Source organism: Alligator mississippiensis, chromosome 2 (assembly GCF_030867095.1).
Source record: "Alligator mississippiensis isolate rAllMis1 chromosome 2, rAllMis1, whole genome shotgun sequence".
Lineage (NCBI taxonomy): Eukaryota > Metazoa > Chordata > Crocodylia > Alligatoridae > Alligator > Alligator mississippiensis.
In genome coordinates, this window is record NC_081825.1 from 293,242,779 (window position 1) to 293,365,590 (window position 122,812).

At 46.0% G+C, this 122,812-nt stretch overlaps 3 protein-coding genes across 10 annotated transcripts; 1 reads left to right on the forward strand and 2 right to left on the reverse strand.

Annotated features, from left to right (window-relative positions):
* The first annotated feature begins 1,914 nt into the window (after positions 1–1,914).
* On the forward strand, positions 1,915–51,282 carry FBXO34 (F-box protein 34). 7 transcript variants are annotated; one of them, XM_059723328.1, is made up of 5 exons: positions 1,915–2,087; positions 20,625–20,703; positions 21,181–21,534; positions 37,134–37,333; positions 48,509–51,282. In XM_059723328.1, exons 4-5 carry the CDS (start codon positions 37,254–37,256, stop codon positions 50,676–50,678), a joined length of 2,250 nt encoding a protein of 749 aa, XP_059579311.1. In that variant the 5' UTR covers positions 1,915–2,087; positions 20,625–20,703; positions 21,181–21,534; positions 37,134–37,253; the 3' UTR covers positions 50,679–51,282. The 7 variants fall into 7 exon arrangements, with proteins under 7 accessions (XP_059579311.1, XP_059579309.1, XP_006273978.3 ...); XM_059723326.1 differs by lacking the exon at positions 21,181–21,534; XM_006273916.4 differs by lacking the exons at positions 1,915–2,087; positions 21,181–21,534 and adding an exon at positions 2,230–2,568.
* Positions 51,283–56,095: 4,813 nt separating this feature from the next.
* On the reverse strand, positions 56,096–86,298 carry ATG14 (autophagy related 14). Its single transcript, XM_019479924.2, has 10 exons — positions 86,024–86,298; positions 70,952–71,014; positions 70,753–70,795; positions 70,274–70,355; positions 65,130–65,367; positions 63,818–64,047; positions 63,028–63,145; positions 61,948–62,038; positions 61,750–61,835; positions 56,096–59,917 (listed from the first exon to the last, which is right to left on the reverse strand). The coding sequence occupies exons 1-10, from the start codon at positions 86,296–86,298 to the stop codon at positions 59,611–59,613; spliced, it is 1,533 nt and encodes a 510-aa protein (XP_019335469.2). The 3' UTR covers positions 56,096–59,610.
* Positions 86,299–96,190: 9,892 nt separating this feature from the next.
* TBPL2 (TATA-box binding protein like 2) lies at positions 96,191–115,163 on the reverse strand. Of its 2 annotated transcripts, XM_059723330.1 has the most exons (8): positions 114,460–114,519; positions 108,949–109,046; positions 108,309–108,730; positions 107,111–107,198; positions 103,362–103,453; positions 102,569–102,736; positions 99,074–99,168; positions 96,191–96,735 (listed from the first exon to the last, which is right to left on the reverse strand). In XM_059723330.1, exons 3-8 carry the CDS (start codon positions 108,689–108,691, stop codon positions 96,656–96,658), a joined length of 906 nt encoding a protein of 301 aa, XP_059579313.1. In that variant the 5' UTR covers positions 108,692–108,730; positions 108,949–109,046; positions 114,460–114,519; the 3' UTR covers positions 96,191–96,655. The 2 variants fall into 2 exon arrangements, with proteins under 2 accessions (XP_059579313.1, XP_006278852.1); XM_006278790.4 differs by lacking the exon at positions 108,949–109,046 and having other exon boundaries at positions 114,460–115,163.
* Positions 115,164–122,812: the final 7,649 nt, after the last annotated feature.

Here is a 122,812-nt window from a genome sequence, read left to right on the forward strand (position 1 = left end):
CTATAGAGTTGTTACACGCATTCAAGCCCTCACTTGGTAGCAGGTTGACTCTTTTTATAGCAGGATGGACATTTTTCTGGCACAATCATGCCCTCGTGCCCATGGCCAGACTTCATGTATTGCACGATTCTTGTTTCAGGTGTGATAAATGTAACGTGGCAGAGTTGTCACACATGTTCGAGCCCTCACTTGATAGCAGGCTGGCTCATTTTACAGTGGGATGAACCATTTTCTGGTGCCATTGTGACTTTGCACCTGGGACCAGTCTACATGTATTGTGCAATTCTCACCTGCAAGTGGCGCAATAAATGTAATGTGTGGCAGCTCGAGAGTGGTTACACATGCTCAAGCTCTCACTTGGGAGTAGGATGGCTCTGCTTATAACGGAATAGCCATTTTCTGGCACCATTGTGACTCTGGGCCTGGTCTACACGTATTGCGCGATTCTCACCTGGAAACAGCACAATAAATATAACGTGGCAGCTCAAGAGTTGTCACACATTTGAACCCGTGCCTGGGAGCGGGCTGGCTCTTTTGATAGTGGGACGGACATGTTTCCAGTGCCATTGTGGCTTTGCTTCTGGGGCCAGTCTACATGTCCTGTGCCATTCACGCTTGTGAATGGCACAATCATCGTAACGTGACAGCTCAAGAGTTGTCACACATTCGAGCCCTCCCTCTGGAGGGGGCTGTCTCTTTTGACAGCCAGATGGATGTTTTTCTGGTGCTGTCGTGACTTTGCCCCAGGGGCCAATCTATGCACCCTACGCCATGCTGGCCCGCGAACAGTGCCAGACACGTAATATGTGGGCAGGGGCCTCCAGCTCCACCAGCCCGGCTCCGGGAACCAGCACTCCCTGGCCGTGGATGCGGGGTCTCTGCTACTGCAGGGGCAGCTGGAGCCAGTGGCACCTGGTGCTGGGGGAGCCGATGCCCCCATCCCCTTGGTGTGGGTAAGGGGTGCGTCCCCACCCTCCTGGCACCGGGACTCCCTCCCTCAGGGGCTGGTCACGGCTTCTCCCCTCGGCTGTGAGGTGCCGCCCAGGCCCGTGGGGAGAGGGGGGTTGCATTTGTGTGTACGTGAAGCCAGGGGATCTCATGCATGTGGGGGGATCCCAGCCCTGAGCGCGTGTGCACGTCTCTCACAGCAGCGGTGGCCTTAGGGTTGTTGGGGCCCGGGGCAAGAGAGTCATTCGGGGCCCCTTCGAGGCTTAATTTTGACGACCTATAAGCAAGTCAGACTTTTTCGATTTCAATTTCACTTTGCCCTACCCATGAAACTGCAGCGAAGGTGTCTTAATGCAACACTGATCATACAGATATTCCCCGTCGTTCATTTTTTATGAAGTGTGGTGGGGCCCCGGGCACTCGCCCAGCGTGCCCTCCTCTAAGGTCACTACTGCTCGCAGGGAAGGGGGTCTTGTGTGTGTGTGGGTGGCCGGGGGACCCGACCCTAGCGTGTGTGCGCGCACGAGGACAAGGTATTGTGTGTGTGCGTGCACACGAGGCCAGACCCCAGCTGTGTGTGCACGTGAGGCCAGGGTAGTGTGTGTGTGTGTGTGTGTGTGCACGTGAGGCCAGGGTAGTGTGTGTGTGTGTGTGTATGTGTGTGTGAGGCAGCAAAGGGATCTCGTGCGTGTGTGCGTGCGTGAGGACAAGGTATTGTGTGTGTGTGCGTGCACACGAGGCCAGACCCCAGCCGTGTGTGTGTGTGTGAGAGAGGCCAGGGTGTTTTGTGTGTGTGTGCACGTGAGGCCAGGGTAGTGTGTGTGTGTGAGGCAGCAAAGGGATCTCGTGCGTGTGTGTGCGCGCGCGCGAGGCCCGGGCCGTGTGGCTGTGCGGTGCGGGGCGGGGCGGGGCGGGGCGGGCGGTCGGTCCCGGGGCTCCCGGCGCCTGGCACCGAGGGACCCGCCGCCGCCGCCGCCGTGTTGCGCCGCCCGCGCCGCGCCGCTCCGCCCCGGGCCGGGATTGGCTGGCGCGCCGCCCCGCCCGCCCCGCACAAGTTGTCTGCGCCCAGGGACCCGGCTGCGCCGAGGAGCGGCAGTGCGAGCGCCGCGGGCTCCGCACGGCAGCGCCAGGCCGCGCCGGTAGGGCCGGGCCGGGGCCGGCGCGGGGGGCCCGGGCTGGGCCGGGGCCGGGGGCGGCGGCGGCGGCGGCGGGCGCGGAGCAGGCCTCAGAGGTGGCGGCGGGTCCGGCCAGGCCCAGGATCCGGGCTCGGGGCCGCCTCCCCGCCCCCACCTGCTGTGAGGTCACCGCCGGGCGCCTATGCCGTCACGCCGCGGGTGTGACGTCACTGCCGCTCGCCCGTGTGCCGTGCCGCGCGCGTGCGGGGCAGCGCTGCGTGCAGAGGGGCTCGTCCCCGGCGCCTCGCGCCCTGCCAGGGCATCCTGCCGGCGGGGCCCCGCCACCGCCGACACCGCTCCCGCCTCGGCGGAGGCCCCTGTAGCAAGGCTCCGCTTTTCCGAGGGGAAGGGGCGACATAATCCACTTTGTAACCCTGTAAGAGCTCGGCGGACTCCTCCGGCTGATCTGATGTTGTTGTGGCGGTGCGAGGGGACAGGGCACGGGGTATTCATTTTTTTTTATTCTTCCCCCCCCCGTTGCTGTTTTCTTTTTTCCTAGACACGCGAAGGAGGAGCCGCCTGGGTGAATGGACACAAGCGGGGAGCGGGAGGGGGGAGAAGCACGGGGTCTCATGGCAGTTGCGTGCGCTCTCGGTGGGACGTGCGATCAGATACCTTACGGCAGAAGAAAGGCTATAAATACAGTTGCAGCGGAGGTGACTTCCTCGAGATGACTTGCTGTGACATTTCGTGTATGATGATGAGTTGGGGACGGGGTTATTTTTGAAGTCGGTTTAACCCCAGTTTCTTTTCCCTTTTTTTTTTTTTCTTCTTCTTCGTTTGCATTAGCTGCGTAGTGTCACGTAGGTGAATCTATGATAGGGGTATAATGCTCGTCTGCCTCGCAGGGGGTAGAGGTAAGCTGCAGTCCCTGCTCTATTGCAGTTTGGACAGGCATGGAAGTAGCCAGCTTGGCGTGGCTAGCCGTGTAGCACCCGGGTTAACATGAGCTGCAAACCCCGTCGGAGGAACCGAGTCCAGGCTGCACGGGTTAGCTCTGCTGGGCTGCGCCCCCTCGGCTCTGCTGCTATCAATATCCGGGCCAGCCGGCTTGAAGCGAGCTTGGGCACATCTCTGTCTCCATACCGGGGGATGTATTAATGAGTGTTTTGTGGAGCGCTTCTTGTTTGTTGGATGAAAGCTTCTACATAAATACCTATTATATTTGCCTGAGGCTCCTGCAGAAAAACAAAACACAGAGGTAGCCAGTTCCTTGGCAGTCCAAAGTCTAAACCCCATAAATACCTGTGGGCTTGTTAATGTTGTTGCTGCTTAACGCAGGGGCAGAAATCATGCTGTTTGCTCTTCTGGAAGAAGGGGAAAAAAAAATCAAAAAAATAAATCTAGTTCCCTAATCCTTGCTAAAGTGTTATAAGGCTGCTAGGCAGTGTCTGGATAAGTGAAATATTGGTTACGTTGAGCAACTTGTTCCTTTGGCCATATGAATCCCTGGTGTAACTCCATTTAAATTACACCGGGGTTGCTTTTGCCCTTGAAATCTTAACTGGAAACCTTTCACAGTGTTTTGCTTCCTCTTTAATAAATGGCTAATCCCTTGCTGCAGGGGATGGGAGTGTTTTGAATGCAGTGTGTTTGGTCCTAAGAGGAGGGGGAAGGGAGTGCCTAGTGTAGCTTTCCCGTACCTCCCACCTTCTGTGTGCCTGAGTGAAAGAGCCTCATTGACTGGGTTCAGGGTGTCCCGGTCTCCTCCTGGAAGGTAAATTTGCCATGACATGAGGCCTTTAAGGGAAAGAGAAGGAATGTCCAGGCTGTTATCAACCTGCTTTGGAGGAGGTACAAAGGCAGTGTCTGGTAATTGCATCACCTTTTGAAATTGCCTTATGGAGTGACTTGAATTTAATTGCTTACGGTTGAATTTTAACAGGGAGGAAAAGTTGAGGGACTGATTTTTATGCCAGTGACTACAATTTTCAGCTATTCTTGCATGTTCCCGGTGACTGGACCTTGTTGGGGTTATTTGACCCCAGCAGTCTCCTGCCCAGAGCAGGGGGGCTGGATCCAATGATCTCAAGAGGTCCCTTCCAGCCCTAAACTTCTGTGAATCTATGACTAGTGATGGCTGTCTTCTTTTTTTCCTGTTGACCTAGAGCAGAGGTTCCCAACCACCAGGCCGTGGCTTGGTACCAGGCTGCAAAGGGTTGGCATGAGCCCCTCTCTAGGACCCCTGTCTGTCCACCCCAGGCAAATGGCTTCTGCTGCTGGCAGTCATGTGTGGGGCTAAAGCTGGGTGATGGGGCAGCCCCAGGAGGGAAGCAGCCAGTCCCGTGCACCCATCTTGCTCCTGTGCCAGTCCACCGTATAAAAAAAGTTGGGACCCACTGGCCTAGAGAAGTACTGTGCTTACAATGCACAAGCCTTGCATGGTTAAGTATAGGTAAAATGTTGAGGTCTAGTTTTGCATTGGCTTAATTTATGAAGAGGGTTGTGAACATATGGAGCCAACTTGTCAAGCACTGAGAGGGAATACTCTGCGTCTTTCTGATAGTTATTCTGTTTTTTCTCATGGGTGTGAACGTGATCTTTGTGCGTCTCTTTACATCCTGGGCTCCTTTTGGAATGAGCAATTGTTCTACTGGATGGAACAAGACCTACTTAGGCAGGGTAGATGGGTTGATGTCTGCCTGCCTTGTAGACGCTCTCAATCTGAGAGGCATACGCTTGCAGAAACTGCAGTTTAGTACATCTGATGAAGTAAGCTGCTGCTTGCTTAGTATTTCTGACTTTGCTCTGAAGCTCTGGATGACTGGTGTGTGTAACATAACAAGGAGATAGAGGTAGCTCCAGACTTGCAAATCAGTATCCTAGCTGTAGTTTCTTTTGTTTGCCTTTTAGTATGTGGCTAATATGTATACTTGTATACATATTATTTATGTATATGTATACTTGTCAGACTGGTACAATTCTTTTCGCATTTGATAGGTAGGACAGATGTTGGTAATCTCCGTGCTTTCCCCTCAGTCCCTCCTCACAAATGAGCTGGTTGCAGTCAGGATATCAAAATCACTCTTCCCAAGGTTGATATCAAAAGCTTGATTCTGCCTCAAGTTTCTACTGTTGGTTCTAGGATTGTAAGCCTATGATTCAAGCACAATACTGCACTGATGACCCACATTTTTCTCCTTGCAGTTTCAACTGTTAACAATCTGTTTCTTTCCCAAAATGTATTTGGTGCAACTATACAAAACCATCATGTCCCTGTCTAAAACAATTAACAACTTTGACAGTTACTGGATATGCAGCTATTCATGACCTCTAGATGCTAAATTTTGGAATGTGATGGGGGGGGGGGTTATAAAATCAGGAAGTTGGTGTCTCAGTTGTGAAGCAACTCTCACTAACATATGCTATCTAGAAATCTGAGAGTTTTTTTAACTCTTAAACCATACTGAAATCTTGTTTTGGCATGTTGTGGTTCTCTGTGCATAGCTGTAGTGTTCAAAAGTTTTTATTGCGGCTGAGGCATGCTCACTTCTTGTGAATATTGTTCTTGTTAAAACAAGCCGAGTGGGCTGATTGCCATTATCGTAGGATTTGGCTGTAGTTGTGGAATTAGCCTGCATTTAATTTCTTCCTACCTCTCTTCTTCCCTTCCTCAAAGGACCATACCTTTTTCTGTTGTGGGAGGGAAAGAATCTGCTGCATCATCTGATCTCAGTGGGTATTACGTGTGCTCTGCAATTGGAGATGGTATGGCAGGACATGTAGGCATATTTGAGCCAGCATCCATCACAGCAGCAGTGTAGGCCATGCAGGCCTACCCAGTACCCTGGGTACTTTCCTCAGGAAACTAGCCTGCCCTTCTTTGTATTGCCGTTGTAATTAGTGCTAAAGCTAGCGTATCCACGCCTGCATATGCTGCAGTATAGATAGAGCCTGTTTAGTTACAGATTTAACCACACACGCAGATCAGCGATTCGGGCATCTCTTCCGAGGAGCTATGACTTGTCATTCTAGCAATTAGTAACTGCTATGTGAACCAAGAGTCTTGTGTGTACTTTGGAAATGACACCAAGTGACTGTTATACGGAGACGTTTTGCCTTAATGTGTCCAGGTAACTTGAGGTAAAGTATTGACTAATGCTTCCAGGTCATAAGGATTTTTTAAAAATGTTTTCAGCAAGTGTGGAATGCATTTGGTAGCAAAATAATGCATTTAAGTGATATTGAAATTGAATTCCTGCCAGATAAAAATTTTACTGTCCTTAATGTACCACTCTACGCCTTCTCTAGTGCTTGGAAGCTAATGTATACATGTTTTGCTGCAAGCCAGGGGAACATTAGAGATTTTAAAAATTCAGCAGATGTTATGGTTCACTTAACTACTTGTGCTTACATCATTCGGGTCATCCCACACACTTATGTTTCTAATGTTTGACTTTGACTTTCAAGAATTCAAAACCTAATTATGCAACACAAACTACCATGGCATCAGTATAGCTGATTTAGTAGGACCTTGCCAGTGCAGAGCAAGTTATTCTGTGTTCTTCTCAAGCTTGAACCTCGCTTTTGCAACTGTTTCTTTTTCGTTTGTGCTGGGCAGATTCCTGTAGTTTCTCTGGCTTTAGAAACCCAAGTGTGCGTGCACTGTTGGTTGGTTGGTTTGTTTGTTTGTTTGTGGTTTTGTTTTTTTGCACTGAGATAAATGCGTTTCACCGCAGAGTCCATCAGTACAATGAACTGTACATAGTCTTTCATTCTTGTTGGAACTTTATTTTTTTCCTTGTATATGAAACCAGTATTTTTGTGTCAAAACCCCTGTATTGTTTCAGGCAGGATCTTTTAAGGCCAGAGAGAAATCCATCTTGGAGAAATCTTTTGACACTTTAATATACATTCTGTCCAATATGTAGCTTACCTGCTCTGTAAATATTCATTATTAGTTTTATTTTCCCCTTTGGTATGTCTCTGAGTCTGTAAACTTTCTTGGGTTCTGCTTACAGTATAAAAATACTGGAAGACTATTTCAGTATGGAAACTTTTTTTTCTGTACTAGGTAAACTTAATAAACCAGCTTTAGTGTGTAGAGAGTTATGTAACTTTCCACTTCCTTGACTCTTTCCTTCCCTCCCTCTCTTCCCCCTTAAATCTGGGCATCTTGCTCCATACACAGTACTGAAGTGAAAACACACATTTTCGTGATAGATGCCTTTGGATTCTGGAACTGCAAGATGGAATTCTTCCTTTTGATGGTTCTGTCACTGTTCCTGTACTGGAGGGGGTGGGAAGTAAAACCCACTCCAAAGGATGTCTGTTAAGAGCTAAGCTACCTCCTTAAAGTCTGCATGCTTCCAGTACATGAATTATACTAGAGATGTTCTAAAATCATTTTCATTATCAATAGTTGAATGACAAGTAAAGGAATGAGTGGGGGGGTGGCATTTTCACATTGTGTGTGAAATAAGACATTGCAAAATACTATCTATTTAAGAGGGAAGTGGTTTATTATGCAAAATATTGGGTAAGTAAGGTTTGTCTGCACAGAGATGCTGAAGGTGTGATGTCAGTGAGGGGTATAGGTTATAGCAGTTGTCTGCCTGATGTCAGGGAGGTAATTTGAAGTGCATTTACTTTCTGCATTTGCCCCCTTCTGCGCAGCACATGCAAAATGGTTTTAAATTGGTAATGCTTGATCCTCCTCTAAGGCTGCTGCTCCCACCACTTTGATCCTGCTCAGGAGTGTTCTGCAGTGATCTAAGGCTACTTTACACCTGAATAGAAGCATCTGGGCAGGGTTGACACTTAGAGTTGTGTTCATTGACCTCACACCTCGAGTGCACCTTAACTTTCCTGAACGCCCTTGGGTAAACTAGCCATGATTGTTCATGAGTGAGCAAACATCATACCAGTTGGCCATCCTGTATAAAGGTTCCTGTGTGAATGAGTAAGTCTAGCGATGAGCACAGTAGCAATACCAAGGTAAGAGGGAACTGCAGATTCTCTCGGTTTCTTTGTGACTAACATCTGCCAGGGGCCATAGGTTACATTTTGTCACACGGTGTATGAGTATTGTGTGACATCATAACATACCAAGAGGCTAAACCAGCTTGTCACTGGATAAAAGGGGCAGATCAGACACAAAAGGTGCTCATTGAACAGCAGCTTTCTTATGGAGAAGTACCCTGCAATAACTTAACATGCCAACTGGCCATGCATTATGATTCATCATGTGATGCTCACATACGATGTGTGACAAATATTGGCCCTAATGATGCTAGAGCATGGGCAGCCAATGTGCATGTCACAAATGATCAGGGAGGGATAAGTAGCTTGGAGGCAGATAGGGCAGGGAGCAGAGAAAAGAGCAGCTGAGGCGGCAGGGAGCACAAGGCAGGAAGCAAAAAGCAGAGCAGCAGATTGTGTAGAAGGGAATTTAAGTGGCACTTGTGGAAGGTGCAGGACTTATTTGTGGCACACCTGCCAAAAAGGTTTGGTTCACTCCTGCTAGAGGAACTGAATTTGGGATGCATAAAATAAGCCAAAATATGTGCTCTAAGTATGAAGAAGCCTGCAGTCACCATCCAGAGCTGTGCTCCAGGAGGGCTTCAGGGTTAAAGGGAAAGCAGTGCTTTCAGGCTAGGAGGTAATGGTGAACAATCCATTGTGAGACTGAAGAGTCTCTGAAGACCATGTTAAGCTGAATTTGGGCATAGACTTATTCTGTCATGTATTCCAGAGTCAATAAACCAGGGTTTGGAAGCTGGAGACTTACAAGGTTGGGGCTTTTTTGTAAACTAGCTATGTAGGATCACTTTTCAGATGTGCTCTGTGTCCTGCATCTTAACAAGCAGTTTGAGCAGATGAGTTCTATTCAAGGCAACTATCTTTCTTTGAAGAAGCGTGTTTGGATTAAGTTAACACTGTCTGTCCATAGGCACTGCTGAGAGAACTTGCTTCAGCTAAACTGCCAACAGATAATCCATTGTGTATGTGTAAGCTGGTATCTCAAGACGTATCTGAAAATCGTACTCTCTTCCTCTTCCTCCTGTCGGCTTGTCCTCGGTTGCATATGCAAGTGATTGTGTTTGGTTCTCTGCAGACTATATTCAAGATGTGTTTAATCTCACATTGCAAAAATACCTTTGCACACAGCTAATTCTATCTGCTGGAGGTATAAAGGACAAACTAACTTTATCATTTTGCTTAGGGTCTGCTAATTGCTATGTTAATTACTACATATGACTAACACTTCTATAATTTTTTTGGCAAGTGCAGCCAACAGCTGTTTTATAGCCATTAAACATTCCTGGCCCCTCTAAACCATTTTGGTTTGCCTTGTGATTTGCACTTAGTGCCTTGCTTGTTTTTCACCAGTTTTGAAATGATTAGTTTTAAGTGGCTGTACTGAAACTTGCTTTTCTTTCTAGGACTTTTCAGCATGGATTTTAAAATACAAAAAAAAATCATAAATTCAGTATAACCTGCATATTGAAAACATGCAGTGAAAAGTCAGCTCTCTTAATTAAAAACATTTGCAGGCCTTCTACTGACTTGTACCATGTCTCTGTACTATATAAAGAAGGCATTAAATATTTTTAAGCATTCTCCCCTCCCCCCACACACACACACACATTAGGTATATCGAACATGTCAAGTCTGTCTTTCATTTTGCTGAAGGACCTTCTGAAGTATCTGGAGTCATGTTTGTAAGCTGTTAACCTGTAAAGGAGTTAGGGTTGACTATTCAAGACATCCTTCCCCCAGAACATTAGATAAACCAGTGTTGCTGTTAACACTCGCCCAGCTTTTTTATTTTTTATATTTTTTATTTTTTTTAAAGCAAAAAGTCTAAGAATTTCTCCTTCTTTCTCCTGCACAGCTTCTGCTCTTGTGGCTCTTCTGCATGCTTGTCTTGCTCGTTCTCTAGTTGTCAGGCTGGACAAGCCGTAGTTGAATCCAGGAAGAAAGGTTTTGTAGTCTTTCAAAGAAAGGGTTGGGGTAGACATGCAGCAACCCCTTCCAAAACTCAGTTGTTTTGCTGGTAATGCTATTATATCATTTAGTCTTGTCTCAAAAATCTCAGGACAATTAAATAGAAATTACCCTTTTTCTGTGTATTATGTTTCTAGCCTGCCTGTTGTCCTAGTAACATGGTGACAAGCTTGCTTTTTTTCCATAGTCTTAGTCACAGTTCAAGATTTTATTTATTTATTAGATAACTTTTGCTTTGAAAATTGCAGTCTTGTGTGCTTTCCTTTACCACCACCCCCCCCCCCTCCCCCTTTCCCCTTCCTGGTAGCACTTGTGCTCTTGGCCACTTAAGGATGTAATTTCTTCCTCCATGCATTTAGTTCTGCTAGGCTTTCTAATTCCCCCTCTTTGCTTGGCAAAATGCCAGACTCAATCTTCCTTATAACTCCTGTGATTTCTACAGTTATTTTCTTTGTTTTCATGGTAACATCACAGAAAAGACATTAAGAGTGCACCTTAAGTTACATTTTGCATATGCCTGCTCCTTATTGGCTTTGGGTGAGAGGTTGCACATCTTCTTCCCTAACAGCTTAGCAGTTTTGAAGTAGCTTTGATCCTCCTATTTTAAGAAAGTATTACATTCCAGTAGTGCGACCTAGCTAGGCCTAAAGCATACTTCTTTTGGATCTGTACTTCCTCACTGTAACCCATGTCTCTCTACCTCTAGGTGAGACTACTAAAAGGTGCCCTACTTGAAGCATCATCTGAAGGTTGCTTGGAAAGAGTGGTTGGGACTAGATTGGATTGGATGGGTTGGGTTGCTTATATAGGCTATGGTAGCTGATGTTTCATGTTGGTAGCTCTTGTAGCTTTCTGTTTTGTGGGGGAGAATTCCACTTCCATGCTCCATTTTGATCCATAAATCTCATCTTAGTTTGGATCCTGACACTGAAACTTTGCCTGTTGGCAAGGCTTCCATCATACGAGCTACCAGCATCCACCACCTATGTGTTAGCTTTTTAAAGATGCATCTTCATCCTTCCTCCTGTGCATTCCCTTGTGCTTGGATGGAGCTTTCCGTAAATGCACATCATTATTCTGCTCCTTTAAAACTCTCTTCTTTTCCTAGGTTGCCTGTCAAAACCATAAGAGTGGTTAGGCCAGTTGAGTGCTAATGTTTCCAGACTGGACTAGATTCCCAGTGGGGGTGGTGCAGGAGACTGGACACACACCTTGCCCAGTGATCTCATGAGGTCCCTTCCAGCCCTAAACTTCTGTGAATCTGTGACGTTGCTGCCTGTTACACTGACAGCTGTAGCCTTATTGTTCTTTTGTACTTCCCTGACCTTTCCCCATCCTTTATTTTGCTTTTACTTAAAATTAGTGGTGCTCAGCATCTCTGGCCCCACGAGCTAGATAAGTGATGTGGAGCTGGTGTGTAGGCTGGATGTGGCATGTACACTGGATCTAGTCATGGAGTGACTACACTCCAGTGGGATCTGACATGTGGGGCCTTTTCATCTGGACCAGGGGGCTCCCCATAATCAGGAAATTTTAGCAGTGGGGGAGCAATGGCAATGTTAATTGCTGCTACTATTTCCCTGCCATCAGATTTCTGAATCCAATGGATAGCCCAGTGGGCAGGATGGCAGCACTGTGGGCTAGATTCCTTCTGCAGGCTGGAGTCGGAGCACTACTGGTTCAAAAGATAAAATATTACGGAATGGGCAGGGCCCCTCTTCTTTGTGTAGCATCCTACACCTTGGGATCCTTGTCCATGATCACGTTTTTTAGGCACCAAGGGTAATACTGCAGCTACAGCTAGATAACTGAAGTGCTCGATATAATAGTGCCTACAGGTAGTCTTGGGGTTTGGCAGCTAGTGTCTGTGTGAAGGTCTTTAGTCTCAGAAATGGATTCCTTGGTTGGATTCCACCTAAGTCTTTGAACTTTAGGGTCCAGTTCAAGGCCCCTCTCTTTCAGGCATTTGTATTATGAAGTGAAGAGGTGGATAGATCAAGATTTCCTGGCGTGAGAGAAGAGGACTTTCTGTAATTTCAAAAACAAGAGAAAAATGTGTGTATGCACATGTACTGGAATTTAAATATCAGCAGAAAGGCATACTTGCAAATCTGAAATGTAAGTGTATGTGTTGCTTCTCCTGAAATCTTACTTGCTGAAGGATTACTGGTAACAAGCAGTAATCCACCTGCAAAGATGTTTAGAAAGGCCCTCTGGTTCCTTAAAAAATAGTTGTAAGGTTTCCTTCATTCTAGATGTCCCATTATCTGTGGCTTGCTCTGGTGACCCAAAGCTTTGGCATAAGGCAATGCAAAATGTGGTATTGATGTTTGTTATGAAGGAACACACTTAAACACCGGTTAGATTCCAAGGCAAGAAAAATATCAGAGGGAAATGAGCCAGATGTTAAGGTAGCTTTAGTGGAGGTATTTTCTCACTTTGTCTACAGCCCAAGCTCTATCCCAGGGGCGGACAATTATTTTGGGTGGAGGGCCGCTTACTGAGCTTTGGCAAGCCATCAAGGGCTACATGACAGGCAGCCAGGGGCAGATAAATATTAATTTTCTAAATTTTTTAGGGGCCCCAAGGGCCTGATAGAATGGGCTGGCGGGCTGCATTTTGCCACTCCTGCTCTATCCACTCATGGTGCTAAAATTAAATGCCAGAATAGCCCCTATAGCTTTTTCTAATGAGTTGCCTAATTATGTCTTCTCTTTTCTTGCATACTTTAATAACTAGTGAAATAGGCTAGTGACAATGTACATGTTAGACTTCAAAGTCCACACTCGCATAAACACAGGCAGTTCACTTACCTATCCACTGTTGATTACCATCTGAGTCATCTGGCTCCTATTTTGGTGGTGGTAACAGGGAAGGGCACTTAGTTGGATCTAATTTTCTTTAAATGTTTTTTTTCTGGAGCCCAAAATGCATCCAGGAAATGATAGGCCACTATGCTGTTGCAGGCTAGCCCAGTATAACCCCTATATCGAACTAGCCTGAACTGGTCCATGCGTTACAGGACATCCCGTTAAATCAGATATTTGTTGATGGAAAAATAAAGAACAAACTGATAGGGGAAACAACGCCATGGAAATCGCACAGAACTTACGATTGACACACTCATAGTGTTGTGCAAAGCAAAAGTACGCGTGGTACTAATTTACATCATTAGAGGCTGTTTAACTTTTACAGATATTATTCTACTTTGTTCCAAAATAAAACTAGAGCAAACTTTGGTCACAGACCACTTTCTTTAATCTTCCAGGATACCTATAAGATTAGGTGCAGGGCCAAATTAAACTTCTTTAAATTTTAAAGACTTATTACCCCCCACTTCACCCATCCCCAAATATATAAACTCCATTTGAGTATTCCTTACCAGTTAAATTGTGTAGGTTGGGGAAGTGATTGATTAGATTACTTGGCTAATTTCATCTTCAGTCCTATTTTGTGCAGTTATCTGCATGTACCATTTTACAACATATGCAGTGTAGGGGTTGTTTGGGTAGTGATGGGAAGAATTGAAGTCAAGTTGTTCTTTATACATATGGGCCAAAATATTCAAATGTGGGTGTTTAGAGTTAGGCAGAAAGTCTGTGAGAGAAGTATTGGGACCTGGGATTTAAGTCTGCTTCCCGGCCAGAGTAAGAGTCTCTTCAGCCTGAGCTCATGAGCCAGGTTCAGTAGCTAGAGACTATAATGCTCTGTGGACTGGTTATGAGAGAGGAAATATTTGACATACATTTGGTAGGGGATTACACTAGTAACCTCTGCTGAGGTTTAATAGAAAAAGCAGTTACTCTGTCCCTCTAAAAAAACTCTGCCAACGTTTTAAGCGGCTAAAGTCTGGTGTTCAGATCTGAAAACTTTGGCCTCATTGTGTGCCGAGGCTTTTCCAGAGCAATAAATGATCCGATCAAATGCATGGCTGGCCAAAGCAGGGGTTCTGAATATGAACTTCACAAGCCAGACTTGTTTGCCTCTTGTAAGCAACACCTCTGCTTTGCTTTGGAGAGAGTTTAAGCAGCAAGGGCAGGAAGAGCTAGTGTGAGGTATGATATCATCTGCTTTAAAAAAAAAAAAAAAAGACTGAATGCATATCTTCCGATTCCAATGGCTTGTATTCCGAAATAGCTTAGCACTGTAGCAACACTGTAGTTCATTCGGATAGTGGCGTGGGTTGAAGCACTTAATCTCCACGGAACTCGCACCCTCTTCTCTTAGCGATAACCTAATCTCGCTGTACGAACATGTGAGAGAGAGAAATTGCAGCTGTCCTGGCTCATCTCTGGGTTCCATGCAAAAAAAATATATACATATATTAGAGGAGTTGGGTGGGGAGGAGATGGACATGCCAGAGTCTGTGATGAAAATGTTCAGAACATATCAATTTATCTGGAACGTTGTCCCAAGGTAGGTATTACTCCTTGACTAGGGGGGAAAAATTGCCATGTGAAGAACAACGAAGTCTGGGCATAATTGTTCAGGAACAGTCTGCACCAAACTACTAAAACACAAGCCAGTTACTATCTGGATTAGATACGATTTCAGCAGGACTAAAATTTTGGTCTGTTCTGTGCCCATGTGGTATTCACTGAAATGAAGGGAGACGGCTCAGATGTGGACTTGTGCTGTTGGTTCGGAATACTTGCCCCACCTGGTCATGTTAAACAGGCGCTGCCCAATCGTTTCAGTTCTGTAGTGTGCACATGACCCTAGACCCAGCAGAGAGGATGCATAAAAGGATATTCCGGAGAAAGCTTTGGAATAAGTTTCTGTCTGAGGTTGAAGTGGAACAGAAGTGCATTTGTGCAAGTGTGTTGCTTCAGATGTGCATCGTTCTGTTGACTCCTGATCAAAATACTTTTCTTGGAACTGGTGCTTCTGAGAAACCATGCTGCTTGATGGGCCAACTCTAGTTATGCCAAGGCACCAGTGCAGTTATCTAGCTCCTGGTTATTCCACCACTGGTCGGGAATTCCTGAGCTCATGTATGATAATATATTTTGCTGTGGCAATCTAATTTTTTGGAACCAAAAACAACCCTAAATTGTGTACTAAAAAAAATCATGTCTACAATAACACATCTTTTAATTTTATTTCAAAATGTATTTTTCTCCTGATTTTGTGTGTGTTTTTTGTTGTGTATGTAGAGGTGATTGCATAATAGCTCAAAAGTCTTACTGTACAAGTCTTACTCTTGTACATTGTGGGGGAGGGTATGAGGACATGGATGGATGGGTTGGCAGGTGTGTGTAGGTATAGGGTTTTTTGGGCTCCTTTGTGTGGGTATGGGGTTTGTGGGGGGCTGTATGTGTCTGTCCGTGTTTATGGATGTGAGTTGTGGGGGAGGGCACCATGTGGTTCCCAGCTGCAGCATGGGGCTTGCAGGACTCTGGCTCTGCCTCCATGTGGGGCTCTCAGCTAGAGTGCCAGGAACCCCATGTGGAGGCAAGGAGCTGGCCCAGCCTGATGGTGCAGGATTCCCCGTGGCTCCTGGCACTAATGCACCAGTGGATCAGGCTGGCTCCATGCAGGACCCAGCATTACAGTCAGGAACTGCATGCCACAGGGCTGACTTACCTAGCTCCATGCTGTGCTGCATGGGTCCCAGCATTGCAGCGGGAACCACGTGGTGCCTGGAGGGGATGTTGCTGGGAACCATGTGGTACCGGGAAGTACCCGGCCAGTTCTGTGCCATGCCGTGTGGGTCCCAGCTGCACTGCCAGGACCCGCACCGAGCCGCCCTGACGCAACCCATCCTGGCCTGATGGTGAAGGAACCAAGCACCATTGGGCCAGGCTAGTTGGCTCTGTGCCACACTGCATGGGTTCTGGTGCTGCATGGAGCCTGCCAGCCCAGCTGGGCATCTCCCAGCAGCGCGTGGTTCCTGGCTGTGTGGCTGGAACTGCGCAGCGTAATAGGAGCCAGTCAGGAACCTAAGGGGCCGGGCTGGGCCTGGCCTGGCCAAGCTAGGCTGGCTCATGCTGCGCTGCCCGTCCTCCCTCCCCCCTCCCTCGGCCCATTTTTATTTGAGTTTCCACTCTTGGAGGGAGGGCAAGGGAACAGCCTCTGGGTCCCAGGCCAGAAGCCTCTAAGCAGAAGCTTCTGGTTGGGAGCTGGGAGTATGGGGGGCCAGGTGGGCTTTGCTGCTGCTGCTGAGTGATGTCACCAGTTCCTCCTGGGTCCTGCTGCTGCTAGTGCCTCGTCATATTTGATAGGCAGCCCCCGGGAAGATAATTTCTAAACCTTTTTTTAGGGACCCCGTGGGCTGAATAGAATAGCTTGGCAGGCCATATCCGGCCCGTATTTTGCCTGCCCCTGCTCTACAGGCATCCTGGCTTAAAGCTTTGCATGAGTGTTTGCTTCTGACTGGTTTCAGCCTGAGTGGAAATCCCAAGGTTAGGACTTCAGGATCACAAAGAAAAACGCCACTGTGTTCCATGTAGCTTTTCCAGTTCGGTCCTTTGTGTAACTTTGAGCAGCCTCAGAATTTGTTTGTATTAGTTCAAGGGTTTTGTCACGTAAAGGGGACAGTTCCAGACTCAATAGAGACTCGCCCTCCCATAGCCAAGGGTATGGTGCTCTGTAGTTAGGGTGGTGGGAAGACATTTACTCCTATTTATCTTTTAGTTTAAAACCTTCTCTTCAAGCGGAAGAAAACAAGGCCCATTTCTGAGGGCAGTGGTTATCTTGGCAACCCTTTGTTACCACATTTATTTTGACAGTAAGGTATTCAGTCATTGTTTTGCTGGAAGTAGCTTGGCTCTTGGTAATGAAGAGGCTGGTTTCATGGAACAGTTTGGCTGCATGCTTGGATCTACACGCCGGACTTCTGAAACGAGTCAGCATGCTATGACCATGAGCTCCAGTGAGGGGCAAAGGCTCCCCCAACCCAGGGGACCTTTATATAGTAACTTTTAATTTAAAAAGCTCTGAGCCCTAACTTACTTACAGCACACTGGGGTTAATACACACAGATTTTTAACCAGAGTGCCAGGGGATCTTTAAAAACCCTGTGATCAGGGCTTTTGCGTAGTCTCATTAAGACAAGTTAATTGGGAGCTTTTTTTTAAGTGTGCAGTTCCTTATGCTGAAAAGAACACTCTACCCTCTGAAAATCAGTGCCCTAAATTAGCAGAAAATCTGAGTTCACAGAGATACTGATTTAATTTGATTTTTTTCCAGAGGGGAAGGATCTTGCTTTGGTGCAGCACTATAAGAAGAAGGCTCAACATAAATCTCCTTCAGGTGCTGTTCTATAGAGCAGGGGTCAGTAACCAGTCGCCTGCCAAGTTATTGGATCCAGCCCATGGAGCAGGGGCTTTGGCATCTGGTAACAGGAGAGGTCACCTGCACCACAGCTGGGTGCCAAGTCTGGTGCTGCACTGTGTTGCTTCTCTCTGCTTCCCAGCTAAAGGGAAGAAGTGGTGGTGACTGGGTCCTAGGGCTGGCCCATCATCAACCTAAGCTGAGTTGCAGCCTACCACTGAAAAATGCTGCCAAACCCTGCTCCAGAGCAGTGGTTTTCAGCCTTTTTTTGTACCAGGCCCCATTTGTAAACATCAATGGCCACTCCCGACCCGCTACCCCCAGCCCCTGTGGGGTGGGTGTGTGGGGCCCAAGGAGCTCCGAATGGCCTCTTGCAGGATGGAGCTCTGCCAGCCTGCAAGGGAGAAAAAAGTTTCCCATATTTTTCACCTCTAAGGGAGAATCCACTTTTAAAGTTTGGTGATCCATTTATAAAGTTGGTTTGCAACCTTTCCATATATTCTTGTGACCCACAGGTTGAGAAACGCTGCTCTAGAGGACAAGGTCACCACTGAATGGGGAGAGATGTTCTTGGCTGGTGTCTTCTGCATAGTCCTGAAAGAGTCTCAGACTAGGTGCATCTCCTCCAGGCAGGTAGCAAGTAGCTACCTCCTTTGAGTGGTGGTACTTCTGCAGTACTGCCCGTCTGGCCATGGGCTGAGCTGCCAGCTGAGCGAAGGTGCAATTATGCTGTGAGCAGCAGCGAAGCTCTACTTCTCTTGGGATTTTTCTCGTTAGCCAAATTTAGCCGAAAACAGACTTTCTACCCATGCCAAGTCTAGTCTAGCTGTTGCAGCTCAAAATACCTGTTTGTTTGTTTTTGTTTTTTTTTTTTTTTCCCTCAGCCGGTTCTTGTTCCTTGGAGGTGCCCGTCTTTCAGGCCTCTTTCTTATAGAGAGCCTCCCCAGGCTCTGGGTCTCCTCTCTGTCCCTCTGTCAGACAGGCTGTGTTACTTCCTTGCGGGGCTCATAACTAGAAGTACGTGACACGCAACACGGCTCCCGGTATTAAAAATGCCTCAGGGCTGTGATGGGCCTGTTGAAGAATGCTCTTACACCCCTAAGCTCACTGCCTTGTTACTCGTCTTTCTTTGGTGCGTCTTCCACCTAACTTGGCTGGTACCTGGGCTTTTTGTGGGGAAGAAACTTAACGCTGGCTTGGAGAGCTGAGGGTCCAGGAGATCCGAATGTGGTGTATTGACGTTTTATATGTGAAATGACCTCTCTTCTTGCCAAGCCTGGATGGGGTCCTCTGTGCTGGCAATCGCATCTGGTGTGTGTTTAAAATTGCTGTTCCTTTTCCCCTGCATCATCTTATAACATGAGGCAGTGCTATAAGATGCTGCCCTAGTTTTGTGGCTTGTTCAGCTTGCGTTATGCAGCAGAGACGTGTTGTACAGTGTGAACTTAGTTTTCTTTTGGATGTTGAATTTTGTGGCCGCTCCCCAGATTTTTGGCTCCCACTGCAAGGCTTCTGGATACAAGATGACATTGCTGTGTTGAGAGATGTCAGAAGATGTGTACAGTGAAGGCTTTGACGGTTGGGTGGGAAGCAGCTGAGTTTATCAGCAGAGCGGAAAGGGCAGAAAGTGCTGTTAAATTTTGAACAGGGGGAAGGAGTTGAGACTCTATTTTTGAGGCAGGGGATGCAGGGCGTTTCTCTCTTTCTGTGTGACTGCACATGCAGAGGGAGAGAGGTGTGCGTGTGCACACACGAACACATACGTACTCTGTCAATAATTGGGTTTCCTGTGATCTGCCGCTGCATCCATCAATGATGGATAATGGCTAAAGCGATCAGGAGGGAGTAGGTTAATGATGGTACTTGATCTAGCTGTTAGGAAACGGGTATAATCCTGAGCTGAATCAAGCTCAGTCCTTAGAAAAAAATGGTTTCTTGCCCTGAGGCTTCTGTTCCAGATTGGAAAATACAGTGCGGTGTGCTGATAAAGGAGGGCCTGGGGGAGGGTTATGTTGGTGAGAGATCAGGAGATGTCTGTTTATGCCTGTAGCTTGTTTGTGCTCCTAGGGAAGTGTCCAGGGGGATGGCGAGAATGGAGATCAGGACTGGAAGGGGGTGTTGAGAGCAAGCTGAAGCTTGGGGGCTACAAGAGCAGTCACGGAGGTGCCTATGGAAAGGTAGCAGGGGAGCCACAAGGTGAGCTGTAACTGATAAGGCATGAGCAGGGGCTTGGGATGGGGTGACCATGGAGGTAAACGAGGCAGGGACGATGCTGGGTAGGTCCTTTGCTATCAGTAACAAATGGGGCAGAGAAGTTCCTGGAAGTTGGCATGTGGGTCCAAGAAAGGTATATGTTTTGATAGAGGGGCAAGCAAGGAAAGCATCTTGTACTGAGTGGAAGCACTGCCAGCTTGTCTTTCCTTTAGACATGGTCATTGCAGGGAATCTGTAACATGCCTCTTGCCCCAGACACAGCTCTTGAAGGACCTTCCTGGCTGATCCATGGGCTTTGCTCTTTGGCAGGGCCCTAAGATACTTGGCCAGTCCTCAGAGAGAGGTCCACCTTGAAGCTCTCCATGAGCACTAACAGTCATCCTTAGTGCAGCCCTTAGTGAGGGTATGAATGGAGGAAGCCTCTCTGCTACACCTTCTGGAGATGGAGCCCAAAGGAAGGGTGGGAGGGGGATTGCACTTGAGCTAGCTGAGGGTATGAAGGTGGCTTTGGCACCTGGTGATCTGCCCTGTCCCTGGTGTCCCTAAGTCTGTACCCTATAGCAGCTCTGCCTGAGCTGCCCAGAAGGGTTGTAGCTGTGTGGCTCAACACACCCCTTACACTGAGGCTTGCAAGTCATCTGCAAGAGGCAGTCGATAGCAGGCCTGCATGAAGGAGGTGCTTCAAGTTGTGAGGCTTTTATAAAGCATCATATGTGGACCACAGAGGGGGAGAATCCCCCTGACGTATTGAGGGTATCGAACAGGAATTACTATAACAACGGAAGGTATATGCACAGTACTGGGCAGATGGGGTGTGGGCTCTACCTCGGTCTCGCAGCTGCCAAGATTTCTTCCCTGTGGGTTTAAATCGCATTTTAATGAGGTGGTGCTTGTTCACCTTTGGGCTGAACCTGACTGTTCGTACGTGCCCTACACAATGGGGCACTCCTGGTTTGTTCCCAGCTCTGCGTTCTCTTCTCTGCATTTAATGGGTAGCTCTTGAGTTGAAAGATGATGCTAATTGCTGGTGGTAACTAACACCCCCTCTCTTTTGCTCTTCAGAAATGTCATTCTCGTGAGCCTGCAAGAATCGTAGAGAACTGTAATGTCTAAGCCTGCATGGAGGAACAGCTCTTCTAAGGTACCTTTTTAACTGATGCACTACTTGTCATAGGAACTGCTTACCACTGCGCAGCTCCCCACTGCCCGATTCCTTTTCCTTCTCCCCTCCCACCCCCTTTCTCTATGCAAACTCTTGAGATCCAGCTACAGATACCCTTTGTTTCTGATGGACCTGCCCTATGCAGCATCCGTTGCCTGTGACACTGGTCGTGTGATCCCGTGGAGCTTGGTGTGCCCAGTTTCTATCTACAATAACTAGCTAGATAATCAAGGATAGATGTGGCGTCCTCTGCAGGCACAGGACCTGCTTGGTGGGCTGGGATATGCTGTTAACCTGGATGATGTTTCGGAAGCTCATTAATCTGGTGTTGGGTGTTTAGACTAGAGGCTTTTGGCAGTATTTTTGCCATGATGCACAGCTGCATCCTACAGTCAGTTAAATGTATCAGTAATGTTGAACCAAAGGTCTCTTAACTGTTTGTGCTGCCCTTAATAGCTTTCAGATATTAGCCTGCTCTGCTGCTTGATCCTGCGGTGATGCCATAATACTGAATTTTGGACGGCCCCTAACATTACCATGGCAACAGACTGATGTCAGAGACTCAAGGACATGACTTCAATGCACGATCATGCAGAGGCAGAATCTGGTTTGTGAAGGAGAAAGCTGACTAACGCACATCTGAAAAGCAAGCGAGGGGGGCAGGAATGCAGGGTACAGCTGACCAAGCGGGACACTTCAATAGGAAAATTTCCCCGCTTAAAAAGGCAAATGTGAGTCTGGTCGCATCTTAAGGCAAGAGCACGCTGCTTGGAGATCTTCTCATAGAGTGGAAAAGCTGGCATCTTGCAGGTATCTTGTATCTTTTTAAGCTGAGTGTTCGGTCTCGGGTGAGAACTTGCTCTAGTTTCAGACCTTTTTTGGTATGCCTCTGGGAACTCATTGCTATCTTGTGTCCGCAGCGAAAACACTTCTGCTTAGTTCGTACTGCTCAAATGGCTTCATTTGTTTTCCAAAGCTTTTCTTTTATCCATAACATTTGAAGGTGAAAGGGGAGCTCTACATCTGCATTATGGTCACATTTTCCTATATCCTATTAGCAGATTCCAAGATTGTTTAATGTGATCTCCACCCATTTCATTTGGCTGCAACCTTTGCTCCCATGAAAACAAGGCTGATTGTTCTGAATTGCTGTGTGTATGTGCTTTGGCACGGCATGAAGGTACCTATAATAACACTACCATTGTTTGGAAAGAAAAAAAAAAAAAAGCCCGTTGCAGTAATAACTACAAATAAAAGGGAGCAGGGCTGGGGCAAGACAGATAATGGTGCTTTTCCCATCCATTGCATGCAGCAAACTGTCTACTAGCCTTCTGTGTAACCTCTTAGCAGTGATCTAGGGGAGGGTGAGCTAAGGTATTTGCATCTTACTCCAAGTACACTGTTACCTGGTAGTCAGCTGTGAGCTCCTCGGGTCCAAGGCTGGGAGACCTAACCACTTGGATTGTCCTGTCTTTATTTGCATGCTTGGAACGGTTTTACAGCTAACTTCAAGTGAAATGTTCCCAATTGCAACTAGCAGCTATGCACCTTCTAAAGAAAAATGCCTGCATGTTGGACATGAGAGTGCCAAGTGGGGAGATACTCTGCTACAAGCTTCTGAGTGGATGGCCTAGCATTTGAGGACCCTGTTACACCCCCTTGTCTTGAAAGGACATGACAAATGACCGAGGTGCCTGTGTGACATACTGCCGCTGTTCCTTCTGGCTGCCGAGGAACTGCGCGTGCTACTATAGGATACACTTTAGAAATGTTTCATTGTGCATTACTTGAGGGGGGTACACTGCGATTGATTGCTTCCTGAGTTTACAAAAATGAGCCAAGACTTCTTGCATCACAGCTGTTTTCCAGAGCCGGAAGCCGTTAGCATGCTGCGAGAGATTGCAGCAAGAATGAATTGGAGCTACTGGGCTCAACTGGGAGACTAGCTCTCCATGCCCAGTTACTAGCTGAAGGGGCTAGGTGGGATTAGAGCTTTATGTTGTTTTGCAGCGATTGACTGAAAAATCATGGTCTGCAAAGAGTCTGTCCAGCTAAGGGAAGTCCTTGCTTGCAACGTGTTTCTTTGAGGAAAGAGAGGGAGGAAGTAAGTTTGAGGGTCCAAGAACCATAAAGCAGCAGCTTTGAGGGGGAGGGCTTGAGAAACCTTATGAACACACAAGTCTGCTCTTGCAGGAGCAGAATGAATGAACTGCACACACCAGGCAAATGCAGGCATGTCCAGCATGTAGCAGAGGGGTTCTGGGAAACTGCACAATTTGCTTCCTATACTATGTAAGTAGTTTTTTGTTTTTGTTTTTTTTTTTGACAGTGTCTCGTGGGCTGATTTCTCACTCAGGCAAAAATGCATGTTATGTAAGTGCCTTAGAAATGTCACCTAGCTTGTTTGCATGAAGCTGTGTGAAAGAGTTTGGAAATGGACTCGGTTAACACTTGGAGTGTGTGTTGGCATAAAATCAGACAACCGATGTGAAGAACAGGGGATGCAGTTCCTTTTGTTTCTTCTTCTTCTTAAAGGAAAGACCTGTTAGTGAGAAGAGGGAAATGAAGCGGAGGAGTAGTTCTGTAGGGTCGTTTGGGGGGGCGGGGGGGTTGTTTGCTTTTAAGACCACATTGGGTGGAAATATGACGTTGAGGACTGATGGCGTGTAACAATAGATCACTGATCGGAAGTACCTGAGAACAAAATGTGCATAGAAGTGACTTTTTTTGGCGCTCGTTTTTGCTAACAGAGTAGTTCCCAGTGACTGTTGAAGTAAGCCTTGAACAAGTTGCTGAGCCATTGTGCTGTACACCTCTCTGGCATATCTGACTGCCTGAAAGCCTTTTTAAATTCTGTTTGTTCCTCTGTAAGCAACAAGATGCAAAAGATAAACACATGGCAAAAACAGTTCGTTTCCTTTCCTGGTTTTTTTTTTTTTTTTAGGTATCAGCTGGACGCTGCACTATTAAGGCGACCAATTTAGAGAGAGAACATTTGGCTACACAGTTGGGTGTTTTTGAAGATGCACTTTCAGTCATATCTGTTGGGAGCATTTGGATTTTCATACCCCACCCTTTGGGTTCAAACTGACCTGACCAGTGGTGCTTTTTGTTCCCCCTCCCCTCTAAAACTGAGACTAGGAGTGCCTTTCTGCATAAGCCTCTCTATTTGGGAAGTAATTGTATTGCACTAGGAGTTGCATGCACAGCATGGCTAAACCCAGGGATTCCTTTTGCTCCAGCACATAGTTTCATGGCTCTGTAGTGTTTTGAGAGGCTGAAGGGTGGGATGCAGCTACAGTGAGTTCCCAGATTCCTATCAGTGTGGGTTAGGAGGGGCTGTTTTTAGTAGTGATGATAAAAACAGTTATTCCCAGTTGGAGGTTAGTCAGTGGTACAATTATCAGAGCTATGAAACAGTGCAGGGATAACTCGAGTTGGAAAAACTAAGACAACTGTTTTCCTCCCCTCTTTTCCCTTCTCTTCAGGGAGATGTTTGAAATAATTTCCTGCAAGCTTGTAGCATACTAATAAGACATGTCAAATACAGAGGGATTAAGTTGCAACTCGATTATTACTTGAGCAGTCTAGCTTTCAGGCTAGCAAATTTAGGTTCTTGGGTTTTTGGAGGAGGCTTTTTGTTTTGGGTTTTTTGTTTCGTGTTTTTTAGAAGAAGGATTTCGTAACAACTGAACTAAATCCAGTGCAGTGAGCAGCAACACTGGAATCGGTGTATGTTTTATTCTGTCCTAGTATAGAGTCTGTGCAAGTGGGTGCTCTGTTTGAGTCTTCCTGCACATCGACTCTAAAATGTGCGCAGCATTTTTTCACAGGGAATCGGTAGTCCTGCCAGCCTGAAATTTGGTTCATGTTTAAAAAAAAAAAAAAAAAGAGGCAGCTAGAAGTAGGTCAGGGCATTTCATCTAGCTGCTTCAGAATATAGTATTCCCCTACCAGTTTGTCAATTTTCAGTTGAATTTTCTCTTTCCACTCTTGTGAGGGGTAGAAACTTCCACATGAAGAACCTGTGTACAGGGAAAAGGGTGAAATGAACTTTGTATCATTTTTCCTCCCCCCCTCTTGTTTCCTTTGCACATTCAATGTCCTTTTCTCTAATCGTTTCTGTTGGCAGCTTTGGAAATTACCTGGAACAGCACATAACAAGATTTTCAGAGGAATATGCCTTTAGGGAAGCCAGTGTCTCCAAAAATGTAGTTTGCTTTGCATCAACATTTCCTACTTTTGCTGCAGCCCTGCTAAGAGTATACTTTCAGTTTATATGCTGCAAGATTTGTAAGATTAGATACGAAAAAAAAAAGGAATGTTGAGTTCTTTTTCATCTGTGAACATACTCCTTGTGTGTGAACTCATAAAACAGAAACCACCCTACACTGAAATTTGGATGTTTTTTTTCTTCCCAACGAATGGCTTAAATAGCAGTTCACGCTCTTTGTTCTATGTGGGTTAATGTTTGGAGTTAGGAAAAATTTTAATCGGGTATTAGTTGAAAGACCTAGATTTGCAGTTGCTAACTCTAGATGTCTTTTTTTTTTTCCTTTGCTACTGATTTTTGCAAGAGCCATGAAGTTTGTAGGTCTCAAAACCAGGATATTTTGAAAGGGTTGTTGTAAAATCTAAGCCAATGATGTAAGAGGATACTGTACTAAGTGTTGGTATTTACTACTACTACATGCCAAAAAACAAGCTTATACATAGTTGAACTTGTTAAGCAAAGTGCACTGTTTAACAAAGGACAGCTTGCATGTGTTCTCCATTGAAAGATTTATGGCATCCGACTGGTAATTCATAAGCGATGGCTTTTAACGGATGTTATCACTTTTCATTGCATTTATCCAATGCACCTTTTAAGTTGAAGTTTAAAGTTATGGGGGCACATGAGTGCTTTTGAATGAATATACATACCCCTGCCTGGTCCCCATCTGTGTGGACAGACTCTGTATTTGCAGTTATTAGATGTAGGGAAACTTAGTACTGAGAGCAAGTTATGAGCACGTACCTGGCATTTCTGGAGCATGCATCTGCATGGGGTATTGCACACCCCCCCTCCCCCCCCCCCCCCCCCCCCCCAGTCACTTATTGGGACACGCTTTCCCGCTGTGCCGAGTGGTTTTGCAATTTTCCATTTGCCCTGGCAAGCTCAAACCCTAACATTTATAGCTTTTTACATTGTTCTTTCATACGTGTGCTCTGACTTTGATCTGGGCCTGAAAAACTTAAGTGTAGACACTTCAGCTCTGTGTGATATGGCGCGTAGAGAATAGGCTGCTGCACAGAAATCATGAGGCTCAATCCTGTGAGCACCCAGCACTGTGGCAGACAGTCTAATGTGGAGTGAGGAACAATTGCCTTCAGTGTGTCAGCTAAGTGGGAATCTGAAACTTTCATATGTATACTGAGTATAAAGCAGCACTTGGCCTGTACAGTTAGGTCTGGGGATATTCTCACTTCTGTATATGCTGTGAATGGGGGTGTGTGTATGTGTTGTCTCTCAGCATTGTTAGTAGGGATGGGGACAGTGTTAAGGTAGATGGCTTGGTCGAGGAAGGTATTCTTGGTTTCTAATGCTTAAAAAACAAAAAAACCCACTTCAGTGTTTTTTACTCTAATTCTGTTTTCCCTGTTTAATTTTGTGTGTCCATTTTCTGCCTTATCACTTGCACATGTGTGAAGATGCCAGGTGTATGTAGCACTGGGGGTTGCAGCTGAAATGGCACAGTTGGGAAACGTGCCAACCAAGGCTTCTTGCCTGGGTTAGTACTGTTGCCGCGTGCATGTTCTAAGCTTTACTTGCATGTCTCTTGCAATGAAGAAAGTCAGTGTGCAACTACAGAGATGAAACTTGTAACACCAAAATGGAAGTATTGCTTTCATATGCAACAGCTGCATTGATGTTTGTTAGAACCTGACTTAAATTTTCTTTTTAAAGCCATGCAGCAATAACATTGCACTAACCATTTTTGCTTTTTTAAAAAATTAATTACTAGAGGAAAAGGGAAAATCTGGAACTGTCTGACTTGCCAACCTTCTCAGGCTCCTGGCTCTGGAGCTGCTCTGTTTGCAGAAGTAACAAGTGCCTTGAGCTGGAGTTATTTGACTAGAAACCCTCAGCCACAATAAGAACTTGGGAGTTTGTAAAATGTTAATCAACCAAATTGCAACACAGGCTGGATATTTGGGCTTGAATTCAGATGTTCATAAGTTAGGACAGTTCTTTCAAACCTAGCAGAGCATGATTGATTTCTTTTGAGACCTACTTGTACATCGAGTTTGAAGTTTGCTTTCGGCTGTTTTGAGTTACCCATGCAAGATGAAAGTTGGTTACATTTTGTAATTTAAAGCCCAGGTGAGGCATTCTCTTCCATAATATTTACAGTTGTCTCAACCTTTGCTGTGGACTTCCGGGCAGATGCCATGAGTGGGGAAATACCAGCACAAACCCTGAAAGTTTTAGCATGTGAAAATAGCGTGGAAATTCTGTGCAGTTTGAACTACAGATAGATGTACTGTAATGGTTGGCATGAACTCTGCAATGACTTGTCCAAAACCAAAATCTGAATGTTTTGATTGGTCTTTTTTTTATTTTTCTTTAACCTGCTGCCCCTCTCATCAGGTCTGAGACCCTGCAGGGAGGAGGGGAGGATTGAGCTGACTCTTTTTACCAAAGTACCCAGATCTCCCAACAATGATGAGAGAGTTTGAGTTGAGCTCATATGACTGGAACAGTGTTTGTTCTTGTGTTGTGACAAATGGCATGAAGCTTGATTTACATTTATTACCTCACTGCTGTTTGGACACTTCTTTAAGCAATGTGTGATGGAATAACTCATGTCTTAACCTACAGGGAATAGAGAAGATTCTGTGCATAACTTGTGTGCACCAGCAAAGGTGTTGGGAGGGCATCTTTGTGTACCTGTAACCGTATCCAGAACTGGCCCCATAGTGATCTCATCTTGCACTCCTTTATATCCTGGATGCAGAATGAGCATTTCAAAATTTGTGCTTCTGTATTTCAGCCAGAACCAAACAAGCAGTAAACTGAAGTTTAAGCATTAAGATAGATTATCTGGTATTAGTTGTCAGATTTACCTGTTCTGACTATCTTAATAGCTTCACCCAGTAGAACTGTTAGTGAAACCACATGTTTCAGAAACTTGCTGTTCATCTTGTCTACTGTGTAGTTGGACACTAAGATTTGCTTCTGTACATCTTTCAGCAACTTGGAATTCCTATCAAATGTGTGTACTGGTAGTGAGAGAGACCTTGCTAGTGTAGTGTCAGTGTTAGATTTTTGTTTTTTTTTCTTTTGCTTGCTTGTTAGCATATAGTGGCAAGATGAAATAGCAGTGATGGAGTCCATAGAGTGATTCTCAACCAGGGTCCTGCAGGACCTTAGAGCCTTTTAAGAGTGCCCTAGAGTACCACAAAGTATTAGCACTGGTAAGTGTGCAAGCCGTAACCCATGATTCACAAGATAAACCCAGGGATTTCAAGTAGGAATCCACAGTGTCAAAAAAAACCCTGCCCTGTTGCAGTTTGAGTTGTTTGCAACAGAAGGTTTTGCTCTATTTTTATTTATTTCTTTTTTAAGTCAAATATATAAGTGAAGGTTTAAGAACTGGCATTTTACAAGGGGTGTCTTCAGGCTAAAGAAGGGTTGCTTGAGTTTAAAAAAAATTGAGAATCACTGCCATAGAAGCAAAGGTGAAAATGGAAAATGGTGGGTTGGTTTTTTTGGGGGGGGGGTTGGATTTTTTTTTTTTTTATGACTGTACAGCAAAGATTAACTTATTGAGAAATTGTCTGGCTGGACGTTACCAAAAACGGGCAAAGGAAATCAGTTTTTTAAACTACTCAAGGGTATGTGCAGTACTAGTACGTTGTTACAAAAGTGTCATTGGTTAACTGGTGATCAGCAGTAAGGGACGGATGGGGAGTAATCGGCACTTGTATCGTGGGCCAGCTTTGCTGCTGTAGCAGCAGCACATCTACCAGACACGTGCCAGAATGAGTCAGGCATTGAAACAAAAACAGGGTGATCAACAGTCATTCCAGACCCTAATTGGCTGTGTCATCACTAATACTGAGCAGCTCTCTCAGCAGGTTGGGCTGTTTTGGGGTTTTTTTCTAGAGGCCTTTTAGTACCTGTCCAGGTTGGACAGCCATAGCAGTCAGAATAGTCCACAACCTGGTCTCTCTGTTTTCCCTTCCACTTGCACGCTCTTGATTTAAATAACCTGTGGGTTTGGTCCTAAAGCTGAAACAACAGAAGATCACGTCTCCCTCTTGTTACTGCTGCTAACATCTTTCCTGTGTGGGTGAATAACGCGGTGAGAGCATGAAGTCTCCAGCGCTGAGAGAGAACACATCAACTATTTTTAGAGCAAAGTCTGTGCCTCTGCAATGAGAAGGAATCTAGGCATTCTTCAGTCTGCGTTCCCAAGAAAGTGGTAGCTGTTCAGCTGAAAGGTTATTTAAATAAAGAATTTGCACAGCTTATCAAGTGGCTTTGTGGGGCAAACAACTTGGATGTGGCTTGGAAGAAGTCTCAAACGCCCATGTGTGGCAGTAGCAATTTTTTTTATTTGATAAATTAGGTTCATTAATAACATCTAATGTTTAGAGAGAAATCCAATCCCCTACAATATACATAAGACAGATATATTTTATCTTCCATCAGCAGTGCTCCCTTAATGCAGGTCAGTGTCCACAGGAGTCTTGTGTTCTCTTCTTCTCTTCCTGTCAGTCTCTGAAAGTTCCTTTATGGTTCTGTTGAAAGCTTTTGTGATGCTTCATCTCTATATAATTCACCCTGTCTTTTTCCTTAGAGTTCTGCATAATACAAACCTGGCTCTCACTTGCCCATCTCTGCTTTTAAGTTTTTGAAATTTATTCCAATTTTGTTCTGAAGTGTTAGCTCCTAGAACTGTCACGTTTTCAGTCAATATTCAAAAACAGTTTCTCAAACTTTCTGGTTTGGGGGCAGGAAAAGATTCCCTTCTCTCTTTTTTTAAAGCAAATTCCAAAATTTTCCATCAGATTTTTGAGTAAGCATCTCTTTCCTTCTCCCCCGTAGAATGCCAATTTGCTAGGATAACACTTTTCTTACTAAAACTTCCCAAACTTTTTGAAAATGGTAGTAATGCTTTTTAAGGAGTATCACTTCTCTTCCAGGCTTTTACGGTTGTAATTCTTGCAGCCCTTGCAAGATCAGTGGCAGTAGCCATCTTTTTGCCTGTACCTACTTACCTAAGCATCACAGCAACTCTGCAGCTAAATGTTGCATAGTAACTACTTTTTTTCAGTCACTCTGGGCTTGCTACAGCTCATGTATAGCTAGTACCAGAGGAGGAGGTAGGCTGCTACCACCCAAAGACTAGAATCCTGTGTGGTCCATGTGATGTAACTTTTTGCAATGGCATTGGCAATTATTGATTGCATTAACTATGTTTCCTTGTAGGATGAAGCAGAACAAACCTAGTTCTTGTTCAGCCTGGAGGAAACTAGCAGGTGTTATTTGTAGCCAAATCTCACAGGGCACCTGAAATTCTTGGGAAGTGGATCAGGGAAAACTCTTGTGCTAAAACTGATTGTGAGATCTCAGAAGGGGCACCAACTGGGGTGGGAGGGGACACACAAAATAAAAAAGCCGCTGCCGGCAGCCATGCGAGTTGCTGATACTCGCACAAGTGGTGTGGCAGCAACAGGATGTCCCTGTCCCCTGGGCACCTGGCCACATCACTACACTGCTGTTGTGTGTGGTATGTATTTGTGTAGGAAGCAGTCTTTATGGTATTGATTTTTGCCTTGCCCCTGGCATTTATTCTTCCTGTACTTTGGACCTTAAATCCTGTGCGATTTCTGACCCTGATGTGGTAAAATACCAAGTGCCCTCAAGTCTAGTTGACATCCACTTCCTCTAGCTTCCAACCCAGGGTGTCTTCTCAAACACATGCTTTACTAATGAAAATACTCGCGCATCTCCCTGTTCTGGTCATTTATGCCTCAGTCTTGATGTTGACCCATCCATTCAGCAACGCTTCAAAGCCCAGTCTTTACTTCTGACATGGAGACTCTCACCATTATACAGGAAACCCTCACTATTCGCAGGTTTGGTATTTGCGGTTTCAAATATTCGTGAATGCCGAACCCACATTTTTAAATATACTTTATACACTTACAGGAGCTCCTTGGGAGCTCCCGCCACCACTGGAGCCGTGTCCACCCCTCCCAGCTGCCGGGGGCGCTGCGTTCTTGAACGCAGACTGTGTTCATGAATGCAGTGCACGGATTTTGCCATTCGCGGAGGATACGAGAACATATCCCCCGCAAGGGTTGCTTGTATTGGATTAAAGCACGGTTACAGGACATCTGCAGATGGTTTTGTGCCAGCGAGAAATCAGTGACTGTCGAAACAAATTGACTTTTTCTCTCTAGCTTTCCTCTTCTGAGAGAATTGTAAAGCATGTTAACATGCGCTCGGGGGTTCTCTTCGAGCGGTGATTTGCACTGCAGAGTGGAGAAAAAACATCCATCTCATTAAAATACTCTAGAAGTATTAAAATTGAAGAGGGCACCTGAAATCAGTGCAGCGTAATGGGCCAAAAAATCATCCTTCTGATGTGATAAATACTATGGTGCCGTGTAGTTGAGAGATCCTGGGATCTCTGGTGGAAAAACCAGGCACCTTCACTGACAGTCTCTCATCACCCTGTTGGATGTTGACTTTTAGTACTGAGCTGTGGGGAGGATTCATCGTTTACAGAATAAGCAGCATCACTTCTGCAGCATTCAGCGAACATCTTGGTGGTCTTGCAGTGATATAACCCTGCTTAACTTGAGACCCTGTTGGATGCCCACAAGGTCAGGCTGAGTATCGGCTGAATGGACCCTTCACTCAAAAGTGTCTTGCTTCCAGCCCATGTACTTTACTCTTTGACATGTTTGGTGCTTCAGAATGAAAGTGGAACATGCAAGGGCTTTATTTTGTCTTCACCAAGAATGCTCCAACACGTGTAGAGCACCAAAATGCCGGAGAACTAGTAGAAGTTGCTGTCTCTGTTGTGCTCAACTAGGAGTCCTATTTCTGCTGGACAGATGGCCTCTGCCTCATTTTTGCAATTCTCTGCATGTCACCACTGTATAAATCTGGGACTTTCCTTTTAAAGCTCCTTCCGGAAAAGACCAAACTCCTGCCCTTCCTGTGAGCTTCAAAGAATGTGGTACCCTGCTTGGCAGAGTTGGACCCAACTCTCTCTGCTCTCATCTGTACTTGCTGAGCTGGAATATTTGCTCTTACAGACTGCTATTTGTTTTCACAGACTGCTGCAGCAGCAGCTCACAGATCGAATGAACCTTCTCAGCGCAGTGAACTGCTGTCTGTTCAGTTGGAGACGCGCTCCTCCTTGCACCACTGAGGGCTGTTGCTTTTCTTCGAGAGATGTGCCCAGGGCTGATTCAGGGAAGGAAGCTGGATCCGTCTTCAGTTCTACTAGCTTTGTTCTGGCTTTGGATGCACTTCATTGCATCTGTTCTGTCGAAATGTAACCACACTGAAAACTGCGATTGGCTGGAGGGGGACAGCTTCAAGGGAAGTACTCTGCTTTGAGCAGTGTTGCTTCTTTGACTAGCTGAGGGATCGAACTGCTGACCTCTGGATATAAAAGTGTGACATTTCGCTGTTCAAGCGGCAGGGGCAGATGAGTTGGCTTCCAGGCAGCAGCAGTCTTAGCAAATGCCTTTATGTGGATCAGACACTAACCCTGTGTAAGAGGTTCTGCTATAATGGGAGTTGTACATGCATATCACAAAAAGATACAGCATGTGTTGCTTGATTTTTCTCAAATGCAATAATATGAAAACGCTCCTCACCGATTTGTATTCCTTGCAGGCTTTTCAGAAGTTCAGCTTCTCTTCTTGTCTTTCCTCCACCTGTTTCTTGGTGCACCCTCTTTTCCTATTCCAAATTGCCGTGGTCCTCCTTTGTACTTCTGCAAGAAGAAGTATTAACTTGATCTGATCCAAAAGGCAATGTTCCTGGTACGCAGCTTGTAACTTGCTGTGGAATTTGTACCTCAACTTGGCCTTGCTCACATACAGCTGAACCCTAAGAGGCCTTTTAGTTGCACCCTGGGGAATTGTACAATTATGTGGCCACACAGTTTTGTGCATTAAACCTATGACCACACATAACCGCATAATTTTGCATAACCCAGGCGGGCTCTGTGCCTCTACCTCCACAGGGCTCCCAACACTCCAGCTGGGAGCTCCTGCCTGCAGGGGGGGCTTGTGGGTGGATGACAGCCCCTGCTGCCAGTGCCCCTCTGGGCACTCATGGCCATGGCAGGAACAGCCCTCCAGCAGCATATGGCTCTGGGAGAGCCCCAGGGGTTGCACATGGCGGTACAGATGCACGCTAGCAGGTCAGCTTTTCAGACCAGACCAGGCTGCTCTATGCATGCGGGAGCTACGTGCCATCAGGCTGGGCCAGCTGGCTCCATGCCTCCACATGGTGCTTCCAAGCACTCCAGCGGGAAGCTGCACATGGAGGCATAGAGCCTACCCAACCTGATTGGCATGCAGCTCCTTCCTGCAGGCCTCAAGCCCCACATGGAGGCACAGAGCCAGCCCAGTCTGATCTGAAGGCGTGCACCAGCAGGTCAAGCCAATGCCACTGCCTGCAGCCCCTGGGACTCAACACATAACTTTGAACTTTTTCTGCGCATAATTCCCTGGGGTGTATTTAATGTGGCTACTTATCTTGTCAGCATTGTGGTAGATGGGAGTTTGATATAGCATCTGTGCCCTCTTGTTTATGGATGTTAACTCCTTTCACAGGTGCCAGGTGTTTATTGGAAAATGACTACCATAGTGCATGTAACGCATGCGCTCCATATGGGAACTCTTTAAGGCTGGTGTTACAGTATGCAAAAAGGTGTATGGCATATTTTTTAATGCCACAGTAGCCATTACCAGCACACGAATATAATCCTGGCTGTATATGTTAGTTCCCACTAGATCTGAAATCCCAGTGAGGATGACCAAAAAGAAAAGCTAGGTGAAACCCTGAGTGAAAATCAGAATCTAAATGTTTCCATTGAGGGTGGATGGGAAGCAATGTAGATAGGGGTCCCCTGTGTCTCTTTCTCTTTCTTTCTCTCTCTTGCTAGGTCTTAAATACTTAAACTTTTATGAGGCTTAAAAATCTTGGTTCAAATTCTTCAGGGTTTTTTATGAAGTTACTCATGTACATGTCTATCTTGAGCACAAATGTATGTGTTTTTTGGGGTTTATCAGGAATGATTTATGATACTGGTATTATTCTATGCTATAACTTCCCATATGCCATGGATTAGGCAGTGATTGCACTAACGTGTATTCTGCTGGGAAGCTTTGATTCCTACTACTGCTGATCAACAACTTCAACTCTTGGAACATGCAACCAAAAAGCTTCTGTTATCTGTCAGTCCAGTGCTGCTCACTTCTCCTGCGTGGCCTCAAAGCTGTGATGGAGTTTCTGTTGAGTTCTCTGTGTAGACTATAGGATAGTAGGGAAGCACCGATTTTAAAGATTTTCTTGGCCGATACTGATAGTTGGTTATTCACCAGGCATGTTGGCCAATGTCGATCCGATTAACTGATATACAGGAGCACAGACAAGCAACGTGGAGAGCAGCTTGTTGCAGGGAAGTCTGTGGAGGCGAAGGTGTGTATAGTGGGGGTAAAGGCCTCCACGGTGAGGGAGGGAGTGGGGCAGGAGCTGGGGGTACTGCCCAGCCAGGACAGCAAATGGGACCCTGGGGCTGGGGCGGGGAATGGGATGGAGATGCAGGCTGCTCATCCAGGGGATCAGCATCCCAGCACTTAATGGCAGCGGGGATGCTTGAACTAAAGCTCATCAAATGAACTTCAGTTTAAGTGCTGCTGCCACCATTTATCAGCACTGGGACACTTCTAGGAGCTGAGCTGAATAGGGCGAGGGCAGAAGCAGGCTGCCCACTGGGCTCGAGGCTCTCCACTCTACTGCCTTTGCCCCAGGAGCTGCATGCTGGCTGTGTCCCCCCTGTCTGCTGGGTAGCAGTGGCAGTGGTGAGTTGTGCCTCCTGCTGCTGGGCAGGCAGAACTCACCACCACCACCACCACTGCTGCCCGGTGGGTGGGGGATGCAAGGCCAGCGCATGGCTCCTGGGGCAAAAGCAGCAGAGCAGAGAGCCCTGAGCCCACAGCGGGCAGCCTGCATCCACCCTCTGCACAAATCTGGGGGGCATATGCCCCCCACACCTTGCCTGGGGGTGCATGCAGTAGTGGGGAGCTGCCTCTTGCTCCCTGCCCTGGCCCCAGGTCCTATCCCCCTCTCCCCACCCCAGACCCCTTCTCCTTCACAGACTTACCTGCAGGGTGCTGCAGTCCTGGCCACCACATGGCAGCTGCATACATGCACACGGCATTTGGGGGCCCTGGCCAGAAAGCATATTGTATTTATGGGTGACATTATCAGCTATACCACCCCAAAAAAGCTGATAGCCAATAATGTTAACTTTCCTTTTATCTGTACCAATCCAACATGCAACCCATATATCGGTGCACCCCTAATTACTAGGTAACCTTTTTTTTTTAGGCTCCTGCTTAATTCCATATGAACAAAAGATTGGCCCACAGGAGGGGATGTGAAACGTCAGTCTTCCTTACTCAAATTTTACCTGCTTTTCACAGGGAAGGCACTTCAGCTCATTTCTGAGTGGGTTGTGATAGGTGGGGTTTGTGGTTGAGAGTGAAGTTGCCAAGCTGCAGTCAGCAGTGGCGCAGCATTGACTTAGCTGAAGCACCCCACAGGCACCACATCAGGAGAGTGTTGCTTTTGATGGGCAAGTGCTTGCTTTTCGGCAGGCTTGCCAACAGCTTGTGCGGGACTCCCTCTCTGGAGGGGTTTTGATTTTAGCAAACGCTTGGCCCCAGCCATTCCTCCCCCCCATGCAGGGAGATTCTGCTCGGCAGAGATCTTGTGGCAAGAACGGGAGGCAGGGGGGCTCGGGAGCAGTTGACAAGGGTGAAACAACCTGCTACAATAGCTGAGAAAATCTTCTGGGTCGGAGGGTTACCATCATCTCAGTCAAATAGCATTCCTTCATTATGGCATCACTGTGTTCATCCTCTGGAGAGGAAGTAAACCGTGCACTGTAAAGCAATCTGTTGGCAGTTCGCACTTCAATGCTTGAGTTTTTCCAGGCCTCATTTGCTTTGTCACTTTTTTTCCTCTACATTTTCGGTTTGAAGGTGGTGGTGGTTACACTGTCAAAAACATGCTTAAAGCACAGCTAAGCGTCTGCTACGAGGACACAGGCAGACAAGGTTCTTTGGGTAAATCCAATATCTTTTATTAGACCAACTAAAATAGTTGGAAAAACAACCTATACCCCTGCTACGAGGACACTGATTTAAAGGAAACGACCTACTGCAGGCCAGAGATACTGCATCACAACTTTGTTTTGGCTTCATTTTTCTCTTATCTATACGTGGTGTTAATCAAGGCCAGCTTCCATGAAGGTCTAAGGATGGGTGGCAGCATGTGTGTGGTTCTTTTGGTCTTTTCTGAAATCTATTATGTCACTGAGTCGAAAGCTTGCATTGCTTCTTATGGCAGCATTTAACAGCTTTTCTGCTCCAGCATGTTCTTTTCTTTTTTGTCTCTAAAACCCTTCCCCATGTGACTGCCACTTAGCAGAAAATGTCGTGGCCTATGTGCATTGTTTGAATGTATGTTTAATGTCAATCAGGGCTGTCCGGTGGGCGGCCTGAAGGCTTAATGTGCAGCCCCCGGGCTCCCACCCACTCACCACTCTGCCTGTTGCTCTTGCGGCAGTGGCTGGGGACTCTGAGCTCCTGCTCCCCCTCTGGCATCCTAGTCCCTGCCCCAAATACTGGGGGGGTTGCACAGCGGGAGGGGCCAGGCTGCCTGTTGTGGGGGAGGGAGCTGAGCTGTGCTTGGCAAAGGAGGGAGCGTTGGCTGTGTGCTGCTGGTGGCTTATCTGTGCAGCCAGGAATAGGATGCATGGGGGAGGGGGGTGGTTCCTTGTATGGCCAGGGAGGGCAGCTACAACATGCAGACCCCAAATGCTCAATGAATAGCCTTGATGCAAGGTGTCCTGTCAGCATCAAGCATTGCAGTCACGCAGGGGGTCAAACATAGCACGTGCCTTCGACTGGCCTCTGGAGCAAATATATTGTGATGATTTGTATCTTGGTGGGGCTCGAACCTCTAGTCCGGGCCCCAGGTATCGTGGTTTTGGGTCTTATTCATGTACCCTGCTGTACAAGCAGAGAGAGCCAGGCTGTGCTTCACAGCTTTGCTGGGATCTAATGATGTCTTCTGTTTATCGGTTTTGTTTTTCCAGTTTCTAGGTGGCAGAGACGCAGTGAAACGCTGCGTGGGGCAGGAAGAGCGGATGAGGGAGCCTGGTGCAGAAATAGAGATGGATTGGCTGTGACAGCGTGCCTTAGCCAGGGAGGCAGTTATGATGAAGAGTTCCTGCAGAGCTGGCCTCCACAGGGAACCTCTGAATTCCACATCCTCCACCGTCCACCACGTCAAAAGGTAGGAACAGACCAGCGGGTCCAGGAAGAATTAAATGCATAGCAGTGGTTAGGCCTGCGCCTTAGTTCCCTGTTACTTTGTGTGTCCGTCAAGTACCCTAAATGTATCGTTGGGGCTAACTCTTGTGTCTTTCGTTTGAGCAGAACATTAGCAATAGCTGGAAAGGCTTAAGGGCAGAATTGTTCCCTAACACTTTGATTTGATAAGGACAATTACAGATTCATTACTGCTACAAAAAACCCCAAAGGTTTCTCTGAGCGCAGCAGCAGCAACCGCTGTAAATTTAATAAGGGAATGTAGCTTTTGAAGTCAAAGTATAATTGGAGAGTAGGTCGTTGTAGGTCTTAAAACCTAAGAGCATGCTTAAAGCAAATAGAAATATATTGTGGTGATCTGTCTTGCCATGGAGCAAGTAAATGGTATTAGCTGAAATTTGCTTTCCTCGCTCACCTGTTTTATCTGCTTAAAATCAGCTGTGTGCCTTCTTTAAGCAGTAGTGTTTATAAAGCATTCCTACCAATGCTTTAAAGAAAATGCAGCTTAGAAAATACTGACCTCAAGTGGATAGAAAGCATGTTTTTTGTTTTTAAAGTGTCTTCTAATCTTCTTGTGAGTGGAGGGGAAGGGCTGGCATTTAATTTCCAATACTTGTGCGCATTTGAACCCTACCAAATGCGTGTGAATAACTTTTTCTTGGCCTGGTGGATGGATGTGCTTCCTCCATCAGCTTGAGTAACTGGGAGCCAGATCCTGTAAACTAGGCAGAACTCAGGCCCTGGGCTAACAGACCCACAGGAGCCAGATTGTCCACTACATTGTGTTGGGTTTCTTTTCAGCATTGCTGGCTGTACTGGTCAACCCCCATGCACTAGGGCTGTTCTGTGTCTGTGCCCCCAGAGCCTTGCCCTCCACCAAAGGAATCTTCTTGAGAATAGTCTTTGGTTTCCTGTGGCCTGCTTGAGCATGGCACTAGGGGCAAGCCCAGGGCTGTGGATCCAGCCGGAAGGCCTTGGGGGGGTTCCCAAAAGTCCAAGTGAGTGACTGTAATTTAACGCTAACTCTCATCTAGCACTTCTTCTCTCCTAGATCTCAAAGTGCTTTACAAAGGAGTTCAGCATCAGTAGCCCCACTTGCAGATGGGGAAGCAGAGGCGTGGGGAGGGGAAGTGACTTGTCCAAGGTAACTTTCCTGGGAAAGCACTGAGTTGTACCCTGCAGTCTGGTCCCGTGTAGCTGGCAGCACCGTAGTTATGGAAGTGCAGAGAAGGAGGTTGCGTGTCTCGCTGCAGATTCTCTTCACATATTTGATTATTAAAATGTTTCAGGGTTTAGCCAAAAGCATCCTGTTTGGCAATGGTGCTGTGATGCCTCACGTTCTCATCCTTCTCAATAGGATTAAGCTTCCCTGTCAGGAGAGTTCCTCGCCAGCATGTTGCATTATGGGAAATGTAGTCCTCAAGGGGAGTTTGGTCCACAGAAGGAGGAAACTGATTAGGTGGAAAATTTTTCTACCAGCCATAATACAGACTTCTGTTCCATATTCTGACCCTTCATAAAGCAAATAAACCAACCAACCTGTGTTTCTTGGCCAGGAGTTGGCAGTCTTAGGAGCAGTGGACTGAATTAAGGGAGCTCAGTCTGAAGGCAGACTGCTGCCACTTCACCTCCCAGCACTGTCCTGGCTGGGCAGGCTGGATTAAATTGCTTGGAGGGCAGGATTTGGGCTCTACCTTGCCGACTCCCTGTTGTACACTGTTGATTTGTGAAGATATAACCAACTGGTTCACATTTGAAGTATGCTCTGTCGTCCTGAGTCTGGAGGCATCTTGAAACAACAATAATAGCTCCTAGGCCATGCCTCTTACTAGGAACAAAGGTGTGATCTTGGTTCAGTTTAGCGAGCACAGATACTAGTAAGCTATTTATTATGAACATGAAGTACTTTGTTTTAACTTGAGTTAACTGTTGCCATTGACCTGCGTTTCCTTCACAAGCTAAGGTACCTCATAGTTTCGTGATTGGTAGGGTCGGAAGGGACCTGAGGCAATCATCTAGTCCGACCCCCTGCCACGGCAGGAAAGAGCACTGGGGTCAAACGACCCCGGCCAGATGTTCGTCCAGCCTTTTTTTAAAGACCCCCAGGGTAGGAGCCAGCACCACTTCTTTTGGAAGTTGGTTCCAGATCCTAAACGCCCTGACAGTGAAATAGCACCTCCTAATGTCTAGCCTGAAACTACCCTCTGCTATCTTGTGTCCGTTGTTTCTTGCAACTCCCGGGAGTGCGCGGGGGAACAGGGACTCTCCCAATGCCTGCTGGTCCTCCTTAACTAGTTTGTAGACTGCCACTAGATCCCCTCTCAGCCTTTTCTTTTGGAGGCTGAACAGGTTCAGGTCCCTCAGCCTCTCCTCGTAGGGCCTGCCCTGCTGCCCCCAATCATGCGGGTGGCCCTCCTCTGGACCCTCTCCATGCTGTCCACATCCCTCCTGAAGTGCGGCACCCAGAACTGGACGCAGTACTCCAGCTGCGGCCTGACCAGTGTCGCATAGAGGAGGAGGATCACCTCCTTGGACCTGCTTGAGATGCATCTGTGGATGCACAACAAAGTACGGTTGGCCTTCCTGACCGCGTCCCCACACTGTCGGCCCATGTTCATTGTGGCATCAGTGATGACTTCAAGATCCTTTTCTGTCTCAACACTGGTGAGAAGGGAGTTCCCCAGCCTGTAGGTGTGCCGCTGGTTCTTCCTCCCCAGGTGCAGCACCCTGCACTTGTCAGTATTGAAACCCATCCTGTTCTCATCAGCCCACCCCTGTAACCTGTCTACGTTTACTTGCACCCTGTTCCTTCCTACTAGCGTACCCACTTCACCCCGTATCTTAGTGTCATCTGAGAACTTGAACCAGGGTGCTTTCTACCCCCTCGTCCAAGTCACTGATGAAGATGTTGAACAGTGCAGGCCTGAGGACCAAGCCCTGGGGAACCCCACTACCCACATCCCTCCAGGTCGACTAAGACCCGTCCACCACCACTCTTTGGGTGTGGCCCTCCAGCCAGTTAGTGACCCATCTGACTATGTAGGCATCAACGCCACTGTCTCCTAGTTTCTTACTGAGAATGGGGTGAGAGACTGTTGAAGGCCTTCCTGAAGTCCAGAAAGACTATATCCACTGTGACACCTGCATCCAAGGACTTGGTGACCTAGTCATAGAAGGCCACCAGGTTGGTTTGACAAGACCTCCCCCTAATGAACTCATGCTGGTTGCCCCTGAGCATAGCCTCCGCTGCTGGCCCTTCCTGGACATAGAATCATTATAGAATCATAGAAGTCGGGTCGGATGGACCTTGCAGGTCTTCAGGTCCGACCACCTGCCTGGGCAGGAAGAAAACTGGGCTCAGATGACCCCAGCCAGGTAGGCATCGAGCCACTTCTTAAAGACCCCCAGGGTAGGAGCCAGCACCACTTCCCTTGGAAGTTGGTTCCAGATCCTAGCTGCCCTAACTGTGAAGTAGTTCCTACGGATGTCTAATCTAAACCTACTCTCCAACAGCTTGTGACCGTTATTCCTTGTTATCTGGGGGGGCGCTAGGGGAAGCAAGGTCTCCCCCAAACCCTTCTGGTCCCCCCTAGTGAGTTTATAGACGGTCACCAGGTCCCCCCTCAGCCTTCTCTTGTGAAGGCTGAACAGGTTCAGGTCCCGTAACCTCTCATTGTAGGGTCTGCCCTGCTGTCCCTGGATCACGAGGGTGGCCTCCTCTGGATCCTCTCGATGTTTCCACATCCCTCTTGGAGTGGGGTGCCCAGAACTGGACACAGTACTCCAGCTGTGGCCTGACTAGTGTCACGTAGAGGGGGAGGATCACCTCCTTGGCCCTACCTGAGATGCACCTGCAGATGCATGATAGGGTCCGGTTAGCCCTGCCAGCCGTGACCTCGCATTGTCGGCCCACGTTCATCTTGGAGTCAGTAATGACTCCAAGATCCCTTTCTGCCTCTGTGCTCTCAAGAAGGGAATTTCCCATCTTATAAGTGTGCTGCTGGTTACTACTGCCCAACTGCAGCACCCTGCACTTGTCCATATTGAAACGCATCCTGTTTTTGTTAGCCCACCCCTGCAACCTATCCAGGTCTTTCTGCAGTCTCTCCCTCCCTGCTAACGTGCCCACCTCTCCCCATATTTTGGTATCATCAGCAAATTTGAACAGGTTGCTTTTCACCCCGCCATCCAAATCGCTGATAAAGAAATTGAACAGTGCAGGCCCAAGGACCGAGTCCTGGGGGACTCCGCTGCCCACTTCCCCCCAGGTAAATATGACCTATCCACCACCACCCTCTGCATACGACCCTTCAGCCAATTAACAATCCATCTGACGTCGTAGGCATTGATGCCACAGTCGCCTAGTTTTTTAATGAGGATGGGGTGGTCGACAGTGTCAAAGGCCTTGCTGAAGTTCAGAAAGACTACATCCACGGCAGCACCTGCATCCAGTGCTTTTGTGACCTGATCGTAAAAGGCAATCAGGTTGGTCTGACATGACCTGCCCCTAATGAAACCGTGCTGGTTGCCCTTGAGCATCATCCCCAATGCTGGCCCATCACAGATGTGCTCCTTGATGATCTTCTCAAAGAGTTTCCCCAGGATTGAGGTAAGACTGATGGGCCTATAGTTGCCCGGGTCCTCCCTCCTCCCTTTCTTAAAGATGGGGACCACATTGGCTATCTTCCAATCATCTGGCACCTGGCCCAAGCGCTTATAAAGCCGTGCCAAGGGCTCTGCAATAACCCCTGCTAGCTCCAACACCCTGGGGTGGAGAGCATCTGGACCTGCTGATTTGAACACGTCCAGCCCCTCCAGTAGCACTCTAACCTGGTCCTCCTCAACCTTAGGTCTGGAGGCGTTCCCCTCGAGTCCGTCTTGAATCACAGTGGGGGAGTCCCTGTCCCTGCACAAGAAAACGGAGGTGAAGAATTTATTGGAGGTCTGCCTCCTCCTCTGGCGCGACCACCACATTGCCCAGCGTATCTTTCAGGGGCCCCACACTTCCTGGTGCCTTCTTCATCCTCCCTATGTATTTTGAAAAAGGACTTTTTATTATCTTTGATCTTGGATGCTAGTCCTAGCTCTGTCTGCCTTAGCTTTCCTAACAGCCCTGCTACAGGCCCGAGCAGTGGAGGTATACTCCTCTTTGGAGATCGCTCCCCCTTTCCACCGGGTGTACGCTGCATTTTTGGCAACCAGGCGTTCCCGGACGTCCTTGGTGAGCCAGGGAGGCTTTTGGGCACTCCTGCCCCTTTGCTTCTAGTTGGGATCGTCACCTCTTGGGCCCTGAGTATCGTCTCCTTAAGGAACGACCACTTATCTTGGGCACTGAGTTCCCCTGCCCTCAAGAACCCCAGTGCCTCTCCCACCGATCTCAACTCTTTGAAGTTGGCCCTCTTGAAGTCTAGGGCTACTGCCTTGCTGCAGGCCCTTGTCACCCTGCACTGGATGATGAATTCCAGCAAGCGATGATCGCTATCACCCAGGTGGTCAAGGACCTGGAGCCCCCTGACCAGATCATCGCCTGTGGCCAGGACCAGGTCCAACAGGGCATTTCCTCTGGTGGGACTGTGCACCTCCTGGGTTAAGTGGGGGTCCTGTATCTCGGCCACGAACCTCCTGGATCGGTCTGACCTGGCTGACTGCTCTTCCCAGCAGATGTCCGGGTAATTTAGATCACCCATGACAACTACATCCCTTGCCTTAAGTGCCTCTGCAAGCTGGCCTGAAAATTCCCGATCCAGCACCTCCCCTTGGTTGGGGGGGTCTGTAGTAGACCCCCACCGTTACATCCCTCTCCCCATGACTCCCTTGTATCTTGACCCAAAGCACTTCAGCTTGCCCCTCCTCCGACCCCATTTTGCTGGCGGAGGATGTGAATTGCTCTTTGACATGTGCCAGGATAATTCTTTCGAAAAGCTTCCCCAGGACCGAGGTAAGACTCACGGGCCTATAGTTTCCTGGGTCCTCCTTCTTCCCTTTTTTGAAGATGGGGACCACATTGGCCCTTTTCCAGTCCTCCGGCACATCGCCCGAGCGCCATGAGTGCTCATAGAGCTGTGCCAGAGGTCCTGCAATGACCCCTGCTAGTTCCTTCAGCACTCTGGGGTGGAGATCATCAGGACCTGTGGATTTAAATACATCCAGTCCCTCCAGAGGTTCCCTGACAAGGTCCTCGTTAACCCTAGGCCTGGGTGTGCCACCCACAGGGCCCTCAGGGGTGCCAGTGGGGGAGAGATCCAGGTCTCTCCTCAGAAATACGGAGGCAAAGAAATTGTTGAATATGTCAGCTTTACCGTCAGGTGAGATGACCAGATTTCCTAGCGTGTCCTGCACCTCTTTTTTTCCCCCCAGCGAAGGACGCGTGCTCTTTCTTCTAGCAGCTTGATTAGTCAATAACTAATTAAATGACAGCTTTGCAATTTACTTCATTTCTGAACATTTTTGGGAGAAACATCCACTAATGCTTTTCTCCCCTAACCATTTCAAGCCACATCTACCGTGATAAACTCCACAGTCACTCTCTCAACTGTAAAAATTGACACCTCAAAAACCAAGTGGTAGAGAAAGAGGGGTTGAATTTTATGACGGGCCAAAGAACATAAAGCGTAAGTTGCCAATTCTGCACATTTTTTGTATTGAATTTGTTCAAAAATATACAACTTAATTTTTTTTTTTTTTAAGTACTTGCAGCTGCCACCACTCCCAGCTTGTCAAAAACAAAAATGTAAAAAATGGAGAGGTTGGGGTAGCTGTGAACTTTGGTTGTGGCCCATCTTTGTAAGCAAGTTTGGATCAGAAGTTTTATTTCATGTAGAATATCTAGTTGGAATATATGCTGCTGCTTCAAGTTTTTCTGATCTTCACAACATAGGGGGCTGGAGCTTTTCTTCCAAGAAAATCTCTAAGTTCAGTTAATTTTTTTTCTAAAATACAGATGTTCCTCACCTCCAGTGACCTGAAAGTTGAGGCAGGTAGCATTACTATTCTGTTGGTCAGGCAGAATTAGCACAGAAACTTGATAGCTGTCTAAAGCTATTGCAATAGGGTTTTCATTGTGTCTGGAGCTGTTAAAAAAGATACCAATGCTGAATTCAAATAAGGTAATTACTTTGATAGTAAAACTTAATTCAGTTGCTTTCATATAAAATTTTACATGAGTTAACTTTCAGTAATATTCTTTTGCTTTGTCTTAAAGTAACCTAAATAGCTGAAGAAATGTAAGAGCTTAAATGAAGAATCTATAATAGATGACGTCTGGCTCTCCTTTGTCTTTCTCCATAGACCATAAATAGCTTTGAACAGCTGAACTAACTCTACCGGCTCAACTTGTCGTCTAAGCATGTTGGTATAATCAGTTTAGTCCCATTTTTACTCATCTAATACCTTGTCTTACCTTCACTTGCTGTCTCTTTAATAAAGGATATTTACCCTGCTGACTTCCTGTATGTCAGAAAAAATGTTCAATGCATATGTAAAACAGCAGTCTGTTCAACCCTGCAAACTTCCCAATATGCAGTGGTCAGGGGCCATGTTATTTCTAGTCTGAAAAGTGGTACATATAGCTGCACAGTGCATTTTCATGGGTATGACTCTTGGTTAAGTGATGTGCTACCTACTGAACTGCAAGCCCTGTTTTCTGTGCTTTCTTGTATGGTTTCTCATCCTACAGTTCAATGACCTGACACCCCCCCCCCAGCCTGAGACATGAAGCAACAACAGACTCTCCCTGTACCTGAAGAAGGGTGTCTGTATCAGAAAGCTTGCAAAGAACATTTTTTCCAACTGTTCCTGTTTGTCTAATAAGAGATCACATTTACCCAAAGAACCTTGTCTGCCTGGGACGATGCAGGCACCCCTTTATCTCTGTTAATCAGTGTTCTGGCATGTTCAGGTCCCCACTGTGCTCTGAGTTGTTGGGTACTTACAGAAACAACTTGGGTAGAGCAAGATGAGAGGTGCCCAAGAACCAATTGATAAGTCCAAACAAACACTTTGATGTGCACTCACAAAAGTTAGGCCCGGTCTACAGTAGGGTCCGACCAGTGAACTGTGCGCGCACAGAGCGCTTCTGGAGCAGCAGAACCCTCCTTTCACCTGGAAGGGTTGCGCTGGCTTGGCAGAAGTGGAATCCAGCTGCTGCTCCTGCTGGCTGGCGAGGCAGCTGGTTTCATCCCAGAGCGCACACCCAGAAGCACTTGAGCATGCAAGTGGTCCAGTGGCTTAGTGATGGTGGCTGATTTCAGCCACCACAGCTTTTGCTGGTAGAGACAGGCAAGTATAGATGCACCACGTTCCTTCCCAGCTGGCATTTCCAAGTGGCTTCTATGTGTAGTGCTCAACAGAGTCTGTTGCACTAATCCAGCTGGCAGGGGTGAAGAGTAGCCATTTGGGAAGTGAGGCTGCAGTCTCCTTGTTAAGCCCAGTTAAGGAGCTGGGAAGGCATTGGCTACAGCAGAGGATCTCATAGGATCCCAGACTGCATCCTAGAGCAAGGTAGAATAACCACATACCAAACCATCCTGTCCCAGTGTTCCCCAGGGATATTACCCACCCCGGGCCAGTCAGTACAGAGCTCTGTGACTCCCCTGGTCTGGAAAGGCAGAACAACGAGCAAAATAAAAGCAGAACAAAGATGGAGCCACCCTTGCAGCTCCATGCTGTGGGTTTGCTCAGCTCAGGCTTTAGTAGTGATCGAGGTTGGAGATGTTGTCCACATATACTAGTATAATTTTTTTTATGCCTGCTGTCGGCAGTGAAGAATATTCACTTCTAGATGCTACTTGTCCTGATAGTTGCTGGGCAGACTCTTGGGAGCAGCTAGGGGCCTTGCCACAGGTTGCTCCATCTCTAAAAACCCAACAAATGCACTGTGCGAGTCAACTTGGCGTAGGTCCATTTGGAAATTTTAACTGTTTTAGAAGCACATCACCTCGAGCATGGGCTCTGTGCCCTGTGTGCATGCAGCCAGGGTTGCATTGTGTGGCTCTAGTGATTCCTCGCAGCTCTCTGCTCCTGTTAGCAGGTTTGGCTCTGCATGGCCTGGATTCTCTTCCTACCTGAGTGCCGTCAGTGGAGCCGTTAGTTGTTTTGTACAAATCTAAAGGCGGTGGGTTTAGACTGTGTAAATGCTGATTAGGGCTGTGCAAAGCTTCAGTCCCTGATTCGGTTCAGTGGAGATTTGGCCCGGTTCGGTGGCTGAATCTCCAAATCGAATCGAAAGACCCTTTAATCTCTCCAAGTCGAATCGGAGATTTGGCAGTTCGGACATAGACGCAGCTTTCAATGTTTTTTCTACATATCTCTAGGTAGCAGGTGACTCATGAGTGCTGTGATGATGGGACACATGGAGTGTCCCACAGAAGCACGGGTGGGTCCCCGTTGCACTCGGCAGCATGCCTGGAAGTGGACCACAAGCACTTCTGGTTTGCTGGGGAGTGCACGGGGGGGGCCCCCTGGCTCCATGATTGGTACCTCCTAGCTCTGGGGGGTCCCCCCACAGCTGATCACCAAGTCATGGTGGTGCAGAGGGGGCCCTGCATGCTCCCCAGCAGGTTCACTGCTGAGCATGCAGGGGTCCCCCCGCGCTCCTGGGAGACGCTCCATCCGCCCCAGCATCAGTGATCACAAGCCGCGCTGGTACCTCGAGGGATGTAGAAAAAACATTTAAAGCTGTATCTGTGTCCGAATCGCTGATTCTCTGACTGCATTGAATCTTCAGATTTGGATTTGGGTGAATAGAATCGGGGGCAGTGATCCAAGTCAATGAATTGAATCTCTGTCCCTGAAGCGGGCTGAATCTGAATTGAATAGGGTCTGCTTCGCACACCCCTACTGCTTATGGAAAGAGGTCATGGGAAGGGAAGAGTCTGGCTTGCTTTTTTCAGACCCTGGAACCTATTGGGGAAAATGTCTTGTTAACCAAGCCTGTGTAGCACGTGAAATGCTCTGCTCGATGGTGCTAGGGCTTCATAAGCTGTGGGTGGGCAAGTGTGGGGGCTCTGGCGAGTCGGCAGCATTCGTTTCCTTGGCGCGCACGCTCATAAAAAATGCAGCATTCAGCTCCCATTTTTAAACGAACAAGCCTGGATTATCCTGTTGTCAAAAGAGGATTTCTGATGTAAAAAATGTAAATCTGTTACCATAGGAACATAATCTACAGCTACTTTTGTAATATGCTTAGGTGATAGCCCAGTGAAACCAGAAGCTGAAGTCCCCTGGTAATTGGACCCACATAGTCCACATGGCAACTGTACCCATTCCTAATGCACAGCCTTTCTGTATGTTAAACACTTACAAATACTTAAATGCCCTGCTGGAAGGGAAGCACAGAGTATGTTACAGTAGTGCAAGAGCTATTGCTGTCATAAGACCACTTATGTTCAGTTGTTTCCGACTTATAGCTATGAGATTAATGTAAAAATATCTACTTGATATTAGCTCAATTCATGATGGTGCAAAACACTGAATTCATGACTATCAATTAAGTTACTGCTGTAAGCAGATATTTAGAGTTCTCCCTGCATGTAAAACTGATAGCTGTATGGGCAAACACCTTTAGTACCTTGTTAGCGAAATACTAAGGGATAGATCTGATTTTGAGAGGCATCAAGATCGTATACCTGCTGCGGTTCTTTGTATCCCTTTGATTGCCAAGTTCTCCAGTTGGCTCTGACAGCCAGCCTTTTGTTGACTGAAAAGGCTTTTTATATTCAGTGACTGACTTCAGAATAAGGGGTGCACATGTTACAAGCCTCGCAGTTGGATTATAACTGAAGGGACCAAAAAATCTCTTTAGTAGCTAGCATCAAATCTTGGAACAAGGGGACAATAGATAATAAGCAGGGGTGGGGAGAGCATGTTTGTATTTAAATGCTTCCATGATTTTTTATAGAGAAATTATGTCCGGAAGCCTTGTTGTGCTCCTTGAGGCTCACGAAAACATTAGCATTAGCCCGAGTTCTCGGAGGGTGAACCGCAGCGATGTCCGCAGTCTGGGGAAGGTGGCATTGCTGCCACCCTGTAGACTTCTGCTGCCTGTGGTGAGCCTGCAAGGGGCCTTGTGATGCTTGAAGTCGGGGGTAAGCAGGACCTCTCCGGGCTTTTAAATTATAATAGCTTTGTTTTTGTTTTCTAGGGTTACTGGCATGCACTTAAAGCCATATCTCAAGTTACAGAAGAGAGAAAGATCTCTAGAAATAAGCCAAGACTCCCTGAGAGCCCCACACATGAACCATCAGAGGTCGCCACAAGAGAAGTATACAAACAGTTGCACCAAACTGAGCATTTTGCCGAAACCTTCCAGTGCGACACCATCTCGGAAGCTTTTGGGAATTCTTTACCCTAATACTATGTGCAATACAAGCGGGAAACCTCCAGCTGAAGGCCCGAGCCCTCGAGAGAAAAAGAGCGCCCTGTCTGCAACCATCCATCAGGGGGATGAAGGAGAGGGACCACTGGATGTTTGGGCTGTGGTGAAGCCTGGGAATACCAAGGAGAAAATTGCTTTCTTTGCAGCCCAGCAATGTAGCAATAATCGGTTAGGCTCAATGAAAATTAAAAGCACCTGGGATATTGATGGCAGAGCAGCCAAACGGAGGAAAAAATCAATCGACCTTAAGAAAGCAAAGATTCAGTTGGAAAGGATGAGAGAGGCTAACACCAGGTGCCCTCAGCCTGAGCCTTTTGCATGTGGCATTGAGCATTGTTCTGTGCATTACGTGAATGAGAACGGTGATGGGATAGTTCCAGGTCGATCTCTATCTGTAATAGAGATGGTGGCTTTTCTGGAACAAAGGGCAAACGCTTTGCTAGTGGACTGCACCAAAAACTGCACAAACGCCACTTCAACCAGGCTGACCAGTCAACCCAAAGGTGCTCCACCTGCCTCAGACCCCTTCTCCGCTGTTGGGACCTGCGAGGAACATCCCGAGAGGGATGCTTGTGGGACCGGCGAGCAGCAGAATGAGCCCGTGCGGGTGCTGGACATGGTCGCGAAGCTGGAATCGGAGTGCCTGAGACGCCAGAGCGAGCGCGAAGCGGGGAGTCTGTCTAGAAACAACAGTTTCCGGAGGAATGTGGGGCGGGTGTTACTGGCAACCGGCACGCCGGCCGAGAGTGAAACAGTGAAGGCATCTTCCGAAGCCCTTGATCAAGAGGTAAGTTTAGAGGATCCTGTGACGGCAGAGGATTTTGGGCAGAGAACAAAGTGTGGCCCTTTGGTTGACAGTGAATTATGGGAAGTCGCTGCTTCTGAACCACAGTCCTTGCCGGTGCTGGTGGATGCTCGTGTGGTGAACACGGACTTTGAGCTGGCTCAAGACCCCTCAGCAGCAGCAAGCAGCAGGTACAGCTCCGAGAGGCTGAGGGAACCTCTCATCTCTCCCCCTTCGGCACGGCCAAAAGCTGCTGGGCTGCCGCCACCTTCCTTGCAGAGCAAGAGTGTTCTCAATTGTACATCTGAGCCTGTAACAACTGCTAACCCACGTTCTCCTCCTGTGAGGAAGGAGTCCTTATGCATCAGCATATCTGCCACCAAAAGCGAGAAGGGATGCAGGAAAGACCAGCTGTTTCATTTAAGCTCTGGTGGGGAAGATTCGCTACCAGGGAGGCTCTTCTTTCCTCAGCCTGCTCAACAAACCAAGCGGGAGCATAAACAGTTGGGGGAAGGCGCGAACGAAAACCCACAAGCAGCAGCCCAGCGGGAAGATGCTTCTGAGGATGACAAAGTGTGTGTGATGAACAGCGTTTCTACAGAGCCATTTACCCTCCCAGTATCTCTCCCAGAAAGTGCTTTGCAGGTACTTGACCCTTCCTGTTTAAAAAAGCAGGTGTCTCATGACTTTCTGGAGACTAGGTTTAAAATTCAGCAACTGTTGGAGCCTCAGCAGTACATGGCCTTTCTGCCCCACCACATCATGGTCAAAATCTTTGGATTGCTTCCCACTAGGAGTCTGGTGGCCCTTAAATGTACTTGTTATTACTTCAAATTTATCATTGAATACTACAATATAAGGCCAGCAGATTCCCGCTGGGTCCGCGATCCCCGCTACAGAGAAGATCCCTGCAAGCAGTGCAAAAAGACGTATGTGAAAGGGGATGTGTCACTGTGCCGATGGCATCCTAAGCCATACTGTCAGGCTTTGCCATATGGGCCAGGGTATTGGATGTGCTGTCACAGGTCTCAGAAGGGCATCCCCGGATGCAAATTAGGTCTTCATGACAATCGTTGGGTTCCTGCCTGCCATAGCTTTAACCGCGCTATTCACAAGAAATCCAGAGGAGCAGAATCAGAAGAAGAGTATTAGTGCACATACACTTTCTTGTGAGATGTTATCCTTGGTAGGAGGAAATTCTTATGCCTTGTGCTGTTTACAGTGTATATAATTGTCGTGGTTTTTTTTCCCCACAGGGCTATGAAACTGCACATACTTAAACACGAGAGCCTTTACCTTTTAGATTTAAAGATTAGCTTTTAGCCCCATCCATGTAAATAACACTATAAAAACTAATTGTACATATAGAGTCTACAGCTGGCTGAACAACTTTAATCACTACAATGCAGCTATGATAGTGTTGCGGCTACAGTTGTGTGTGTTTTTAAGTGTCTTGTTCCAAAATCTGTATATCCTGTATAATATATGAATGTTTCTGGGAAGAAACTCTAAATAGGTAAAGATCAACTTGTTTAAAGGATCGTCAAATGATTTAACTGGACAACCTTTAAAATTTAGGCTAGAACAGATATGTCATAGTAGTGTGGCAGTGGACAAAAAGAGAGGAATATTATTGTATAGTCAGAATATAAAAAGGTTCTTGTCTACTTTACCCTAGTTGTCTGGTTTTTGGTTTGTTTTTTTTTTTCCTTTTTTTTTTTTTTTTTCTTTCTTTTAATAAAATGTGCATTCTGGATCTGCCTTATCTGACTTCCTCTCCATGTGACACTGTCCTGAAATCAAGTGAGGTAAAACCTAGGGGCAGCAGCTTAAGCTGTGGTGTAGCAAACAAGAATTTCTACTTTCAGGACATGGATGGGAAGGGGCTACCGAGTCTAGCCCTTAATGCAGGTAACTAACTGCTTATCCAGAGTCTTAAAACATGCCCACTCCACACCGGTACTTCAAGAGCAGAAAACCAGGGCAAAATCTGAGGAGATGAGACTTCATTTCTCTGCTACACAGTTTTAACTCTCGTGCAGAAGACTCCAGGAAGAGGACCACGTCCACCCTATGGAGGAAACCCCTGCATTTCTTTACCTGAAGAAGAATTCCTGATTTGGAGCTTGAGTTTGACGCTGGACAGGAGGGCCAGACCCTCGAGCCAGGTGCCTGTGAGGTTTTTAAGCCCTAGTAGAAACTCCAGACCCTGCCAATCAATTTTCAGTCTTTGCTATAAGAATTTGACTTTTGCATTTAAAAATAAATAGCAAATAACTCTTATGAAATTGCCTGTCATGGGCATCAGGGGAACATTTCAGCTTGTGCTCTTCTCCTGTACTAATTTGCTGCTTGACGCTATGGCATAAGCTTGGAGCACCAGCTGCAGGTCTCAAAGGAAACTTTTAGGCCGTGTCTATAGCAAAGTTTGGATTGGATTTTAAAAGGGGGGGGAGGGGTACTACTAAGCTCCCAAATTTAACTCTTGCTTTAGTCCTCAACTGTGGCTTGGTTCTAGGTGGCAGCTGGCTACTCATGTACTTCTGTTTAAATCAGTGAGATGACTGCTGTCTATTGGACTAGGCCTGGTAGAATAAATGCCGAGTAAGCCAGATTGTGGGACTGGCCTCACTAGCTCTTTTGCTTGTGTGAAGTTCAGCTAGGTGCCCCTATGGGTACAGTTTGCTTTCAAGTGGTAAGACCCAAGCTCTGGGGGAAATTAGCCTTAACTTAAAAGAAATTCCAGGCAGTGCAAAGTCCAAGAGCAGGCATGTGGACCCTTCACAAAGGCTCTGGCCTTGGGTTCTGAGCTGTATATGCAGCTAAGTATCTCTGCAGTGTGGATACCGCCTTGTGCTTCTTATCTGCCCCTCTGCCTGACTTCTTGAACAAATTCACCTTCTTCTGTCAAAACTGAACAACCAGTGCAAAGACCTCCAGCTGCACAAGATGACTCCCTCCCAAATGGGAATAAAAACAAGACTCCTAGGAAAGCAGGGCTCAAAGGGACCCTCATATGATCATCTAGTCCAGCTCTGCTCAAGGCAGGATCATCCTCAACTATGCTGTCCCAACCAAGTGTCTGTCTAACCTGTACTTGAAAGTGTCCAAGCATGGAGAATCCACTTCTATACTTGACTATGCTCAGAGAAAGTTTCTCTTCATCTGCAGTCTAAATATCTGTGCTGCAGCTTCAGGCCATTGCTCCTAGCCCTGACTCCTGCAGCCACTGAGAAAAGCTTATCTGCATCCCATGGCAGAGCCCCAGCCAGACAGGTGGCTTGAACAAGCATTACCCAGTCTGGAAATACCAGCTGCACATGGCAGTCATTTTATTTGTAGATGCAAACATCAGTCATAAACTGTAAGAACAAGAGCTCCAAATTTTGAGGATTAGTTAGGTAAAGACAATTTTTTTTCAGGCAAGGCAGAGAGGTGAACATCCAGCTTCCAGGAAATGAAAAGATACAGACAAGGATGTGGGACCAGCCCAAGAGCATCAACACCTAATTCAGCAGGGCCAGAACAAACATTTAATGTCAAGTAAACCTGTGGAGTCTCCATCCCTGGCAATTTTCAGGAGCAGGTTAGAGAGATTCTGGGCTTGGAAGGTTTAATTGGCTCGAGCAGGGGGCTGAACTAAATGTGATCATCTGAGATCCCTTCCAGCCCTGCTTTCCTATGAGCCCAAGAGGAGCCATTAACTGTAACCCAGTGTGCTGTAGTGATGACCTACTCAGTGCAGGAGTAACAAGAAATCTAGTTTGGGCAGAGCCTCCTGTACATGCATCCCAGCCAATGCCAGAAATAAGGGAAGGCAGGAGGAGGCACATAGAGCCATGACACTGTCATGACTGGAAAGGGTGAAGCAGCAGCCTGTGCTGAAAACTGGTAGTTTTTCTCTGCAGACTTTGTAATAGTTTAGTCGTTGCACTTCACGCACTCCAGGCAAAGCAGCTCTCTCCCAGGAGACATCACAGCAGGCCAAGACCATCAACATGTAAAGCTTGGCTTCATTTGAAATCATTGCATGCTAACCATTGGCTTCAATTGGCATAGCCCTGGCCACAGTAGTAGCCAGGCTTTGGGGCAGCACTCCCTCTCGCTACTGCTGCAGTACAGAAACTTTGGGCTTTCAGGCTTGGCTGTGCAAAGACAAGTGAAGTTAAAAACCTAAAAGGGTGTGACTGAGCTGAACAAGCTGTACACAGCAGCTGCCAAAGGCAAGGGCAGGGGAAGAGCAGGCTCCCTTGATAATAGACTCCAGACTGTAACTGGGGCCCAGCCCTCCCACTCCTGAGGAACACGAGACTTTACCTAAACTACATGCTTGTTCCATGTCCTGTCCTCCAAAACCCCTGTGCTGAGAAAAGCAGTAAGGCAGCATGCAGAGACCATTTGGATTTGCTTTGTGGAAGCCACTGGCATCAAAGCCTTAGGTTTAATGCAGAGCAGGGAGAAAATGCTCTCCTGCCCCCTTTTTGTGCCCGGGGTCACTGAGATAAGATGCTCTTGCTAGGCAGCAGCAAAGCAGGGCCCAGCTGAAATAGCAGCAGCAGGCACAGAGCAGAGGAAAATATTCTGTAACTAGATAAGGGCTGTTGAGATCACTTCTGGAACAGGGTGTGCGATCCTGGCCAGCTTACTAGGACAAGGCAAGGGAGGGTGAACGAGGTGGGCTGCAGCTCCTAAGTTTGATCCAGTAGCATCCGATTCCTGAAGACTATTCAGCCACAAAAAGGAAAGAGCTCTGCCCCCTGAGCCCGAGTGGGCTTTGCAGAGCATCACTGCTCCGCTCTGAGACAAGCCATGCACAGATGAGTAAGCACCACTGCATCAGCCTTCCCCATGGTACTGTAGAGAAGATTGTGTCCATCTCTCATCTAAGTATCAGCTCTTAAAAAACAGCCTCTTGCTCCTGAAGTCACCGCCCATGGTACATAAAGGGGTAGAGCTAAGCTCCGCAGCAAAATAAATGGCAAACTCCAGCAGAGATGCACTGTTCCCTTTCCTGGTCCATGCAGGGGTCTGTGTTGAGTGCCCAGTTCAAATCTAATCCTGTCCCTCCCTCTGCATCCAGGCCTTGCTGGTTATTCCATTAAGCATCTGGGGAAAAGCCCATTTCAGACAGGAGGCTGCTCTGAAGATTCAGGGCTGACCTGGTAAAAGAGGATGACTGAAAGCAATGGCTCTCCTCCCCCCCCACCCTGCCAACAGGCTCTGGCTCAGCTGTAAAGATGGGAAGAGTGCCCATGATTTCTGATAGTCTCAAGGTTTTCTTCCAGCTGCCCTGAACCTTCTGCAGCTCCCAGAATATCCCCTGCCTCACTGCTGCAACCAAGCCTGTCCAAGCTGTCATTATGGCTCACCTCTATTACTGCAACAAACCATCTCAGTACCCCCAGTTCCATATGAGATGGGGCTGCTACAAGCTATGGTGCCCGTGACATGATCATAGCCTTCTACTGGCTCCTTGTCAGCTACTCCCTCAACCCTCCCCTTCCAACCTCTGTGCCCCCAGTTGGCCTCTCATCCTCAGTGCTAGCCCCTTGTGTGTATGTAATACTGCGTAATCCCATTAAACTGGGCTCTTTGGCCTGCCTGGCAGGAACAGGTCTGTTTCACTAAGCTGTAGAAAAATCACCTTGGTTCCTCTTCCCTGCGTACCATCTGTACTGAAACGGGGAGCTCCCTGGGGCCGGGACTGCACACACCCCACGTGGGAGGACTGGGACCAGAGATCAGGAATTCCTGGCTTAGCTCTGTGACATGGTTTCTGATGAGACATCAGCCAACAGCAATGAAAGAACCTGGCTCAGTTAAAAGAACAAAGAGAGTCTCCCTGTCACAGATCAGTGTGTTGCACTTGTGGAGGATGGAAAGAGGCCCATCTGTCCAGTCAGTCACAATCCAAAATGGGGTCAGCTGATCTTCAAAATTCATTTCCACTCCAGAAAGTTTCACACTTAAGAATCCACCATCTAAAACATGAGCTGTCTAAGACCAGGACCATTTCTTATTCTGTGCTTCTGTAGCTGCACACAGCCCTCATTTCAACTGGCACAAATAGAGTTAACTATTTGAGTTAGCTGTTGAGACAGACTGCTCATACTGCCAGGGAGCATCTACTTACAGTTACCTGATAATGGACATCAACATACATGCAGGATCCTCATGTGGCAGCATAAAAAATAATTTACCCAACAAATAATTTAGTTGACTGAAGTCAAATGCACACTAGAAACATTCACCGATACCACAACATGGTAACGTGCAAGACATTTCCGTACCTGCAAAGGCCCCAGCAGTTGCACTGGAGCCAAGTGCTTTGGTTGGTGGCACTTGCTGCAATCATCCAAATGGTAAAAGCTATCACAGGAAAAAAAAAAACCCAACCCTCTTTTTTGTCCATGTAAGAGCATCCAGCTAGGATGTCTTGCCAGTCAGCAATACCAGCAAACATTTTCTAAGGCAGATTTGGCACAATACAGAAGGTATTTTTGAATTTCCTCAACATGATTAAAATCCAAGTGCACAGGGAGAAATATTCAACACCAAAAACAACTGTAGAAAATTACTGTTAAAGATTTATTGCAGTAATACAATAAAATTTAGAAAAAAAATGTGTTTATAGTTACATCTATTTTGGAAGTTGCAGAACAAGGCCTGGCTCTTTTTTGTTTTTGTTGGTTTTTCTGTTTTGTTTTATTTTTAAAGATGACTAATGATTCTAGGGTGCGTGGCTCGAGACACTTTAAGGGTACCCAATTTTCTGAGGATGGGTTCTTAGCTCCGTCCACCCCTTCACGGTGTTCTAGATTGGGCACCCAAAAATCAAAGGTCACATTAGAAAACCACAGCCTAAATGGACAGAGCTTTATTCGTGCTACTGCAAATCATTTTGTAAACTCTCAGCTGGCCGCCTGCAAACAATATCCACAGCTCATGGACACGCTCTCCTCCCACTCACTCCGTCTGCAAAAACAATCTGTACAATGACTCCAGAAAATTGCACTCGAGTTTGGGACACACACGATTTCTCTCACAGCTACACTCGTGCAGAACATTCACACAAAAAACAAAAAAGAAAAACCCTGTAACAAAAGCATCCACTGAAAGAACAGTTTCCCATCTCATTTGAACCACTGACTGGCACCTTTGTACACTCTGGGAGTGAAATTACATGGTTGAAAAATTGCTTTAAAATATGAAAAACATGATGCTTATGGAATTCTATGGCTTGAAGTGGGGTTTTTTTGGTGAAATATCAGTTAAATTATATGTTACAAATCAAAGGACTCAGAGGGTTGGTTGGAAGTGACCTCAAGTTCATCTAGTCCAGGGGTATCCAACCTTTTTGAAAGTGGGGCCGGATCATGAACTTTTTATCACCCAGTGGGCCAGTGAGCCATATTCAAAGACCTCACAGGAAGCGGTATCACATCACCCCCCTCCCCCCCAAAACGAAAGTACAGGGTTTACTTTCGTTTCCCGTCGCAGCACCTCAGGCCTCAGAAAACAACTTGGAGGGCTGCATGGCGGGCCGTATGTTGGACAAGGCTGATCTAGTCCAGCCCCCTGCACATGCAGGATTTGCTATTCCAGGCAGATGCCTGTCCAGCCTCTTCTTGAAAACCTCCAGCGAAGGGGATCCCAGACAAGGAAGGGCTACCCCTACAGCATGCGAGATTGCCCAAAGGCCTCCCCCATTCCAGACCAGGCCCTTCTTTGCATCCAGGATCAGATGCATTCAGTCTGGCCTGGCCTGGCTTGGCCTGGCCCTAGGATTCTGGGACTTCTACTTGATTAGAATTGTTTTCATGCAAGCGCAAAGGCTGAAATGAAACCGTGATAGAAACATCTACACAGTAAGAGTCCAATGCAAAAAAAAAAAAAAAATTCAATGGAGACCAGAATGAATCTGAGGTGAGAAACTAGCGGCCCAGTATACAGTACTCAGGAGCATCAGCTGATTGCTCATAAACACCAAGGATCTGATCAGCTGCAACTAGTAAAGTGCCTCAATTTGAATAGCAGCCACATCCTGGCTTCCCCCACCCTTGGGAAGGGTTCGAGTCTGGCCCTGTCAGAGGGTCTAGGGACACTGCGCAGCCTTGATACAGACCGCATCAGACCAGGAATCTTGGCCATTCTCTTCATTGTTCCGTTTCCCCAAATGAAGTCTTGGGCTGAACAAAGCAGACATGGCTGAGGATAAAATGCCTGATCTAACAGCTTATGTTCCAATAGTGTAAATGTAAGGGTCTTTGGTTTTATAAAGAAAGCAAGCCCCTAGTCAGAGATGGGGTAGAGGAGACTTCTAACTAAGTTTTCTTACCACACCCTCACGTCCGAGGTCAAGTGGAAAGAAGGGCCATCTACGGGAGAGGAAGGGTAAGCAGGCCTTATGAATGGTGCCCCCAGTTGAAGAGCATCTTACCTACACAAAGCCATCTCATCTCTGGGGCAGACCAGCAGTGCAGGATGCCCTTTTCCAGCAATTCTCAAAACGGAGCAGTGAAGTAGTACCCATACTGGCATCCAAGGATGCCACATATCTCATTTCTATGGCTAGAGGAAAAATGCTCCCTTAACCGATTCCACCAAGACAGAAAGAGCAAGGCGAGCAAAGCCTAGACTCAGCATCGACAGAACACACAAAAGCTCCAAGTAATGCCACACATACATTCGCTCACCACAGCCTGCCACTACCCATCTGTACAAGGACGTCTCTCGTGAGGAGTCTCCGGAACAGAAGTGCTGCCGTAAGAGATTGTAGGGAAGAGTGGCAGGGAGCATCTGCTGGCAGGGGAGGGGATGTTCTTATATATTTCCCCAATAATTAAAGTGTCAACTGTATAAAATGTAAACCACCCATTTCTGAAGCCTGGCTGGGCAAAACATCCTTAAGTAAAGTAATCCAGATCTGGGAAACAGAAGGAAATGGGAGGGCACTTGTTAGTGAAAGCATCTGTCTGTATCACACCTCCTGTAGTTTTACAACACGGCCTGACCGTGTTAATAACATTTCTGCGGGGAAATTTAATCAACTTTTCTACCTTAAAAAAAAAAAAAAAAAAGGAACAGAAAAAAAGCCCACCATAAACACAAAATAAAAAGTTTAAACTCACATAGTGTGAAGAACACACAACTTCATTAAACTAGCTCGAAGTGAAACTCACTGACCTTAAAAATATGGTGCCTTTGTAAGTGATGAAGATTATTGCAACAATGTGACCCTTCTGTATGGCTGAAAGTGGCTCTAGGCAAACGGATATCCGGTATTTCTTTGGTGTATGATATGAATATATTAATAGAAAAGAGACTGGGTGCTTTGGACAGCATAGCGTGAAACTTTTGGACAACCTACTAGTGGGAAAAAAAGTATGAAATGTATCTGTTTCCTACAGGAGAACTGGGTAAATCTGCAACCAAAAGTTAAAATAAAAAGCAAGCGGTTTTGTAAATTACCATCCATGCTGGTTCTCCGTATTAAAAATATGGCAACAAAGATTAGAAACCACATTGAAATGCATAATTTTCATGTCCTGAATTAGCAAAAAAACCCCCTAAAACAAAACACCCCCCCAACCTATTCTGGGAGCCTGCATTTTTGTCGTCAGCATTGTGTTACGACCCAGGTTTCGCACGCACAAACACAACCCGGTAGCCAGTTAATCAGACGTTCATCATGTGTGGGCGTATTTGCACAACCGGAATATTTAGCAGCTCTCTCTTCCCCCCCATGCTTGGCCCTGCTCCAAGGATTGCAAATCCACTTCTTTAGGAAGTAAAAAACCAGAATCTGCTGCAGGGCTCTTCTCCATGACTCCGCAATGCAGACAGGCCCAAGGCACCAAGTGCCTTCGGAGAACAAGTCAGAAGGGCGTATGCGGCAAATTTACAAAATGTTACCGTCACAGTCATCTTGGGTAAATAAAAAGGTTCTTCTGGTTTACAAAATTAAAGTTTGACCTTTTGTTTGTTCCAGGCACTACTTAACTGAATAGGTAAAGGTTTCCTACAGCGTCAGCTGGGGGAGGGATTCCTTCCACTAGTCTGGCGAACTCGTCCTGCGTGCTCATTAACGGTGCCCAGTGTACGCCTTAAACCATGAGGTCACAGAGGCCGCAGCAGAAGAGATCATGCCACCAGCACTGCTGCTAGCGATGGGCTGGGACACCTGCGTGCTCTGACTCTGAAACATCTCAACCGGCTGTGAGGGGATATCACAGAACCGTGGGCTTGGCAGATTTTCCCAGTCGGTCCCTAGATCTGTCTCTTCGTCGCTGACATGCTCATCTCCACTCTCGTCTGTCTCACCAGCAGCACTGGGGTCCACAAACTCCATGGAGTCTTCAAGATCAGCACTGACCTCGAAAGGCCCAGATCTGCAAACAGATACAGTCCTGTTAGCCCCTCTTGGTGTGAAACGACAGAGGAAGCGTTGTTTGGTCAGACTGGGAACCAAGTCACAGCCAGGTCCAGCCGAGCCTGGTAAAAGGATACATTAGCTGTACGTGCAATACGCCCCTTTGATTACCAGCCGGCTGAGAACAATGGTCAGTGGCTACAAAAAATCCACTCTGGAAACTAAGTCAGGGCAGTCGGACTGGAATGGACTATTTCAGTTTTGATCTGCAGAGCAGGAGGAATTTCTAACAATGCTCTGCTTTTGGCAGTAGATGTTGAAGTGTTAAAAACAAGCTGTCTGAACAATCGCTCGCTGACGGCTCACAATCCGCTGCGAGAGCAGCTGGTTTTATGTTTAAAGCTGGCTTAAGCCAGGTCTACGCTCCAGATTTCCAGGCACAGCAGTGCTGGCAGAAGCCCCTAGTAGCAACAGGGGGTTATGGAAAGGGTATGAATCCCTACCACAATCCCAGGTGGACCTCGTGAGCCCATGCTTGTTAAGCAAACTGCATTTGCTTAGAAAGTTTGTCACAACTGTACTGTTCTCCTCTGCTGCCCCTGAAATTCACCCCCCTCTCACACTACAAAGACTCAGTCCCCACAGAACATCCAGCAGTATTGGAAACCTGAGAGCTGGCAGTTCTTAATTTTTGAATTATGGCAACCTGCACGTTTTCTTAACGTAGCTTGTAAGTGCAGTTTCCTGGAGAGATTTCTGGGAGCCAACTGAAAAGATAAACAAGCTCCGTTATGTGAAACCATGCTGCCTACTACACAGTTCATCAGCAGAATTAAACCCTTTAGATGCGTTATACTGACCTCTGCCCCTTGAGCACGGGGCAACTGAGAGCAGTGGTAGGCTCCCCTTTGTGGCAGGTAGGATGAGCCAAGCTCTATCCCAGATTGTGAAGGAAGCCTCTCTGGTTGTTAGATGCTTCTGGCCCTGACTCCACTAAGCCAGACCTCTTCTGCTCCTGGCCCTTTTAGCCTTTCACTATCCCACTCTCTGAGGCTCCAGGCCTCCTCGTCCCTTCCTCCCATCCTAGGGCATCCCACTCCCTACCCCCTTGGCTCCAGTCTACTCTCCATTTCTTTCCCTTGCATCTACTACTGCACTCCCACATGCCACTTCACCAGCACCCCTAGCCTCAGTCCTCATTATCCTATATTCCAACCTACAAGAGTAGCACCAAGAAGCACAGGGTTCCCTGCTCCCAGGTTCTGGCCCATTGTCACAGCCACCCTGCCCCAACCCCTGGAAAGAGCAGTTTCAGGCAACATCCAGCTCAGTCCCTATGGGTCTGTGCTGGACCAAAGGACTCGTAGACTCTGGCTTTCGTGGCTGCATTCAGACACGTCTACTGAACTGCTGCCATTTTGGTTGGTCTGACACCACTTTGCAGTCACTGGTCCTTCTTATGCCTTTCCAAGCTAAGACTCAAAACCTGAACACAGCAGGGGTACCCAGGATGTACACCAGAGCCTTCACAGAGGGAAAAATCCTCCCTCCATCACGTGGCATAAACAGCAGAGCCAATGGGGAGGGTGGACCAGACAACCTCTCTACTTCAGCCCGCAGTGAGAACAGAGCTCCACGCTGTAAGAGAGGTCCTAAAGGCAATACCCTTCACCTTCTTCCAGTGGACCCCTTATAACCACTCCAGTTTGTTGCGTCAGGACCTGACCCGACAGGTGCAGGGAAAGGACAGCGAGGATTTGCCCTTTACTGTTACTATAGCAACAATAAACCAGATTTTCTAAAATCTAAAAGAAACATTCCATCGCAAGGCAAGACACTTCCTTCTCTTACCTGCCCAGGTTTTCAGTGTCTGGACTGACCAAGTACATGAGGTTCCTGAGTGTGTGTAATGGATGCAACAGATCTAAATTTACATGCTAGAAAGGGAGGGAGAAAAGAAAAATAATAATCAGCTAGGTCTAAGAGGAGACTTGTAAGCACAGTGATTTTAAAATGTGTTTAAAGAATCGAGAGAGATATTTGCCATACCTGAGAAAAACAAAGGTAAAGGATATTAGCATTCAGCTTCTTCACTGCCCCGGTAAACTTCCGCCTGCTCAGGTTCTCTCCACAGAATTCACTGTTTAAAAAGAGCCAGATGTTCAAATTAAACAGCTATTAAAATTACTGACTCAAGACATCTGCATCTGTTCCACAACACTCTGTGCTGGCTTATCAAACTACACTGGGAGCAAACAGACCTATATAAACCATACAACCATGACTCAGAGCATTTGGGATACCGCACAGCCTCACTTTCTAAGAGCACAGCATTTCAATGCACAATAGTTTTTCTGGCCAACTTTGCTCACTTAGTTTGTGAGCAGTCTTTGTTTTCCACAGGGATGAGTAAAGTGAACAGAATTTGGTCCCATAAAGCTCCATTATGGCCAGAAAGGTATCTTAGCAGCCTAAACCTCTTGTTCTCCATACGCAGAAGCCACTGTAGCCACCGATCAGACTCTGAGGGTTGACTGAGCCCTCACCTCCTTGGAAAGATAAACTGAGTTTTGTGCAATTTGCTGTATACAGACCCTATCTGCTCTGCATATGCACTGAATGTCTAATGGCGTTTATATTGGTATCCCCCTCCCAACTACAGGGCAGCAAGCTGTATTTGCCACTGGACCTGCACTCTGCCCCAGAGAAAGTGGTGGGCATACAATACAGCCCAGACCTGCAGCTCTCTCACAATGACTACTATTTAGGCACAAGAGTAGCCTTAACAGTACTATTCAATATGTCTAAGAACTGCTAAATTAGGCCTCAATTTTGTGAAACTGAGAGGTCCTTTAGGATTCAAAGCGAATGCCCTTTTTCATTCCTAATTCACAATCACTGAATATCTCTGCTACAGAAGAGCTGCAATTCTGAGTTATGCCAATGACTCCCACCCATGATCCTTATAGCTCTGGCAGAGAAAAATCAAACGGCACAAAAATGCCTCAAAACATTACAAAATCCAGAGCGAGACAGCAGCTGAATGAATTGCTTAAAGGACAAAACTGAATTCAAGTCAGCTTTAAATCAGCCCATGGTTCAGCTTCTTACAGATTCAAAATGACTTGCCTGTTACACAATTTCTTAGGAAGGTTTACATCAAGTATAAGAGACAAGGTGTTAACCAGCTGAGTTGCATAGCACAATGCAGCACTGATGGTGTAGGCAGGGTTATTATGCTCCATATCTAAAAGAAAGATATCACCAAAATCTGGTTTTAATCATATGCAAGTAGGCCCAGTATTGAAATCTCTAAACAGTGTCATGTGCCAGTATCCAGAACTGCTGAAATCCAGTAATCAGTCTCAGATTTAGATCAAATCTCAGGAAAAACTTCCTTGCTGTAAGAAAAGCAGGACAATGGAAGTTGTGGAATCTCCTTCACAGGAGGTTTTCAAGAAAAGGCTGGATAAGCATCCACCTGGAATGGTTTAGGAATAGTGAATACTGTATCAGAGCAGCAGGGTGGACTAACTGATTCTTGAGGTCCCTTCCAGCCCTATATGGCTCCATATATCTGGCACAAGTTAGAAGGAAACAGTAATACTGGGAATAACTATTACATTTACTCTGCAGTGCGTTGTGTCAGGGCTGCAAATAATTCGCACTGTTTCTTTGCTAGAGTTTTGCACTATAAATCTGATTAGTGTCTCCCCACCAAGAGAGTGTGCCAGAAGCTTGACCTCTTTATGACTGATTTATGATTGTGTTGTAAAAAGGCTCACTTGTAGCTAGGCTATTTTTTGCAAGCAAAGCAGATGGGCAGGCCACAGGCTCAAAGTGCCTTCTGCTGGCTACGCAGCACTAAAAAGATCTACAGAAGCTGGATCACTCAGGAAGCCAATACTAAGCTTCTTACCTGGTCCTGGCGTGGTTTTCTTCTCTTCCACCCAATTGTAATATGCTGAATAGTCTCCATTATTGGGAAGGGTTATCCAAGGACCAGTGATGCTGATGCTGGTGTCTCCGTTTTGATCGTCACACACCCACCTTCCAGACAGATAAGTTGTTCTCCTGGCTTCTGCAAGCTTGCTCACAGTGCTAGAGGTCATTGCATTATCACTCTCAGAAGAAACATCTGCAGGATCTCTGTAGCACCCAGAAAGACACCACGCTGTAACAAAAGGCTTTAGAGGTCTTAAAAAATACAGGCAATGTGCATGGCAGGCAAAATACCTGAAATGGTAAACTACAAGAGTCTCTGCTACCAGGGTCAGAGTTTCTTTACATCTTTTGGTCAAAAATCTCAGAGGTTGTATTGTTCTTGTTTTTTATTTCCAAGATGCTTTACCTCATACTTACAAAATTTAGATGCTTTTGGGTATCTCCAGCCTGGGTTTAAGGTAATAAAGGAGTGTATATTTGCCAACACAGTACATATATCAAAACCCTCCTAAGATGAGGAGGGTAACTACCTGGCCAATTCTGCAAAGTCTGTGCTGGGAAGGGGGGTTCCCCCCAGTGGATACAGTTTCCAATCCAGTAGGTTACTTCAGCACCTGCTGGCCCAATTACAAAAGTCAGGAAGGTCAAGAAAAATCCAAGCCTGCCTGAGTCAATGGCCCACCAGACTAGTACAGTTAAAATGGGCCAGTTTCTGTAGCCCACAGCACACAAAGGAGCAACTGCCTAGTATCACGTCCAGCCACCTGTGACTGCCCAATCCAAATGACCAAGTGACCATTTACAGCTAGGTCAACGAGGACAGCCAGAGGAAGGCTAAATGAAGTTTGAAATCAGACTTCTAGGTTTGTAGCAAGATGTCTTAACCATTCTGCTACTATATTCCCATTTATTTCAACATACCCACCAACTTCAATGAGACTATTCTTAGGCTTAAAGATGGGCATATGCTTAAGTATCCCCCTGAGCTGGGAGTTCTATGAGGAAATGTAGGCTGTCAGACTCTGAAAACAAAAGGTGGGGCCTAGATGGATGTGCACTGAAGTGAAACATAAGCTGTTTTGAAAAAGAAAGAAATTAAACAGCCAATATAAAATTGTGTTTTAATTAAGAGTAGAACCCACTTACTCTTTATACTCCCAACTTGCCAATCACATTTGATTAGGACCAAAGAACACAGACCTAAAGTCCAGGTACAAATCTAGAGACCAGCCAATGGATATCAACTTGCATTAACTGTGCTGTTCTAGAAGATCTGCCTTCCATACCTCATACCCGTCTTCACTTCTTCAATGGGAAAAATGACGGAGGTCAGCTCCAGTATGTGAGACCGTCGAAGATCTGCCAAGTGCTCATGCTGGGTTTTCAGATCACAATTCTTTTTTTCCACCAAGTCTCCCAGCCTGCGGTTATGCCTCTGGATCTTCTCTTTCTTCTCCTGGTGCCTCTGAGCCCTGCGATTAAGCTTCTGGTTTTCATCTTTAACTCTGAGAAGCCCCTCTGTGTCTGTGAGAGCAAGTGACATTAGCTGTAGGAAACAAGCTGTGATCTACGGATAGGTCATAGAATTATTACTGTTCAGGGCAAACAAGGTATATAGCAGCCTAAGAAAAAAAAATGTTTCATTGCCATTCACCACTCACTATACTAGGGTACAACACTTCAGTCTCTTTTGAATTGTACCCTGGGCAGCCATCTCTCACTCTTTCCCCCATCCCCACCTTCCCTACCTTCTCAGGCAGTGTCATGGAGTGCAAAGCATTCTGGGAACAGAAGTCCTCTGGACTGGCAATGGAGTTTGCTGCTGAGGGGGGGAAACTTTCACCCCATTTTTTTTTTTTGCCACTGAAGCCAAGTCCAGAGGGTAAAAAAATGCTGAATTCAATGACAATGCTGAATCCAAGGACTGCTGCTGGTCTACAAAACTACAATTCCCAGAATGCCTTGCACTCTGGGAAATCCCAGCCCTGGATTGCACCTGGATTGCTGCTTCCTGGAGCTAGGACGTGCCAGCAGAGTGAGGCAAGGCAGCAGCAAGGTAGGCTCCAGACTAACCCAGGGGTGAGGCATTCCTTCTCCTCTCCCTGCTCCCCTTCCTTCCCACACCCATCCCCTTGGGGGGCACTGGAGGCACACCTGCTCACCCACACTGTGTTATGCTCCTAGAAGTTGGCATTGATCTTGTCTTCTGCCCACCTGGACACCGAGCGGGAATGTCAAGATTCCCTAGTTTAATTAAAGTAGACGGTATAAACATCACAACAAATGCACGTTACCACGGTGTTGGCTAAGAGGGCTCCCACTGCTGTATGCAGAACTAGTCCGGAGCACATCATTGTTTACAATGTGCCATCCACTTGGTGCCCACCTGCTTGGCTTGCTGTAGACTGTCTATGCATGTGGAGCACGGGGACCCCAGCAAAGCAGGCCATTCCCTACGGCAGCATCAACCACCACCACCACATGCAACTGCACAAACTGTAACATGCAGCTGTACTGAACTGCTGCAGCTGCCTGTGTTAAGGCTGGGTACCACATACCACGTCAGTGGAGACTTTTGAAGATTCTCTCCATCTTTGAAAAGTGCAAGAAGATGCTGTACTCAGTTAAATGTCTCAAAAATTCCTTTTCCTAACTTAGTTTGAACAAGAACGTCCAGTTGCCAGGCACTCAGTCACACTTCTTACAGTTTTTATCAGAAATAATATTGATCAGGTTTCTAATAATCAATCAGATTATTCACTTTCCAGCAATTTAAACAAGTACAGAGACATTCCCTAATCTCCTGGGGAATGTTGTCTCAGTGCAGGACAGCAGTTCAGGGCCAAGTCCTGATATCGTTATTAATCTGCGAATCACAGAGGACTCTAGAGTGACAGATGTCATATGGTGTTTATTACAGTAAGGAGTTGCTTCATTATTTAAAATAAACTCTACATCTGTGTGTTAAACATACCAACAAAATAGCTAAACAGCTTATTAAAATGGTCAAGCTAAGGGAAATGAGATCATAAACATGCACAGCGTATAACTTGCTGGAATAATGGAATTAATCCTTACTTGCATATCCAATTTATTGGGCCTATAATGCAGGAAAAATGAAGAGTTGGCTGCCTGAGCTCTGACAAGTGAAAATGATGCAACATTTTCCCCAGGTTACTTTATAGTCCCAAGAAGCCCAGGTGAAAAAATAATGCATTTTCTTCAGCTTTAGAAAATAACTGATGTAAAAACTAGAAGCTGAAAAAACTGACAATATTTAAATATTTCTGATTTCTTCTAGACATTGTCACATCAGCAGCACAATTTAATAATTTGAACGAGCTCCCCCAAGTCCCCTTTTAAATAAATAAATTATAGTAATAATAAATGAGTAAAAACTGGTTTCCAGGTTTACACACATGCTGCATTTTGAACACAACTTTCTTCCAATGGTTCCAAGCTATCTTTCATCACTTTGAAACCAACAGCAACACGGGAGGAGATGTTCCAAATATAGTTTTTCTTTAGCAATTCAATCTGCTTGTAACAAAACCCCCTGACATGAGTCCAGGTGGGAAATCTTACCCCTTGCAGAGCCACGCTTACAAAAACATTAAAAACGGTCTCAAGAAGTAGTAGCACAACTAGGGAAGGGGGTGCTGGCTGTAAGGGGGCACCGGGATCCCCCCTGCCAGGAGTCTTTGCTGCAGTACTGGAAGCCCTGTACTGCCCAGCCACAGGAGCTGGGTAGCACAGCACCATGCCAAGCAGTGTGTATGGGGCGAGAGTGAGGGGGGTAAGCAGAATGGAGCCTTTACCAGAACAGGCACAGCCCTACTCCCAGTAAGTACATATGGAGGCTCATGCAGAGCAGACTGAAACAACCTAGAGTGTTTGTGAATTTCCTAGGAACGCAGGGTGGGAAGGAATCTCAAGACATTATCTATTTCACCTCTAGGCAGGATCAAGTATACTTGACTGTTCCCAAAATACATTTATCTAACCTTATTTAAAAAACCACAAGGAAGAGGCTGCCACCAGCATCCCTGGACATCTGTTCCAATGTTTCTTCACCCAAATATTTCCTTCTGATCAGCAACACCCAACAAGCGGTCTGCAAAAAACCCTACCATAAAGCTAGTGGCTGCAGGGAATTAAAAATAGAGGTTGAAAGGGAGGTGGAGGTGGGGCAGGGGAAATGCATAATATTACCCACAGTGCACTGTGTGCTCATTCCTCTTGCCCACGCATGAGAAAAACCCAAGGACCACTATCCCAGGTCCTTTATGACCTATGGCTCCAGAGTCTGTTTCTCTCATGCTGCATTTATGCATTTGATTTCTCCTTCCTAAAACTTCCCACTCAATTTTACTGACTTTTGTTCTGTTAATTTCAGACCTTCTTTCCAATTTATCCAGATCATTTCAAATTCTGATCTTGTCCTCCAGTGTGTTTGCCAATGACCCCCATTGCTTGGAGGCATCTGCACATGGCATAACTATACTCAATCTGTATATTTTTAGGGAAAGGGTTGAAAAGAACTGAACTGATGGGCAGACTCTTACAGGACCTTTTTTTGAGATGCCCACCCAGGCCAAAGACCATTTGGGGCTTTTTGAGTGTGTTTTTTCAACCAGCTATGCATCCAGTTTGTGTGTCTAGACTTCCTTCGCTTGCTTGAGAACATCACGTAGGGGTGTCAAGATCCTTGCTAGGTACATCATACGCACTCCTTCCCCTCTTCCGCTAAACTAATGACTTTGTTAAAGAGGAAGTGAGATGGGGGTGGACAACTAGCCTTAACAAACCCATGTTGGCTACCTTTCTATCATCTAATTAGCCTGTGGGTACTGGCCAACTGAATATTTTTTCCCAGAATCTTTCCAGAAATCAAGGACCAAATAGCCTTAAGTTCTGAGTCTATCTTTTCTCCCTTTAAAAAGATAGGCACAAAGGTTGGCCTTCTCTGGTCCTCAGTCTTCCATGAATTCTTCAAGATAATGACTATATTCAAGAACCTGTCAAGAATGAATTTCAGCAGGTTCAGTCAACCTCAAACCATTTATCCTATTCAAACATTCTTTAAACCACGGTTGCCCAAATGGAAACCTATGAGCCAAACGCAGCCCACAAGGGTTAATCTGAAACTCCCAGGCTCCCACCCAGCCACTGCTCCTCCTATGACTCCAGCTGCCATATGTGGATCCCCTGGGCTTCTCCTCCATCTGCCACTTCCTGTGCCTGCACCAGAGGGTGGTGCGACATGGCAGACAACAATACAACGGGGGGGGGGAGGGGGGCTGCCCACACACACGTTATAGCAGGGGGTTTGGCTGCCCATGGCTCATGCTATTATGGCCTGTAGTGTGTGACCCCTGCTGGCAAAGCCCCACCCCCACCCAGAAGTTGGACAGACCCTAATTTCACCTGGTCTCTCTCTGGTGTGCAGTCCTCTCTCTTTGCTCATGATTGTGTGCACTGACTAACTGGTCACAATTCTTTTTTTTGTGTGTGTGTGTGAAGACTGAACCAATGGTAGCATCAAAGGTTCTTCTTTAGGTAAATCTTTAGTCTTTTCTGCAGCATCTATTATTTGGTCTCCTTTTCTGTTTACAAAGCCTTTGCCTTGATGCCTACTGCATTTGTAGAGCCATGCTTGCGCCTCTATTTCTTTACTCAGACTTAATCATGTCTGTTTCCACTGGCTGCGTGACTTCTTCCTGATTTTCAAGTTATTCAGTGCAACCATATCACTATCTTACTACCTTATCTAGCTACTTTTCTTTAGCATCAGGAATTTAAACATACTGCATTTTGTATTCTGAAACGTGACATGCCAAATCTCATATCTGTGAAGTCATCACTGACTCATCAGATTCATAAATACTGACAGCTGAAGTACAGTGCACCCCTCAGGCAAAATTCCCATGAGTGTTGCTACCCAAAGAAGGATTTTGAGATGTGGCTCCAAACCAGGCAACAGGAACAAGACAGCACTCACCAATAACCACACTGAATTTACAGTAGCTAATGTGCTGTTTTATGCTCCTTACCACACTGGAATTGACAAAGAGCACCATACTGAAGGCAGCTGTCCTTAAAGATATAGCCAAAAGCCAGAATAAATTGCTAAACATTTACTGTTTAAAAAAATCCCAGAATGGTTTTAACACCCACCTACTTGAATAATATGCATCTATTGTTAATTAAAACCCAGACACAAAAATGATTAACAGAGATCAGTCACCAATTCCATTTCCTACAAAACCTCCCACATTGCCCTCTCAAATGAGATCAGACACCATGATTCAGAGGGGAGAGTTTGGAAATTCACCATTTTAAAAGCTAAATCTCAATTTTACATAGACTGACTGGATTCTTACTCTTCAAGGCAGGCACTACATGCTATTGATGCACAGCCATTACTTACTTCTTGTCATCTCATCATTCTCTTTGCAAATGGTTTGTTTCAGCTGCTCAATCCTCATCTTGCAAGACATTATTTTCCACCTCTGAAAGAGAACATGCCGTGCATCACAAAATGACTTGAATACAAACTTTACAATTAACACCAATGCCTACAGCTACAGCGCAAAAAGTACCAGCAGTATTTTTAACTGAGTCACACCCTAGGAATTTCAAATGGGTTCTTGTGCAAATAGAAAAAAAAAGTCATAAACAACCAGGAGCTTCCTGCAGCAAAGTCAGACAATGCAAAGGGCTTCTGACTAAAAACATTACCAAGAGTGGCAAATAGTGCTGGCTTGGGACAATCTGCACTTGCAGAACCAATTCAGTTTTGCTTGGATTATACTTTCAGCCACACAGTACTGTCCTCCCTACAAATTAATCTGAGAGATCAAGGAATCTTAAGAGCTGGAAAACTAGTGAAGACTTCAAACAACTCACCAGCTGATCAGTAACCTCCTTCCCTGCCATGGCCTTCAAAACACTGCAAGGGGGAAAAAAAAAAAAAAAACCACAACAGAAGATTAACCAACAATCAGGACAACCCCAAGCCAAATAAGGTATAAGAAAAAAAAAATGCTCCTTTTTTTCCCCCCCTCAAAGAATGAAAACACCAGCAAAATTAAAATGATAAACTTACTGTTTTTGGAATTCCCTCTGTTTGTTTTTAAGATGCATTAACCTCTCTCTCTTGTCTGAAAACCTGGAAGAGATTAGATCAATTGATTATTTATATTCCACACTGTACACAGTGGGGTGAAGTGACATCTTGCCATCACTCTGGAGGCAAGAGTCCCAAGTCCGGTTCTAGTCTTGAGCCAAAAGATGCCCCAAATCAACCTGCTGTAGATGGGTCCCTGGTCATTTAGGCTGGAGAACAAAGGAGAGAGAGGGATAGCATCATGTCTCGTGTGCTGTCAGATACAGAAACTACTGTGCCTTAACCATGCTACCTAAAAGCACCACTAGGCTCAAGCATAGGTGACTGATGCCGCCCGAGTTGGGAGGGCACTTGTTCCTCCAGCAGCCAATCAACCACTGCTTGGGGGGGCAGGACGGGGCAGTCCCCTGGGGCCAGTTGCACATGCCAACCCAGAAGCAACGTTCCCTCTAAGCTGGCTCTAAGAGGGAACGCTACCTGGAAGGGCCAGCAACACTTCTCCTGGCGCCCCCACTCCCCAGCCACCGCTCTCGGGGGGCGAGGGCACCAGCGCACCGACCTGCCACCCATACCCGCCACTGAAGTGGGGGATGCTGGCTTTGAGGGGGTGCACCAGCACTCTCAGAGGGTGCATGTGCACCCCCTACATGTTGCCACTGGGCTCAAGGAAACCTTTGTATCACCTCATTATATAAAGTCAAAGCATCAGAAATATTATTAAGAATCCTGAAGCTTAGCACCATCTAAGTCCCTTCCTTTTTTCTTAGCCTTTGGTTAAGTTATGGTTAAATTCACATAAATCCTTACAGGATTCAAAGATATCTTTCCCACCATAATATCAAGAGGACCCCTTTGTTGCAGAAATATCTGCTAGTTTTACCATCAAAAGGTGTCTCTGTTATCCTTAAAAATTTTGCAGCTGAGCAATAAAAATTATATTACAGATTTAAAGGAAAACTCATACATTTCAAAATTATTGGCCATTTAAGATCTAAAGAGAACCCCAAAAGTATACTGATTTTCAATGTTTTGAATTTAAAAGCACCTTTTCACAAGTCTTCAGTTTATTAAAGGAATCCATCCTGATATTAAAAAGGCTATACATTAAATGCAGATTTACACACATTATACCTTACAAAAGTTAGAAGGGGGAAAATGTTTCACAGACAATACTAATATTTTAATGGGTATTGTTTGACATACCACTGTTTGACATACCACCAAATAGTAGCTCCAAGGACAGCAGCATCATGTCAAGGAGTTTATCATAACTAGATTTTACTTCTGAAGCCCTTGATCCAACTCTTACTTACTTTAGAACAATGTTTTTCTGTCCACACCTCAGCTCTAGCAGACATTTGCACCCATCACAAAGCCGCCATACCCCTGTCAACCCAAGCTCCTCCAAAGCCTAAGGTTTAACGTTTGTGAACTTCTGAGAATTACTTGGAAGACAGTCATCATATAATTTCAGCCCTCAAGCACATGCTTGTGTCTCCATTCAGCTTCACCTGTCGGGTATAGAAAAAACACACTCAGAGTATAGTCTATGAAAAACCTAGGTAGGCAAACAATAGTCCCTTCCGACCCTGCCAACTCTGAAACCTGAGCAGATCATCAAGTCTGACCCCCTGCCATGGCAGAAAAGAGTACTGGGGTCAAACAACCCCGGCAAGGTGTTCATCTAGCCTCCTTTTGAAGACCCCTACGGTAGGAGCGAGCACCACTTCCCTTGGAAGTTGGTTCCAGATCCTAGCCGCCCTGACTGTGAAGTAGCGCCTCCTGATATCTAGCCTGAATCTACCCTCTGTAAACTTATGGCCGTTATTCCTTGTTACTCCCAGTAGTACTCAGGGGAACAGGGACTCTCCCATTGCCTGCTGGTCTCCCTTGGCCAGTTTATAGATGGCCACCAGATCCCCCCTCAGCCTTCTCTTGTGGAGACTGAACAGGTTCAGGTCCCTTAGCCTCTCCTCGTAGGGCCTGCCCTGCTGCCCCCGATCATGCGAGTGGTCCTCCTCTGGACCCTCTCCATGTTGTCCACATCCCTCCCGAAACACAGCGCCCAGAACTGGATGCAGTACTCCAATTGTGGCCTGACCAGTGTCACACAGAGGGGGAGGATCACCTCCTTGGACCTGCTCATGATGCATCTGTGGATGCACAACAAGGTGCAGGTAGCCTTCCTGACCGCATCCCCACACTGGCGGTCCATGTTCATCTTGGAGGCTATAATGACTCCAAGATCCTTTTCTGCCTCTGTGCTGATGAGAAGGGAGTTCCCCAGCCTGTAGGTATGCTGCTGGTTCTTTCTCCCTAGGTGCAGTACCCTGCATTTGTCAGTACAGGTCAGTCACATCTTACGTGGGTGTTAGGTGCTGAAGTCAGCGCATAAGGCAAAAATTTCGTAAGGCGAAAATCAGTGACTATACGCAGGGTGGGAGGGGGGCGGGCCTTGAGTTTGCATGCGGCGCCATGCTTAGAGCTGTGCAGCTGGCGGCAGTGGCGCAGCACGGGGTGGTGGTGGGGATGGCTGCGTGCTGCTCGGCCACCACCACGCTGCCACTGTCGCCCGGCGGCCGGCCGCACAGCTCCAGGAACAGCTCCATGGCAACAGCGGGAGGTTTTGGAGGCAGCGGCTGTCACTGCCATAATGGGCCTCCAGGTAAGCGGCAGCACCACATGCAAACTCAAGCCCTGCCCCCCCTCCCATCCCGTGTATAGTTGAATTCGTGCAAGTTAAATGCGCATATGATGCGAGTGACTTGTATTGAATCTCATCTTATTCTCATCCACCCACCCCTGTAATCTGGGGACTTGATGATCTGCTCAGGTCCCTTCCAACCCTACCAACTATGAAACTATTGTTTGCCTACATAGGTTGTTCATAGACTACACTCTGAGTGTGTTTTTCTACACCTGACAGGTGAAGCTGAATAGAGACACAATCATGTACTTAAGGGCTGAAATCATATGACGACTGTCTTCCAAGTAATTCTCAGTCATTTTGCAGCCTGTCCCTCCCTTCTAGCATACCCACTTCTCCCCACATCTTAGTGTCATCTGCGAATTTGAACGAGGTGCTTCTCACCCCCTCGTCCAAGTTGCTGATGAAGATGTTGAACAGTGCGGGCCCAAGGACCGAACCCTGGGGGAGCCCATTGCCCACATCCCTCCAGGTGGGAAATGACCCATCCACCACCACTCTCTGGGTGCGGCCCTCCAGCCAATTGGCGACCCATCTGACTGTGTAATAGTGCCAACAATTGTCAGAACATAGAGACAACTAAAAGGTAGTGAGTTAGTTAAATGAAGAAAAAAGGTTAATCTTTGCAGTGTTCTGGCAAGCTATGGGTACTGCACTTTTTCCCTGATGTCTGCTGGGCCCTCATATCCCTCTTACCCCAAACCTCAGTTGGACACTGTTCTGCCACTCGAAGAGCTCAACTGAAGGAAAGATCAACAGATCACTGAATTTTTTTAGCTGGAAAGTGTAAGAGTTCAGTTCTTCATCCTAAGAGACACTCTGCATTTTCCATTCCATACTCCATGTCATTTAGTTCAGGAAAAGGTTTGAAAATCCCCATCTTCAAAATTATATTTATAGACACCTTCCCTTCCATGCATTCATCCCACTGGCAACTTCAGCAACACATATATGGGAAGCTGGTGTTCATAAAGTCCTGAGGGAGTTCAGCTGCCTCTAAAGCATGTTTCTCACCTGCCCAAGCCTCTTTTCTACCTCGTCCTCTCCTGGACACATGCTTCTCTGTCATTTGGTTGCTTTCTGCTGTGGACAGGATGCCTGCCTCATCTTCCTCTCCTAGCACACGACCTGGGTGCCTCATTCCCTTCTTCCTTTGACAGTCCTCTCCTGCTGGTGGCCGACACATTCATCTTACTCATGAGTCCAGACCAAAGGATGCTTCTATTTTCTTCTGCTCCCCCTCCTTACACAGCACTGCTCCCAATAAGCAGCAACTAAGATACCACCTGCCAACATCCAGATGCCTTGAGAGAACTTCTTGCTTTCTTTAAAGGGGAGAACTTGAACACCAGCATCTGGAATCAGAGAGGAAGCCCAGATCACATGTTCAACCTGACTTTCTATGGACCAATGATGGTCACAACATTAAAAGCTCTGGTTTCCTTAGTAACTTTTTAGTAATGCAAAAAAAGTTACTACATTGCTCTGTTCTTTCCAGTATTGCAGCTAGACTTCTAAGTGGGAAGCTCCATCTAAAATTCACAGTGCTGTCCCACCACAGCTTGCTATTGCTTTAGTGGCCTTTTAATGTAAGCTGCCCTAACCATTTTGGGGGAAGGCAGCAAAGAAATCAAATCCAATCAATAAATCAACATAGGCCAGGCATTACAAGAAGCAAAGATCATTGGCAAGTCTACCCTTGACAAGTAGCTGCAAGAGGAGGCTGAGAGGTGATCTAGTGGCTGCCTACAAACTCACTGGGTGGGTCAGCAAGAAATAGGGGATACAATGTTTACCAGGGTGCCTGTCACGGTAACTAGAAATAATGGCTACAAACTGAAAGAGCAAATTCAGACTGGACATCAGAAAAAAAATTCTTTAGTGAGGGTTGCCAAAATATGGAATATGCTTCCAAGGGAGGTGGTGCTGTCCCCTTCTTTGGAGGTATTTAAGAGGAAACTAGACAGACACCTGGCTGGGGTCATCAGACCCCAGCACATTTTCCTGCCTGGGGCAGGAGGTCGGACTCCATGATCTAATGGGTCCCTTCCGACCCTAACGTCTATGAAACTCTGAAGTCTGAATGCTTATTTGCTCAATTGTGTGAAGTTGATCTGACATAATGGAACAGGGGAGGGATTTATCTGAAATCCTGAGCTTTGAGAGTTCACAGAATACAGTGTACTATGACTAGCTTTGGGTGCGGTTCATTCAGTTTTGGATGCCTAAGTATTTAACTTTATGAAGGCAGATCTCTCTTTTGGCTGCTGACTATTTAGTCAAACATCAATATTTGTTATTCTTCAAGAAGCCAACCGAGATTCCCAAGCCAGAGAAATGCAGTGCAACTGGCATTCCAGCTGTTCACAGCAGCACATTTCTCTTTTCTGAATGCTCCCACTTTACCAACTATCATGGAAAATAACACCAAGTACACTGCATGGGACTGCTGCTGATCCCAGAGAATTATACATGCCTACTGTATCTCTAGCCTTTGGTTAAAACTAAATACAGCTTTGCCCAGGGACACACTACTCAGCAGTCTTGTACGGAGGAATCATGACAATTCTTTTATTTTTTTAAAAAACTAGATTAAAAGTGACATGGAAAAACAGACAAACAAAAGAAAAAATCAGTTGCTTTACTCATGGACACAACTTCAGAGAGAAATGAGACCAACTTAAGGATTCAGAACTAACCTGGATTCATACAGGAGAGGAAGAAAGAGTGGTGTGTAAGGCTGCAAAAATTGCAGACCCCAACCCCACACAGTCCCCTCCATGGTATTAAACAGCTCCTTTAAACTTAACCATAGAAGGTTTCTCCAAAACAAACAACTCTTGATAAGTTACTACATTTAGACAGGATGTATACAGGGAAATTTGTTACATATATCCAGGGCCTTTTAGTTAAAGGAAAAACGAAACTAAACAAAAATAGCACCTTGAATCAACAGTTAGGCATTCCCACTACATGGAAGTGAGATGATGTAAAATTCAGTATCCAAAATTATATATTCAACACGTATGCAAGGAAATCTTTCACTAACATCAAATACCATTAAGTCAGTATGGCTAACTATATGTTCATCAATTATTTCACTAGCTTCACTACTAGAAAGCAATAAAGCCCCACCTTTTTTTCTCTTTTGCAGGCGCTGATGGTGATGGCAATGCTAGGGATACATCCTACATATTGCTGATCTTCAGGACTGTATGCGTTTGTACAGAGCCTGCTACATGGAGCATCAATCCTCTTTGGCACTCAGACATGTTAAGCCAATTCTGCCAAAAGATCCATGATGTATGCACTTAACTTCTTTTTAATATTTTATGAGTAGTCCCACTGAAATTGGTAGTACTATCCACACGAATAAACCAAAGCAACTGCAGGTTTATATCACTTATGATAGTATTATTAGTTATTAGGTATCTAAACATGCTCAATTTTTAAAAACTGAATAATCATTCATGAGTTCCCTAATTGCATTTCTAACTTGTGTGGAACACTTCTGTATCTCTACCCTAGCTATTCTTGTTACAAAGAAATCAGAAGAAAAAGTACATGTAATAGTACATGCTTAACATGAGAAAAGGAAAAATCCCATTTGTCTCAGACAAAAAAGTCACACATATTAGAAACTTGTACTGTACAGAAATGAAAACTAGCAAATATTAAGTGAATACGTTCATAATTTGTGTCACTGGAGAATCACACACACACACACACACGCCTTATCCTCAGAGACTCCAGGGGAGGTAATGATATGTTTTTTTGATAAGCTGGCAAGTGGTTTAGGATGTCAAATTGATGATTCTGCATGCTAGAAATCAATTATTATTTTAGTTTCCAAAGCAACAGTAAGTTGGCTGCACTGACAAACGATTAACAGAATCGTATTCTGAACACAACAACGGTATTAAGAATATTGACAGCAAGATAAGAATGGAAAAATAGGGCATGTGCTTTATTCTTTCTAATAGCAAAACGCTCATTGCTTGACTAGGCATGTATTCTTGGTATAAGTTACGGTTTATAGATAGCAGGGTTATTGTGCAAACACAGTCATTCAAACGTTGGATGTAAGGCAAAGCAACACAGCATGCTTTTATAAAATGCACACTGCAAAGTTACATGACTGGTGGACTAAATCTCCATACTCAAATACCAGAAGGATGTTGGCATGGATTGTAAACATGTCAGAACATAATATGTAAAGAATGGAAAAAAGAATGTCAGTGTTCACATTACTGGAGGACTTCCGGACACATCATACATAATTATAATTGTACGTCAACAGTTAGAGCTTCAGTATCTCTCTTTCACACAAACACACTAATTGCTAAAAACAAATTTTCTTTCATTTTAAGTTACCATTACATGCAGTTTTTGTTAGAAATATGAGCAACTTCAATGCTACTATAGCTTAAGATTACTTAGTATGTGAACATGGGACTGGGAGGGGCCTTCTGGGCCACCAATCCCAGCTCTTGGCATCTGCATCCATTTACCCAAGAAATCCCCCCTCCCCCCAACTCGGCACTTTAAAACTTCTCGCACGTTAACTATAAGGCACAGTACCCATACCCAAAACACCAAGAAAACCCACAGATAAAAGCACAGCAAACATGGGCGCTGCCAGAACCCTGGTGCTGCAGTAACAGGAACTATTGGATTAATATATGTTCAGAAGATCCGAGGGGAAAGGACTCATATGCCCCATACTCCAGGGGAAGGCAAAAATCTTATAGCTCTTGCCAATCTGACCAAAGGGAAAGTTCCTTTCTGAGTCTAAATTTTGTGATCATATGACCCAGAGTGGAAAAGCCAAACTCTCTAGCCAAGAACCTCTGAGTTTTTTATAGGTATCAGCAAAAAGAATCACTGTATCCCAGTTAAAGCCTCCTGGTCTTAGCTGTGGTCAATGTCCCAATGCTTCAGAGAAGGTGAAAAATCAGGAGCCAGTCACATTCACAAAGGGCAAATAATTTCTTTCTGGCTTGTACTACCAGCCAGCAAAAGCCCTGAAAAGCATGGGATTCCCTTTCCCACAGTACAAGATACTTACCTTGTAACCCAACCTGGAGACTGCAATTATCTGGGCCAACATTAAACATATGCAATATGTGAAGTCTTAACTCTGTCTTATCTTACTAGCCCTTCCATAAACTCATTCAATTCAGTCTTAAAGCTATTCAGGTTCTTTGCTCCACCACTTTGCTTGTGGGAGCACATAAAATGCTCTGGCACAAAGCAGTGTAAAAGTGATACGAAGCTCAGTGCTGGAACATGAAAATGATTAGTTACTTATTAATGTAATTCTTGTGCACTTAAGGTATTGATAGGAACTCCACTGCCTGGAATGAGTGATAATTTATTGCATCGTCTCTCAACATTAGCAAAACAAAAGCGACCAATGTGTTTAATAAACAGCGAGCTCAGACCTATTCCAGTTCACAAGAATGAGCAAAAATGTCAAACTATGTTAAATGTAAGACTGGGAACGTCTCTCTTCTCTCACTGCATGATTCTACATATCATAAATTGCACATCCATGTCACATATATGACTGATGGGATCATGGCTAGGGCTGCTTTTATCTGCACCTTTTCATCACTGAACAGACCACTAAAGCAACTCTAATCCAGACACTACCCCAACACAAATGAGAAAGAGAATTAACAAATGTAATGATGACGGGAAATGGGTAGATTTCAAAGCGCAAATTCAAATACAAATTAAATGTGTTATCACTGACTGCAGTTGCTCCTAAACCTGCCAATTTTCATGATCACATTTTATGGAATGTTTCTCTCCTCACACTATTTCTGTGTAACCCTCAAATGCTCTCAAAGGCATGAGCCAATAAAGAATAATGCTTTCCCACCCTGCAATTACTCACTGAAGGTACTACTTTTAACAACAGTAGATACACTTTTCAGGCAAGAACAGGTGATTTTGACATGGCGGGGCGGGGGGGGTGTCCCGTTAATCCAAAAATAAGGGTCAGTTACATGAAACCCACAAATTACAAGGTTTTGCTCCTACCATTCAGTCTCCTGCTGCAGAGAAATTAAACTCCATCAATGCGATTTACCTTATGAATCTGTGGCCACTGTGGAGTTGCTCCATTTCTGCACAAGAACTGTACTCTGAGTTCAGAAGACTTCTCTAAAAGACCTGGTGCTATTCAGAACCCTGTAGGCAGCAGCGGTGACACTCAAGTTGTGCTGCTATTTAGGAGAAGTAGGAGCATCTGGAGAAACAAGAACTGAGGGTGCTCAGAAAATAGCAAGATCCCCCATAATGGATGCTGGAAGAAGGGCAGCCTTCTCCTCTGACAGCAACTAGAAGGATCCAAAAGAAGGAATAAAACCACCAGGTAGAGGGATGCAGCTCAAGCATAAAAGGACTTTCTACCTAAATGTGGATGCACCCCCCCAAATACCACACAGTAAACCAAGACAGAAATCTGAGTAGCCATCACATCAGGGGCAGAAAGGGCTTTTCAGAATAAGGTTGCCATCTTAGCACCTCTGCTAGGGCTCCCATTCCCAATGACGCCTAACAACAACAGTACTGGGCGCCGCACTTGAAAAGGGATGTGGCCAGCCTGGAGAGGGTTCAGAGGAGGGCCACCCGTTGGGTGAGAGGGCAGCAGGACAGGCCCTATGAGTAAAGACTGAGGAACCTGAGCCTGTTCAGCCTCAGCAAGAGGAGGCTGAGGAGGGACCTGGTGGCTGCCTACAAACTCATCAGGGGGGATCAACAGCAAATAGGTAGAGCCCTTTTCTCCCCAGCACTACCTGGGGTGGCAAGGAACAATGGTAACAAGCTGATGGAGAATAGCTTTAGGTTAGAGATCAGAAAGCAATATTTTACAGTTAGGGTGGCCAAAATCTGGAACCAGCTTCCCAGGGAAGAGGTCCTTGCCCCTACCTCAGGCAAATTCAGGAGGAGGTTGGATGATCACCTGTCTGGGGTCTTGTGAACCCAGCATTCATTCCTGCCTGTGGCAGAGGGTCAGGCTAGATGATCTGTTCAGGTCCCTCCTGATCCTAGCTACTATGAAACTACTATGAAACAAGGTGTCAGGTAAGTGTCTTGAGCCTTGGTTATGAACACAGCACTACACAAGATGTCCTGAGTCACTAAGTTCAGTCCCCTGTATCTGCAGGGAACTATTTGTCTGACAAGGTCCATAATAATGTCTACTCCAGTCCCCACCTTCAGTCCACAGCTACAAAGCATTTTAGGAAAAACTATGCTGCAGACAAGGGCATTGCTAATGCCTTGCCACTTGTCCCCAACTAACAAGGCCTGGGGACTTGTTAGTTGAAAATATGCTGAAATACTCATAGGAAGAAGAACACATCCTGTACTACAGAGGAAGGCAAACAAACAAATGGTTCACTCCCAACTCCAAATCTGCCACGTGGTCCAATCCTAAATGTACGAGCTCAAGATCTACTATTCAGATTCCTGAGAGAGGCTACTAAGTTTTATTAAGAATACTAGCATGTTCTAGGCAAAGTCGTATCTCTAGTTGTGCCCAATGTCCAATGCCTCAGAAGCAGGCAGAAACCCCTCCTAAAATCAAAATAACACATTCATGGGGGAGTGCAGAGGGAGGAAAAAGTCTTACTGTTCCTTAGAGGTACTCAGCAGAAGCCATGAAGCATGCAACTGCCAGATACATCCTTCATAGAGATATAATTTCCTTTCACAGTCATCATAAATACTGAATGCTCAAATCCATATCACATGCTTCAATCAGTATTTCAGAAACACTGTATTCTTCCATAAATTTGTCCAGTTCTTTATGACAGCAATTTAGATACCTTGTCCCACTGTTTTTTCAGAAGAATATTGCAAAAGTCCACTAGTCTAATAGTTGGAAACCTTCTAATTTTTAATCTTAATTTGTTTTTACTGGTCTGTATCCATTAGATCGTGTAGCAATATGGTTATTTAGCTTATATCATCCTCCTCTCCCTAATATTCACCGTGTGAAAATATTTATAAAAAAAAATAATATCCTCTTTCAGCCTTTGTTTTGCCAAGCTAAAAACATGCTCATTTAATCTCCTCTCATGAGATGGGTTATCCTTTCCCCTAACCACCCAAAGTCGCCCTTCTGTGTTCTTTTTCCAATTTAATTTAATTTTGTGTACAAGTGTACAACATTCAGAACAGACCTGACTAATGCTTTTTACAATGTGAATAACACTTCCCTGTCTCTTTAAAAAAATACCCTAATACAATCTAGAATTGCATTAGCCCTTATCACTGCCGTATCACACTGGAAGCTCAAAATCATCCTATGATCAGCCTATATTACCCAGATCCTTTTCCACACCCTCCAGTCTCCGCTTACATCAAAAGTTCTTGGTGATCACATATGACTTCATACCATTTAAAATCATTCCATTTCCGTTGCTCCATTCCACACAGTTTTCTAATTCTTCCTGTACAAGAAACCAAACAACCTCCCAACTGGCAATTACTCCCAACCTTGTGTCACTGGTTATTAGGGAGTGAGAGCAGTCACTCCACAGTAAAGACTACAACTGAGTTTCCATTATAAGCTTTTATTTATTTGGCCAAACTCTTACAGCTATGGAAAGGGTAAAGGCAAAAAACAAACAAACAAGCAAAAGAACAAACCCCAAGCAGCTAATTTACAGAAGCTCTGGGTAACTTCAAACAGCCTTAGACAAATGGGTTTCTGATCCATTTTAGGAAGACTAATACATAGCTTTGTGGGTCTATGACAGACAATGCCAAGTTGCAGAGTAAGGCCCCAATTCTGTGAGCCTACTGGCTGACCTTTTTTGGCCATAGCAAAGCCCAGTGACTTCACTGGAACTCCACTGAGTCCCATTCAGTGGAATATATGCTTCAGGCTGCATATGTGCAGACCAGTTTGCAAATCAGTGCGTGAGTGGACTTTCTGAACCTGAATATTATTGAAGATAGGCTCAATTTAGCTCTAAATAAAGTACAGCATACAGCATGCAAAACATACAGTTTACTGAGCAGATATCTACAGAAAGTTTCCTGTAACAAAGTCAGAAAAATATTTTCAGGAAGCTGGCTAGTAGCTGTATGCATCTGTTCTTAAGACTCAGTTGACTGGGAAAGAGATGGTCACTTCTTTGTCTATTCTTACACCTAAAAGTACTTGATATTCTCCACCCAAATGCAATGACCCATATAAGCAAACACTGTTTGCCACCTTTCCAAAATAGTTAAAAAAGGAGACAGTCCACAGCTGTTAATGAAGAACCGTAAGTGTGGTAACGACATAAGCCAAAAATTGTGACTATTTGAGACAAAGTGCTGTGCTAACTGCTTTTAAGAAACCACAGCAAGTCACCTTTATTTGAGACACCAGCTTAGTGGTTGAAAACTGCCTATGAAGTTAGTTGACCTGCACCTCCATAATGTAACCAGAATACTGTTTGAAGTCTTAATATTTATCTAACAACCTTCCAGACACTCAGTAAAGAAATGCTGAGGTCTGAATGTGTGCGATTAACTGAAACAGGGCAAAGAACTTTAACAATGCTAAAAAGTGCAAAAAATGCATGTGGATAGAAGTAAAGCCTATGGTTTTCCCACAAAAGTGAAATGTTTTTGATACTTTCAGAAAACACTGGTTTAATGCAGAATATACTTACGTATATTTTAAAACACACTATTATGTTCCCCCCCATGTTGCCCAGAGTTTTCTTAAATACCACACTCTGAGTTATGGAGCCCTGTGTGATATTGGATGCCCTTGTACACAGTTATCACTCACAGTGATAGACAGTCACAGTGCAGAGGACTGCAGAGGGCATTCTGGTCTCGCAAGGGCTGGACCAGTCAGAGCTCTGTGAGCTCCCTACCCTGGCTCCAGCCACCTTACACCACACTGGGGTACATCAAGCAGGGGGAGGATTCCCTTGGTGCACAAACACTGAACAACTCCCAATGACCCCTCCTAACACTGACTGCAAACTAGACTGTGTTAAGTGTGGTTTAAACAGGGACAACAGATTCTTATCCCATGATCTGGGTAAGCTTTGGTGACCCACTTTGTCCCTAGGGGTTCTCTGCTTGTTCCCTCTCCCACCTTGCCCCACCTGTTGTATTGTAATGGCTCACTCCACTTTACTCTCTGCTCTACCCTGTCTTTTTGCAGCAGCTGATGAAGTGAGCTTGGATTCACCCAAATTGAACATGAAAAGCTTCAAAAATAGATTGGACCCATTCTTGGAAGAAAGGGGCATCCACTGCTATGGAGCCTGGGAGTGAGGGGCACGGCCTAAATCAGAGCTTCCTACACCTGAAATGCTGGAAGCTGCCAGTGAGAGGGGAAAGGGGAAAGGGGGGGGGGGGGCGGGAAACGAGGACGACTGCTCAGACCCAGGTCGCTCCCTCTCTCAGCCTCCACTTGCTCATTATCTTCTGTCACTCAGGGGCAACATGGACCTCCAGTCTGACCCCATCAGTGGCAGTTCTTATGTTCTCACAACGTTGTGGAAGCTGGATTCCAAAATGGACTGGGCCATTCCTGGAGGAAAGGGGCATCTGTCTCTATGGAGCCCAACTGTGAGGGGCACCAATTCTGAGCCAGAGCTTCCTAGACCCGAAATGCTGGGGAGAGTGACAAGGGAGAAAAAACAAAACAAACAAACAAAAAACCCTGGCCAGACCCAGTTCAGTCTTCCTTTCAGCCTCTACTCACTGCCGCTGTGAGACCTGGGAGACGGGGCAAGATGGACCTAAAGTCTGAGCCAGACTATTGCAGTTCCTAGGTTCCCTCTCAATATAAACCTTATGTAGCGATCTTCTCTCTCACTTTATATATGCGTTTTTAAGCCTCCCTAGAGGCACTGGATATTGGCTACAGCTAAGACTGCAGCATGCCAACCCTCCTGCTAGGAGCACAAACAGAGGCTCCTGTCTACAGCGTCTTCACTCAGGGTCAGGCTGACTGCCATATTTGGGCTTGGGGATGAACTGTACCCTGAGGTCAAACAGGGACCGACTCTGGGGGCTTTGCCTTCCTCTGTAGCGGGGGCTGTGGTCCTCTACCCAGATCTCTTGACTGTGCGTTGACAGTCTCATGAGGTCCCTTTCAGCCCTAATGTCTGTGAAATCTATGAACATTTTATAAAAGCACCCTGCCCAAGAAGCACCCTGTGTGGAGAGCACCTTGTTCACAGATAATACCAAATTATGGGGCAAAGTTAACACACCAGAGGGTAGAATATGGATCCAGGTGGATCTGGACAGGCTGGAAAAATGGGCAGAATGAAATAGGATGCAGTTCAATACAGACAAGTGCAAAGTGCTACACCTGGGGAAAAAGAACCACCAACACACATACAGGCTGGGAGACGACCTTCTCAGCAGCACAGCAGCAGAAAGGGATCTTGGAGTCATAGCCGACTCCAAGATGAACACGAGTCAATGTGACAAAGTGATCAACAAGGCTAACTGCATTTTATCACGCATTAGCAGATGCCTGACAAACATGTCCAGGGAGGTGATGCTTGCCCTCTATGCGGCACTGGTCAGGCTGCCGTTGGAGTGCTGCGTCCAGTTTTGGGCGCCGCACTTCAGGAGGGATGCGGAGATCTTAAAAGGGTTCAGGGGAGGCCGCTCGCGTGGTCAGCGACCTGCAGGCAAGGCCCTACGAAGAGAGACCGAGGAACCTGGATCCCTTCAGCCTGCGCAAGAGAAGGCTGAGAGGGGATCTTGTGCCTACCTACACATTCATCAGGGGAGGGCAGCAGGGAACAGGAGATGCTCTGTTTACCAAGGACCCCTTGGAGTAACTAGAAACAACGGCCACAAATTGATGGAGAGCAGATTTAGGTTGGTCGTTAGAAAGAACTTCTTCGCAGTAAAGGCTGCCACAATCTGGAACGGGCTCCCAAGGGAGGTGGTGCTCTCCCCTGCCCTGCCCTGCCCTGGGGGTCTTCAAGAGGAGGCTGGCCAAGCACCTGGCTGGGGTTGTCTGACCCCAGCGCTCTTTCTGCGCAGGGCAGGGGGTCGGACTCAATGGCCTCCCGAGCTCCTTTCAGACCCTCACATCTGTGAATTTATAAGCAGGACGTGGGCTCCTGCGGTTCCCCTGCGGTGTCAGGGCACAGCACCATACACGAGGGGTCGCAGAGGTCGCTCGGGACGGGGTGGACCCTGCCTCCAGGGGTCAATCTGCTCCGGCCCCGCTTCTCGACGACCCCCGACGCAGGTCTCACCGTCAGGGTAGGAAGGTGGCACCCCACGGCCCGCACCAGGCCTCCCCGCCCCCCCGCGCGCGGGCGGAGGGGAGCCGCCCCCGGTACCTCTCGGAGTCGCGGCCGTCGAAGAAGACGAAGTCTCCGCCCTGCACGCACTTGGCGCAGGTGAGGCGGCGGCGCGTAGTGTTGCAGAGCGGGCAGCGCTCCACCGCCACGTACAGCCCCTCCGCGTCCTCCTCCGCGCCCAGCGCCGCCGCCGCCGCCGCCGCCCCGCCTGCCGCCCCCTGCCCGCCCGCGGGCGGCCGCCAGCCGCTGGGAGACGCCATGTTGGGCTCGCGGCGCCGGCGGTCACGTGGGACTTTGTTTTCAACACGGGGCATGCCGGGAAAGGGGGCGGGGCAACCCGGCGGCCGGCAGGACGGGGGGTGGGGCTTGACGGTTAACCGTCGCCTGAGGGGAGGGGGAGGGCGAGGGGCGGGGCCTGCGGTTGGCCGTTGCCTGAGGGGAGGGGCGGGGCTTGGTGGTTGGCCGTTGCCGGGGGGTGCGAGGGAGCCTGCCACAGTCGACGGCCTCGCCTCAGAGCGTGCTGGCTTCCCACAGTTCAACACTCCCCTCCATAGAGATCAACACGCAACCCCCCCAAGTACAGAGAAGTGTCTGACAGTGCCTGACCCCGACAACGAACCCCTCAGGAAGCCATAGTCCAAAAGCCCCCGCTCACCCTTGGTTCCCCCCTCCTACTTAGCACCAGCTCCTCTCCTGCGAGCCACCACATCATATGGTCACCCCCAGCACCCTGGGGTGCCTCCAGCACTTTTCGAGGGAGGCCGGCTTGCTCGTGTAGATTCGGGGTCGGCAACATTTTTGGGCAGCGCGCCAAAAGCACCGGCAACTTGAGATGACGGGAGCCACGACGGGCCCAAATCTTGCTGTTGCCTTGTAGCCCCAGCCCCTTGCCCGCTGTTCACCCCGAGGCACGTGTGCCAAGCAAAATGCCGTTGAGCGCCACACACACGCTCGGGCCCACGCGACAGGGATTACAGACGGCCCGGGGCTGGAAGGGGCGCCGGGTCCAGCCCCTAAAGATAACCGTGGTCGAGCGACCCCGGCGCGGTGCCTGTTCGCTCAGCGCAGCAGACAACTGCAGACCAGATAACGCCGTGGACTCCTCTCGGAAACCACCGGGTTTAAAGCCTGCGGCGGCCTTGCCGACTCCCTTAGGACCGAAGACGTGCTCTACCGTTTTTCCGTAGTAAATGGCCGATTTCTGAGGGAGGCCTCGAGGCTGAGAACCGCAGCTTTTCTTCTTCCATTTTCGGAGCGCTGCGGCCCCGTGGAAGCAGTGGATAGGCAACGCACGTTTAAAAATCAGTTTGCTATATGCTATGACAGGAGGTTTCTTCCTCGGCAAGACTAGAGCAGGAGAGCGAACGACTGCTATTATGAGAGCGAAAGGATAAGAGCTGGTCTTTTTTAGGCTTAGCTGATGATGCCTTACCAAAAGGGTTATACCCCAGCCCCAGAAAGGTCAGCATCACCACATGCTGCTGTTACCCTACGATAGTCACATAAAAAAAAATGAAAGTTAAAAAACAAAGCGAGGAGAAAGCCGCCCAACTGTCGCAGACGTGGAAGAGGAGGATAGTGTGAATAACCGCTACAGACACGGTGAGGTTAACGGCCTATTTTGCCTCTTCCTGGGCAGTGGCCAGCAATCACTCTGAAGCGGTCGTCTCAAGGGTCGGGTTTAAGAGCTTGTCCTGCAACAGCTTTATATCTACTCGGATCCGCCAGCCGAGACCTGCATTTGGGACCTCTGCCTTTCAAGGTGTCAGTGTGGGTTGTCACAACCCAAAGTTGTGATTTGTTGTTTGTGTGTGCTTCGGCAAAGCTAAATTATGTTCCCGTTAAAATTACAGTTTCCTTGCATGGTGGAGTTCTCTGCTGCGAGAGAACTCCGATGCAACGGGGGATTTCCCGCCAATTTGCAGCTTCTTTGCATGGTGCATTTCTTTTGCACCTCAGAGACGCACGGTGCAAAGGAGTTCCTGCCATTTGTATGAAGATTCGCGCCACATTATTGGCTGGTTCTAAATGTAGGCACACGTGGCGGCTAGCTATTGGCTTGCTAGCCGTACAAAAGGCTTGGGTAGTTTCCGCCCAGGTCAGAGAGAGAGGAAAACTGGAGGACTTAACAAACCCCAGGAGGAGGAGGAGACTTCGCGCTGTGTGAAGATCTCTAAGCGATGTGGACCCTTGCGGACCCAATGCGCCTTTCTTAAGCAGGCAACAGAGGTCTAAACAGCCTCTGGCCTCTCCCCGTCGCCGAGCGCAATCCTAGACGTATCCCTATCCTTCGAACCCAATTTTTGAACCCACGGAGTCTTAACAGCTCCGGGGGACCTGGGAACCGAACAAAACCCACGGAGATTAAGCCACTCTGTGAGGAAAGAATTGCCGAACCCGCGGAGCCTAAACCACTCCGGGGCCAAAGAACTGAGTTTGTCAGAGTCTTCCAACAAGGACTCAAGCGGAGCTGCACCTGGAAAACTGTCCAGCCTACACCACGACCATCTTGGGTGTAAGTAAATAATCTTTTCAATCAACCGCTACGCCTCCATAACTAATTCTAGCTCGCACGTACCAAACCGCCCCGCAGTTTTCTCCAGCCCCGCGTGCCCGGGCTGCTGGCCACAGCCCGCGTACGCAAAGACGGGCCCGGCTCGCCCTCGGCCTGCACATGGCGACGAGGATGGGATTGTGAGAAAACATGCTAGAGCTAGAATTGGTTCAGAACTGCCCTTGGCACGATAACCAACGCCAAGTGAAAAACTTTGAGGAACTGGAAGCGCATATTGCTTACCACCAGGCGGGCGGAACGGGTGAAAGATTTGTCAGCGGACGCCTGTCGCTGAAGGGAGAAGAGGGAGTCTCCGAAGACGGAGCCCCGAGAGAGAGGGAAGTGTATTTGCTCCCCGCGGCGTTCGGGTGTATAATGAGAGACGAGCGGGTCCTGTTCAGGCCCCTCGATATTGTGTCCGTCGCTGGACCCAACCCGGCGGGCGAAACGAACCCAACTTTCACCCAGGAGTGTGCCCAATGCCGACAATATGCTCGGGAGAATGAAGAGCCGGAGTCGATCTGCCGATTCCCTCCTCTCATGGCAACTAGATTAAGGGGTCGCGAGCTACCATCCGAGCTCCGCGAAGACCTGGAGACAGAGGATCGAGCCGCAGATGAGAGGGTGGCTCCGTGGCACAACAAGGAGGGAGAATGTAGTGCAACTTTTCGTACTATAATGAATCTAATGCAAAAGAACTTAAGTTTGAAAACCCAGCTGCAGATGGCGATCTGAGCGGTCAAAGCAGCGCCTGAGAAAAAGGAGCCTGAAACACCAGTCCAAGATGGCACCGAGCAAGAGGGAGACCGCGTGGAAGAACCGGAAAAGAAGGGTGGAGCTTCTGAAGAACCCGCGAGAGTTCGGTCAGTGACTCCGCCCATCGACGCAGCGTCGTTGCCAGCAACTCTGCCTAGCGACGCAGCGACGCCCCTGCCGACCACGCCTTCCTGCCAACGGAGACAGTCAAGCAGAGGAGTGCATCCGCCCCTCCTGCCTGAAGCAATAACAGCAGAAGTGACCCCCGTGGCAGCAATTCAGCCTTCAACAGCATCATCTCCCGAAGGAGCAGCTTATTCTACAACGACAACTAACCGAGTTGCTACCACCTATTATGCTCGCACCAGAGCTGAGTTGCAGGATTTATGTAGAGTATCAAAAATTCAACCTGAAGAGACTCTAGCTGTATGGTTAGGACGTTTAGTCATGGAACTTGGATCCGACCTGCTGAATCAAGAAGCAGCAAGCTTCCTAGTCAGACAAGCTTCGTGGAGTAGAGGACATGTCACCGACATTGACATGATAACAGTTAATACTCACTGGCCTATTCCACTGCCAGCGCTTGTTGCAGAACTAATTAGTCAGAAAGCCCACGTATGGCATGCAGGACGGCCAGAATATACCGGCGCAGAGCATCTCATGCTGGCAATCATCGGCGTCTCGTACTGTGCTTGGAACCCGAGAGCATGTGCACTGGGACTAACATCACTCCAGCGAATAAGACCATGGCCTCACCGTCACTTGCGAGATCCTGGAACTGTTCCACTAACCTGTCAGAGTTTAGATAGTTGCCTCGAGATTTATGGGCAAAAGAACATCGTCGTCCTTCGGATTCTGCTCAGTCCAATGGTAAACCAACCTGTAAGTAATCTTCTTTGTCAGTTGCCACGACTGCGTATCCTGATGGAGCCAAGATTGTCTCTTGATCGGGACTATTGACACCCGACCGGACCTCAAGGCACCAGACATCGTGGATCCGATCTTCCACCACTGCCACCAAGAACCCTAGAGAAGCGATACATGTTTGGATTTCTCCTACAGTGTTCCGGACTCAACAAGCGGCAGCTTCGGATTTTGGGAGACGCGGGCCAATGGCAATTGGCTTATGAGTTAGGTTTTCGTTATTTAGAAGAGCCAGATGATGAATCCTCAACGATTTCATCCAATTAAGCCATGGAAATTGTTTAAGTTTGTTGAATAAGATCATTAATCTATTTTTTGAGAGTTTTCTGTTTACAGATCCGAGATTCAGAGCGCGTGGCGAGGAGGAGCCCTGAGAGGGATGACATCACTGAAGGAAGTGAGGGCCTGACGTACGACTTCACCACGACGCCCACTGAAGCCCTGATCGTGCAATTTTGTTATGAATCTGATTATGTGTTTGTGTCGATTATTGTTTCTTGATTGTTATGTAACTTAATCCCAGGGCAGCGAATTTTATGTTTGTTTGTTTCTTTGTTTGTTTGCTTGTCTGCTCGTTTGACGACTCACGACAAGGTTCTAGATTGCTAGAAGAGTATGGCATAATTTAGCTATGCTCTCAGCAAGGGGGGATATCACAACCCAAAGTTGTGATTTGTTGTTTGTATGTGCTTCGGCAAAGCTAAATTATGTTCCCATTAAAATTACAGTTTCCTTGCATGGTGGAGTTCTCTGTTGCGAGAGAGAACTCTGATGCAATGGGGGATTTCCCGCCAATTTGCAGCTTCTTTGCATGGTGCATTTCTTTTGCATCTCAGAGATGCACGGTGCAAAGGAGTTCCTGCCATTTGTATTTAGATTCGCGCCACATTATTGGCTGGTTCTAAATGTAGGCACACGTGGCGGCTAGCTATTGGCTTGCTAGCTGTACAAAAGGCTTGGGTAGTTTCCGCCCAAGTCAGAGAGAGAGGAAAACTGGAGGACTTAACGAACCCCAGGAGGAGGAGACTTCGCGCTGTGTGAAGATCTCTAAGCGATGTGGACCCTTGCGGACCCAACGCGCCTTAAGCAGGCAACAGAGGTCTAAACAGCCTCTGGCCTCTCCCCGTCGCCAAGCGCAATCCTAGACATATCCCTATCCTTCGAACCCAATTTTCGAACCCACGGAATCTTAACAGCTCTGGGGGACCTGGGAACCGAACAAAACCCACGGAGATTAAGCCACTCCGTGAGGAAAGAATTGCCGAACCCGCGGAGCCTAAACCACTCCGGGGCTAAAGAAACGAGTTTGTCAGAGTCCTCCAACGAGGACTCAAGCGGAGCTGCACCTGGAAAACTGTCCAGCCTACACCGCAACCATCTTGGGTGTAAGTAAATAATTTTTTCAATCAACCACTACGCCTCCGTAACTAATTCTAGCTCACGCGTACCAAACCTCCCCGCGGTTTTCTCCAGCCCCGTGTGCCCGGGCTGCTGGCCACAGCCCACGTGTGCAAAGATGGGCCCGGCTCGCCCCCGGCCCGCACACGGGTCTGCACCACCACGAGCTGCAGCAGCTGCCTTTTAAATAGCCTCAAGACGGAGGGCCAGAGAGTCTTTGTTAGTTTTGTTGGAGGCCTTTTGTCTCTGCCAAAAGTACCGACACAGATAGCATTTCATCCAGGTTGTGAGCCAGAAGAGAACTATTTTCAGAACCACCAAAATAAGTGATCTACCCGCTCTTTAAAAGTCTTTGCAGTCACTATTTATAGTCTTCAAACCATGTCAAAGTCCGTATATTTCTTTTACCACTAGCAGAGGATATAGGTCAGGGTTACCCTTGTTTCACATTATGTCACGAGTGTCATGATTATTGTTTCAACCTGCATATAGCAAGAAAAATGCCTAGATAACTTTTTCACCACAAGATGCTGGAAAAACTAGTAAGGAAACAGGGAGAAAAAAAAAATCTACTCTCAGTTTACAGCCAGTGCAGTACAAATTCCCAAACAGTCCAAGGGTAGAAACAGATGTTGCCTGATGTCTCAGTTGTGCAGCCATAAAAATGTTTTTCACATTTTTTTCCTCCAACATGAAAGGAAAAAAAAAATCCATGGCATAACAAGAGATGATAATAGACTGCAACTTTATTGTGGTGTATATCTATTACCCCTTTGGCAGAAGAGTGCAAGCAACCCTCAAGCCTAGGAGCAGCTGCCTGCTTTCCCCACCTAGAGTGGCACCGAGGGAATCTCATGGTCCCCCTCTATAAGCAGGGAAGTCAGGTTTCCCCACTCAGCCAGACATTTTCTTCTCTCCTCCCCCATCGCACAGGAGCAGGTCTGGTAGGTAGGGTGGGGAAAAGCCCCCGCTTTCCCCGCTCAGTCAGCCCCAAAGATTGTGGAGGAGTATGGATCTGAGCAGGGGGGAAAAAACCCACTGTCCCCACTCAGTCAGACCTGTCCCCAGTGATGGCAGTGGATAGTTCTGGCTGCCCAGGGAAAGTGCAGAGATCATATCACCCTTTGTCCCACAAAGGTGGCATGAGGGGCGATGTGTTTCACCCAATGAAGTGGAAAAGCTGTGCCACAGCACATCATTGCACAGCTGATGCACCTAATTCAGAGACATCTATTTCTGGCCCCAGTGTCAAAAGGTGGAGAGAAGGGTATGGAGTAGTTTAGCAATATCTTGATGCTAGTAGATTGTCTTAGAGAGAAAATGAAAAGAACCAAGAAAAAAGTTATTTTGAAAGACAAAGTCACCAGAGCTAAGGTTGAATTATCAAGGATGAAAATGTTCATTAAACATACAGGCCCCATTCTCATGTGTTAATTCCTTAAGTTTTCTCCCCAACTTAAGTATACCAACACAGTTAAGTAGTAACAGCCACCCACCCTCCTTAATGGAGATGCATTTAGAATTAGTATAAAAAGGTGCTTACCCTTGTACATCATTTATTCTAACTTAGTTACGTTGTTAAAATGTTCACTTTATACCAGGCCTGTGACTGCTTTCCATGTATCCTAATGTAAACTCATTTGGCCCTACTTCGTACATCACTGGTCGCTTCAAAATGGGTTTAGTGCATGTAAGGCTCAACCCTATGTTCTTAAAACAAACAAACCAAATAAAATATTAGAACCAGGAAGTCATAAGTCAAATCTTAAAGATCGTACTTCAAAGTATTAAAATTTACTGTTCAAGTGCTGTAGCTAGCATAGGGTTTTCCCTCCTCCATTTTATTATAGATTTGTCACAAAGAAACACACAAAAAAATCCCTGAAGTTATCAGGGACAACAGGATTTTTCCAGTGGAGCAATGAAGGAAAAAGCAATTACACAGCTTTAGGAGGAAGGAAAGTCTTCAGAAACAGCATTAGATTCTTCCACTTGTCACTGACCAAAATAGACACATTTGAACAGGAGATAAACCACTCCAGACATAGCTGTTAAGTCTTATCATGGGCAGAGGCTTGATACAGCTCGCCTATCTGTCCAATACAAGCAGCAAAGGGGGGAGAGAAAGGAAGCTTCCTGCTCTCCCCAGTTTCCCCGTGTCATCTAATAGCAACCTCTACTGGTCAGAGAGGAAGCTACTTTTCAACTAGTTCTTTCCCTCATGTCTAAGTGGTTCTCAACCTTTTTTAGACTCAAGGTACCGCTCAGAAGATGCCAGCTCATAGTTCACACACGTTTTCATTTTGATTAGAGAAAAATAATGTTGCAAAGAACTCGGAAAGGCCACATATGTCAATATTTTTAACACTGTTGATTCCTATTTGAAATCTCTAGATTCATCTTGTCAACCATGTTCAGACACCTAAGCGCACCACCCTGCAGCACCTTGAAAGGATCTGAAGGCACACCCTGGTTAAGAAGCACTGATCAAAAGGGAGAATCCTACTATCTTTAGCTGCAATCAAGTGAAATAGGAGGGTCTTATCCTGTGCATTGCAATCTGTGCTAGGAAAAGCCGTACGGTAGTATAGGGGATGCCATCCTACAGTACCCATGCCACAAGTGACACAAGCATCCTGTGCATGTGGCCCAAGACAGACAGGGAAGGCAACACAGCTGCAGATTGGGTAGGAGAAGGGGATCGGGAGTGGCATTCAAGGAGGGTGCAGGGCTTACGTAGTGGCACGTCTGCCTAGAAGAGTGGCCCTCACTGCAGTAGTGCATTTACCTCTGCCATATGGACAACATTTTGGTAACAGTAGCTGTGCTAACAAAGAATGGTAAAGTAGCTGCAGCGTACACAGGAAGTCTCGCAAGTGCCCCTGGAAGACAGTACCTAATGTTTACAGCAGAGAAGTGCAGAAGAGTAAGTGAGCAGGTGCGTTTGGAGGAAGGGGATGGGAAACAGGGGTTGGAAAATCCTAGTTGCAAAAGTTAGAGAGCAAGTATTGCCAGCATAGTGGTAGATCTCAACTCTAGCTAATAAATTTGGATAGTTAATAATTTTCTTAATCGGAAAAGAAATATCGTAAGAAAGTTTCTACTTTTCATAGATTTCATAGACATTAGGGCTGGAAGGGACCTCGGGAGATCAGAGAGTCCAGCCCCCTGCCCCAAGGTCAGGAAGTCATCTGGGGTCAAAGGATCCCAGTAATAGAAGTGTCCAAATGCTTCTTAAAAGAGTCCAGGGTAGGTGCTTGCACCTCTGGAGGGAGCCTATTCCAGGCCTTGAGGGCTCAGACAGTAAATAAGTTTTTCCTTACGTCCAGCCTAAAACGGTCTTGGAGGAGTTTGTGACCATTCGACCTTGTCATCCCTTGGGCTGGGCTGGTGAACAGGCGTTCCCCCAGATCCTGATGCACCCCCCTTATATACTTATAGGCAGCCACCAGGTCTCCCCTGAGCCTGCACTTTTCCAAGCTGAAGAGTCCCATCGTTCTCAGCCTCTCATCATAAGGCCTATCCTCCTGCCCTCTGATCATGAGCGTAGCTCTCCTCTGCACTCTCTCAAGCTTCTCCATATCCTTCCTGAATTGTGTAGCCCAGAACTGAATGCAGTACTCCAGCTGCAGCCTCACCTAGGCCAAGTACAGCAGGAAAATGACATCCTGAGGTTTACTTGAGAAGTATCTATGGATGCAAGCCAGAGTTTGGTTTGCTTTACCAGCTGTGACATTGCATTGGTGACTCATGTTCGTCTTGTGGTCAGCCATGACCCCCAAGTCCCTTTCGGCCTTAGTGCTGGCGAGTGTAGCATTGCCTAGCCTAAAAGCATGCTGCGGGGGTTTTCTCCCCCCCAAGGTGGAGTACCTTACATTTGTCGGTATTGAAAGTCATCAGGTTTGTATCTGCCCGCTTTTTCAACCTATCTACGTCAGCCTGAATCACCAGGCTATCCTCCGGTGTGGATACTCTACCCCAAAATTTGGTGTCATCAGCAAACTTGGCCAGTCCACTTCTGACACCTGTATCCACGTTGTTGATAAAGACGTTGAAGAGAACGGGTCCAAGGACGGAGCCTTGGGGGGACACCACTGGTCACGGAGCACCGTGATGATTTGCTTCCATCAACCACCACTCTCTGAGTCTGGCCTTTTGCTTTGGTTTAAAGCTAAACCTGTAAAACTCAGGCTATTTTAAAAGGTTGCTTTCCAACCAGAGATAAAAAGATTCATGTAGATTCAAACAAGATTGGACCTACCTATCCCCTTTTTGATGGGATGACAGTAATCTGCCCTTTACCTGTTCAAGTCCCACTTGTTGAATGTGTCACAAACCATTAGTAGAATAGCTTATGATATTCAGGTGATCCCCCACCTCCCATTTTCAGTTGCCAATAGTGTTAGTGCTAGCTGACTACTTTCAAACATCCCAGCACCAAAAATTATCATCTTGAACTTTTGACTGCATAGCTAACTGGATCTGGCAACACAGAGAATGAAAGAAAAAAGTTCATTTCACAATTCAAGAGGCTGGGTATTTGGCCATAAAAGAAATTAAAAGGACTTCTGTTGAATTTTATAAACTATATTGTAGACAAAAATATACAAAATTCAGAATAAACATGAAAAAGTTATGTTTCAGTAATACAAAAATGTGGATCAAGGCCTTGACATTTCAACAAAACTGCATTATGGCACCAGCTCCATTCTACTGAAGAAGCACACATTGGGTTTATTACAAACATTATGAAATGGCTTGTAAGTGCAATAGTCCTAGCTTATTTTCTTGTTCAAAAACAGCTCTCCTTAGTGTGAATTGAATAGAGCTCTACAAAAACAGACCAAACTCATATGGAACTCAAATCTTACAGCAAAATATGTAACTATAAGTAGTCTTATTTGTTCCATTTGTTCAAAATGGCTTTATTCACTTGATAAGCCAGAACTGTGTATTTTGGGTTCAGAAACGCTCTTACGTTTGCTGTATGCACAACCATACAAACTCACACGTTCCTTCTAGTCTTCTGACAAGCTGTATTAAGATGCCTTCCTGAAACCCTTTAGAATAGGATAGATGTTCTCAAATGCCTCATAGATTTCAGAACGTTCTTTAGCACCTATAAAATATTTGGACAAATGTAAATATTTTTAAGAATAAGATTTAGGATAGCACGCACAAGACTGCATTCAGTTACTATTAAGTCACATCCATTGAAGTCCAATAAAAATCAGTATCAAGACATCCAACAGCTTATAAAACCACCTCCCTGGGGTGGGGGGGAAACCTCTCAAGGCTTTTTTTTTTTTTTAAGGAGAAACTTGAGCAGCAAGCTTCTTCCTGTGACGCCAACATCACCAGAGATTGGAACAAGAATAGGACTGGAAAGAATTTCTTGTTCATTTTTTGCACTATTCTCATTTTGAAAAAGAAAGACTGGTTGGTACTAATCTTTCATTTTGGATTCTTACATGAACATGCTAAAACATATTTAGAGATGCAGATGCCTTTAATAGACTATTGGGCGAAAGCCCAAAGGGAAGTCATAAAATTTTCTGTCAGTGTTTCTATTGTCTCTTATAAAAGACAGACAAAGTTTAACTCACTAATTTTTACATCCAAATTTAATCAAATATCCCATTTTTACATTACATGTAGGACTGAAGTATTAGGCAGCAATTAGTGCTCAGCTTTCTTACAAACAATTCATGCAAATTAGGTTTAGAAAGCTGCACAGACTAATTAAGGTAGTTCTGCACTGTTGGTGAGTTAATGGGAAATTACATTTGAAAAAGCAGAGGGGGAGTGGGAATTTTTGCATTCACTCAGAATCTTGAAGACTGATCTGTAATATTTCCCAATTCTAGAACACTTTTCACTCCAACCCATATCAGAACTTTAGGATTTTTCCTCTTGTTTCTACCATCATATATATGAATTCATGTTGCAGTCTTTAACCCAACGACTTTTCCCACATACAACTTTTTTATGGAAAACCACACACTAACCAGCCACAGGTAGCCAAGGACATTCCTCATCAGCTTGGAGGTATAACTAGGAACTATTAGGACTGAATAACTAGCATTTCAGTGAACCTCTAGCCAAACTAAAAGGCATTTAATAGATGTACTTCCGAGCTGGCTCCTTTTTAAAAAGTTTTCCTAGCCAATGAGATACATAACAGCAACCACACTCCCTGGGCCCTGCTCGGGCATTCAATTGTGATATTCAAGCTACCAGAGAATTCTTCTGGATTAGGGGAAAGGATCGTAGGAGCTCAGGAAGTCCTTTTTTCCTATTACAGTAGGGGTCCAGTTTCCAACTAGGGCTTACCTGAGCCCTTATGGGCCTGCTGCATGAGTTTTATTTTTTTGTTTTTGGGGGGGTTTTTTGTTTTGGTTTTTTTTTTTGGGGGGGGGGGGAAGGGTTGTTTTTGCTAATTGTGTCTTCAGAATATTTTGGATTTCATCAGTGGAGTGGAGCTAGCCAGCATGACCTCACAGGACCTACAAAGGAGGGGGTTGGAGGAGAACATATTAACATATTTAAGCTTTTTATCCTGAATACCTCCTTGGTCCAATTCATTTAACTCGTTCGTGGATTTGTTAATTTTTTAAGGTCCTTCTAAGGGCAGCTCATTTTTGTTCGTTTCTGAAGCACGTCCGGAGCCCTTTTGTTAAGTTGGACCAGATGACCTCTGAAGGTGCCATCCAGTCCTACATTTTCATGATTCTGTAAAAGAGGTCTTATATCTGACGGGAATACAATTTAGAGTTTTATTCGATGTACAAAAGGAGAATTTGCCTAACACAGTACGTACTGCAGAATGAATGTTCTGGAGTGCTCATCCAGGAATATTAATATTTACCTACAAGCCTTGAATTCAAGGCTTATCCATCATACGTATTGATTAAACACAAGACTTGCTTAAGGTCAGGTGTACTACAGAACAGAACAGAACAGAACAGAACAGAACAGAACAGAACCAAGATAAAGACAGATTACATTTTAGTGCACTTCTGCTCCCTCCCACCCAAAGCCACACAAATACTATACTGCATTGCAGTGGTAAAATAATTTTCTAATCAAGAAGGGGAAGAAACTAATTTCTATGAGAATTTTGCATCTTTTCCAATGTAATGGACTCAGTTATCAAGACAGATCTTAACAGTATGCTGAAAGGTGATACCTTGGTCACAAGTCAGGAATTGCTTTGCTTCAGGAACTCAAGATGCTCATTGAGTGGTATGGAATTTTTTTTGAGAAATTATCTGAACTTCTATGAAGCCTTTTAGTAATGTATCGTCTTATAGCTGTTATTCATATTTCACTAAAAGGATACTCCATGCTTTTTACTGGCAAAAACTGTTTGTGCTATAAGTGTTAGCTTCTAACTAATAGAAGACAAAATTTTTCTTCATACACATGTTACTGCTGTATGAAGGGAGATTACTTACCAGTCAATACAACTTTTCCAGAAACAAAGATAAGCAACACAATCCTTGGTTTGACCATTCTGTAAATAAGCCCAGGAAACAGTTCCGGTTCATAACTGTTAAAGAAAAAGGAAAAATGGGTAGGAACACCACTTTATGGCTTTATTAGAGCTAGCAAAAATAAAACAAAGCGAATAACTGTCCCCCTCACTGATCCTCCCCTCCGAGGTATAGGCTGGTTAGTAAGTTAGTTTACCACATTCAGAAGAAGCTGTCTCATCTAGGAGCCAAAACATTGAGATACTTGTTTGCTAGTTTCATATGTCCTGAGAACCTGTAAATTTCTACTGGAGACCTGTAAACTTCTGTCCCCACTGGAATTGTGGCTGTTCAGTATCCTAAGAGGCAGGCCACTCAGTTCGAGAGTCTACAGTTACACTCTCGCATTTGTGGGAACTGGCATTGCACTAATATTGGACCAGGATAGACTGAGGCCAGCAAGAGAGGCTGTTAGGCCCCATCTACACATAGCACTTCAGGCCTGATTAAGCAGTTACTCATGACTTAAATTATTCACCTGGCCACATGTTCAATCAATTAATAGCATGATAAAAAAGAGGAACAAGGTACAGAGTTATTCCACAAAATGTATAACAACTTCGTAGCCACCTCCTCTCATGCCATTAATTGAACAAGTGGCTAGGGACCACCCTGTGTCTGGGAGCCTTGTCAGCCAATCCAAGCTCCCAGCTGACATGGCTCTCAGCCACGGGGTATCCCTCCCCATGGGATCGGGCTCCAACTGCACTGGCAATAAGGCACGATGGGCTCTAATGCGCAATCTGACAATCACGCCTCCTGCCATGCATGTGTGGCACAAGTGGGGTATTGTGCATTAGATCCCATTATGCCTTAACCTGCACATGCAGAGGAGCCCTTAGAAACACTTCTTTTAAATATAACAGGTAGAGAAATAGACAAAGAGACTCACAGTATCTAGTCATCAAGGCAAGGTGGTGTCAGGTTATCCAGTGTCATTAAGTGAAGGAGTGATCAGCTTAACACTAGAGACGCATATTCAAACCACTTACAGTGCACAGAAGTCTTCATCCCTTTCCAAACTTCTTATAATCTAGTGACTTAGCTTGCATTAATGCATTTTAGCACACCAAGTCTGGTCTCCCAGCGATGAGGGTACACATTCGCTTTAAACAATCTAGACAAAATATGGATCATACCATAAGAGGTATCCACAGTCTTCAATTCTGTGTTTTTTACCAATGGGAAGTGCTTTTGTCTAAGGTTTTCTCACCTACAGTTTGGCTTCCATCAGAGGCATAGCAGGGCTGCTCCGTGCCCACAGCAGTGGCACTAGGGCAGCAATGGCTGCTATGCAGCTAATGGTACAGCCAGCAGCAGCATGTGTGTGCACATGCATGCACGTCCCAGTTAAGTTATTTGCTTCCAGTACCTTTGTGGATGCACAATTCCATTGCACCTGATGCTTTAAGCTTATAGTCCTGGCTGCTGGAGCTGTGACATACGCCAAGCATTAAGTTAACTTATAAAGAGTTTGTTCAACTGAATTATTATTATTTTTTAATTAGAGGAATTATTCTCAATGAAAACTAAAAGTATTTTCCCAAATCCTGATGTGCCACATAACAGCAGATACTGCTAACATGAGATCAGTCCAACGTCATCCTAGAAAGGACTACTGCACAGATTTCACGAACACCCTGCAGCACATCAGAATTCTCTGGACACAGCATAAATTCAGCAGTATCAGATGTATTCCTTCCGTATGACTGCGTCATCAGTAACTGTTACAAGAAGCAATTGTCTAAAAGCAAGATGAAGGAAATAAGCCATTTATGTTTACAGATTACTTCCTTGTCCTTGGTTTTAACCAGAGGTAATGCACATCAGAAAAGCAGGTCAAAGTCCATATAACAATTTGAAATAATAGAAGCAGCCATAAATGTAGGTTAGCACATATTTTCCTTTCAATGAGAGAATTGCAAAGCATAACTTCTCTCCCTAGAGGGAGTCAGGAGAGCAGTTTTGACTAGCCAGCCACCAATGTACTAAGCTACCTGTAGAGGAAACAAGTAGTTACTATATCCAGAGTTGTAAATGTATCCACTAACATCAATAGTGGCGCTGTGCAAAACTGCTACAGAAAACCTTTTGACTTTTGTCATGTTATATAAAAAAGAAAAAATTCAGGAAGAGGTTAGTTAACAGCAATTACTTAAAAATATGTACTGCCAAAGTATTGCGGTCTAGTATGTAAGTTGGAGTCTAGATGCTCCAAAGATGCAGATTGCTGTAGCTAGGTCCTGTACATCAAGGTTATGCTATGACACACCTGACTGGAAAGAAGGCATCAGCACCTCACTAGTATAGTATCCTAATCCCTTGTGTCATTTTAGATGCCAATTCCTTCTGAACAAAGTTATTTACAAGTTATATCTCTCTAAAGCATGGGAGTAGTACCTCTTCCCAACTATTACTACCTCTCCCTTAAAGTGTAGAATCACTGGGTTGGAAGGGAGCTCATGGATTATCTAGTCCAACTCCCCGCACACATGTCATCACAACTCTTTTTGAAAATGGCCAATGAAGGAAACTCCACAGCTTTCCTGTGCTGCATGTTCTACTGTCCTGACAGTAAGGAAGTTTTTCTGAGATTTAATCTAAATTTGCTTTGTTGTGAAGAGTTCTTCTCCTGTATTTCTATAAAAGCCTTTCAAATATTTGAAAACTGCCCATATGCTCCCCTCAACCCTAAATATCTCCTTTTCTCCAAATTGAAAGTACTTAGTTCTCTCAATACTGCCTGCATTCCAGTCATCTTCATTGCTTGCCTCTGAGTCCTATCTCATTTCTCTACATCTTTTTTTAAATTATAGAGCCCAGAACTGCACACAATAGTTCACTTGAGGCCTAACCAATACAGAGGAGAGGGACATTATCACCTCCTACACATTATGTTCAATATGCTTGCCAAATTGCAGTTGCCTTAGAAAAACAACTGCATCACAGACTTGACATGAGTCACCAATGATTCACTGACCCACCCCAATCCTTCTCAGCAATGCTGCTGGTTAGGCAGTTATACTCTCCATTCTGTATGTCTGCATTTGCTTTTTCTTCCCTCAGCATAGCACTCTACATTTGTCTGGAATAAAATTCATTCCTCAGTCTAGTACCCAGTTCCCCAATCAATCAAGAGTTTTTCGATCTCTGATCTTATCTTCTAAAGCATTTGCAAGCCCTCTCAGCTTTGTTTCATGAGTAACCTTGGTCAGGAACCCCTTTCTTTTTGCATTAAAATGATATAATAAAACCTGCTGGACCAAATAAAGTGCATTATCCTTTTTTAATGTTCGATTCATGCGGTTGAGAAGACTACTTCAAATCATGCTGTCTTCCCGCCTAGAATGGTGGAACACCCTGGGACTTCCGATTCCTAGCTCAAATCCTTATTCTTTGCATAAGGAACCTACATACCTGCTGAATTGCTGGTGAGTTAGAACCAGTCCTTCCAGGCGGATTGGGAACCTCACATCACAACTGCCAACCATATTCTGTATTTTGAAGTCCAGGAACTTGGCAGGAAACCCAAGCTTCTGTACCACACGTGCATACTTCCTCGCTGCAAGTCGTGACTGCTCTTCACTGCAGGGAGCAGGGAGACAGGAGTAAGGAGCAGGTGTACTGGAGTAAGCTATGTGGACTTCAGGAGGAAACTTTCGTTGGGTATATAAACCAGCATCCCCACCCGCTTTGTGCTGGAGGAGCAAAGGGGATCCAAGTAGCCATTTGGAAGGCTAATATTGGCATCTTAGTTGTTAGAGTTTGGAGGCTATTGCCAAAAAAAAGTGTTGGGGAAACACTGATAAAAGTAAGACCCAGCAGTTTTCATGAAAGAGGATTTGGGGCGTAAGCATTAGAGGAATGAACTTCAAGGGAAGTGGGGATCCCTGCTAGGGGCGCAACTCATCTAGAGTGAGACGCTTAGTAAAGAAGTTACTTCCTAGCTATGGCAGAGATGAGTGGAAAGTGGCATTAATGTACTGATTCCTGGAACTTAGCCATTTGTCTACTAAGCTGAGCTGAGCAAATATTATACTGAGCCAACAGCAGTTGGCTGCAACTCCCGTTACACAAATAGCTAGATGTGTTCAGGAGCAGTGCCTCATCTCTTAGCATTTCAGGTCTTGACTTTTGTAGGTAGTTTAAAAAGGTGCGTCTCAAAATGTTGCCTGGTGCTCGAGTTAAATGTAGACATAGTTTTCCTTACCTTTTTGCTCCCGTGCAGACCATCTTCCCTGAACTGAATATAAGGGCAGTTGTTCTTGGTTCTCTGATTCTCATGATCACTGCAGCAAACCTCTAGTTTAAAAGTCAAACCATGTTACCTTGCGATGAAGGTATCAGGCTGGGATCAGCTTTCACATTAGTGACAACTCTAAAAAGGGTTATTTAGAAATTTGCAGTACAGCTCTGACAAACTGCAAGCACAGGTGCTACTCACTCGTGCGTGCTTCATAACATACATTATTCACCTAGCAGTTTCTTATTCTCCATTTAAGTCTCTTTTCTGAAACAAGAACTATTTGTTACAAGCCTGCCAGCTATCACCTTCAATTTTTGTTTAAAATGTCATGAAAAGCTGCCTTTGAGCCTAAATTAGCAGCAGAATATATAAAATGTAGTTCTATAGTAGGGAAAAATAAAGGTATATGAAAGGTTTATTTGAGCTCAAAGGGAACTGTTTGGTGCACTTATTTAGATGTCTAGACATGGATTTAAAAGCCTGATTTCTCCAAGTTCCTAATTTTGGAAGTTTAGGCCAGAGAGCCATATAAAAACAGCTGTGCACTGTAGCAAGCTCAATCCATCATCTCATCAACCCATTTTCTATTCACCCAGTTGGTATTATTGGCCATTCTGCAGACACAGGTTTTTAACATTCCTCAGTGCCATGGTAAAAGGGTGTGCAGTATTCTGCCCCTGGACTCAGAGAAGGGAGGGGTCCCATAACCCATGTACTTGTGTTCATAACCCCCTTGGGTTGAGGCTCCATGACATAAGCCAGCACCATGACTTAGGACTGTACGCAGAATAGGATCTGGACCTCTAGATGTCCAAACCTTATAGGCTGCTTATGCAAGTGTCCCTGAGACTTACACGTCAAGGCAGAGAGGACAGCAATCCTATTTCACCCTGGGAAGATGCAGAGCTCCCCAGGGGACAGTTTTGCACGCCTCCAGACCCAACTCCAACTCACCCAGAGGAGAGATATCTGCTCGAACCAGCACATCCAAGTGGCAGTAGCATTTGTTTCAGGGCAGAGCAAGTATGACTCTGCACCTCAGCCAGGTGGGCATTCTTCTGGGAGGGAGGAAGCCATGGATTCAGGGTCCTACTCTTAATGCCACACATTTATTTTTTTTCCAGTAGCTACCTATTGGTAAATGCATACATGACCCTAGGAGCAGAAGTCATGGCTCCCTCACAGGCAAGTGCCCTCCTCACCACCAGGGATTCCGGCTTTCTTCATCTTAAAACATTTCAAATTTTTGGTTTAAAAAAGTAATCCCAAATCCACATTTTTCCATAATTAAAGTGAAACACCACTATATATAGACTGATATATTAGTCACATTTCATTTAAAGCATAGAAAAATGTGGATTTGGAGTTGCTTATTTGTATCCAGAAACGGAATTTAAAAAAAATCAGCGAAAACCAGGATCCCTGCTTATCACTAAGCCAGAGTCTATATCCAGTTTGTTTGCCTTTTTTTTTGGCTATGATGTTCACATTCCTTTTTAAGCAGTGGGCCAACTTCAACAGGAAGGATAGACCAGAGTCTCAACCGGGGTGCCACAGGATGCCACACTGTTAGCATTGTGAACCATGATTCCCAGTGCTAACAAGAGAAGCCCCGAGATTTCAAGTAAGAATCCAGAGTGTTAAAAATATTCTGGTCTGCAGTGGGCTGAGTTCTTTGCAATAAAATAATTGCTATATTAATTTTCTATAATGAAGAGTGAAGGGTAAGAGTTCACATCTCCCAAGGAGTGCCTTAAGTCTAAAAAGTTTGAGGACCATAGGGATAAAAGAAAAGAAGAGGGCATAGCTTAGTAGTGAGGGCATTTTGCAGTGACCTGGGAGATGTTGTTTATACCCTCCGAGACCAAGGTGGGCCTAAAACCCAGGCCTCCAATTTCCTGGGCAGGTGCCATGACCAACAGGCTATTGTGTAAAAGATGGGTGATCTCTTCCAAGCTGCATGTAGGTTCTCTGCATCAGTCACGCGCTTTGCTTTTTCTCCAGCTAAATAAATGAAGACTTTCATGGAAGTTTATGTTCTTCCCAAACAGAACTGGGTCACAGCAGAGGTTAGGTGAAAATTAAATATATAGGTGCATATTCTGGCTCCCTGCCAAATATGTGCAGCCGTACCAATTCAGTGGTTTTCAAGCTTCTTAAACTCAAGGAATCCTGTCATATCATTTCTGCCACAGAACCTCTACCCCCGATTCCACGGGCCTTATGAGCTGTGCAGAGCCAGGTGACCTGGTCTGGCAATAGCACTGCACCACAGATTCACAGAAGTTTAGGGCTTGAAGTGACCTTGTGAGATCATCAGGTCCAGCTCCCCTGCTCTGGGCAGAAAAGACTGCTGGGATCAAATACCTCCCCACCTCGCTGCTATTACAGCTGGTCTCTTTGCAGAACCCCAGGGTTCCCTAGAACAAAGTTTGAAAACCACTGCACTAGTGACCTTTTTAGGATTAAAATATAAACATGAAGGAATCCAGGTAGAGTATTTGTGGACACTGCCTAGGGTGGAATAAAATTGTACTCAAATGATTTGGAGGCCTAAAAGCCAGGGAAGCATCATTTAGACTTCTTTGGTGTGTAATAGATTTTGGGTCCATGTCTCCTTTGGTACAAAGAGGACTGAACCACACTCCAGTCTTAGCCAACACAGGAAGAAGCCACAGATAGCAAAGGCTGGTTTTGAACAGACACTTGATACAGTTCCTTGCTGTGGTCTTGGAGTTGCTCAAGACTTTTCCCCCACACCCAGCCAAAGACATTGGAGAAGAGATTCCAGTACATCTTTAAAAGGTTTGTGCAAGGGCTTTCTTCCACATTGATCCTGGAATGAGTGCCTTGTTTAGCCTAACATATTTTGGAGGAATGAGTCAATCATGGACATAGTAGAAACTTCACAGGGACCTCATTGACCTGGAAACACCATCTCTAAAGTTTATTATGGAAGGAAACAGATCAGTTTTATTGTTACTGTAGTGATCAAGATGCAATGCTCCATATTCTGAAATTCAATTCACCTGTTTATTTAGCAACAGCTAGAAGACAAAGAAACCTTGCAGAGCACGTAGGCTACCAGCTTGTCGTTTCAGGAGACTTGGGCAAGGGAGATAACACACCAAAAATTTTGTCTAGGAGCTTCAGTTTTCCCACCTCCCCACCACTTTCCTTCTACAGGATCTGGTACAGCAATCATCTTTTCTTCCTGACCTGAAGTCTTCTACACGTACCCCATATCTTCCCTGCAGTTTTCCACAGTAGAAGACACATACCCAAGAACTTGGGCCTTGTTCCCTGTAGCTCTCCCACCCCACCTTGATCCCGAAGTTCCTTGCCCACTAACCTCTCCCCATCTTTTCTCCTGATCTATTTGCTGGCTTTTCTAATCAGATGATCTGTCTCAGCAGAAAGCATCTGTCTGGTCACTTGACAGGTTGTGCCCAGTTCTCTGTCAAGAGCGGGCCATCCATCCTACAACTAGACCACTCCAAGTGCTTTGCTGATACCCAGCAAGAGAGGAAAGAAAATAAAGAGGAGACAGACACGGTCGACCTTCAAAGAGATCCCAGCCTGCTAAAGGAACTTTGAAATCAGGTTTTAATGAACTGAGCAACTGCTTTCAATTAAGAAATGATCGTATAACAAAATTAGAACATAAATGGCATCAAGTATTAAGCCCTACAAACTAGTTCTTTAATGCTTACCTTTGGATTATACTCTGCATTTCTGGCATGCAGAGCTATATTCTTCAAATCTAGCTTACAAGCCAAGTTTACAGTAGACACTATATTCCTGAGGAAACAAGAAAAAAAAAAAAAATCACTTCAGAGTTGCGTGTAAGCTAATGCAGAGCAAAACCGTCTATGAAAAATGCTATTAACTACCAACATAGCCTACAGCCATGGCTCATTTAACAAATGTTTTCTTTTCCTAGCCATTTAATTACTACTTGAATACTAAGCTACATATGGTGGAGTTCATGGCAATCAGTAATAAAGTGGCCTAATGTTAAAAGCTATTAAAGATTAGAAAAGGAAAATTAAAAAAAAAAAAAAAGGTACTAAACTGCTGCATCTACTGAATATATTCAACTATGTTTTGCCCTTCAGTGATAAAGCAGTCAAGATTCTTTTAAGTATTTAACCCATTTTAAAGATAGTAACTCTATAACACTTCTTTAGCTATAGCATTCTCCAGGCAGAAAGGAAGGGACCGCATTCTCTGCCAAGAGCCTCTCCAGTCAAAGTGAGGTAGGGAAGAACAACAGCCTGGCTTCTGCCGAGGCCACTATTCTCCGTTTCTGTTGGTGAACCCACTCCTTCCCTTCCCAGTCTCAGGGTCAGGGAGAGGGGCTGTTTCTGCTCCCTGCAGGCTTTAAAGCATTTTGACATTCCCCAAGAAATCCACAGGTGCTATTTTGTGCAGAGACGACTGGCTCTCTCCCCTAGAAAATGTGCTTTCACCTGTGAAAGCCTGAATCACACTTGATCTGTTTCTATTTCTGTAATCAGTGGATTTTACCCCTTTTCCTATCCTGTACGAAGTTTTTAAAAATCTCTCACCACCATAATACAAGTGTTACTAGCACTATGATTAATATGTCACAGGCTGGTTTTTCTTCCTTCCCTTCTCATCCTCTTCCCAGGGGAAGCATATACACTAGCAGTCCATTTCGGTAGGCTTTTAGAGGCTTTGACAGGCTTTTCCGTTCTGTGTATTTACATAGGCACACCCGCATGTTGCTATATTGGAGAAGTCAAAAATCAAAGAGAGATGCCTTGCACTATAAATGCAAGGCAGAAGGCTTGTAGCAATTTTGGTTCCTGGGAAATTTATTCCGCAGCATCCATGGCACAGGTCTGTCCTCGCATAAAAATTTCACGCAGACCTAAGTGTACTTACTGTAACTGAGGAACAATGCCAGAGCTTTCCGAGACAGGGGTCATTGGGGTCATAGGAGTCATGGGTGTCAAGGGGGGATAGACGCCAGAAGTGTCAGGCGATGGTTGGGTTACACTGGTGCAGCCCACTTGTGGCAGATTGCTCTCATCCATGACAATGCCACTACCTTGCTCTTCTGCTGGCAACACATTTTTATCTTCCTTTGTTTCATGACCATCCTCAGAAAAAATTTGTTCTTCATTTTCTTGGTTAATATCATCTGGGAGAAAGCCGAGATCCACAGAAGAAAAATCTGTAGAAAGCTCTTTGGGCTGGTTAAGATGAGAACTGAACAACGCATCTTCAACTGAATGAATCGGTAGATCCGTGTCATAAGGGCTCATGGGAGCAAATAGCTGAGGACAAGTTGATGAAAGGTCATCCTTAAAATTTAAGGAGAGAAAAATAATTGTAGTATGTTTAAGATGACAAAATCCAATTTACTTCAATTCAAAGATTGAAGAGAAAACCCATTTCTCAGTTAATGCAGGAAAATTCAATATGACATTTCCCCTCACCACTCCATAGTAGCAAAGAATACTTTCAAGTTAAGATATAGAAGCATGTCAGAAGTATTCCTATAGGCTCACAGTTCACTGACCTCTATTCCCGTGACTTTCACCCAGCTCAGTGTATGAAGTCCAGAGAATAGGGTTTTGGAAAATAGGTTTCATCACCACGTTAGCCCTTTTCAGCCACCTCAAAGCAAGGCAGAAAAGGCATTCGTTTCAGTTTTTCCAATAATCCAGTGATTTTAAAGAGACCGCAAAACACCTTTCAAAATTGGGGCCATACAGGTCCCTAACACAGCTCCTCCGATTCGAACTTAAGAAAATATTGAAGAGACTTCTCGCTTCCTGAGTTAGATCACCCAGGCCTGATGTTAACCACTGCAGGAGACAGGGAAATGAAGTCTTGCTTCTGTCAGGACCACCTCTTCTGTAAAATACATGAGTTATGTAAATACATAACTGTGCTCCCTGAACGCACAATGGCTAAAGAAGGTTTTTATTAAGTACCATCTTTCTACAGTGCAACAGCTACAGGAACTTGTGGCTTTACGCTGAGGACATGAGCCAAAGGTATAGGAAAGACTCATTGAATGCAGCTAGGTCTTTGTTTAGGGGGCTGAACAAATCCAGGAGTTTGACACAAACTACTGAATGAGCATCCAAACAGTACCATAAACGGTAAGTGAACCTATACAGGACCCTCCACCCCGCTCAGAAGAAACCTACAACAGAGGTCAAGCACAATCCTAATAACGCAAGTTAATTTTTTGCAATATTTGAGCTACTGAATAACAATAGCTCAACTTAGTTTGTGCAATCACATCATATAAAGCGCTCAGCTTCTGGTGCAAATCATTAACTCCTTGGAGATTGCAGAATATGCATACGTTGCTAGCCAATGACAGGGTAGTTTAGCTAGAAGTTTGGAATCTGATCACTGTATAGCTCTGTAGTAATTTGGTTTCCGCTGGACACCAAAATGAGTGTTGGCACCATCTCGGGTGACACCAACTTTACTGTGCATATAAAACCTTTTCAGTTTACTAAACTGTGAGAACATGTTAAGTCCAGTAGATGGCAGGGGTGACCTTTTAACTGATCAATGGGAAGTACTCCCATGTTATCCTCCAATTATGCCAAATATGTTGAAAGACTAGCTATCAGCAGTCTCAAGAAGCACCTGACTAGAGAGTTTCAATTAGTGTTGAGCATAAACCAGACCTCAGGCTGAGCAACAGGAGCTGCAGGCACCCAGCTCTTTGGAAAGTCAGGCCAAGGTGCATCGAGGCCAGACGCACAGAAAAATGAACCTATTTGTCCTCCCATAATGCTCCTCTCACTACAGACTAGCCAAAAGGACAAGACATATTAAGGCCTTTATTAATACATTACAAAAAGTTAAACCCGTTTTTTTCTGTTTAAAAGAGCGTCCAAAGTGAGACTTCCTTTTTTCCCCCCAAGCCACAGAAAATGTTGGAGCTGGGGAGCAAATAGCATTTGGTAAGTCTTGACCAGCTTTGATCTTGATTAGGCACATTACTGTCTAGGAATCTAGCTTCAAATGTTTTCCTCTCAACAGCTGACAACAGAATTCATAACAGGGCTGGCTTTGGTTCACAAACCCTGATGCTTCAAGATGCACCAGCATGTCTAGCTACTAAGTGCCAGGAAGAAGCCTTCTGTAGGGACAGGCTATTAAACACCATGCACCATCCTTTGAAACATCTGGTACCCGTAATGGATCAATGGTCTATCTAGTACAGCTCTAAGTGGCAGAAATTATGATCAGAATCATATTTAGGCTCCTTAAGAGTCAAAGTAATCAGACTTCAGAATTTCAGTCATTTTGGGCATGTTTGGAAATTTTATTTCTAGTAAGGGAGAGAGAAAAATTATCAGTTTCCCTTTATTAGCTTGGCAGATGGTAGCTGGTCACAGAAACAGTTAGTTGCATGCTCCTTGGAAGTATCAAAATGCACCTCTTTCCAGAACAAAATACACTGTACCTAGAATCTGTAACTTAGACAAAGTGTATAACATTTTGTCTAGTGTTGAAAGTTGTCTAGCTTTATGTATCAAACAATCCAGTATAGACATTACAGAAGTCCCTCCTCACTCCAAAACAGGACCTCGAAAGCACCAAGGAATAAATACCAGTGGTACTCTGATACACACTATTTTCATGGACTCTGTTAGCATAAAATATTTGAAAGCCATAGGCAGGCATTTACTTATGCCAAACACGCTAAAAAATTCTCCTAAGGCCACGTTCATTTGAAATCCACACACTGCTTCAGATTAGTTGTGGGGAGGGGAGAAGTGGCTTTTCCAAGATCTCCTGTGTATAGAGCAGACACTGAAGAAGCCTCAAAATAGTACAATACTGCCCAAAAAGGAGCATGAGTTAGTGCCATTAAGTCTAGGTAGAAGTCTCCAAAAACCCACAGAATTAGTTCCACTACTTAGCAAGCATTTGTTGCATGACTTTTGGAGAAGCACCTTTGAAATGACAGCAATTCCTCTTTAGTTGCTTCCCAATACAGGTCAGACACAATATTAGCACCAGAAGCAGTAGTAGCAGGCAGCATCTGTCTGTCTCAGAAGACAACAGAATTATGTCAAGTGAGACATGAGTATATTCAAGGAGGTAGACAAAGCTGCACCCAATCCACCCTAGTAGGACAAGGAAGCTCCAGAAACTAAAGATTGCAGCATTCTCTGACCTCAGCTTGTCCTCTGGATCTACCCAAATGCTTGCTCACGTGTAGTTCATTAATACCCAGCTACTGAGTGGGGAGTGGTGGAAGAAACATGCTAAATATTAGGAACAATACACTTTCCTTTCCTGCAGAGGGCACTGGAAATACTCCAGTACTGTATAGAAGTGCATTGAGCAGAGTAAGAGAGCATCACACAGATAAAGGAGAGAGGTAGTGGAGAATGAACAGTTTAAAGGCACAAACGAGAGAGAGAGAATTTGATGGTGGAAGAGATGGGGTGTGAAGCAAGAGAAAGAGCAAGAGTTTTCAAAAAACAAGTATGAGAAAAACAACAGAAGTGCCGGAAGAGGGTTTCATAGTTGGTCGGGTCGGAAGGGACCCGAGTAGATCATCAAGTCCAACCCCCTGCCGTGGCAGGAAAGAGTACTGGGGTCAAACGACTCCGGCAAGGGTTAAAAAATAGGGAGTAACCAGGTAGGGAGGAAGCTTCATGTCCAGATCTCACTCCCTAATACTTCAAGGGAAAAAAAAAACAACAAAAAACAACTTACATGTTATAAAAAGTTGGCTTGGAGGGGGAAAAGGACGACATACTCAAATGGCATGGGAAAGGGGAAAGGAAGAGAGACCAGACAAACTTTGTACCAAGGTAGCTGCCAAGTGCTTTTCTCTAAGCAAGCAGATGTCATTGATGATGGTGCCTACCATCAACTCCATGGTTCTGGAGAACCGCCTGATCCTGTTCCCTCCCCCAAAGAAACACACATACCCTTTCAGAGACAGAAAGACACATTTTCCATTGGGAGTATAATTGGATAGCCTCCAAGTATGGCATCAATGTAGCAGAGGTGATACAGACCCAAGGTAGGGCTCGTGTCTGGTTGGCCACCCTGCTTTAATACAAGTGCCATTGTGAGCGTCTCACTTGTACTGAAGAAGCACTCAAGGGTCAAAAAAATAATTAAAGCTCTACTCCATAGCGATAGGCATTGTACAGACAGAGCTGATCCATGCATCACAAGACTAACAGCATAAGCTACCCTCTTCTCACCCCCCTGCTTCCCCACCCAACACATTTTACAACTGGTCACTTCTCCCATGCATTAACCTATGGGTTTCAAGGGCATAATAGCCCAATGCAGAAATCCAGCCTGTCTGAATCAAAGTGCAAGACAGGACCAGATCCAGACAAACCACAATGAATTTGTAAGAAATAAGAGGTACAAACACCACCACAAAATGCACGACAGGGCCTAGCTGTTGCAGGTCCTAACCACTTAGGATCTTCTCCCTCTCTGGCTAGCCTCTCACATTATCAGTGGCATTTACCATTCTCCTTTTAGGCCTGAGGTTCAGTCCTCTCTCCAATTACTGCATGGACTATTCAAATAGGACAAGACCAAAAGCATTTGTTAGAGGGGGAACTGGCAGGTCAGAGGGGAAGGAGAGGCGTTAAGGGCTGATGAAGAACAGTGAGAACATGGTGTTCAGTTTTTTTAGTAGTGATTAAAAATGTCCCCACTTTTCCCCCCCTGTAACTATGGCCCCCCACCTCCTCTAGGTAATGAACTGGTAGCGAAAAAAAGGATTTAGTTCTTGAGAGCAGCTTCCTGAACCCAGATCAGGCTGCAGCATGAGAACCAGGGCCAGATTAACACATAGGCAAAGTGGGCACATGCCTAGAGCCCTGAGCTGAAGCAGGGATGGGGTCTGGGTCCTTCCCTCCATAGCAGTAGCACAAATGGCCCCCTCCACTTCCCTTCCCTTCCCCTCCGCTGGCCTCACCACAGTGGTGACTACTTCCTAGCAGTGGCTCTGAACCCCGCTCCCCATGGGCAGCAGTGCCAGAAGGGGGGGGGGGGTCTCAGCCTCCTAGGGCCCACTGAAGAGTTAATCCAGCCCTGATAAGAACATAAGAATTGCCAACAACTGGGTCAGACCACAGTCTCCTGTGCCACATGGGCAGAGTGCAGAGGCTGAAAGGAGAGCGACTTGGCTCTGATCAGGGGTCCCGTCCCCCTCCCACTTGCAGCCTACAGCATTTCAGACCTAAGAAGCTCTGACTCAGCAGCCATGCCTCGCATTGCCAGGCTCAATAGCTACTGATGCCCCTTTTCTCCAAGCAGATGCTCAAAGCAGGGGCAGCACTGATACTCCTTCCTGCTGCACACCCTGGAATGGGGTCTTTCTAAACACTTCGGGAGCTTTCTACTCATCTAACCCCACCAGGAAAGTGACACCAGGTCCCACAAGGCCATCAGCCTGCTGTAATCTGCAGCAGGGTTAGAGCCCTGGTATTAAGGACGCCACCTGCCCCTGAGCCCAGTCTCCCACTTGAGCCAGTGGGGCTGGAAGAGCATTAGCTCTTGCAGGGAGATTGCCATCAGGCAGGCTGGACCAGATCTCATGAGCTGTCTTTCTTTGTCCAAGGTGACTGCAGCTCAGGGAGGAGATGAGGATTGACGGCTGCCTGGCCTGCGTGGATTAGCAGCAACATTGCTGTTGGGGTGTGGGGGAAAGCCATGCAAGGAATGTGCAGGGGCAGATGGGGATGGGCAGGGGCAGAAACCTGGTGCCACTGGGAGCCCCCTGGGCACACTGGGGCCTGGCAGGGACACCAGTACAGGCTGAGGAGAGAGGGGCATGAAGCCAGAGGGGATTCAGGATTCTCAGGGGTCAAGGCCCCAGCCCCTGCCACAGTGCTGGACCCTGCTGTGGCCCCATAGGGGAGAGAGGGGCTGGTAGGGACACTAGTGCAGGCTAAGGACGAAAGGGGCATGAAGACTTGGGGGGGGGGGAATTCAGGACCCCCCCAGGGGTTGAGCCCCCCTTACCCCTGCTCTTACACCAAGAGCCTGCTGTAACCCCCTCAGGGCTCACCTGGCTTGTGCACTCATCCAGGTAGCTTTCCAGTGAGGCCTCCCCATCCATGAGCCCTGGAGCTGGGTCTACTCAGGGGCAAAAGACTTCACGTCCTGCTGAGCAGCCAAGCAAACCAGGCAGCACTGGAGCATGCCAGGGACTGCAGACAGGGAGCAGTGCTGAGCACCCACCCCCACCTGGGACTCATCATGTTAAGAAGCCCTCACCCCACCAAGCTGCAGCTGCTGTGGGGGAGGGAGCAGAGAGTTTAAACTTTTCTCCTTTAACCAGGAACCTGGCCTGCTCCCAGCAGCATCAAAGCCTCCTGCCCTACTATGGGCATCATCACCTCTACCCTGTGGATGAGATCCCATGTAGATGGCACTGTGGGGACTAGACTTGCTTCTAGGCCCTGCTTCCTCTTCCTCTTGTGCTCTGCTCCCAGCAATCCCTTCTTGGCTGCCTAGGAGTATCCCAGTAGCTGGAGAAATACATCAGGAGTGAACTGCAAGAAGTGCAGCTGCCTGCCCAGGGATTTAGGCAATAGGGAGCCCAAGTGGGGGAAGATGTTGATTCACAAACCTTCCCAGCTAAATAAACAGTGAGGGAAAGGGCTAGCAGAATGAGTCCCTTGCTAAGCTGTACTTGTAAATCCTTGGTTGGGCATCAGAGAGACAGCATCCTTCTCAGCTGGCCCCAATTTGGGTCTGATCTTTGCCCTTCAGCTCTCATTAAAAGAGCAAGTGCAAACAGAAAGCCATTTTGAATCCAATGCACTCTGGGCATCCAGGCCACTGTCCTCTCCTAAGGGTTTCTTCATTTACTAATTTTTTTTTGTAGCTAATATTGTAAAGTTACAATTTTAACTCTAAAAGGAAGGCAGAGTTTTCTTAGCTGGTGCTGAAAGGGGGCTGAAAACAAGTACTTTTTACACAGAGCAAAGCATCTACAAGTAGCTATGACCTCTTGCAAGGTAATAAACTGCTCAAAGATATAAAACTTATCTACAGGCCAACTAGGAAATCTTTTGTGCAGGTGGGGCTAAGGCAAACAAGTACAATTAACCTGGTGTACCTAATTGGTCATAATTAACCATCCCTCCCAGGCTCAGGAGGTTAATTAAACAGAAAAATTTATTCTAATATAGTGCTGATGAATGGCTTTGCAGGTTTGCTCCTCAGTGAAAGTGTGAAGTGCAGCATGTTTTGCAGGCTTGTGAAGTTTGTGTCTGTTAGATAGCTGGTTACAAGCAGTGCCCTCGTTTTGAGGACAGCAGTGACTTGTGCTACAGAGCAATCTCATGTTCTCAAAGAAAGACTTTAGTCTTCAGTGTTGTTGAACACAAAGGCACTCCATAAATATTTTGGGCTTGATTTCAGCTTTAGGGGGGCTTAAATTGGATCTCAGAATAATGTTCATAATGCACATGGGCTCACTGAGCATCTGAGAGAAGACCTGAGACTTAATGGACAGTTAATGTGGTTTCAAAAGCTAAATTGGAACTGGGATCTGCAGACAGCTCAATAGGTTGCAGTTTTTTCTATTCAGCTTGTCTCATGTCTGAGGTCAGTTTAATGTCAGTGGATGCAAGGAGTCCCTGATTCCATCAGGTTCCTTTGCTGGATTTAAAAGTCATTAAAATGCTATCAAAAAGGTCACTGATGGCAGGGCTGGATTAAGGCAGACATGGGTCCTATATATTCCTCAGATGGCTGAGTTTTTGGTGGGTGGTGACCTGTGTCTTCCATGCAGGAACTATCTGCTGGATGTCTCCCCGTGCTGCTTCAGGCAGGCTAGATCCTTCCCAACCTCTGAACCACACTCCCTGTCCTCGGACAGGCTGGGGCTCTTGAAGAGTTGATCCTCCTTCATCCATCTAAGCAGGAAACTGCTACAATGTACCTCTCTCTCCCAGTCCTTTACTGGAGTGTTGCCTGACTCTCAAAACAGTTAATTTCAGAGTTACCCTTCCATTATCACGTTTGGGGCAGTTCACTTTGGCTGTATAAATGCTGTTATTTCAGGGTATTTACAGATGCAAGCAGATGTTGCTGTATTGGTTATATGAAGTCCGATGTTCAAGGTTGTAGATACGACCATGCCATTTGAGATTTGAAACCTTTCTTTTATGAGAGCTTGGATAATTCCATTATAATCTAGCTGGAAGAATTGAAACCCGAGTTGTGTCTATTCAGTAATATGGTTTGAGTACATATATATATATAACTGTCATTACTCACTCAGTTGTATGTTGGTCATATTAAGTGACAACAATCCAAGCTAAGGACCTCACCAATTATTTTGATTACTTAAAAAAAAAAAAATGTTTCCCCTGGTTTGGTAGAAAGGAACACTTCACGCTTCTGCTTATCAAGGCTATCTAGGCTTCTTTAGTTAAACTACAGAGATTGAAAACTGAAAGAAACTTGACAGTTTTCAACCTAAGTGAAATGGCTTTGATACTAAAAAAAAGTAGACTTGAATAATGAAAGCTGCCGTAAGAGGATATTACGATGCCCTTTTTCATGAATTCTAGCCACCGATTAGAACAGCTGTTTGCCAGTTCTTCCCCAACAGCAGCGCATTCTGATGCTGAATTATTTTTATTTACTGGTTTTCTAACATTATGTCCTGATAATGAAAAGATTTATACACCTACTTAACTTGTATGCATAATCCTAATAAAAAATGATTAGAGATTATGTGAGGAAAAGTTAGAAGAACTGAAATTATTTCACCTAAAGAACAGAAGACCCACAATGGTCTTCAAAAGCAGAAAAAGAGCTGTTATAAACGGGATGCTGATCAGTTTGTCTCTATGAAGGGAAGAATGCAAAGTAATAACCTTCCAGTCCTTTTCTGTGGTTTTATGGTACAGCCGTGCACTTGAGTAAAGGTAAACACTTCCTTACTGCCTTGATCTTGTAAAGTCTTATGTACGTGCTTACCTTTAAATTGATTTTAGTAGCATCACGTGTGCATTAAGTCAATCATGTATATTTGCTGCATCAGGCCGTGAGTGTTCACAGGGCTTTAGCTTCACTTTGCACACGGGATGAGTTTATTACTACAAGACTGCTTCTGAATTAATTTTCTCCTCTGACAGAAAAAACTCTCAGCATGGAAGATATGGCGAGCAATCTTTTAAATCCAGCCTTTTTTTTTTTTTTTTAAAGCAAACGAGTGTAACCTCCTCTAAATCCTCCCCAAACAATTAAACAAAGTGGGGCACATTTGGCCCCAAGAGAATTGACTCTACCCATTTAATTTCAAGAAGGGCTTAAGCTGCAGACTCCGCATCCCAAACTGATTGTTCCCCAAATACTCGGGGGCACTGCACAGAAACTGTTCATAACTCAGCTGGCACGATTAACAATGTGTGCCTAGGCATGTGGGAAACCACTCTGTAATTGCTGCTGCTCTTGACACACAGTAGTTTCACATCCATTGTCTTTATGCTCTTTTTCCATGCAAATAGTGATTGTAGAATAGATCTCTTGGCTATATACCTAGTCTCCTTTAAAAGACAGTCCCATGGCTGAGAGTACAAATGGCTTAGCAGGTGTGAGCGAGATCAATGCAAAAAAAACTCTGCCATGCTCCTCAGATGGATTTCCTTGTTGTATCTATTAGAACTAATTGATGCTCAGAGAGCCTGACGCTGCCGACACTGCTCCGCCGGGGTGCTTCTTGACTTGAAGCCAATTTTAGTGCTGTTAACTTGTTCTTCCTCTCCTTGTTCTGTCACTGCATGTTGATTAATAGATTTCTGTGAAGGCTTAGGTGGGGAAATAAGTGATGCTTCATCCGCAGCGCACAAGTTTTTCTCTGGATGACATGATTAATAACCCTGACATCTTGCTGGAGAGGTCTTTGCCTTCTGGTTTGAGATTTGGTTGCTGTGGTGAGCGCACACAAATAGTTTTGCTGACGGCTGGCTGCACTGGAGAAACCCTTTGGAAGAACACTTTAAAGTTACTGCCTGAAACTAGCCTTCTAGCAGCAAAACAAGGGAGAGGAGCACGGTCACTACCCCCAGGCAGCTGCTCTGGATAACATAAAAGGTTCTGCCATGCCGCTGGTTTTGTCTCGCATATACATCTGTCATTCTGTAGGCAAGGGCCCTTTTCACAAAAAAGCCCCAGATCACTATTCTGGCCTGGTCATATTTTGCATCCACTTTGACTCAGTTTGCACGTGTCCCATAGATTTTTTTTGGATCTGTTACCACTGCTGTGGCAGGGAGCTCACTGATGCCACTGAAGCAATAAGCCCTCCCCATTTCCGTTCCATTCATCAACCCACGCATCATGTTCAAGATTTGCCAAATAAGCTCAAAAGCAACGGTTTAGGTCACCCTAGGGGCATCCTCAGCCTGCAGGTGAGCTCCCTGCTACCCTGGTGTAGACATGCCCTTTAAGGCCCAGATGAAGTAGTGAGACGACCTGGTCCGACCTTCAGAACAGCAGATACAGAGAATTCCTCCCAGTGATTCCTACATCTAGCCCAAGAGCTTATGGCTAAATTTAGAGCAGTGGAGGGTTGCACCAAATGTCACCACCAAGTGACAGAGAGCTGGGGGAAAGGAAGCTTACAGAGGTTGCCTCCCAAAAATGGAGGCCTGCAGAGCACTGGAACAACTCCCTAACGGTTGAAGCTGAAATGTAATAATTTGTAGAGCAGATGTGGATTAGCAAAATAAACTGAGATTATTGCTTTATCTGTCTAATGAAATAGCATGGTGAGATGACTTCAGCACAAGCACCAGTCCCTGGAAGTGGAGGGAAGAGAAGATAAACGTCTTTGCAGATCACCCTTTCTCACTGCTGTCATTCGGGGAAAAAACTGGAAGATCCCATTGCTTCTAAGAAGGACAATAATATTTTCCTTTAGAGATGATTTCATTATACTGGGGAAATTCATGCTGAAGCTACACCAGTGTAATTAGTCCCTCATATTCACACATGGGTTATGTTAAAACTAGCAACACAGCATCTTCTCATCGTTATTATCTACAGAGCCCCGCTGAGATCTGAAAAGCTGCGCTGATGTTCAGCAGCTCCGAGTCTGAACTGCTCTGTCCATCTTAAAAATGAAGACACTGTGGTGAAGAACTGAAGTGAGCTGCCTAAAATAACAGGAGGAGACAGTGCTAGCGTAGAGATGAGAATCCTGGAATCCCTGGTCCTCAAACAGGTCACTGTCAACTGGGCGATGGCATCCCATGCCGCTCAGAGAGACATCTTGCAGTTCTGGTGTGGGTAGATCTGACTGAAGACTTGTAACAGGAAGGACTACTTCCATGAGGAAAGGTTGCAGGCATCAGTCCTAACAGCACTAGTGTGACTGCATTTTAAAACTACGCAGTACACATGGCCTACAGGTCTGTGCTTTTGCCTTGTCGTGATTGAGTTTCATGGCATTGATCAAAAGGGTTCAGCTCGGGAGTCTTTCCTAAGGATATGCTCGTCAAACACACCTTCCTAAAAAATGCCCTACTTGCCCAATCGTGCTTGCCAAGACTTGCCTCTTGAGCATGTGGCATCTCTTGCTTTAAAAAGTAACCTCAGAGTATGCAGCAGGAGTCGGAGGAGTGTTTTTATCTAGGGAGAACAGAAGCAGACACTGTAACATCAAACTAGACTCAAAACCTTTCTGAATGCTTTTGTGTCACCCTGTCTCACTTTTATTACCAGTTTTGAAAAGCCACTGGTCAAATCTTGCTCACCTTTGCTTCTAGAAATATTTCTGTGGATGTTAATGAGAATAGTCAGATGACTGAGGTAAGTAAGGTTTGGCTCTGCAATGCTATCCTACTTCCTGTCTTCAATTCAACACAGGTCCTTTTCCAGGAGGAGGAGGATTTAGCGGTCGGGGCAATAACTGGGCTCACCAGAGACCTGTAGTCAAGTCCCTGCTCTGCTACAGACTTCTTGTACTTGTGTGACTTCACCCAAGTCACTAAGCCTCTTGGTGCCTCAGTTCCCCATCTGTAATAAGGAGCGTTGTGAGGATAAAACCATTAAAGACAGTGAGATGCTCAGACACTGTGGTGATGAGGACTTAGCTTATCCAGATAGCTAAGTTTTGAAGCACATTTTTTTCAGCATGTTTTATACAAGCTAGGTGTGAGAGAGCATATACTGGTTGGGATGGAGGGGGCTTTTTTTCTATCAGTCACCTCCTGTCATCCAGCAGTTGAAATTGTTGGAGAGTCCTCTTCTATCTTCTGCCAGAACTTAACCCTCCTCCAGCAAGGGACTCTGAACCCTGCTCTGAATTAGACAAAAGTTAATCATAGGTTTTGATATTGTTCATTAAACTTATCAACCTGGTTTCTGACGTTCCCAGCTGAATAATGTTAGAAACAGCAACAATTTCTCCCTTCTTAAACTCTTTCCAAAAAACCATGGTATCAAATGCCTGGTGTTTTGGAAAGCACCAACGCTCCAGAGTTTAGGCCAAGCTGATTCACAACTAGACGCAGGCTGCAGAGAGTATGAAATATGCTATGCTCTGTAGATGCACAGCAGAGCCAGCGATTACACACGCTCACTGAATGGTGTAAGCCAGCTTGAAGGATGATGAATCATTCAAAGAGCATATTTACTATAATGATGAATTGTCATGTGTCCGTAATTATCAAATTGGTTAATTTTATTTTGAAAGTCAAAGATTAGAATAGATTCATAGATGTAGGGTTGGAGGGGACCTAAGCAAATCATCAAGTCCAACCCTCTGCCCTGGGCAGGAATGAATACTGGGCTCATATGACCCCTACTAAATTAAGCTCATATGACCCCAGCTAGGTAGTTATCAAGCCTCCTTTTGAAGTCCTCCAGGGTAGGAGCCAGCACCACTTCCCTTGGAAGTTGGTTCCAGATCCTGGCCACCCTGACTGTGAAGTAGCGCCTCCTGATGTCTAGCCTGAACCTACTCTCAAACAACTTATGGCTGTTATTCCATGTTACTCGGGGAGATGCTCAGGGGAACAGGGTCTCACCCATTCCCCTCTGGTCCCCCCATGTAAGTTTATAGATGGCCACCAGGTCCCCTCTCAGCCTTCTCTTGTGAAGGCTGAACAGGTTCAGGTCCCATAGCCTCTCCTTGTAGAGCCTGCCTTGCTGCCCGCTCCCTGATCATGCGGGTGGCCCTCCTCTGGACCCTCTCCATGCTGGCCTCATCCCTCCTGAAGTGCGGTGCCCAGAACTGGATGCAGTACTCCAACTATGGCTTGACCAGTGTCGCAGAGAGGGGAAGGATCACCTCCTTGGACCTGCTTGTGATGCATCTGTGTATACATGACAAGGTGCAGTTAGCCTCGCTGACCGCGTCCTCCCATTGGCGGCCCATGTTTATTTTAGAATCAGTAATGACTCCGAGATCTCTTTCTGCCACTGTGCTGACGAGAGGGGAGTTCCCCAGCCTGTAGGTATATAACAATGCAGCTTTGTGCATTGCTGTAATCGAGTGAGTCAGTGAGGTGCTTTCCCCCCCAGTAGTAATGCTGGAGGATGTATTAAATGACACACCTGCTAGGATTTTGTCTCTTTGTCTGTCCTCAGTTTTTTGGTATTTTTTTAAGTACTCATCCCCATAGTATTCAAGCACTGATCACTATAATTGGGTCTGGATGGTGTTGTCTGTAGAAGACTTTATTGTGGATTTGGTCATTGCCTCTTCCAGGTTCTAGGAGACTGCATTTCTTTGTCTTTTGCCTGCCTTGTTTCCCTTGCTGGCATTTCTTTGCCTTCATATTATAAGCGGAGGAGTGTTGCTGCGTGCTTGGCAGATGGTTTGGTTTGACTTAGTACTATCTTCTTCAGGAGCGAATTCCATGATTAAAAAACCTTTGAGCGCACTCTGCCTGCTGCTCTCATGTGCATTGTCCAAAACTGTGTTAGCTGTTTTGTTCCTGAAGATCACAGCTGTCTTAGATGACAAGCTTTGGGGTAGCTGAGGCCTGATCCACTCATGGCCTTGAAATTTGAAACCATGTGTTTGGAACAAGTGGAGCCACACATGTGTTCTATTTCCAGTAATTCGTCCTGCTGAAGAGGGGGGGCAATGTGCTATACCCCAGATCTCTCCTTGTGCTGCATTTTCCCTGTACCCTGATGTGCTGGTTTAGTACCATTAGGCATAGACTCCAACCATATATTTTAGCAGGTATCAGTAACCTTCGGTCTGTGGGCTGGATCCAGCCATGAAGAAGATCCTGGGAAAGAGTAGCAAAGGGAATCAGGTGGCACACAGTTGCCTGATCCCTCTGCAGCCTTTCCTGATGCTTTCTCATGCCTGTGCTTACTTTTGCTGCAGAGGAGTCAGGTACCTGCAGCAAGGGTAAGTGCAGGCAGCTTGAGCTCTCCAG

Excerpts from the sequence above, each read along its gene's own strand:
- TBPL2 (XM_006278790.4), bottom strand. The coding sequence starts at position 114,510 with ATGGATGGGGAGGCCTCACTGGAAAGCTACCTGGATGAGTGCACAAGC. Across the intron at positions 108,731-114,459 it reads TGGATGAGTGCACAAGCCAG|GATGACCTTTCATCAACTTG; the intron begins GTGAGCCCTGAG and ends TTAAATTTTAAG. Across the intron at positions 99,169-102,568 it reads ACTCACCAGCAATTCAGCAG|TTATGAACCGGAACTGTTTC; the intron begins GTATGTAGGTTC and ends TTTCTTTAACAG.
- ATG14 (XM_019479924.2), bottom strand. The coding sequence starts at position 86,298 with ATGCCCCGTGTTGAAAACAAAGTCCCACGTGACCGCCGGCGCCGCGAG. Across the intron at positions 71,015-86,023 it reads GACGGCCGCGACTCCGAGAG|GTTTTCAGACAAGAGAGAGA; the intron begins GTACCGGGGGCG and ends AATCTCTTCCAG. Across the intron at positions 64,048-65,129 it reads GAAGTGAAGACGGGTATGAG|AGATCCTGCAGATGTTTCTT; the intron begins GTATGGAAGGCA and ends TGGGTGCTACAG.
- FBXO34 (XM_059723328.1), top strand. The coding sequence starts at position 37,254 with ATGATGAAGAGTTCCTGCAGAGCTGGCCTCCACAGGGAACCTCTGAAT. Across the intron at positions 37,334-48,508 it reads ACCGTCCACCACGTCAAAAG|GGTTACTGGCATGCACTTAA; the intron begins GTAGGAACAGAC and ends TTTGTTTTCTAG.